The sequence below is a fragment of the Pan troglodytes genome, chromosome 1, assembly GCF_028858775.2.
Source record: "Pan troglodytes isolate AG18354 chromosome 1, NHGRI_mPanTro3-v2.0_pri, whole genome shotgun sequence".
NCBI lineage: Eukaryota > Metazoa > Chordata > Mammalia > Primates > Hominidae > Pan > Pan troglodytes.
The window spans coordinates 184,215,961-184,337,856 of NC_072398.2; the positions used below are offsets into that span (position 1 = coordinate 184,215,961).

The 121,896-nt window shown below is 41.4% G+C and overlaps 3 protein-coding genes across 13 annotated transcripts; 2 read left to right on the plus strand and 1 right to left on the minus strand.

Annotated features, from left to right (window-relative positions):
- The first annotated feature begins 26,952 nt into the window (after positions 1-26,952).
- Positions 26,953-70,894, plus strand: EFCAB14 (EF-hand calcium binding domain 14). 4 transcript variants are annotated; one of them, XM_016962424.4, is made up of 11 exons: positions 26,963-28,225; positions 29,691-29,839; positions 38,044-38,189; positions 49,435-49,533; positions 54,148-54,258; positions 56,394-56,498; positions 57,541-57,732; positions 59,205-59,291; positions 61,474-61,585; positions 62,651-62,776; positions 67,418-70,894. In XM_016962424.4, exons 1-11 carry the CDS (start codon positions 28,041-28,043, stop codon positions 67,591-67,593), a joined length of 1,488 nt encoding a protein of 495 aa, XP_016817913.3. In that variant the 5' UTR covers positions 26,963-28,040; the 3' UTR covers positions 67,594-70,894. The 4 variants fall into 4 exon arrangements, with proteins under 4 accessions (XP_016817929.2, XP_016817919.3, XP_016817913.3 ...); XM_016962430.4 differs by lacking the exon at positions 59,205-59,291 and having other exon boundaries at positions 26,955-28,225; XM_016962436.4 differs by lacking the exon at positions 57,541-57,732 and having other exon boundaries at positions 26,966-28,225.
- Positions 70,895-72,464: 1,570 nt separating this feature from the next.
- Positions 72,465-77,624, minus strand: TEX38 (testis expressed 38). Of its 4 annotated transcripts, none has more exons than XM_001140039.6 (2): positions 74,093-74,251; positions 72,465-73,186 (listed from the first exon to the last, which is right to left on the minus strand). In XM_001140039.6, exons 1-2 carry the CDS (start codon positions 74,127-74,129, stop codon positions 72,603-72,605), a joined length of 621 nt encoding a protein of 206 aa, XP_001140039.6. In that variant the 5' UTR covers positions 74,130-74,251; the 3' UTR covers positions 72,465-72,602. The 4 variants fall into 4 exon arrangements, with proteins under 4 accessions (XP_001140039.6, XP_009455233.1, XP_009455237.1 ...); XM_009456958.4 differs by having other exon boundaries at positions 72,465-73,107; positions 74,093-74,240; XM_009456962.4 differs by having other exon boundaries at positions 72,465-73,035; positions 74,093-74,210.
- Positions 77,509-113,282, plus strand: ATPAF1 (ATP synthase mitochondrial F1 complex assembly factor 1). 5 transcript variants are annotated; one of them, XM_016962465.4, is made up of 10 exons: positions 77,634-78,025; positions 80,719-80,827; positions 87,334-87,384; positions 87,884-87,946; positions 92,192-92,242; positions 93,431-93,478; positions 100,749-100,844; positions 102,709-102,816; positions 110,054-110,127; positions 112,191-113,282. In XM_016962465.4, exons 1-10 carry the CDS (start codon positions 77,691-77,693, stop codon positions 112,252-112,254), a joined length of 999 nt encoding a protein of 332 aa, XP_016817954.1. In that variant the 5' UTR covers positions 77,634-77,690; the 3' UTR covers positions 112,255-113,282. The 5 variants fall into 5 exon arrangements, with proteins under 5 accessions (XP_016817943.1, XP_016817964.1, XP_016817954.1 ...); XM_016962469.4 differs by having other exon boundaries at positions 77,635-78,025; positions 113,163-113,282; XM_016962454.4 differs by lacking the exon at positions 112,191-113,282 and having other exon boundaries at positions 77,509-78,025; positions 110,054-110,985.
- The last annotated feature ends 8,614 nt before the right edge of the window (positions 113,283-121,896 follow it).

The window sequence follows — 121,896 nt, forward strand, 5'->3', positions numbered from 1 at the left end:
AGGTCTGGTTATTCCCAGCCCCTTAAGGATGCAGCACAAGACTAGGAGCCAAAGACTGTCCCTTGAGGGACTGTCTTTTGGGAATTCTCAAGGTGAAGGCTTACAGACCATCTGCTGCCAAGTCTGGGGAAGTCGCTAGGGTAGATAGTGACCCCATAATCCCTGAGGAATCAGAACTGCCTGCTCATTCCTTGGACCCAAAGAAAAGTCTTAGTCCACCTCCAAAATTGCCTGAATTGATAAGGGCTGTCCCAGGACAGTAGCTACCATGATGACCCTGCTCTACTATGAACCCCTAGCATATTACTGCCCCTAAGGACAGCTGAGGAGCCCTGGAATATAAAATGGGCCTCTGCATGTTGCGGGAGAGACCTCTAGGACTTCCTGAGTTAACCAAAACCAGAAGTCTAATGCTCAAACCTCTCCAGGGAAAGAAAAAAAAACCCTGAGATCTTCCTAATCCCCCTGGAGACTGAGGAAGGCACCTCGATTCTTCCTCCAACCCATTCAATTGTCAGTTCACTGGGGAAGCATTACAGAATAGTGATTAAGACAAAAGTATTAGGAGTTAAATCTGAGTTCAAATCCAAGCTTTTCCTCTTTATAGCTACTATGGTGAGTTGCTTAACTTCTCTGAGTCTATTTGCTCATTTCAAAAAGGAGATAATAAACTTGGTGCGGTGGCTCACACCTGTAATTCCAGTATTTTGGGAGGCTGAAGTAGGAAGACTGTTTGAGCCAGGAGGCCAAGGCTGTAGTGAGCCATGATCATGCCACTGCACTCCAGCCTGAGCAACAGAGCAAGACTTTTCTTTTTCTCTTGAAGAAAAAGAAAAAGACAGATAATATTGTACCCATCTTATAGTGTTGTTAGGAGGATTAAATGAAATTATTTATATAAACTGTACCGTGGTATGATGAAATGTTTAATTTCAAAAATAAATAAAAGAAATAGACCACATCTGTGGTGTGGTGAAATAAAACAAGTAAATAAAAATTAAAAGTAAATTATTTACATAACATAGCACAGAGCTCAATAAGTGGCTATTGTTATTCCCAAGCATCCACTCTGAGCCCTGACTTCCTTCAACAGACATTTGTCCTGGCCCTGGTAAGAGAGTTGGAACCAGCAGACCTGGTTCAAATCCCAGGCAAACCAGTTAACAACTCAATGGCTTCAGGTAAATGACTAAATCTCTGAGCCAGTTTCCCCATCTGGAAAATAGACATGGCCATCCCTGCTATGGAGAGCTGTGATGACCTGCTCTACTATGAACCCCTAGCATATTACTGCTCCCAAGGACAGCCCCCAAGGACAGTGTCGAGTAACATAGATTCAGAGACCAATCAATTTGTTAAGAATTCTCAGGCTAGTAAAGGAGATAGGCAAATGATCAGGCAATAATTACACAGAACTATCAGTGCTGTGGCTGAGGGAAGCCCATGGGCTTAGAGAACACAACTTCAGCCCTAATAAGTGAAAAAGACATTCGGCCACAAATGATTGGAAAGGGAGAGGTAAGGCTGTCACTATGTACAAATAATATAATTGTCTGCATAAAATGAAACAAAAAATCCGTAGACAAATTATTAGAATTATTAGGAGAGTATAGCAAGGCAACTGGATGGAGGGTTAATATACAGAGGTCAGTGCAGTTCTATTCACCAGCAACAAAAAAATTACTGTAGAAAACAATATTTAAAAGATACCATCTCTAATAGCAACAAAATTATAAGGTATTGAGGCACAAATGTAACACAAAGTTGTGTAGGATCTATGTACAAATAAGTATAACACATTATTGAGAGATATCTCCTCAATAAAGTGATTAAAGCTAACATAACCAATATTTAGACAAGTAGCATTGTATGCCGTCAGATGTGATACACATGTCACTGATCTATAATATCATTCCTGCCAAAAAAAAAATGTTTACCCTAAATCTATCATGAGGAAACAATCATACAACAATTTTTAAAATAATTGTTTTTTTATAGACACGACTGATTGCTATTCTGTGCACTTAAACTGATTGTGATGACTTTTCATTTGTTTACATACATTGCTTCAGTCTTCTCAGGTGAAAGTAGTGAGAAAACCGTAAGTGAGGTGAAACACTTATCCACCATATGCTATTTCATTAGAAGTGTTACTGGCAGTCCACAAAATTAACTTATCCCCATAGACTTCTCATTCCTCTCCAGCCCAAAGTGCAAAACCACAGCAGGGAGAAGTGGAGCACAACATAGCCAATTAGCCAATTCACCCTCACTTCAATATGATTTTTTTTTTTTTTTGAGATGGAGTTTTGTTCTTGTTGCCCAGGCTGAAGTGCAATGGCGCGATCTTGGCTCACTGCAACCTCCGCCTCTCAGGTTCAAGTGATTCTCCTGCCTCAGCCTCCCAAATAGCTGGGAGTACAGGCATGCGCCACCATGTCCACTAATTTTGTATTTTTAGTAGAGACAGGGTTTCACCATGTTGACCAGGCTGGTCTCTAACTTCTGACCTCAGGTGATCCACCTGCCTCAGCCTCCCAAAGTGCTGGGATTACAGGCATGAGCCACTGCACCCGGCCTCAGCATGCTTTTAAATGCAACATGCCACTGTCTTACTACCAAAAATCTGCACACCTTAAAAACCCTAAAGGAAAAGGAACAGTATCAACATGCCATTTATTTTTGTCATCTTGAACTAAAAGTACAGCTGCAAGCAAGCTTGCTGTAGGACAAACTTTAGCTTGAGAGACATCAACTATCTGCACTCAGGGACTTGATCGATTTCCAGGGGAACATCTATGGAAGGTCAGGTTAATACCTAATTTCAGGTTGTTTGCTACTTTTAACTCAATGCAGAGTCTAGTTATAATAAAGAGTCAAACAATGCTTTAAATTTGGTATACTTTCATGGATTTTTTTTCCTCTTTTAAAGGAAAAGAAAGGATAGGGAAAAGGTAAATGTGACACATTTTCTGCTTAGAAAAAGTAATGCCTTATAAAATTTTAACTAATTCAACCATTCAGGGTGGTCAGCGCAGTAAATCTTTTATTTCTTCAAAATGCTGCTTCTGCCAACAGAATTTCATGTTCTCTTCTTTACAGATAGGAACTGCTTTACAGTTGAATTGTAATTCCATTTGCCCTTCTGGCCAGTTCCTACATCTCCATTTCATTATGATTTTTTTATTTGTTAAAGATTCTATATATTCATCAGTGATGTTCCCATCAAACATTTGGAATTTCCCTCCCTTTTCAGCTTCTAATACAGCAGAAGATTTAGAAAATTTTTGCACCAAATTCTTCATAGTGAAGATGCTGTACAGCTGTTCTACAGTTACGTCAAACTGTGCCCTGATGGGAAGAGCCATAGCGGGAATTCTTACACCCAGTGCCACTGGAGATGAGGCCCGAACCTGCAAGATATTCTCGCTCCATTTTCTTTTAACAGTCAATTCCTAGGTTGCCATAGTTTTCACTGGTAAAACCATTCCCATTGTAAATTCTGTCTTGAGTGTCTTCAGATAATCTCCAAGGACCTCCTCCCTGACCTTGGCAGTGCCTGCAGTTTTCATAAGATCATTCGGTATATCCCCATCTCCTTTCTTTTTACTCACATTCACCTCGGTGTCATCTACTTCATTTTCTTCAGAAAGATTGGGTATCTCAATCAATCCCTTGTGCTTCATGTCAGATTCTTTAATGATACCTTTCCAGCCCAGTTTGATGTTTCACTCATACAAGAAAATCACCTTTCCTTTGTGGATGCTGCAAGAAGCCTTACCTTCCACCTGCTTTAGCTCGCTGATCTCTCAGTGGCCAGCCTCATCCTCCACAACGATGACCACCAGGAGCTCCTGGAGCTTCTCTTTGGACCAGCTGGTGGCATCCCACTCAGTGCCAGCTGTTCACGTTGCTTCCATCCTCCTGCTCCTCCACAATCCAGCGTGGGTTCTCCAGCTTCAACTTAACCATGGCTGTGCAGGCTGGCCAATCATACAATTGCTGGTGGAATTGTAAATTGGCCTGACCCAATTATTGGGTCAATCATACAACAATTGCTGATGGGACTGTAAATTAGCCCAATCCTTTTGAATCCAAACTTTAGAACATTGTCCAAACAACTGGCCTATACTTCCAAGAACATCATAAAAGAAAAAATTCACATAGGTTAGTAACAGGCTAGAGAACTGTTCCAGATTAAAGGAGAAAAAAGAGACAAGACAGCAAAACATAATCTGAGATCTTTAATTGGATCCTGATCTGCTAAATAATTAGCTGTGAAGGTCATCGAAGGGATAGTTAGTGAGTTTTTAATATGGATCATATATTAGAGGATAACAGTGTATCAGTATTCAATTTCCTCAGTGTGATAATTATGTTATATTCATTCAGAAGAATGTCCTTGTACTTAGGAGTTACCTGTAGAAATATTTGGAAGGGGGAGGTTTCATAATTTAGGAGAAAATTAACCTCAAAGAGGTTAGAATAGAAAACATATTAATACTTATATAGGCAGCTGAGGCAAATGTGGTAAGGGTAAATAGGTATTGATTTACTGCTCTTATGAATATTCTGTAGCTCTGACAATTTTTGCAAAATAAACAGTTCAGGAAAAAAACTTACTGAAAGATATTAAAGAAGATCTAAACAAATGAAGGCAACATTTATATCATGTTCATAAATAGAAATACTCAATATAGTTAAAAGATTAATTTTAGATTGACTGCAACCCCGATTAAAATCTCCACAGGCTTTTTAAAATAAAACTTGACAAATGTATTGTAAATTAATATGGAAGAGGAAAGGTCCAAGAATATCCCAGGTATTTCTGAAGAAGAAAAATAGGGAGGAAGGACTCGTCTTACCAGCTATCAGAACATATTATGAAATCATGGTAATTAAGACAGTGTGGCGGTAAAAATTGGTCAACGTGGATTAGAATAGACAGCCCCAAAATAGATCTATCACACAATATTATAGAAATGGAAAAGGTGAAATTGGATTCCTATTTTTCCCTATACATACACAAAAAAAAAATCCACTCAAGATGGACTAAAAACCAAAAGGGAAAATAAAAAACTTCAAAACATTTAATATAAAATGTAGGTTAATATCTTTATCACTTTGATCTAGGGAACAATTCCTTGAAAAATCTACCCAAAAAGGCACTAATCATACAAGAGAAGATTAATAAACTGAACTATATTAAAATAATTACTTCTGTTGATGAAAGACATTTTAAAGAAAGAAAACAGATAATTTACAAACTGGGAGAAAATAATTGTAACAAATAACCAGCAAAGGATTTATATCAAAAACCAGCAAAGGATTTATATCAAAAACTATAGAGCCCAGGCGTGGTGGCTCATGCCTGTAATCCCAACACTTTGGGAGGCCAAGGCAGGAGGATCATGAGGTCAGGAGTTCAAGACCAGCGTGGTCAACATAGTGAAACCCCGTCTCTACTAAAAATACAAATATTAGCCAGGAGTGGTGGCACGCGCCTGTAATCCAGCTACTCAGGATGCTGAGGCAGGAGAATCACTTGAAGCTGGGAGGCAGAGGTTGCAGTGAGCCAAGACTGCACCATTGCACTCCAGCCTGGGCAACAAAGTGAGACTCCATCTAAAAATAAATAAATAAATAAAATCAAAAAACTATAAAATGCCTCAGACATTCAGAGTAGGAAAAATGAACAAAAATCATGATTAGACATTTTGCAGGAAAGGGAACCATATCTTCAATAAATGTTGGTTCAATCTCATTACTAATAAGGGAAGATAAAGACAAAGATGAAATTCAAGTTACCCCCATTCAATTTGAAAAAATTAAGAAGTCTGGCAACAGCAAGTATTGGAGAGAATGTGGGTCAACCATTCTACTATACATTGTTGGTGGGAGTGTAATTTGACACAACCGTTCTGGAAAAAAGAAAAATATTATCTTGTAAAGTTGAATTTTCACATACTCTATAACCCAGAAATTTCACTTCAAAATATGTGTGTATATGTGTATGTGTGTGTGTATGTACAAAAAGACATGCACCAGGAGACATGTACAACAATATTTTCAGTAGTACTATTTGTAGTAGCAAAATAATGACAACAACTCCAATGCTCATTGACAGAAAAATTGACAAATAAATTGTAATATATTTGCACAAAAGAATATTTTGTATATACCAGCAAAATTGAATGAACTGTAGCCTGTATAACAACTTGAACAAATCTTGGTAACATTTTGTTGAAAGAGAAAAAGCAAGCTTCAGAAGATGGTGTACAGCATGATACCCTTTTTCATAAATTTTAATAAAAACTAAAACTAAAAATATACGTTGGCAAAAAAATATATATATATATTATGAATATAAATTTCAGGATGATGTTTACCAGGGGATGGGAAAGGGTGATGAACGCCTAAATGTAAATTATTGCTGTTGATGTTACTTCTTGGATTGGGTTGGGTTGTGAGTTGGACTGTGGGCGTGAATGTGGAGAGAGAGACTAGAGAGAAGAAGAGAGGAAAAAGAAAGGCAGAAGGGAGGGAGGAAAAAGAAAGGAGGAAAAGGGGAAGGAGGGAAGGAGGGAAGAAGGGAAAGAGGTGTATGCAAGAGTCAAAGATGACAGCGTCAGGAGACAAGATTAAAAATCAGCTGATTTTTTGCATAGTGTCAAGCAAAAGAGGAGGAAGAAAAGGAAGAGACACTTAAGCAGCCTAAGAGAAATTAGGGAAGGCTTTCTGGAACCAAGTACAGGACTACCTTGTTTTATTATGCTTCACTTTATTGCACTCCACAGATACTGAGTATTTTTTTTTTTAGATTGAAGGTTTGTGGCAACCCCGCAACAAGCAAGTCTATCTGTGCCATTTTTTCAACAGCATGTGCTCATTTCGTGTCTCTGTAATTTTGCAATATTTCTAACTTTATTATTATTGTGTCTGTTATGGTGATCAGTGATCTCTGATGTTACCATTGTAATTGTTTTGGGGAGCCAGGAACCACACCCATATAAGATGGTAAACTTAATTGATAAATGTTGTGTGTGTTCTGACCACTCTACCGACTAGCCACCCTCCATCTCTCTCCCTCTCCTTGAGCCTCTCTATTCCCTGAACACAATAATATTGAAATTAGACCAATTAATAATTCTAGGCCAGGCGCAGTAACTCACACCTGTAACCCCAGCACTTTGGGAGGCCGAGGCAGGCGGATCACTTGAGGTTAGGAGTTCAAGACCAGCCTGGCCAACATGGTGAAACCCCATCTCTACTGATAATATAAAAATTATCTGGGCATGGTGGTGCAAGCCTATAATCCCAGCTACTGGGGAGGTTGAGGCACAAGAATCGCTTCAACTCAGGACGCGGAGGTTGCAGTCAGCCGAGATCACACCACTGCACTCCAGCCTGGGTGACAGAGTGAAACTGTGTCTCAAATAATAATAATAATGCTGCAATGGCCTCTAAGTGTTCAAGTGAAAGAAAGAGTCGGAGTCGCACATCTCTCACTTTAAATCAAAAGCTATAAATGATTAAGCTTAGTGACGAAGGCATTTCGAAAGCCAAGATAGGCAAAGAGCTAGGCCTCTTGCACCAAACACTTAGACAAGTTATAAGTGCAAAGGAAAAGTTCTTGAAGTGCTAATTCAGTGAAGACACAAATGTTAAGAAATCAAAATTGCCTTATTGCTGTCATGGAGAAAGTTTTAGTGGTCTGTCTAGATCAAACCAGCCACAACATTCCCTGAAGCAAAAACCTAATCCAGAGCAAGGCCCTAACTCTCCTCAATTTCATGAGGGCTGAGAGAGGTGAGGAAGCTGAAGAAGAAACGTTTGATGCTAGCAGAAGTTGGTTTATAAGGTTTAAGGAAAGAAGCCATCTCCATAACATAAAAATACAAGGCGAAGCAGCAAATGCTGATGTAGAAGCTGCAGCAAGTTAACCAGAAGATCTAGATAAGATCATTGATAAAGATGATGACACTAAACAGATTTTCAATGTAGATAAAACAGCCTTCTATTGGAAGAAGATGTCATCTAGGACTTTCCTAGCTAGAGAAGAGAAGTCAATGCCTGGATTCAAAGCTTCAAAAGACAAGCTGGCTCTCCTGTTAGGGGCTAATGGAGCTGGTAACTCTAAAGTTGAAGCAAATGCTCATTTGCCATTTCAAAAATCCTAGGGCTAAATTTATACTAAATCTACTCTGCTTGTGATCTATTAATGAAACAACGAGCCTGGATGACAGCACATTTGCTTACAGCATTGTTTAAGCCCACTGTTGAGACCTACTACTCAGGAAAAAAAAAGATTCCTTTCAAGATATTACATCTCATTGACAATGCACCTGGTCACCCAAGAGCTCTGATGAAGATATACAGGGAGATTAATGTTGTTTTCACGCCTGCTAACACAACATTCATTCTATAGCCATGGATCAAGAAGTAATTTTGACTTTCAAATCTTATTATTTAAGAAATACAGCCAGGTGTGGTCACTCACAACTGTAGTCCTAGCACTTTGGGAGGCCAAGGTAGGTGCACCACTTGAGCCCAGGAGTTTGAGGCCAGTCTAGGAAACACAGAGAAACCCTGTCCCTAAAAAAAATTCAAAAATTAGCTGGGCCTGGTCAAGCTTGCCTGTAGTCCCAGCTACTCAGGAGACTGAGGTGGGAGGATTGCCTGAGCCTAGGAGGCAGAGGTTGCAGTGAGTCAAGATCATGCCACTGCACTCCAGTCTGGGTAACAGAGAAAGACCCTGTCTAAAAAAAAAAAAAAAAAAGAAGAAAGAAATACATATTTTAAGGCTAAAGGTGCCAAAGATAGTGGTTCCTCAGTTACATCTAAGCAAAGTAAATTGAAAACTTTCTGAAAAGGATTCAGCATTAAGAACATTTATAATTCACGAGACGAGGTCAAAATATTAACATTACCAGGAGTTTGGAAGAAGTTGATTCCAACCCTCATGGACAACTTTGAGGGTTTCAAGACTTCAGTGCAAGAAGTAACTGCAGATATGGTGGAAGTAGCAAGAGAGCTAAAATTAATAGTGGAACTTAAAGACGTGATTGAATTTCTGCAATCTCATGATAAAATTTTAATGGGTGAGGCTTTGCTTCTTATGGATGCACAAAGAAAGTAATTTCTTAGGAATTTACCTCCGGTGAAGATGCTGTGAACACTGTTGAAATGACAACAAAGGATTTAGAATATTACATCAACTTAGTTGATAAAGCAGCAGCAGGGTTTGGGAGGATTTACTCCAATTTTGAAAAGAGTTTGACTGGAAGAAAAATGCTATCAAAAGCATTGTATACAACAGAGAAATATTTCATGAAAGGAAGAGTCTACTGATGTGGAAAACTTCACTGTTGTCTTATTTTAAGAAACTGTCACAGCCACCCTAGCCTTCAGCAACTACCCGATCAGTCAGCAGCCATCAGTCAGCAGCCAGCAACATGGAGGCAAGACCCTCCAGCAGAGAAAAGATTATGACTCACTGAAGGCTCAGATGGTCATTAGCATTTTTTAGCAGTAAGGTATTTTTAAATTAAAGTATATACACTTTTTAGACATAATGCTATTTCACATTTAATAGACTACAGTATAATGTAAACATAACTTTTATATATACTGGAAAACCAAAAATGTGTGTAACTCACTTTAATGCTATATTTGCTTTATTGTAGTTTTCTGGAACCAAACCTGCAATATCTCTGAGGTATGCCTGTATACCCAAGTTGAGCATTTAATAACACTGAGAATTTATCTAGATGAAGGAATCATAAAGGGGCCTTTCAGGAAGAGGTAACAGGCAAAGACAAAATGCCAGAAGGTTTGCACCTACAGGTTGCTCAGGATAACTGCTGAGCAGAGTGGGAATAAGGCCACTATGAAAAACAAGACTAAGGGTTAGGCAAGCTCTGGCCACCTCTAACAGCCTCAACTATAGGGTGGGAAATGGCAAGGTCAGAGCCCTCCTGTTTCCTAGATATGAAGCTTTTCTCAGTCTGGCCACCAAGACTCCATCAAAGCAAATATGACCTGGGGCATTTAAACAGAAGTAGAGCCAGACACACATCCCAAAACCATCCTTTCACCAGGCCCAAGGCCTCTGAGCCTCTGGCCATATGTGGGGTGATGCTGGGATTGTTGATTCTGTGCCAGTCCTGAGAGCTGAGACAGGAATGCAAGTGTGCCTTCTAGAGGTGGAAATGGGGGATTTACATCAGCACCATGGACAGAGGTCTCAGCAGTTCCTTTTTTCTCTGAGTTCAGGCCAAGTCAGCAAAGTCCAGTGGAATTTTTGGCCAACAATTCCCTGGAAACTTTGACATTCTGGGCTAGAGGAGCCCAAGGGAAAAAAAAATACCAGATCACGAAACTACTGGCCCTGATATAGACTGCTATAATGGCCGCATGCTTGCCTTGACTCTTTCCTGGTCTCCTTGCCTATGGGCTTACCCCACCCTAACTTTCATTGTATCTCTTCAGTGCTGCAAGATCAATCCTTCTAATCATGAATCTGACCATGACTTTGTATTTTTAGGAAACCTCCAGTGATGCCCTTAGCTTGGCATTCAAGGCCCTTCATGGCCTTCCCTGCCCTTATTTCTAACATTATTGGTAGCCTTCGTTCCTACACAACTTTGCTCATAGCAAAGATTTCCTCCTACTTCTCTAATTATTCCCTCCATGCCCTCAAGCTGGGGATTGGAGGATCACCAGGGCTCAGCTCTTGAAACCCTTGTCCTTCCATTTCCACTCACCACTCATCCCTTTAGTGATCTAATCCAGTCCCATGGCTTTCCCCAATGTTTTTGTTTTTTTTATTTGTTTGTTTTTTGTGTTTTTTTCTTGCAGTTGTTTTATAGGTTGAGGTCTTAGATTTAAGTGTTTAATTCATTTGATTTGATTTTTTGTATGGAGAAAGATAGGGGTCTAGTTTCATTCTTCTGCATATGGATATCCAGTTTTCCCAGCACCATTTATTGAAGAGATTGTTTTTCCCCAGTGTATGTTCTTGTTACTTTTGTCAAAAACGAGTTCACTGTAGGTGTATAGATTTGTTTCTGTGTTCTCCATTCTGTTCCATTAGTCTATGTGTCTGTTTTGATGTCAGTACCATGCTATTTAGTTACTATAGTTCTGTAGCATAATTTGAAGTCAGATAAAGTGATTTTTCCAGTTTTGTTCTTTTTTGCTTAAGATAGCTTTGGCTATTCTGGATCTTTTGTGTTTCCATATAAATTTTAGGATTTTTTTTCTATTTCTGTGAAGAATGTCATTGGTATTTTGATAGGGATTGCATTGAATCTATAGATTGCTTTGAGAAGTATGGACATTTTAACAATATAGGTTCTTCCAATCTATTAACATGGAATATTTTTCCATTTATTGGTGTCCTCTTCAATTCCCTTCATAAGTGTTTTATAGTTTTCATCATAAAGGGCTTTCACTTATTTGTTTAATTTCTAGGTATTTAATTTTTTATTATACTTTAAGTTCTGGGATACATGTGCAGAACGTGCAGGTTTGTTACATAGGTATACGCATGCCATGTTGGTTTGCTGCACTCATCGACCCGTCATCTACATTAGATATTTCTCCTAATGCTATCCTTCCCCTAGCCCCCCACCCCCTGACAGGCCCCAGTGTGTGATGTTCCCCTCCCTGTGTCCATGTGTTCTCATTGTTCAACTCCCACTTATGAGTGAGAACATGCAGTGTTTTGTTTTTTGTTCCTGTGTTAGTTTGCTGAAAATGATGGTTTCCAGCTTCATCCATGTCCCTGCAAAGGACATGAACTCATCCTTTTTTATGGCTGCATAGTATTCCATGGTGTATATGTGCCACATCTTCGTTATCCAGTCTATCATTGATGAGCATTTGGGTTGGTTCCAAGTCTTTGCTATTGTGAACAGTGCCACAATAGGCATACACGTGCATGTGTCTTTACAGTAGAATGATTTATAATCCTTTGGGTATATACCCAGTAATGGGATTGCTGGGTCAAATGGTATTTCTGGCGATTGAGGAATCACCACACTGTCTTCTACCATGGTTGAACTAATTTACAATCCCACCAACAGTATAAAAGCGTTCCTATTTCTCCACATCCTCTCCAGCATCTGTTGCTTCCTGACTTTTTAATGATCGCCATTCTAACTGGCATGAAAAGGTATCTCATTGTGGTTTTGATTTGCCTTTCTCTAATGGCCACTGATGATGAGCTTTCTTTCATATGTTTCTTGGCCACATAAATGTCTTCTTTTGAGAAGTGTCTGTTCATACCCTTCACCCACTTTTTGGTGAGGTTATTTGTTTTTTTCTTGTAAATTTGTTTAAGTTTCTTGTAGATTCTGGATATTAGCCCCTTGTCAGATGAATAGATTACAAAAATTTTCTCCCATTCTGTAGGTTGCCTGTTCACTCTGACGGTTGTTTCTTTTGGTGTACAGAAGCTCTTTAGTTTAATTAGATCCCATTTGTCAAGTTTGGATTTTGTTGCCATTGCTTTTGGTGTTTTAGTCATGAAATCTTTGCCCATGCCTATGTCCTGAATGGTATTGCCTAGGTTTTCTTCTAGGGTTTTTATTGTTTTAGGTCTTACATTTAAGTCTTTAATACATCTTGAGTTAATTTTTGTATAAGATGTAAGAAAGGGGTCCAGTTTCAGTTTTCTCCATATGGATAGCCAGTTTTCCCAAACCATTTCTTAAATAGGAAATAATTTTCCCATTGCTCATTTTTGTCAGGTTTGTCAAAGATCAGATGATTGTAGATGTGTGACATTATTTCTGAGGCCTCTGTTTTGTTCCATTGGTCTATATCTCTGTTTTGGTACCAGTACCATGCTGTTTTGGTTACTGTAGCCTTGTAGTATAGTTTGAAGTCAGGTAGCATGATGCCTTCAGCTTTGTTCTTTTGGCTTAGGATTGTCTTGGATATATGGGCTCTGTTTTTGTTCCATATGAAATTTAAAGTAGTTTTTTCTAATTCTGTGAAGAAAGTCAGTGGTAGCTTGATGAGGATAGTATTGAATCTATAAATTACTTTGGGCAGTATGGCCATTTTCACAATATTGATTCTTCCTATCCATGAGCATGGAACGTTCTTCCATTTGTTTGTGTCCTTTCTTATTTCCTTGAGCAGTGATTTGTAGTTTTCCTTGAAGAGGTCCTTCACATCCCTTGTAAGTTGGATTCCTAGGTATTTTATGCTCTTTGTAGTAATTCTGAATGGGATTTTACTCATGATTTGGCTCTCTATTATTGGTGTATAGGAAGGCTTATGATTTTTGCACATTGATTTTGTGTCCTGAGACTTTTCTGAAGTTTCTTATCAGCTTAAGGAGATTTGGGGCTGAGACTATGGGTTTTCTAAATATGTAATCATGTCATCTGCAAACAGAGACAGTTTGACTTCCTCTCTTCCTATTTGAATACCCTTTATTTCTTTCTCCTGCCTGATTGCCTGGCCAGAACTTCCAACACTATATTGAATAGGAGTGGTGAGAGAGGGCATCCTTGTCCTGTACCGGTTTAAAAAGGGAATTCTTCCAGCTTTTTCGCATTCAATATGAAATTGGCTGTGGGTTTGTCATAAATAGCTCTTATTATTTTGAAATACGTTCCATTGATACCTAGTTTATTGAGAGTTTTTAGCATGAAGGGCTGTTGAATTTTGTCAAAGACCTTTTCTGCATCTATTGAGATAATCATGTGGTTTTTGTCATTGGTTCTGTTTATGTGATGGATTATGTTTATTGATTTGCATATGTTGAAACAGCCTTGCATCCCAGGGATGAAGCCAACTTGATCTTGGTGGATAAGCTTTTTGATGTGCTGCTAGATTCGGTTTGTCAGTATTTTATTGAGGATTTTCGCTTCGATGTTCATCAGCGACATTGGCCTGAAATTTTTTTGTTGTTGTGTTTCTGCCAGGTTTGGGTATCAGGATGATGCTGGCCTCATAAAATGAGTTAGGGAGGATTCCCTCTTTTTCTATTGTTTGGAATAGTTTCAGAAGGAATGGTACCAGCTCCTCTTCGTGCCTCTGGTAGAATTCGGCTGTGAATCCATCTGGTCCTGGGCTTTTTTTAATTGGCAGGCTATTAATTACTGCCTCAATTTCAGAACTTGTTATTGGTCTATTCAGGGATTCGACTTCTTCCTGGTTTAGTCTTGGGAGGGTGTATGGGAGGGTGTATGTGTCCCAGGATTTATCCATTTCTTCTAGATTTCCTAGGTTATTTGTGTAGAGGTGTTTATAGTATTCTCTGATGGTAGTTTGTATTTCTGTGGGATCAGTGGTGATATCCCCTTTGTCATTTTTTATTGTGTCCATTTGGTTCTTCTCTCTTTTCTTCTTTACTAATCTGGTTAGTGGTCTATTTTGTTAATCTTTTCAAAAAAACCAGCTCCTGGATTTATTGATTTTTTGATGTTTTTTTCATGTCTCTATCTCCTTCAGCTCTGCTCTGATCTTAGTTATTTGTTGTCTTCTGCTAGCTTTTGAATTTGTTTGCTCTTGCTTCTCTAGTTCTTTTTTTTGCAATTTTTTTTATTATACTTTAAGTTCTAGGGTACATGTGCACAATGTGCAGTTTTGTTACATATGTATACATGTGCCATGTTGGTTTGCTGCACCCATTAACTCCTCATTTTCATTAGGTATTCCTCCTAATGCTATCCCTCCCTTCTCTAGTTCTTTTAATTGTGAGGTTAGGATGTCAATTTTAGATCTTTCTTGCATTCTCCTGTGGGCATTTAGTACTATAAATTTCCCTCTAAACACTGCTTTAGCTGTGTCCCAGAGATTCTGGTACATTGTGTCTTTGTTCTCATTGGTTTCAAAGAACTCATTTATTTCTGCCTTAATTTTGTTATGTACCTAGTAGTCATTCGGGAGCAGGGTGTTCAGTTTCCATGTAGTTGTGCGGGTTTGAGTGGGTTTCTTAATCCTGAGTTCTAATTTGATTGCACTCTGGTCTGAGAGACTGTTATGATTTCCATTCTTTTGCATTTGCTGAGGAGTGTTTCACTTCCAATTATGTAGTCAATTGTAGAATAAGTGCAATGTGGTGCTGAGAAGAATGTATATTCTGTTGATTTGGGATGGAGAGTTCTGCAGATGTCTATTAGGTCCACTTGGTCCAGAGCTGAGTTCAAGTCCTGAATATCCTTGTTAATTTTCTGTCTCACTGATCTGTCTAATATTGGCAGTGGGGTGTTAAAGTCTACCACTATTATTGTGTGGGAGTCTAAGTCTCTCTGTAGGTCTCTAAGAACTTGCTTTATGAATCTGGGTGCTCCTGTATTGGATGCACATATATTTAGGATAGTTAGCCCTTCTTGTTGCCTTGATCCCTTTACCATCATGTAACGCCCTTCTTTGCTTCTTTGTCTTTTTTGATCTTTGTTGGTTTAAAGTCTGTTTTATCAGACTAGGATTGCAACCTCTGCTTTTTTTTTTTTTTTTTTTTTTTTTTTTTTTTTTTTTTGCTTTCCATTTGCTTGGTAAATATTCCTCCATCCCTTTATTTTGAGCCTATGTGTGTCTTTGCACATGAGATGAGTCTTGACTCTTTATCCAATTTGCCAGTCTGTGTCTTTTAATTGGGGCATTTAGCCCATTTACATTTAAGGTTAATATTGTTATGTGTAAATTTGATCCTGTCATTATGATGCTAGCTGGTTATTTTGCCCATTAGTTGATGCAGTTTCTTCATACTGTCGATAGTCTTTACAATTTGGTATGTTTTTGCAGTGGCTGGTACTGGTTTTTTCATGTCCATATTTAGTGCTTCCTACAGGAGCGCTTGTCAGGCAGGCCTCGTGGTGACAAAATCTCTCAGCATTTGCTTGTCTGTAAAGGTTTTTATTTCTCCTTCGCTTGTGAAGTTTAGTTTGGCTGGATATGGAATTTCTGAGTTGAAAATTCTTTTAAGAATATTGAATATTGGCCCCCACTCTCTTCTGGCCTGTAGGGTTTCTGCAGAGAGATCTGCTGTTAGTCTGATGGGCTTCCCTTTGTGGGTAACCGGACCTTTCTCTCTGGCTGCGTTTAACATTTTTCCTTCATTTCAACCTTGGTGAATCTGACGATTAGTCTTGGGGTCGCTCTTCTTGAGGAGTATCTTTGTGGTGTTCTCTATATTTCCTGAATTTGAATGTTGGCCTGTCTTGCTAGGTTGGGGAAGTTCTCCTGGATAATATCCTGAAGAGTGTTTTCCAACTTGGTTCCATTCTCCCCATAACTTTCAGGTACACCAATCAAACATAGGTTTGGTCTCTTCACATAGTCACATATTTCTTGGATGTTTTGTTTGTTCCTTTTCATTCTTTTTTCTCTAATCTTGTCTTCATGTTTTATTTCAGTAAGTTGATCTTCAATCTCTGATATCCTTTCTTCCACTTGATCAATTCAGCTGTTGATACTTGTGTATGCTTCACGAAGTTCTCATGCTGAGTTTTTCAGCTCCATCAGGTCATTTATGTTCTTCTCTAAACTGGTTATTCTAGTTAGCAATTCCTCTAATTGTTTTCAAGGTTCTTAGCTTCCTTATGTTGGGTTAGAACATGCTCCTTTAGCTCGGAGGAGTTTGTTATTACCCACGACCTGAAGCCTACTTCTGTGAATTCGTCAAACTCATTCTCCGTCCAGTTTTGTTACCTTGCTGGCAAGGAGTTCTGATCCTTTGGAGGAGAAGAGGCATTCTGGTTTTGGGAATTTTCTGTCTTTTTGCGCTGGATTTTCCTCATCTTCATGGATTTATCTACCTTTGGTCTTTGATGTTGGTGACCTTCACATGGGGTCTCTGAGTGGATGTCCTTTTTGTTGATGTTGATGCTATTCCTTTCTGTTTATTAGTTTTCCTTCTAACAGGCCTCTCTGCTGCACATCTGCTGGAGTTTGCTGAAGGTCCACTCCAGACCCTTTTTGCCTGGGTATCACCAGCAGAGGCTGCATAACAGCAAAGATTGCTGTCTGTTCCTTCCTCTGGAAGCTTCATCCCAGAAGGGCACCCACCAGATGCCAGCTGGAGCTCTCCTGTATGAGGTATCTGTCGACCCCTGCTGGGAGGTGTCTCCCAGTCAGGTGGCACGGGGGTCAGGGACCCACTTGAGGAGGCAGTCTGTCCCTTAGGAGAACTCGAGCACTGTGCTGGGAGATCCGCTGCTCTCTGCAGAGCCAGCAGGCAGAAAGTTTAAGTCTGCTGAAGCTGCGCCCACAGCCACTCCTTCCCCCAGGTGCTCTGTCCCAGGGAGATGGGAGTTTGATCTATAAGCCCCTAACTGGGGCTGCTGCCTTTTTTTCAGAGATGCCCTGCCTGGAGAGGAAGAATCTAGAGATGCAGTCTGGCTACAGTGGCTTTGCCAAGCTGTGGTGGGCTGCATGCCGTTCGAACTTCCCTGAGGCTTTGTTTACACTGTGAGGGGAAAACCGCCTACTCAAGCCTCAGTAATGGCGGACGCCCCTCCCCCACCAAGCTTGAGTGTCCCAGGTGGACTTCAGACTGCTGCGCTGGCAGTGAGAATTTTAAGCCAGTGGATCTTAGCTCACTGGGCTCTGTGGGGGATCTGCTAAGCTAGACCACTTGGCTCCCTGGCTTCAGTCTCCCTTCCAGGGGAGTAAATGGTCCTGTCTCACTGGCATTCCAGGCACCACTGGGGTATGAAAAAAAAAAAAAAAAACTCCTGCAGCTAACTTGGTATCTGCCCAATTGGCCACCCAGTTTTGTGCTTGAAACCCAGGGCCCTGGTGGCATAGGCACCCTAGGGAATCTCCTGGTCTGCAGGTTGTGAAGACCATGGAAAAAGCCATGGGTTGGAATGCACCGTTCCTCATGGCACTGTCCCTCATGGATTCCCTTAGCTAAGGGAGGGAGTTCCTTGACCCCTTGCACTTCCCAGGTGAGGCGACACCCCACCCTGCTTCAGCTGGCCCTTTGTGGGCTGCACCCACTTTCTAACCAGTCCCAATGAGATGAGCTGGGTACCTCAGTTGGAAATGCAGAAATCACCCACCTTTTGCGTTGATCTCACTGGGAGATGCAGACCGGAGCTGTTTCTATTCAGCCATCTTGCCAGCCACCAGGTATTTAATTTTACATGTGGCTATTGTAAATGGGGTTAATTTTTTTATTTTTTTATTTTTTAACTTTTATTTTAAGTTCAGGGGTATATGTGCAGGTTTGTTATATAGGTAAACCCATGTCATGGGGGGTTGTTGTATAGATTATTAATAAAGTATAATATTAAGTCTAGTACCCATTAGTTATTTTTCCTGATCCTCTCCCTCCTCCCACTCTCCACTCTCCAGTAGTCCGGTGTCTGTTGTTCCCCTCTATGTGTCCATGTGTTCTCAACTTTAAGTTCCCACTTATAAGTGAGCAGCATGCAGTATTTGGTTTTCTGTTCCTGCATTCATTTGCTAAGGATAATGGCCTCCAGCTCCATCATGTTTCTGCAAAAGACATGATCTCGTTTTTTATGGCTGCATAGTATCCCATGGTGTATATGTACCACATTTTCTTTATCCAGTCTACCACTGATAGGCATTTAGGTTGATTCCATCTCCTTGCTATTATGAATAGTACTGCAATGAACATATGCATGCATGTGCCTTTATGATAGAACAATTTCTATTCCTTTGGGTATATACTCTGAAAATGTCTTTATTTTACCTTCATTTTGAAGAATATTGTCATTGGATGTAGAGTTCTAGTTTGACTTTTTTTTTCTTTCAGCTCCTTAAAGTTATTATCCCATTGTCTTTTGGTCAATGATAAATCAATGATCATTCTTATCTTTATTCCCTTGTATATATGTCTTCTTTTCTGTCTCCTTTTAATGTCTTATCTTTATCATTTGTCTTTTGGTAAATTGATTACAATGTACCTTGGTATGGTTTTCTGTGTGTATATCCTGTTTAGGATTTGTTGAGCTTCTTGAGACAACTGTTTTTGATCTTCAAGTCTGGAAACTTTGGACTATTATTTCTTTAAATATTTTTCTGCCCTTAACCTTTCTGAGTTTTCTATTGCTATCTCTTCGAGTTCATTGATCTTTTCTTCTTTAGTATATAACTGCTATATATACACCATATGCTATATATACTATATAATCTGCTGTTGAACTATATGGTACATTTTTAGTTCAGATATTATACTTTTAAATCTAAAAGTTCCATTTGATAACTTCCACTTCTTTCCTCATTAAGTTTATGTTTTCATTTAAATCTTTTAATGTATATTTAGAACAGTTGCTTCAAAATCTGTGTCTGCTAATTCCATCATTCCTGTCATTTCTGAGTCTATTTCTATAGAGTGATTTTTCTCCTGGTTATAGGTCATATTTTCCTGCTTTTTTATGTATCTAATTTTATTGGATGTTGGACATTGTGAATATTCTATTGTTGAGGGTCTGAATTTTTGTTTCCTTCCTTTCAATAATGTTGAATTTTGTTTTGTTTTGGTAGGAGTTAACTTACTTGATCATCAGCTTGTTCCTTGTAAGGCTTGTGTTTAAGACTTATTAGGATGGTGCTAAAGTAGACTTTAGGGCTAGTTTAGCCCTACTACCAAGACCCTTTTGAGGCCTCTACTGAATGTTGTGGGTGTCCGATAAGTTCTCTTCACTCTCCAACTGTAACATGAATGTCTCTCAGCCCTGTCTGAACTCTGAAAATTGTTCAGCTTATAGCTCCCCAGTAGTTTTCATTTGCCCACACTTATGGAGTTTTATTATATGCATGCACAACTCATGCATATAAATACTCATGAGTATTTAGACAAGGACTCAAGGGAGACCTCTATACAGATTTCTGAAGCTCTTTTTCTGAGTAGCTTCTTCCTCTCTGGTACTCTTCCCTGGAAATTATAGTGCCACAGACCCTCCTAATGTCAAGATCTCTAACTTCAACACAAAAAGACCCCTGTGATCTACTTGGATTTCCCCTCCCTGCTCTGCCCAAAAGTGCCTTCAAACAGAAAGCTAGGGTGATCTTCAGGCTCACTTTGCTTGTTTTCCTTCTCTCAGGGATCATAGTTCCATGCTAACTATTGTCCGTTGTCTAAATAGTTGTTTCATACACTTATCCAGTTGTCTAGTTATTTATGCAGGCCAGAAAGTCCAATGCCAGTTACTCAGTCACGTTCAGAAGATGAAGTTCCTCTCCTTTGGGTCTTTACTCAAATGTTACACAAGAGTTGGCAATCATCCCAACAATTCTCCCTGTCCTCCATTCCTGCTTCATTTTTCTCCATAGTACTCATCAACCAACACTATCAATTTACCTATCTGTCTTACTTACGAATTGTTTCTTTTCATTAGAAGGTAAGGTCCATGCAGGCAGGAATTTTGTGTATTTTGTTCCATGTTATAGCTCCAGCACAAAGGTTAGGTCTTGGAATACAATACATATTTGACAGATGAATGAATGAATGAATGAATAAAGGATCATTACCTTTTGAAAACTTTCCTTCACGCTATTCCTATCTTTTCTGCATCTTGTATCATATTGTTGATCACACTTTGTTCCTCTCTCTCTCTCTCTCTCTCACACACACACACACACACACACGCACACACACACACGCACACACACACACAGCAGAAATGGACCTCATCTGTGTGTCCCCACCATCCAACACAGGGATTAACGTAGGTGAGTTGGGTGCATGGAAATTGTCCCCATCTAAGAAGCACAGTGTCCAAGAAACCAGCAGAGGGCAGCACAAAGCTGTGCCTCTCTTTTCACCTCCGTAGTGCCAGTCTTAAGTAGAGAGGGGCTGGTAGCAGATGGAACTGGAGCTGCAGCTAGACTTAGAAACACAGAGCCAGTGTTATTCCCTCAGAAGAGAACTCAGGAGGGCCCAGGCAGCATTCTCTAGGGGGTCTCTCACACGGCCTTGCTGACTCAGCATGTCCTACTGTGTATTCCATCCACAAACACCCAGCCTTGATAGTAGGAGCACAGGTCCACGTGCACACACACACACATGCACACAGACCCCTCCTCAGTCAGAAGAGCCCTGCCTTCATGATGCAATCACCTTCTCTCCCAGCCTGTGCTGTTTAGGCTTTCTAGGTCAAATGGATTCCTCAGAGGTTCCATTCCCAGCCTCCCTGTCCACTCAGTGCACTTAGCAATTCCCCTGAAGGCTTTTAACGTTCACCATTTAAATTTCATTCTTACCACAGGAACTGCCAGGAGGTCAGCACTGTTAGGTCCAATTTGCAGGTGAGGAACAGACTCAGAGAGGAAAAGGAACTGGTCTAAGGTCACACAGCTAGTGAGTGGAGAGGCTCAGATTCAAACTCAGGGGTGCTGGCCTTGGGCTCCCTCCATAGCCAGCTGCAGCCTCCACTCCAGCTCAAGCCCCAGGGAAAGGGACAGGAGTGGAGGCATGGGCAGGAGGGTGGGAGGTCACAGTACAGATTCTTTACTCCCAGGATTTTTATTATCACCCTAAAATAAAGCTAGTTACTCCAGGCTTGCTTCTCCTCCCCCCACCCCACCCCCACTATAAACCTTTCTATGACATTTACAGGGTGGGGGGCATGGGGCATAGGGGGAGACAGCATCTCCTGGGATGCTTCCTGGGAACTCTTGCAGGGCAGAACCTGACTATTACTGATGTTCTCCAGGACCTCAAACACAGTAGGGGCTCACCCAGGGCGGGTTTGATGGATGGATGGATGGATGGATAAATAGGATCATCAAGATGAAGGGCAATGCCTGGGAACTCTTTAGAGTCTTTAGCGTCTCATCTTTTAATTCAGCAAACGGGCCCAGAAGATTCCCATCCCTCCCCCAGCACTAGGCCCTGTTTTGGATGCTAAAGACACATAAATGGGGAAACTGAGGCCACTACTTGGCAGAGACACAAAAGTTTGCAGCAATTCAGAAGAGGATGTGCCTGGAATAGAAGGAGAATCTCAGGAGGGGCAGTCCTCACCCCTGCCCACAATAATGCTGTGAACCAATTGCTGCTTCCGGCTGTTTGGGCCCCACCGGCAGAGAAGCCATTGTTTAGCTTGGTGCTTGGCGCCTTTCCTACCACCCAATCCTTCCCCTTCCCATTGTCCTCAGGCCCCTCATCAGGGTACAGGATGCAGCTGCCGGCACAGCAGCAAAAAGAATGGGAAGGGGCTGGGAGAAGTAGATCCCAGGAAAGTTGAGAGGCTTCAGCTGGTGGTCCCTTTCAGAAGAGCTGCTGACAAAGGCCCCAGGCAGCGGGCTCTGCCAGCATGGCACTGGGCACTAGGTGCAGAACTCAGGCTTCAGAGGCAGAGAGATCCAGATTCAAGCCCCGGTATCTGCCGCTGACATACAGTGTGTCCCTGGGCAAGTCTCTTTTGATCTCTGAGCAACAATTTCCTTCTTGGTTAGAGGAAGAATAAGATGCTTGCTTAGTGAAGAATGACTTATTGCATTGAGGAGTAACACAAAAATGCATGATACCTAAATATTTTTAAATGTTCATTTCTGTTCCTTCCCCCCACCTCAGCCATAGCAAAGTATCAAAAAAGATTATGTCAAAGAGGGCTCTTGTGACAAGTGGAAGCAGTGCTTTCTCTTCAGTAAATGAAGATGTTTTCCCACAACTGGGTTATCTGAAAAATCACATTGAACAAATCTATAATAAATCCCATTTAGTAATTTATAATCACATTAATGGAACAGCTGACATTTATTGAGTACTTACTATGTGTCAGACACATCACTTCTGCACAGATACTCTGTGAGTTAAGTACTCCAGGGTTAATTTCATGGGTGTATGACCAGAGTAGCTGCACAGGGCCCCCCACTCAGAAGGGTGCCATGCACTTGGGGTTTAATTTCCTGTGGTCACCACCTTGAAATTCTTAATCATTCTATCTTTTAATTTGTGTCTTATAAGAAAAGTTGGGTGGAGCAGTGGAGCACACACTGGTTATTTGGAGCCTTGGTTCATACACGGTCCTGCCTCCTGTCACCTCCCCACCTCCTCCTCCCTGAGATGGGTTCTCAGCTGTCTGTTCCCCTAAACACCCCACATCCCTATTGCCACCACAACTCCATCCCAGGCAGGGGCCTGGGTGTCGGCACAGGGAGAGGAAGAGAGAGTTTGCATGCCAAGTCATGAAACAGGCCTCTTGCCTGTCTCATGTGAGGGTCTACACTCACCTTGTATCACCAGGCCTAAGGGAATACAACATTAAATAGTGAATAATAAACAGGAAGACAGGTTGAGAGAGACAGCAGAGAGAGAAAAGGAACCCTGCATTTGCATTTGCACTGGTCCTTATAAATTATGTAGCCAGTCCTGGGTACTATGATTGCCTCTATTTCACTGAGGTGGCAATCATAGTGGACACTGAGGCTCAGAGAGGCTCAGTACTTTGTCCAGGATCACACAGCTGCCAAGTGGCAATGTTCAGACACAGACTTAGATCCCAGGTAAGAGAGGACTCCAAGATCTTAAAGAGCTTTCAGCCCAGGAATTAGGAGAGCTGGATCCAATTTTTGACCATGACCTTGGCAAGTTTGCCCCTACTCTGTGCCTCAGCTTACCCAAGTGAAAGCACTCTATGGAGTCTTCCAAAGTAGCACAGGGTCTCAAGATTTGGCTTTGCCAGTTATATGGGCTGTGATTTTGAGCACAGGGAAATCATCTTTGCCTACCTTCCCCATAGAGTTGCCAGAAGCATTCAGCAGACATGTACCCACTCTGCATGACACTTCACAGCATATAAAGCACGCCCATGCTACTCCCTGCCCCAAACAACATGAAGCAGAAGACTGGGCTAGGAATATTATCATCCCCATATCACAGACAGAAACATTGAAGCGCCAGAACTCTAAAGTGACTTCCCCAAACTCACTGCATTTCAGGCAAGTTTTGAATAGGTTAACAGACTCCCCAGGATCATAGTATGAACATCCCCAAAGGAGAAGATGGATCACAACCTTGGGAGTCCTGGTGTGGGAGGGCAGCAGGAGGCCCCACTCTGAGTGGGGTGGCTTAATCCCTGGCCTTGAGGGTCCCGGGTCTGAGGAAGGAGGCCAGAGAGGTATCCAAGAGCTCCTGAAGGAAAAGAAACAGCTGGCCAGTAACTTTCAAAGGGTGACAGCGTCCTGTGTGATGTCTACCCAACAAGGAGGGGTGTTATCTACAGATCATAAGCAAACAGGCAGACAGAAGGACTGAGAGGCAGATCCAGCAGAAGCATTTCCCTGTTTGTCAATTCTACTCCTGCAGCCTCCCCACCCGTGACCAGCCCACTGGCCAGTCATGGGAGAGATCTCCACCCACAGAGAGCACAGGCTCTGGCTGACCAGAAGTCCCTGCAGCTGGGGTGGTATGTCCTCAGCCCTGCCCCACTCCCCTGGGTTCCTCAGTCCCTGGTTCCCTGGGAACCTGTATCATCTACAACAAAGGAGGGCCACCCCACCCTCGGGCCAGCCACCTCTCCTGCCTGGGGCTTCTGGTGACCGCAGGATGTGTTTCAGAAATGGTTCTTGAAGTCAGGAGCCTCACCTGTCTATCCCCAGTCCTTCAGGGAAGCATTAGTGAAGAACTCTCCAATAAAACTTTCTGTGGTGGTGGAATTGTACTATTACTTGCTGCCTGGTAGCCACTTGCCACATATGGCTACTGGACACAGTGGCCAATGATACTGAAGAACCAATTTAAAATTTGTATTTTGTTTTAATTATGTTAAATGTAGATTTAAATTGTTATATGTGGCCAGTTTGGCTACTGTATTGGGCAATGCAGCTCTAGAAACAAAAGGGGACAATACACCATGACTTAGGGCTTCAAAAACACTTTCACAATCATCTCATTGTCCTGTGAAATAGGTGTTTATCCCCATTTTACAGAGGAGAAAACTGAAGCTCAGAGAAACTAAACGGCTTCCATGCTGATGGAGCCAGGAAGAAGTAGAGACATGATTGAGTCCCAGGTTTCTTGATTTTGATTCCAAAATTCCACTCATACCTCTTTGCAACACTGCCCACTTATGTAGTCATCACATATTTATTGGGTCATTGTTATTTAGGAGTACACTTCTGGGCTAGACACTTAAAAACAAATCAGATACAGGCCCAGGCTTTGCGAGAATCCTTAGACAAAAGCAGCGTAATTGCCACAGTAAGAATATGGGCATAAAAATTACTTTAAGTGACTTTCTTCCAAGTAGCTCAAAGCACTTTGCTTTAAATTCCATTTATATCTGATGACTTCCCAATTGATATTTCAGGCCCCAACCTGTGCCCAGAGAACTCTCAATGGGTATACCAAACAGCCTCCATTTGAATATTGAATTGGCTTGTCAAACTTGTCCCAAACTTGCTCTACCCCATCTCAATAAATAACAATTCCTTGCTTCCAGTGTTTCCACCCCCAAACCCTCTCTTCTCTTCACACCTTTCATCTAATCTATCAGCAAAAATTGTCAGCTCTGTCTTCAAGAAACATCCAGAATGCTCTCCATCTCTGCTACTGCCTCTCTAATCTATCAGCATCATCTCTAGCTGGACTGTAACAAACTGCTCTCCTGTGTTCCTCACTCTCCCCCCACTTTTTTCTACAAAGTAGCCAGAGTAATTTTTTCCTTTATTTTATTTTATTTTATTTATTTATTTATTTATTTTTGAGACGGAGTCTCGCTCTGTTGCCAGACTGAAGTGCAGTGGCGCAATCTCGGCTTGTTGCAACCTCCGCCTCCCGGTTTCAAGCCATTCTCTTGCCTCAGCCTCCCAAGTAGCTGGGATTACAAGCGCGCACCACCACGCCCAGGTAATTTTTGTATTTTTAATAGGGACAGGGTTTCACCATATTGGCCAGGATGGTCTCCATCTCCTGACCTTGTGATCCGCCCACCTCAGCCTCCCAAAATGCTGGGATTACAGGCGTGAGCCACCGCGCTGGCCCAGAGTGATTTTTTTTTTTTTTTTTTACGGAAAAGCCAGAGTATGCTACCTCTCAGCTTAAAGCCCCCAGTGCTTTCCCAAAGTCCTTTCAGTGATCCATAAGGCCCTAAAGCCCTTGCCTCATGCTTCTCTGACCTCATTTCCTATTACTCTGCTCCTTGCTCTTCTGGTCCAGCCACAACAGGTCTTCCTGGTCATTCCTTCCTGTAGCCACTGCACAGCTCATTCCCTCACCTCTCCTCCGATAAGCTGACTAAATGTTCCCTTTTCACAGAGGCACTCCCCATCACCTGACCGTGTTTCAATTTTCATCATAACACTTATCACTTCCTGACATTTAATATGTTTGCCTATTGTTGCTCTCCTCCCTCTAGAGTATAAATAAACTGCAGGAATAGATTGGCAGATAAGATACACGATGCTCAGTTAAACTTGCATTTCACATACACAATGAATAATTTTTTAGTGTGAGGATGTCCCAGATGTTGCATGGGATGTCTTAATGCTAAAAAATTGTTTGCTGTTTCTCTGAAATTCAAACTTTACTGGGTGTCCTACATTTTTATTTGCTAAATCTGGCAACACTATACAGGAAGACAAGGACCCTGGTTATTTTGTTCATGGCTGTATCCCCAGCGCTAGAACAGCTCCTGACACGTAGTAAGTAAGCTCTCAATAAATATTTATTGACTGAATGAATGTGTTAATTAATCTGAAACGCGCCTAAACTTTTAACAGCCTGTGTGAGAGTCAGAGAGGCGGAGCCTTCAGACTTGGTTAGTCCAGGGGGCCTGGGCGGCTGATGAACTTTCGAAGTAGGTCGAGCAGCCGGGCGCTTAGCCTGCCCCGCCCGCGCTCCGCAGGATGCAGGACTCCACCCGGCTCAGGTTCGCAGCAGGTCCCGGAAGCCCTCCTGGGGGCGGGGCCACCCTAATCGGCAGGTGGGACCCAGCCCCAGCCGGGGCAGGGCCCCTTTAACGCCCGACCTCTCCGCCACGACTTTCGCCCCGGCGTGACGTCACCCCAGCGGGCGACCAATGGGAGTGCGGCTTACTGGCAGGCGGCGCAGGCGGCCGCTGCCAAAGGGGAAGTGATCTGGGGCTGGAGCGATGGCCCGGGGCTGGAGCTCGCGGCCGCCGCCGCCGCCGCCGCCACCACCAACGCCAACAACAACGTGTCGGGAGCAGCCGCGGCCGAAGCCGGAGCAGGGGCCGGAGTCGCGGCTGGAGTGGGGCCTGCGCGTGTGAGTGGCCGAGAGTTGCCCGTGCCGGAGACCTCAAACTCCGGGCGGGAGCGCTTTCGGTCGGCGGAGCCGCCGTCGCCCGCGGCACCGTGTCCCCAAGGCCCAGACAGCGGGGCGGGGGTCTAGCAGGCGCGGGACTGGCTTCTCTCAGGCCGACCCTTCGAGCCGGGCTCCGGATCTTCCTCGGCCTCGGGCCCCCTTCACGTTCAGGACGGAGGCCGGAGAACGGTGATCATCACACACCCCAGCCGGCTTCCTGGCCCGGGCATTTTCTCTGCGGCCAAGCAGTGTTTGGATTGTAGCTGCTGGGAGCCCCCTCCTGCCGCCACCTCTCCTGCAAGGAAGGGACTGACGCGTTCCCACTTTCTTACTCTGCACCTCCCCACTCTCTTCCCATTCAAGAACGAGTTTCTCTTCCCTCTCCATTGGAAATCCTGCTCCGGAGGTCCAAAACACGTATTTTAAGCGTGCCCTTCCTCACCTCCTGGAGCACCCTTAGAAGTATTGCCTACTTATCCGGGCTGAGAATCCTTCATTTTTGACCTGGCTTTTTTTTCGCCCTTTGGGAGATAAAGGTCCCTCTCCACCCTCTACTAACACTCTGCACCCAAGGCCTTATCCTTTGGGGTCACCAGCTCCTTAGCCATTTCTATGTGATTTCCCCCACCCATCTGAGTTCCAGTTTCCTCTGGGCTCCAATCTCCAGTCCCTGGCGGATCTGGTCAGTCCCACCCCTAGGTGGGAGTGACCAGGGGGCTCTGGCCCAGGATTCCCAACCCTGGAAGGCAGCTCCAAGGCAGGAAGAGAATTGGGCGTCGGGTACGAACCTGGCAGCTCAGGAGTCGGGGCTCCACTCACCCCACACAAAAAGATGAAAAAGCGCAAAGAGCTCAATGCATTGATTGGTTTGGCTGGGGACAGCCGGAGAAAGAAGCCCAAGAAAGGCCCAAGCAGTCACCGCCTGCTTCGCACTGAGCCTCCCGACTCAGACTCTGAGTCCAGCTCCGAAGAGGAAGAGGAATTCGGTGTGGTTGGAAATCGCTCTCGCTTTGCCAAGTGAGTAGTGGTGAAAGGTGGAATGGGAAGAAGGCATCTCCTTGCACTACCAAGGGGCCACATTGACAGGAAGGAGAAAGGAAGTCCTTAGGAAGAAAAAAGGGTGTAGGCCTTGGAAGTCAAAGAGGGAAAAACGGTTTTAGGGAGAAGGTAAGTTCAGATCCTGAATGAAGAATAAGTTAGAGATCTGTCTTTAGGTGTAGAAAGAAAAGCTCCAAATCTGAGGTGGAAATGTGGACTTGGAGAATGTGCCAAGAGCCCAGGGAGTCCTAAAGAAGCAAAGAATGGAGACAGAGGAGCAGAGAAGCTTTGGGGACTAGACTTTTTAAAACAGTGTAGAACAAAGGAGAAGCAGAGACTTTAAGACTGCAAATTATTTCGTTTTTGCACTCTTGATGAGTCTGAATATTGGTGGTGGGGAAATATGGTGAGAGAGATACTGTAGGAAGTATGAGCCTTGAGAGTAGGTGGGGTGGGGGGGCAAAAGAAGAGGCATCATTTTCCCTAGCCATTCATAGGTGGAGAGACCACTAGGCAAATCAAGTAGTAAGATTTGAGGACATTGGGATTGGGGCTCAGGATGGGAAAGGACTAAAGGGAACTTTAAAAGAGTCCTTTGACTCTCTCAGAGCACACTAAAAGAAAAGAGGATTCTGCTGAGGATGTAGAAACAATGGCTAGGCGGAAGGTCGGGGTGCTGACATTGAGTGGTTGGTTGGTTTAAAATGTCTTGTTTTGTTAAAGGAAGAGTTTGATTTCTAATGAGCTTTGTCAGCTTAGGCTGTTAAGGGCAATCCTGGGTTTGGTTATGAAGATCAGTTGAAGTGTTACCTTCATCAGAAGGTACCTGGAGTAGTAACCCTACTAAGTTAGTTTAGACCTTGAAGGTTGGTTGATGTTTTGTGTGAAATCCAGCCCCTTCTATGTTTCCTTACTTCTGAGCCAATAAGCTAGGATACACCAGGTGTCCACTTAAAACTACAGATCCTGTTTCTTTCATTTCTTTTGCAGTAAAACTTGCTCAAAAGTTTATAAAGTTTCAGTAAACTGGAACAAGGTTCCCCGGAGTGAGTGAGTATGTATTTGAGAGAGAAATCAATAGGCAAATTACAGTGCAGAGATGGAATTGCAGAGAAACATTGGTCTTTACACTTTTGTGACCTGAGCTTGTATTCAAAGACCTCCCTCCTGATAATGACAGCTGCAGTGCCTTTAGGTTCTTCCTTTTACCTGCAGGAACTCCTTCTGTTTTATGTGATATTTGAAACCTTTGTATCCAGTAGATGAACCCTTAATAGGTCATATTATTTATTTATTTAAGTGCTTTACCCTACCTCCCCTGGTTAATTCACTGGTTATTCATTTAAAGGAGATAATTGCGTGGCAAAACGTGTACTATTTCTAATAAAGCTATACCCATAATCACTTTTGTACTCTTGAATTTTGAATTTGTCCTCTTGAGCAGGGGAGACTATTTACGATGCTGCAAGATCTGTTATCCGCTCTGTGGTTTTGTCATCCTTGCTGCCTGTGTTGTGGCCTGTGTTGGCTTGGTGTGGATGCAGGTTGCTCTCAAGGAGGATCTGGATGCCCTCAAGGAAAAATTTCGAACAAGTAAGTAAGTGGTTACTCTCTTTTTTTTTTTTTTTTTTTTTTTTTTTGAGACAGGGTCTTGCTCTGTCGCCTAGGCTGGAGTACAGTGGCGCAATCTCGGCTCACTGCAACATCCGCCACCCAGGTTCAAGTGATTCTCATGGTCAGCCTTCTGAGTAACTGGGATTACAGGTGTGTGCCACCACGCCCAGCTAATTTTTTTGTCTTTTTAGTAGAGACGGGGTTTCACCATGTTGGCCAGGCTGGTCTCAAACTCCTGACCTCAGGTGGTCCACCTACCTCAGCCTCCCAAAGTGCTAGGATTACAGGCGTGAGCCACCACACCCGGCAGTGGTCACTCTTTTCAGGGTGTAATCCTGGACTCCTTTCCAGGTTCTGGGACAAAGTCAACCCTGCTGAACGAAGAGTTTTGCCCATTCTAGTGGAGCAATTATACGTTCCTCTCAGTATTTTTATACTCTTTTTGAGCTCTCTGCTTGAATGTTGTAACACTTATTTGTTTTTAAACTCACAAATAAAAGGCAGTGCTTATGCACCAGCGGGACAAGTAGCATCTGAAATAATGGCATTGCAGTCAATGCTTAGCGTGCAAAAGGCAAGAGACTCCTACCCTAGGGGTAGGAGTCTAGAACTTGGTGTAACCTCTACTTATGGCTTGCATCTCCCCGAGCATAAAGTGGCAATGACAACACTGGGCTATTCCTTCCACCTCACAGGGCCATTTGAGAAAGAATGTGGGAGCATCTGTCAAACAATTGCCTCTTTAGAAGGACTGAATAGGAGCATAGGAATGGGCAATAATAAGAGTAGCTAACATTTGTGGAAGGCCTACTCTGTGCCAAGTCTCAAATCATTTTCTTTACAAAATAATCCGGTGAGATGGGTATTATTTTTATTATTTTGTGCTCTTAGAAGGATTAAGTAATTTGTTCAGTGATTAAATATGACAGAGCTGAGCGTCCTCTTGCCCCTTGCTGCCCAAATTCACATTTATAACACTACTGTCTGCACCACTGTTCCTGGTGGCCTTGTAAGCCTATGCACATTTCTTCAAGTGCCTACAGATCTCTTTGATATCAACTTGATCAGTAATCTAAAAGAAGTTTAGTAGAAGAAACAGGAAGAACTGGTTTTCTGCATACTTACCAGTTTTCAAGCTTAGAGCAAGGACTGATAGATTTCTCTCTTTAGCTGTGCTTATACTAGTAACATGATCTGTTTCAAGAAAAAAACATTTAAATACCATTAATGAGTGTTATCATTTTAAAGTTTTAGGAAACTTGAACTAAGTTACATACTCGTGAAGGGCTTACAACAACCATACCTACTTTGAACACTGTGTAACTGTCAGAAGTGTTTATCTCATGAGTGAGTTTTAAAGTTTAAGGAGGTTTTGAAGTCACAGAGTTTTGTATATTCTAAATTGTAAAGTTATATTTTACACATCCAAATTACTTTTTCATTTCTTTTTCTTTTTTTTTTTTTTTTTTTTTTGAGATAAGGTCTTGCTCTGTCACTCAAGCTGGAGTGCAGTGGCATCTGGCTCGTTGCAGCCTTGACTTCATGGGCTCAAGCAGTCCTCCCGTGTCAGCACCCCACACCCCCAATCCCAATAGCTGAAACTACAGGCACGCGCCACCCTCTGCTAATTTTTGTATGTTTGTAAAAGACAGAGTTTTGCTATGTTGCCCAGACTGGTCTCGAACTCCTGGGCTCAAGTGATCTGCCTGCCTCAGCCTCCCGAAGTGCTGGAATTACAACTTTGAGCCATTGTGCTCGGCCCAAATTACTTTTTCCAAAAGGTATGTTTGCATAATAGCTTTGACCGAATTTAACAGAATTTTTTTTTTTTTTTTTTTTTTAGCAACACTGAAACTTTTGGCTCTAGGTTTCAAGGGTTAATCTTCTAAGCAAAGGAACCAGTTTCAACTTAATCACAAATACCCTAACCTTAATAGCATGAGCACACCAGGAAACTGACCACAAGGCTTTCTCAAGGTCATAAAGAAATCTGGCTCCAGAACTGGAATTAAAGTTCTTACTTTCCATCTTAAGCCTAGATTACAGTATCCTCACTTTCCCATCCGAAGCCTAGAAGATTGCAATATCCCAACTTCTCTTGGCTGCCTACAGTTACTCAAGTTTTGAACCCAGCCTAAGAACAGCTAATTTTTAGTGTGTTAATGATGTTTCTAGTGATGTTGCTTAAAAAAAAAATACTGACTTTGGTTTTCTTCTGAGTTTCTGATTCTGGGGCTGGGGATTCAGTATGCCACAATTCTCTGCCAGAATCCTAACCTGGATTACCAATTTTTAGAGTATGGTATAAGAAACAATGAGATATATACCCCATATTTATTTTTCCTCCTTTATAGTTGTCCTTACAGTATTGTACAGTGTCTCTGAGGCCAATTTTTTCTTTGTAAGTAGTAAGCATAACTTGGAAATTAGGTTCTCAGAAACAGTGTTCAACCATAAGTAACCACTGAAGACACCTGTGTGTGCCGTCATCTCTCTGTAGTTAATTGGGTCTCCTAACTACAGCCCTGTAGTTAGTTAGGCTTGTAGTTAAGCTATAGGCTTGTGCTGTAGCTTGTTTTGATCACATATAGCAATTATTTATTTATATATTTCAAAACATTGCTCAATTCACCCATCCAGGGATTCCTTTTTCTGACTGCTCTGTACCTGTGTTTACAGGATACTTATGTAATTTATAGCTTAGCTGAGCTTTTCAGGTAATTTCTTTGGGAATGCAAATAAAGTACTACATTTTAAAAATGTAGTACTTGTACATATAATAGACCTGGCAATCAGTCAACAAATATTTATTGAACACTTGTTAATACCAATCCCTGGAAATACTATATTGTCTTCAGGAGATGTCAAGAATTATACCCTGGATTGCGGACCCTGCTTTCTACCATTGAGCCACATTCCCCTGGGACCCTAACTACATTTGTCAGCCAGCTGAATGAAGCAGATTTGGAATTGTCAGTCCAGCTGTTTTGTTGGCTTTGATTCGCTACCATAGAAATGCCAGCACCTGCAATGTCTTCCTGACATTGCAAAGCAGGACTTCCTGAGGGAGGGTAGGGAATGGGGTGTAGTCAGTCCATAGGCTAAACCATCGTAGACTACTTAGGAGTTATTTTGTGAGAACCAATATCTTGACTAAATGGAACCAATCTTGTTAGGTTTAAATAATCTTTCTTTGAATTATGCTTCTACTTTAAAAAAAAATTTTTTTTTTTTTTTTGGTTGGTTGGTTGGTTGTTTTTGAGATGGAGTTTTGCTCTTGTTACCAAGGCTGGAGTGCAATGGCACGATCTCGGCTCACTGCAACCTCTAACTCCCAGGTTCAAGTGATTCTCCTACCACAGCCTCCTGAGTAGCTGGGAATTACAGGCGCATGCCACCACATGCAGCTAATTTTTTGTATTTTTAGTAGAGACAGGGTTTCACCTTGTTGGCCAGGCTGGTCGCGAACTCCTGACCTCAGGTAATTCACTCTTCTCGGCCTCCCAAAGTGCTGGGATTACAGGCCTGAGCCACCACGCCCTGCCTAAATATATTTTTTAAGGTTAATTTTTTTTTCTTGTTTTTCAAGAAGACAGTGGGATTCACGAACTTGGATAAGACCGCCTGCTTGTCTGGCTTTAATACCTTTTTGAGAAATACAGAACTTCTTGATTTTATTTCTATAAATTTTCCAAGACACTTGCAAGGAAAGGAAGGATTGCTAAAATACCTGAAATAGAAAGCAAAGCAGATAGGCTTGGCCTTTTTTTTTCTTTTTTTTTTTTCTCGTCAAAGAGAAACTTGATCCTTAAGCTAAAAGTACTGACTGGCCCTGAAACTCTTAGCTCAGTATTCTTTTTTCCAAAACCAGATACTTCAAAAAACCTCCACAGTTATTCTAAGGAAGATTCTATTCTCAACCATCCTTTTCTGTCACTCCACTATGAAAGACTTGAGTAAATGAAAAGAAATTTGGAAAAGTATAAATAAATCAGGCACCTCCTTTTCTGGCCATACAGACAAAGTAGTGACTTGGTCATTTAGCACAGAACTTAAAGATGGTCTGTGACCTCTAAAGTATACTAGAAAAAGTACTGGTCCTAGGAGCAGAAGGTTTGACTTTTTGAATTCTGGCTTTGCAAAACTAGCTGTAAAACTTAGACAAGTCACTTATTCTTTCTGGGCCTTCACTTTCTCATCTATAAAACATAAAGATGTATTTGTGCTACCAAAGCACTTTGGGCATTCCTCTGTCATAACATCGGTCACACTGTATAGTAATTCTGTGACCGTGCCTGGCTCCCCACTAGACTGAGAGCTTCAGGGTCTTTTGTATATACTAGTGCCAGTGCAGGGATGGACACATGGTGGGGGCTTAATAACAAGTTGTTGAATAATTAATACATAAAATTTTATTGCAAACTGGAAAGACATTGTATAAATATAAAATATTGCTGTCAGCAATATGTTTACTATTTGAGTGGTATATGTTTACATTTTTCCATTTCCTCATCTTAAAGATTAGGAAATCAAAAGAACTAGGTAAATTCTTTTGAGCATTAACGTACAAAATTTTAAGTTGTTTGCTTCCTTTGTTGGAAAAACATGAATTAGTGATCAGAAGTTGTTTGTTTGCTACACTTCCTCCCATTTATGTAATAAAAGTACCTCTACTTGACTTGTCTCTCCTAAAAAGCTCCAAACCAGATAATCATTGTGATCCCCTCTTGGCTCATAGAGGCCTCAGGATCCAGAATATTTTCAGGGCTGGTCAGCTTTATGTGTTTCTTAGTTAATAATTGTAACCCAGGTTATTTATGTATTTGTCTATTTCCTCTTCCACTCCTACCTCCTAGTTCATGCGTATAGACTGCAGGAAAGAGAGACTTCGCCCCTTGCCCCTTCGGGGTACCTGAGTATGGCAGATGTTTGTTGGATGAGTTTTTCTTTATAACCTAACTGAAAATGTATAGGAAATTCAGTGAAATGAATTTAGACTGGCTGGTAAAATGTTTTTACTGTATGAGATAGATATATTCCTGTAAACCATGTGTAAATCAAGTGCTACATTAAAAGCACCTGCTGGGAACTACTGGGCAAAAGGAAATCAGTATGTGGAAGAAACATCCACACCCCCATGTTTATTATAGCATTATTCACAATAGCCAATATATAGAATCAACCTAGGTGTCCAACAGCAGATGGATGAAGAAAATGTAGTATATATACACAGTAGAATACTATTCAGCCATAAAAAAGAATGAAATCCTGTCATTCTCGGCAATATGGATGGAACTGAAGGACATTGTTAAGTGAAATGAGCTGGGAACGGAAAGTTAAACACTGCATGTTCTCACTCATATGTGGAAGATAAGAAAAGTTTATCTCACTGGGTATGGTAACTCACGCCTGTAATCCCAACAACTAAGGAGGCTGAGGCAGAAGGATCACTTGAGCCCAGGGGTTCGAGACCAGCCCAGGGAAGCATAGCAAGACACCATCTCTAAAAAAATTAAAAATAGCTGGGCGTGGTGGCACAAGCTTGTAGTCCCAGCTACTCAGGAGGCTGAGGCAGAAGGATCGCCTGAGCCCAGGAGTTTGAAGCTGCAGTGAGCTATGATCATGCCACTGCCTTCCAGCCTAGGTAACAGAGATCTCATGTCTAAACAAAATAAAAATATATTTCAAAAAAATTTGATTCTATAGAAGTAAAAAATACAACAGAGGATACTAGAGACTGAGAAGAATAGGGGAAGAAGGGATAGGGAGAGATTGGTTAAAGGATGAAAAATTACAGCTAGATAGGAGGAGAAAGTTCTAGTGTTATGTACCACTGTAGCATGACTAGAGTTAACACTAGATAGTTCCAAATAGCTATAAGGAGGATATCAAATATTCCCGACACAAAGAAATGATAAATGTTTGAGATGATGGATATGCTAATTACTCTGATCACTATACATTACATGTATGGAAACATTGCTGTGTACCCTGTAAATATGTACAATTACCATATATCAATTTTTTTTTAATGTTAAAGCATGTAGGAAGTCTGTCATTATAATGAAGCCCTTTGGCAAACATTTTTGGAAAATGAATAAATATATCTCATTTCTTTTAATTATTCTGAATTTTCAGTAGTAAGCTTGCTTAAAATAAGGATACCACCATCACTCCTCATTTTGTGGGGGATCTTGTTAAATGTGTTTGGGTTTTTTATTTGGTTTTGTTTGTTTGTTTGTTTTTGAGATGGAGTCTTGCTCCGGCCGCACAGGCTGGAGTGCGGTGGCAAGATCTGGGCTCAACACAACCTCCACCTCCCAGATTCAAGTGATTCTCCTTCCTCAGCCTCCCGAGTAACTGGGATTACAGGCATGCCCCACCACGCCTGGCTAATTTTTGTATTTTTAGTAGAGACAGGGTTTTGCCATGTTGACCAGGCTGGTCTCAAACTCCTCACCTCAGGTGATCCACCCACCTTGGCCTCCCAAAGTGCTAGGATTACAGGTGTGAGCCACCGCACCCAGCCTGGGTTATTTGTTGAGGGTTTTTTTTGTTTAACTTAATAGTATAACATTAACTCCATTTCATACCCTGCAATTATTTCACAGAACAAGCATTTGAACCCTTCTGAGTACCTGGCTCTGTGCTGGCTGCTGGAAATGCATACCCAAGTTAGATCTAGTCTTTGTCCTCAAGCATCTCACCATTTGGTAGAGGAGACCGATGAGTAAAGTTACAGTACCACGTGTTAAGTGCATGGTAGAATTTGGAGTGAAAAGAGGTGCAGTGGTCCGAGTGTCCTGGCTGTTGGTGCTGAATCTTAAAAGGAATGAACTAGGCCAAAGTGGTAGAAATAAAGAAGAGACAAGCCAAGGGCATCTAGGCAAAAACCATAGCATGTGCAAGGGTCATGAGGCTTCAAAGGTTAGTGTGTCAGGAAGATCAGCTTGGCCACAAGTAGGTTGAAGAGGTAGGTAAAGTGATGAGAAATGTAATTGGAAGTTAAGCAAAGGCGAAATATTTATTCAGATGATAAATATTGATTGAGTGCTTAAAATTTTAATTTTAATTAACATTTTAATGTGTCAGGAGTGTTCTAAGTATAGAAGTGAACAAAATAGCACATGAACAAATGAACAAAATGTAGCTGACCATGTAGAAATGAACAAAATAGTCTTGGAGCTTACATTTTAGGAAGTTATTTTATATGGGTCTTTTATGCCAGTTTTTAGTTTTAAGGAAGCATATAATAACTAAGGCGGTCTGTGGCTTTAAAAAAAAAAAAAGGATGTAGGTTTTATTCTGGAGGACCAGCCATTATTAATATTTTATTTTCTATGAAAAGGGAAAATGCTCTTTAAAGAAAGAAGAGAAAGCATTGTTTCAGGCCTCTGCCTTCAGGCTGGCAAATCCCTAAACCATTCAGGAGCTATTGTTTCCCAAAAGAAAGGCCAAATATCACACTATACTTCACCTAGCATATTCTTTTATCTTCTATTTCATTTTGAGTTTTGGGGTGATTTAAGACTTAAGAAAATACTGTTTACTACTTATGAAAAAGATTAAAAATCTTAGTCCTCGTAACAGCATTCGAAAGGTGGTAAAACCTCCCCCTTGCAGTTGACTAAGGTAGAAAAAGATTTAAGCATTTAGAAATATAACTTATAATCTCACCTTGGGCATTAATGGAGTAGATTTATAAATCTTAATTGACTAATCTAAAAGCTCCTTAATTGAGCTGGTCAGTACTTAGCATTTATCATCTATGACCAGCTATCTTAAGTGCTTTGTAGCCATTCTCTCACTTAATATTAACAGTCCTGTGAAAGTATATTTTATCGCTGTATTACAGATGAGGAAACTGAGCTCTAAGAATTTGAGTAATTTGCTCAAGATCATAGTAAGTCACAGAATTGAGATTCAAAGCCAACTCTTTCTGCTCACATTCTGTTATGATTTTTAGTTGGCTAACTTTTAAAAGTTGCATTGCCAGCAGTGAAATAGCCCCAGTTAAAATGGGAGCTTTAGTGTGAAAGATATATATTTACATAAATAAAAGAACAATGTGAGAATTAACTTTTATTAATCCATCATCTTTCCTACTGTTTGATGATTTTTTCATCTTAGGACCATGAGGGCACTTTATGCTAGTTATGATTGTTCTTATTTTGTCTTTTTAGTGGAATCTAATCAGAAAAGCTCATTCCAAGAAATCCCCAAACTTAATGAAGAACTACTCAGCAAGCAAAAACAACTTGAGAAGATTGAATCTGGAGAGATGGGTTTGAACAAAGTCTGGATAAACATCACAGAAATGAATAAGCAGGTAGTAAAAGTTTGATTTTTGCTGTGTAAGCTATGAATATTTGGTTGTTTAGTATGAATAGGATATAGAGAATTGTAGGTATAGGGAATTCATTTCAGTTTGTTTTACTTTTTGAAATGGGGTTTTGCATACTGTAATCCCAGCATGTTAAAGTCAGGTAAAATAGTTACGCATTTACCAAATATTTAAAATGTTAATCCTTTCTGCAAAAGAAAATAATTCTACTAAATACAGCAGTTGAGAGAAAGTTGGAAGTTTCTTGAATCACCCTTTCCTACATAGTAGAGTAGGTGTCAAATAAAAAAGGAGTGTCATCTAACCCCCAAGAAAAGTAGATAACCCATTTTTATTAGCTAATGAGAGCTTATTTCATTTGAGTTTACAAAATCTGGAAATCATCAATAGTAGTCATTCTAAGAATAGCTTAGGAGTGGGTGATGGAGTTGGTTAAATACCTTGGTCAGTCAAATAAGCCTAGATACAACATAAACTTTTCCAGTCCCTAAATTGACCAGAGTTGAGTAGACATTGATTCCAGAAGTGGGACTCTGCCAGAGAATAAAGGCTTATTCTAAGGATGTTGATCAAGCATCTTGTATGTATAAGGATACCATATTTGTCACAGGGTAACTATAGCCCCATCCCTACTTTTTCCATTTAGTTAGGAAATGTATATGTGTAGAAAAGAAAAGTCAAGTACCAGATGAATGACACACATGCAAAGTGCTTAAAAATAGATATTATTTTTCTTGGGGCTAAGAAGGTATTGTCTTCTTCAGAGTAGAATCACAAAGTTCAGAATGAGCCAGTAGTGACAAGGAGTGCTGTGCTAGAAGAAAGTGCTTGCAAATATATCTGAAGCCACACCTTTCGGCAATGGTCCAGGAGTGGGGCAGTTCAGCACTTAAGACCAATGATAAATAGTGTGGGGCAGTGGCTTCCAAACTTTTGCCTGGAACCTGCAGTAAAAAATGTTTTACATCATTACCCAGTAAACGCATGCATACCTATTTGTAACTGACATAAACGTTTCTGAAACAGTAGCTCACTCTTAATGTGTATGGTGCCTTATGACACTTTCCATTCAGTTCTATTTAATCTTTCAAAATTATTCATGAAATAATTCATGAGTTACAGCCTTCTAGTATTTACCCTCTGTCCTTTACCTTTGGACTGTAAGTAATTAGAGAAAAGCAGGTATTCACCCCTTTTTTGCAAAAAGGATGGGGAAATTGGCCTTGCCTAAATTCACACAGCAAATTACATCAGGTGAAAGTAGACTACATTGAAGCACTGAAAGATAATCAGCATCTCTCCTGGGGCAAACTGGGGATTCCATATAGGTAGCCAGCCATGTAGTTTACCATTCTGAGAGGAGGATGATACCGTTCGGCATGAAAAGGCAAAGTCAGCTATCTATTTTTCATCTCGTTCTTGTAAACTGACATTATAGGAAGAGTCAAAGGGGATATTGGTACATGGTGGGAGAAAACACATAGATTTTCAAATCTTTGGTACATATGTTGGTTTCTGAGTTCTCTTTAACCAGGAAGCTAGACACAAAATAATCATTTTATTCTTAGCCTGCCATTATTTTTAATGCAAGAAGCACCTGAGAAGGCAGATACAGTAAATCTCAATGTCATTGATAGGTTTTTGGAAACTGTAAACTTAAGTAAATGGCATATAATGAAACCAGTTTTATCATAGGCTAATTAATATAAACAAGACTTAAGGTCAGGTGTGGTGGCTCACACCTGTAATCCCAACACTTTGGGAGGCCAAGGTGGGAGAATCACTTGATCCAAGGAGTTCCAGATCAGCCTGGGCAACAAAGCAAGACCCTGTCTCTAGAAAAAAATAAAAATAATTAGCCGGGCATGGTGGCATACACCTTTAGTCCCAGTAACTGAGGAGTCTGCAGCAGGAGGATTGCTTGAGCCTTTGAGTTTGAAGCTGCAGTGAGCTGTAATCGTGTCACTGCACTCTAGCCTGGGCAACAGAGCAAGACCCTGTCTCAAAAAAAAGAAAAAAAAAGTTAAATTCCTAGGGCACATTTCTGGCCACAAAAAAAAATCACTACACTTCTAGATAAAGACCAAAACACATCTAGTATTCAACATTGAAATAAAAGTGAGCGATACATACATTTACAAAAGATGAATAAAAGCAAGTAAAATATTTATCCGTTTATTTCAGTGCAGGGTCGGGTCATGAGTGGCCAGAGCCTATCCTGCTTAGGGTACAAAACAGGAAACAGCCCTGGACAGGACGCCACCCCCATCGCAGGGCTTACTCGTACACACACTCACACTCAGACTGGGACTGTTTACACATGCCAACTAACCTAACATGCACGGTTTTGTGATGTGGGAGTACCTGGAGAAAACCCATGCCAACATGAGGAGAACATGCAAACAGACAGTGGCCCCAGCCAGGAGTCAGATTTTTTTCCCATCAACGTTATAACCAAATGACATTGGACAAAATATTATTCAAGAACCTGCTATAAATAGGAAAGTTTGCTTCTGTCCTAGGGCTTCATCTATGAAACTGGAAGAGATTGCAGTGAAACCCTTTCCATTTCAGCATCAATATGCCTTCAAAGATGCTGGGACTGACTTATGAAGCCAGCCTGATAACAGAGGACTTCACCATGAGCGCAGGCCCAGAGCATTGGTGATGGGAAAGCAGAGACTTGTGTTGTTTCCTAAGGGAGCTCAGCACTCTCTGTCTGAGTGGTTTTCTAAAATTAATGTTACACATCTCTGATGGTCTGTTGAAGTCAGAGGCATCTGTCCTAAACCAAAGTAGGTAGAAAAATTAAAGTAATATTTAACTATGTTTCCATATCTAAACATAACTGTCACTTAAGATGCAGTGGCAGTTGTTTTAGAAGCAATTCAAACTGGCTCAAACAAGAAGCGTTATTATATCACTTAACGAGAACTGTTCTTATCACAATGTAAGTTGAAGTTAATATAATCTGAAAAAAAAGCCATTAGTTTGAAAAAAAAAAAGTTAAAATCAAATCTTCCCTTGAAAAAGCTTTAAATTAGTAGTTGAAATCTAATTTACTTTTCTGTTTTATTCATGAAACCTCTGGTTTTATACTCATTCCCTCTTGACTGTTATAGGGAGTCTCCTTCCTTGAAGACATTATTCAACAATTACCTAGCTGCTTTTATGGAGCTAGGCTTTGGATTCTGTCTAAATCCATTCGGGCTGCTATAACAAAATATCGTAGACTACGTAACTTAAAAACAACAGGGGCTGGGAAGTCCAAGATAAGGCACCAGCAGATTTGGTGTCTGGTGGAGGCTCATTATTTCATACATGGCACTTTCTTGCTGTGTCCTCACATGGCAGAACAGAATGGGCAAACAAGCTCTCTGACCTTTTTTTTTTTTTTTTTTTTGAGACACAATCTCACTGTGTCACCCAGGCTGGGGTGCAGTGATGCAATCACAGCTCAGTGTGCAGCCTCGACCTCCCAGGCTCGAGTGATCCTCCCACCTCAGTCTCTGGAGTAGCTGGGACTACAGGCACGCACCACCATGTCTGGCTAATTTTTTTTCTTTCTCTTTCTCTCTCTTTTTTTTTTTTTTTTTTTTTATAGAGACAGGGTCTCACTATTTCCCGGCTAGTTGCAAACTCCTGCGATCAAGTGATCCTCCCACCTTAGCCTCCCAAAGTGCTGGGATTACACATGTGAGCCACTGCCCCCAGTTCCCTCAAGGATCTTATAATCAGATGGAAGAAATAGAAAAGTAAACAGTTGTAAAGCAGCCTGATAAGCAAAAAGAAATAGGTCCAAATGAGTATTGTGAGGGCATTTTTAAGTATGTATCTCACCTAGATTGGAGCCAGGTGAGATTTCCTAGAGATCTTGAACTGAGTCCTGAAGGGCAAATAGGAGTTGGCCAGCTGAATTCTACAGAAAGAGAGAAGAATATTTTAGGTAGAACATTAGTGCAGTTGATCCTCATAATTTATCAATTCTGTACTTGGTAAATTTATTTGTAATCTCAAAATCTATACTTGTGGCACTTTTGCAGTCATTCATCAACACATGCAGAGCAGCAAGGAATTTGAGTCACCCAGCATGCATATTTACAGCTGAGTTTGAACAAGGTGACATGCTGCCTTCTTGGTTCAGCTCTCATACTGTAAACAGTGTCTTTTTCACAATATATTTAATGCCATATTTTTTATATTTTTGTGCTGTTTTTGGTGATTTCCATGTTCAAAAATGTCCCTCAGCCATAGTGCTAACGTGTTGTCTATTGTTCCAAAGTACAGGGAGACTGTGATGTTCCCTATGGAAAAAATACATGTGTTAGATAGGCTTCTTTCAGGCATGGGTTATGGTTCTGCTGGCTGTGGGTTCAATGCTAATGAGTCAACAATATGCATTAAATAAGGTGTCTTTAAACAGAAATACATATACAACAAGGTTATGTATTGTATTGATCAGTTTAAAAAAATTGAGCAGGCCGGGCACAGTGGCTTATGCCTATAATCCCAGCACTTTGGGAGGCCGAGGTGGGTGGATCACGAGGTCAGGAGTTCGAGACCAGCCTGGCCAACATGGTGAAACCCTGTCTCTACTAAAAATACAAAAATTAGCCAGGCCTGGTGGCGAGCACCTGTAATCCCAGCTACCTGGGAGGCTAAAGCAGGAGAATCACTTGAACCCGAGAGGCAGAGGTTGCAGTGAGCTGAGATCGTGCCATTGCACTCCAGCCTGGGCGACAAGAGCAAGACTCTGTCTCAAAAAAAAAAAAAAGTATGAGCAGAGGACTCACAGGAACCTAACCTGTGTTTCCCCAAGGAACAGTTGTTCAATATTCACTAATTGAATGTTTGTTGCAAGTTTTCTAGAACATAACTACCACTAATAATGAGAATTGACTATATGTGCAAAAGTATAGATGAATGAAAACATGGTATGTTCAGGGAATTTTAGTCACTCATTATAGCTACAGTATGGTTTGGTAAAAAAGGCCAGAGATAAGTAAGTCAGCAAGAGCCGTATCAAGAAGGACCTTGAGTGCCCTTCTCCTATAGTACTCTGTGTAGCTCTCTTTTAGCACTCAGTCCAAATACCTTATGTGATGCTTATTTGCATATACTTCTAATTGCACTAGAAAGGTGTACACTGTGCTCTAAGCCTTAAGCATGATGGTAAAGAAAACGATGGCAATGATGATGATAACGATGATGGTATTGACGATAACTGCCATTCATTAAATGCTTTCTTTGTGCCAGCCATTATTAGGTGCACTGCACATGTGATCTCCTTTCTTGGCTTCTACAGTCCTATGAAGTAGGAGATGTTCTCTCCATTTTACAGTTAAGAACACTGAGGTTCAAAGAAGTTAAGTAGCTTGTCCACAGTCACTCAGCTGTGTAGCAATACTAAAAGTAAAATATTCAAGTCCTGGAAGCCTCTCTTCTTTCCAGCTTCCCATGCTGCGTTACATCTTGGTAGCCCCTGTAGGATTCAGTAGGTGCTCAGTAGATAAAGCTGGAAGGATATGATGCTGAGTCCCTGCTAGGACTAATAATCACTCATCATTGATGATTGTCTGTTTTAATAACTTTTTCTTTACTATTTAAAGGACACTTAACTTCAACCCCAAAGCAAAAAAGCAGCATTTCCAACTTTATAGTATAAAATGATGTATTAAGCAAATGGTCTACTGTAGCTATTTTTAATTTTTCTAATGAAAAGTCATGTAATATGCATAAAAGTCATGACTCATCTTTTGGCTGGAATATGGATTTTTCTTAATGGGTTCTATTTAATTCAACTTTTTAGACTCTGAATTCCAAAGTGTGACTTTTCTAATGCCTGAATCTGATCTGACATTCTAGAATGCATCTGTTAGAGGCCAGAGCAATTCCAGAGAAGGTAATGGGAGGGTGCCTCATCTCCATTTTAGTTACATATATAAGCTTTGCTATAGCTTTCCACAGATGTTGGCATTATTTTACTGAAGAGAGAAATGCTAGAAGACGGAATCCAGCTTTGTAATTTATGGGTTAAATAGCCAAGTCCTAGGGAACAGTGGGTGATCCAGGTTTTATGAGTAAGAAGACCTAAGTGATGTTTGGTACCTGGAAAGTTAATGGTCAGCTCTCCAGAGCATGCTTTTGCAGTGAGGCAGCTGATACACTAGGCATAGAGTGTTTGCAGCACAGAGAAAAGTGCAGCAGCACCTCACTCGATCCTGCTGGCATTGGCTTTCAGCTGCTTCTTAACTTTGGGTGAAACGGCAGCTGCCAACCAGTCACGCTGGCTTTTTGTGAGACCACTACCATTCCCGAGATACTTCTGATTAGCCATGCACTCTGCCATAGCCTCAGGAGGTTGGAACTTTCAGTACCTGGAAGAAGAGTTTTTACCCAAAGAACAGCTTCTTCCTTTAGGATCTGGCCAGTTGTCAGTGGAGGAAGGCGTTTGTCCCCTCAGGTGGCTGAAAGGTAACCACATAATTGATAGAGTATTAGGAATAACTATAGTCTTGCCCTTCAAACTGATCTTGAACCAACTGTGTACATACTTTGGGGCACTAAGGAAAACATACCTGGGGCAGGAACCCTTCCTAGCATTTTATGATTGGCCATGTTACAGTGGTCTCGGAAAGCCCCGTGAGGGCATGGAAGAAAGGGTCAGCCAAGAAAACCCATCAAACCCTTTGCAAAGTTATGTGGCGTCTTTTTCCTGTGTGTGTATTTCTTTCTATCTTTTGTCTTTTTAAAAATTTCTTAAGTAATTTGTGAGTGGATTCTTATATAAGGTTTAAACTATAAAACACATACAGAAATCCTATGAAAATTTTCCTTCAATTCCCATCTCTGTGCTCCCATCTCACATGCACACACACACACACACACACACACTCTCTCTCTCTCTCTCTCTCTCTCTCTCTCTCTCTCTCTCTCTCATGCTCCCATAGGTGTCCAGTCAGTAATGTGGGCTGCATCCTCCTAGTTCTCTATTTACAAAATCATAATAGTTTTTAGTATGAATTAGCCTATGGGTTAACATGCGTGTGTGTTTGTAAATAAATAAGGTCATTCAATATATGTTCTGCAGCTTGCTTTTCCACTGAATATATGCACATTCTTAGTGATACACATTTAAATTGTTTCTAGTATTTTGCTGTTACAAATAAGGAAAAATTATTTTAAAAAATATATCATGTACATGAGCTATTTTGTAAGATTTCTAGACATGAAATTGCTAAAATAAAGAATATAAACATTTCAAATTTTGATGGATATTCCTAGATAAACTTCTTACAAGTCTTCTCTAATTTATACTCCCATAAGCAGAGCATAAAAATGCCTGTTTCTATATGTCCTTTTCAAACCTGGATATCATTCATATCTTTTTAAAGGCATGAGTGAAAACCTCCTTAATGTAATTGCTTCTCTTAGGAAGTTTATGGTTTGCTGAGAGTATCTCTGTGGACTGAGGTTTCTCACCCATCTTGTTTTTAAATGAACAGAGTTACAATGTTGATGATCAGTCTGGTTATTCTGGAGTCCTTATGGAGAATTGCATGTTTTAGTGCTTATTAATTTCACTATTAAAGAACTGTCACTTATTTGATATTTCATCTGTACCAGGTACTATGCTAAGAGCTTTGATTATATGTCTCATTTAATTCTCATAGCCTGTATTGATCATCTGTTCCTTGGTTACAAATTACCCCAAAACTTAGTGGCCTAAAACAACAGTCAATCTTACGGTTTCTATATGTCAGGAATTTGGGAGCAGCTTAGCAGACTGGTTCTGGCCAAGATCTCTAAGGTTGCAATTAAGATGTCATCCAGGTCTTTATAACCTGGAGGTCTGACTGGGGCTGGAGGTTCCTCACTCACATGGCTTTTGGTAGGAGGCCTCAGTTCCTCCCAACATGGACTTGTCATTCTGGGGCTACTCGAGTGTCCTCACAGCATGGCAGCTCCCTTCCCCAGAGTGACTAATCCAAGGAGAGCAAAGAAGAAGGCATAGGACCTTTTGTGACCTAATTTCTAAAGTTGCCAGTTGTCACTTCCACTTTATTCTGTTCTGTAGAAGCAAGTTACTTATGTCAGGCCACACTCTAGGGAAGAGGAAGTAGGTTTCACCTCTTGAAGGGAAGAAGACTATCAAAGAATTTGTAGACATATTTTGAAACCATCACACATCCTTGTAAGATAGTTGTTAAATAGTTGTTGTTGTTATTATTATTATACCCAGTTACTGATGAAAAGAATAAATTCACTACTTATCTAGCCTTATCTCCTACCCCCCGGCCTCTGTCTTCTACTCTGCTTAGACTAGCCTTCTCAATGTCCATCCCAGACACAGAGTGTTAATTCTCAGCCATTCATTCAACAAATGCCAGTCTTTGTATCACGGGTATTGTGGAAAGTAAAACAGACATGGTCCTTGATCATGTGGAGCTTATAGTCTTGTGGAAGAGAGAAACCTCAATCAAATAACCACCTAAACAAATCATTGTCACTTTGAGAAGTGCTATGAAAAGAAAGTACTCCTGAGCCTATTCATACTGTGTTCCCTATCCCCCGATGCCACCCTCACCTTTCTAACCTAGAAAGAATGCCTGCTTGGTTTTTATGTATAAAATTCTAACTTCTCTGTCAGAGTCCAATTTGAGTCCTACTTCAGCGAAGCCTGTTTCTTTCAGCTTGCATTGATATCCTTTTCTCAGAACTTTATTCAGTATCACGTTTAATGCTTAATTATTTCTTTAATGTACTCTTGCCTTGTCTCTCAGTTATATTGAAAGCTCCTTGAGGTGAGAGACCTAAGAGTTTCCCTTAATTTTTCTATCTTCCCCACTGTTAACACCCAGTCCCAGCAAATCGTATCATCTCTACTTCTGCTACTACCTCTACTACCACTCAAGTCTAAATCACCATTATCTCTTGCCGAGACTACACAGATCGCCTTCTTACTGGTCTCTCCATTTCTACTGACAGCCATAGTAGTCTTCCTCCAAGGTGTCTCCATTCATGTAATTATCCTGCTTACACACCCCTGCCTATCACACCTCAAGTAAAACCCATGTGCTTGTTCTGGTTTACAGAGTCCTGTCTGTTCTGGCACTTTACTGCACAACTGGCCTCACCGCCTACTTTGTCTCTCTGTCTCTCTCACATACACACACACATTATGAGATCCTGCCACCTAAACTTCTGTTCTCTGAATATGCCAAGCTCTTTCCTGTACTGGGACTTTTGGTCTAGCAGTTCCCTCTTCCCTGAAATAGGCTTCATCCAATCTTCATATGATTAATTCTTTCTTACTATTTAGATCTCAGTTTAAATTTTATCTCCTTACAGAGGCCTCCTCAGACCGATCAGTCTAAAAGTTGCTACCCAGTCACTCCTGTCAAGTTACTTTATTTAAATTTTTTTCTAGTGCTTCCCACTATCTGATATTTTTCTATATAAAAGTGTCTGTCTGCTTGCACTAAAATGTAAACACCACAGGATCCCTGACATCTGTGTTGTTCACCAGTGGTGAATAATAGGGTCCAGTAGTATTTGTTTTATTAGTGAGTGGCTGAAAATTCATCTTAAGCCTCTGAACTTTTGCCTTCTAAAAGAAAAGAGGGAAAAGAGAACTTGAGTTCCCGAGTTCCCAGGCTCCTTACCAGACTCCCTGTCTCAGACCAAGCTACTACTACTTACTCAGGGAGCTTTGTTTAAATTAAATTCTTTGCATAGCCGGACATGGTGGCTCATGCCTGTAATCCCAGAACTTTGGGAGACCAAGGCAGGTGGATCACTTAAGGCCAGGAGTTCAAGACCAGCCTGGCCAACATGGCGAAACCCCTATCTCTACTAAAAATGCAAAAATTTGCCAGGCGTAGGGGCATGCATCTGTAATCCCGGCTACTCAGGAGGCTGAGGCACGAGAATCACTTGAACCCAGGAGGCAGAGGCTGCGGTGAGCCAAGATCACTGCACTGTACTCCAGCCTGGGCAACAGAGCAAGACTGTCTCAAAAAAAAAAAAGAGAGAGAGGAAAAAATTCTTAGCATAGTACTTATTACAATCTGATTTCTTTTCTTTGTTTTTCTGTCACCTTTTACTAGGATGTATGCTCCATGAGAGGAGAGCTTCGTGGTCTTGTTTGCCTCTCTGCTGTCTCCACAATGACTGCAGCAGTGTCTGGCACAGAGATGCCAAACATTTGCTAAAGGAATGAGTAGGGAATCAGGTTCTGTTTTGTCTTACACCCCCCAGTGCCTACCACTGTGCTTGGCCCATAACAAGTGCCCAGAAACTGGTGGGTACTCTATGAGGCCACTCTGAATATAATTGCTATTGGTAGATCTGTGTTCTCATCCTAGAATTTAGAATAGGAAAGCGGTTTAGAACTAAGAATCTTTCAAGTGTTTCGAGCCAAACTGCAAAGCTTTTAGAATATTGTCTCTGCGGCCTGAAACTGACTATTACACAGGTTCCCCCAGTTCCCATTCAAGAGCGAAGTCTAGATGTTTAGAATTCTATGCCTAAATAGCAGAACGGGAGCCCCATTTTATTTTGATTAAATTCCTATTTTAATACATACATTGCATCAGTCAGTGAGTCAGTGAGTATTTATTGAGCCCCTTCAGGATACAAAGTAGTGCTCTGGTTGAGCTATTGAGTTTGAAATATTAGTCACATTTTTAAACCAAAACCAAATCCCCAAGTAGTTGAAAGTGCTGTTCAAATTGTCAGAGTGCAGTTCCTGTAGACTGTATTTTGTGAGATGGGCTTTTACTTTATATGTTCCCACTTGGGCAGGAACAAAAGTTTGGTAAATTACTGAGGTGTTACATTTTACCAAAATGAAATTTTGAAGTGATCCTTCATCATTAGCTTTCTTCCTGTCCAATTGTTGAAGGAGTGTGTGATAATTACAGCATCTTTTGAGTAATTTAAGATTTTGGGATCTTGTGCTGCCAAGACAGGGTAAAGAATAACACTTGCCTTCACCCTTTGACACTAGTGTTCAAATTGGGCAGGGAAAGAAGGGGTATTATTGTTGCCTCCCAGATCCCAACTCTATCCAAAGTACTGTCTCCTTTACTTCTGTGAGCTGACAGGGTTGCAGAAACACATAAAATCCTAGACTATCTTGACATCACCAACCATAGAGTTTGTGAAGGTAACGTGTCCTCTACAAATTCTCATTTGTTTTCATTGTTTGTTACTCTTTTTTGTTCAGATTTCTCTGTTGACTTCTGCAGTGAACCACCTCAAAGCCAATGTTAAGTCAGCTGCAGACTTGATTAGCCTGCCTACCACTGTAGAGGGACTTCAGAAGGTAGGTGCCATGTGTGGGTACAGAGACTTCAGAAAGTAGGTGCCATGTGTGGGTACTATTTGCCATAATTCTAGCTTCTTATAAGTTTTCATTGAAAGCCTAGCATTTGAAATCAGCTGCTCCAAGAGGGCAGTAATGGAGTGTATCATTGTGTCCTAAAGAATTCAGAACAATTTTGTTTTGGTCTGGTTAGTTAGGCCTTTAATTTGCAACAGGTTACCTCAGCTGTGATTTATATGGGTTCATACCTTTTTATTTGGCTCTCTGAGTCCCAGAATTGCTCTGCTGGCACTCTTGTGTTAGCATATATGGGTTCGCTTTTCAGCTTGCTTTTTCAGTTCACCACTCACAATATCTTCAGCAAAGCAGACCAATTGTACATGATAGTTACCCTAAATCTCTGTTACTTTCCATAATTAAGAAAGTTTAAAAAAAAAAAAAAGATGACCTGGGGAAATGCAAAAATTAAAAATTCAGGAAACAAGTGTTGGCAAGGATATGTGGAACGAAGGAAATTTTCAAACACTCCTGCTCCTGCTAGGAGTATTAATTGGTAAAAATCACTTTGGAGGCTGGGCATGGTAGCTCATGACTGTAATCCCAACGTTTTGGGAGGCTGAGCCAGGAGGATCACTTGAACCCAGGAATTACAGACCAGCCTGGGCAACATAGGGAGACCTCGTCTTTACAAAAAATTTTAAAGTTAGCTGGGCATGGTGGCACACAACTGTAGTCCCAGCTACATGGGAGGCTGAAGTAGGAAGATCACTTGAGCCTGGGAGGTTGAGGCTACAGTGAGCTGTCACCAACCAGATGAATAGTACTCAGGGATCCTTAGAGATGGACGGGAAGAGTGGATAGGGGTAGGAAGGCAGAAGAGGTGCCTAATTCGAACATAAAGAACATCATCCCCTGACACAGGAAATGGAAGAAGGGATTCCCCAAACGGTGGATATCAAATCTAGGATCTTTGAATTATAAAAATATGTAATAAGTTTGGTCAGATTATGTGCCAGGGTCTATGAGCATATGAATTCTTTCCACAAAGGAGCAAGAAATTTCTAAGCCATAAGCGAAGACAAAATTTGCTATTTTATAGCCACACCATCTGTGTGTGCTCAGTCTCCATAATTTGCTACTTGTCCAATGTGGCCATCTACTTACAAATTCGGGGGGAAAAAAAGGGGGTAGGGACAACTCTGATGAGGCCAGATTCTTGCCATTGTTCCTAGGGCCAATTCAGGAAATGATAGGCTTCTGTAGCCATTAGTACAGAAGCAGCTCTCACAGTCTTGCATTAGAAAAGGAAACTGGTTTATTCTTTTTTTATTATACTTTAAGTTCTAGGGTACATGTGCACAACGTGCAGGTTTGTTACATATGTATATATGTGCCATGTTGGTGTGCTGCACCCATTAACTCATCATTTACATTAGGTATATCTCCTAATGCTATCCCTCCCCCCACCCCAAAACAGGCCCCGGTGTGTGATGTTCCCCTTCCTGTGTCCAAGTGTTCTTATTGTTCAATTCCCACCTATGAGTGAGAACATGCAGTGTTTGGTTTTTTGTCCTTGCAATAGTTTGCTGAGAATGATGGTTTCCAGCTTCATCCATGTCCCTACAAAGAACATGAACTCATCATTTTTTATGGCTGCATAGTATTCCATGGTGTATATCTGCCATGTTTTCTTAATCTAGTCTATCACTGATGGACATTTGGGTTGGTTCCAAGTCTTTGCTATTGTGAATAGTGCCGCAGTAAACATAAGTGTGCATGTGTCTTTATAGCAGCATGATTTATAATCCTTTGGGTATATACCCAGTAACGGGATGGCTGGGTCAAATGGTATTTCTAGTTCTAGATCCTTGAGGAATCTCCACACTGTCTTCCACAATGGTTGAAGTAGTTTACAGTCCCACCAACAGTGTAAAAGTGTTCCTATTTCTCCACGTCCTCTCCAGCACCTGTTGTTTCCTGATTTTTAATGATCACCATTCTAACTGGTGTGAGATGGTATCTCATTGTGGTTTTGATTTGCATTTATCTGATGGCCAGTGATGATGAGCATTTTTTCATGTGTCTGTTGGCTGCATAAATGTCTTCTTTTGAGAAGTGTCTGTTCGTATCCTTCACCCACTTTTTGATGGGGTTATTTGTTTTTTTCTTGTAAATTTGTTTAAGTTCTTTGTAGATTCTGGATATTAGCCCTTTGTCAGATGAGGAGATTGCAAAAATTTTCTTCCATTCTGTAGGTTGCCTGTTCACTCTGATGGTAGTTTCTTTTGCTGTGCAGAAGCTCTTTAGTTTAGTTAGATCCCATTTGTCAATTTCGGCTTTTGTTGCCATTGCTTTTGGTGTTTTAGACATGAAGTCCTTGCCCATGCCTATGTCCTGAATGGTATTGCCTAGGTTTTCTTCTAGGGTTTTTATGGTTTTAGGTCTAACATTTAAGTATTTAATCCATCTTGAATTAATTTTTGTATAAGGTGTAAGGAAGGGATCCAGTTTCAGCTTTCTACATATGGCTAGCCAGTTTTCCCAGCACCATTTATTAAATAGGGAATCCTTTCCCATTTTTTGTTTTTGTCAGGTTTGTCAAAGATCAGATGGTTGTAGATGTGTGGTATTATTTCTGAGGGCTCTGTTCTGTTCCATTGGTCTATATCTCTGTTTTGGTACCAGAAAAGGAAACTGGTTTATTCTTGAATTTATTCATTCAATAAACATTTGTGGAACTTCCTCCAGTATGTACCAGGCACTTTGCTGTTGATGGGAATACTAGTTTCAGAGTTTTGCTCCAGAGTTCACATGGCTCTGTCAGCTGCTTCCTTAGGGGAAAAAAGAAAAGAAAAAAAAAAATCCTTAAACAAGAGCTTACTATCTTCTGGCATCCCAGTGGGTTCATACATCCAGCCAGTGAGGATTGGATTCACAAACAGTAGGTGTCTTTGAATGCCTGTAGCTTTTGCAACAGGCATTCAGAGCTTACATAGATAGCAACAGAGCTTACATAGATAGCAAACCAGCTTAGATACTTTTACCCAGTGTGTTGTCTCTTTGCAAATCTGTGTGTTTATCATGCCAGGCACTGTGTTTCTTTCAAGTGGCTCAGTTTTGAAGTGGTAGGTCATGCCAAATACCTAACTTTATTGTATCTCATGTAATTTTTTTTAACGTCATCTCGTGTTCTCTTGGATTCTTGGATATCAGTGTAATAAAAATGACCTTGGTTAAAAATACTAATGTGGCACTGTAAAACTGTCAGCATGTCTTGAAAAGGCCAAAACTCACTGAATAGTAACACCCTTTTATTTGTTCCCTTAGGACAGGCCTTTTTTAAAACATGGCTTCTGAATTATATCTCCAAGTTCCCTGTCCACTTGGGCTTTTTAGGGCTAATGAAAGCAAAGTAAGCCACTACTCATATCCCTATTCAATGGTTGCTGACAGGATTCTACTTTTTTTTCATCTCTGCAGTATTGAGTTTCCCAAAGCCAGATATGGTTCCCTCCCACTTTTGCTCGAAATGTCCTTTGCTCCTAACAAGTGGCAGTCTACTGTGTTAGCTTGGCCATCTGCCTTCCCACAGCAGGGATTGACAGAGGCAGTTTGTGAGAGAACCTTATCCCTGGGTTCCAGATTTATAAACTAATATTTTTTCTTTAGGGAAGATTTGGTTTTCCTCTAGGAAAAATCATTTAAATTAAGAAAATTACTTGTTTGATTGATAGAGAGAAAAGAGTCCTGTTAATTATCTCAGTATACACTACATGTAATCATAGTTTGAAGATATTTGAAATAATCAGAAACACCGATTTTCATTAGGGCAGTGTTTCATTAGGGCAATGTAAATTAAAATCACAATATACACTTCCATTAGAATGGCTGAAGTTGAAAAGAATGACTGTACCAATATTGGTACAGGATTGGTGAGGATATGGAGTAACAGGAACTCTCATTCCCTGCTGGTGGGAATGTAAAATGACATAACCATTTTAGAACATTGTTGGGCAGTTTTTTAACAAGTGAAGCATAGACCTGCCATATGATCAGCCATTCACCTGCTAGGTATTATGGCGATTAGAAAGCATATGATAAAGGGGAATGACTATAAGTCCACATGAAGACCTGAACACGAATGTTTATAGCAGCTTCATTTGTAATAGTCAAATATTGAACACAGCCTAAATGTCCATGAGCGGGGGAGAGATAAACTGTGATAGAGCCACACAATGGAATGCTGCTCGGCAGCCTGCCAAGTAGCCTCAACATGGATGAATCCCAATTCTGCTGAGTAGAAGCAGCCACACTTTAAAAAGCACTACTTGCTCACTGGTTCTACTTATATAAAATCTAGAAAATGAAGACTGATTTATTGTGACAGAAAGTGGATCAGTGGTTGCCTGGGAACGATCGGCGAGGGAGTGATTACAGAGAGTCATGAGGAAACTTTTAGAGGTGATGAGTGTTTATTATCTTGATTGTAGTACTGGTTTCACAATTGTTTATGTGTCAAAACATTCAAATTATACATTTTTGAATATGTACAGTTTATTGCATGTCAGTTGTCTCTTAAAGCTTTTTTACACCTTCCTATATGTTTCCATTCAGAGTGTAGCTTCCATTGGCAATACTTTAAACAGCGTCCATCTTGCCGTGGAAGCACTACAGAAAACCGTGGATGAACACAAGAAAACGATGGAATTACTGCAGAGTGATATGGTAAGGAGACCCAGCAAGTCAGCATGCTCCTGCTCACCCTTTTTTGTGTAAGAGTCATGATGCCAACTTTCCACTAATCTGAAAAGGCCCTGCTATGCATCTGTTCAAAAAATCTAATAAGCAGTATAGATTGATTGTTCTACAATTTGTTAATAAAGCAATTATGGTAGATAGAATTAAAAGCCAAATCTTTTGCAAACATAGTACTGGAGGAGGTAAGGTAATAAGACACAGTTCCTGAGGATGGAATGGGTAGGACAGAAAATGGAAAAGAAGGAAAGGAAGTGGAAAAGTGTCTCATTGTTTATTACTACATAACAAAGCACCCCCAGAAGTTTGTGGCTTAAAACAAGTAATTATTTCTCACTATTCTGTGCATCAGGAATTTGAGCAAGGCTTTTAGACTCCCAAATGCTGAAACGTGTGCTCGCGGATGAAAGGCAGGCTGTCTAGCATGTTCCAGCTCCAGCCAGGCTGTCAGTTAAATGCAGCCTACAACACATGGAACAGCACCACCCCCATCCCTCAACTCCCAGCTGAGCCCAGTCAACCCACAGAATCATGAGAAATACTTAATTGTTGTTGTTTTAAGCCACAAAGCTTTGGGATAATTTGTTAGGCAGCAACAGATAACTGACAGAAGCAAACCCCTCCAGTGCCTAGGAATTGTTTTCAAATATCTCTGGATCACTTAGTGCTGCTGCAGATGTAAGCTGTCTGCAGTCATTTGGAGGCCTTAATCAATCACTTAATGGGTGACAGCCCCGTGAAGGATTTATGAAGAGTAAAAAAAGGATGGTGCAGCCCTTGCCATCTTGCTGGGGAGATGAGTTATGTGTAACTCATCTGAAATCAGGACTATTCAAGGCACACAAAAGTTCCCTAGTCTCTCTGCCAATTTCTGGATCTGCCCTCCCACCCCCACCTGCTCTTTGCAAGCTTCAGAATTTCAAGTTTAAATTGGGAAGTTTGTACCAAGGAGACCTGGGCTATATTAGAGAGCTCTAGAAGAGAGTTTTTTTCCATTTTCTTCAGGACTGGCACACCTCACTGTTACTTAGTGGGGCTAACCCAGAGGAAAAAACATTGATCTGGGTGTCAAGACCCTTGGTTCTGGTTCTAACTGCCGCTGAGTAACTGTGTGACCCATAGTAACAAAGACCCCTCTAATTCAGCAATTCTTTTATTATTTTAATATCTTGATTATGCTCTCAAGTAATTCACTATTTTCTAAAATAATTTTTCCTAACTAAAAAATTTCCTGCCTTCTAGAACCATGGATTCCCCCCTCCTTCTCTCCTCCTTTTCTCTTTATTGTTGCCTTTTGGTTTTCTTATAAAAACAGGGTTGATTTCAGATTTCAAGGAAAACAACTTATTTTCACCAGTTGCATTCTGTTATAATTAAATCTACTTCTTTTAAATTTCCATAGCTGCCAATGGTAATCCTCCTACTGTCATTCTTTGTGCCAGATAAGTCATAGTTATGGGCTCTGAAGGGTTAAGCCATGCAAAGTTTTCCTCACTAAAGGAAAAGTGTATATAAACATGTTATACTTCAGTCTCTGGAAAGAAACTTGAGCAGTGGGAAGGGAATGGGAAAGGAAAGATAACCCTCAAACATAAGTCTTACTTAGCATAATGCTATAAGGGAAAAACTAATAATGCACATGATTGGTGGTTATGCTAAATGCCCAAGCCAGTGGTTACATGACTGGCTGCCTTTTTAATGTCAAAGCTCTTGATTCCAGTGGAAACAATGACACTGTCCCAGGTTGAGACCGAGTTGGTCCCTGGAAAGTTACAGTGATGCTATAGTTTCTCTGGGAGCATAGGCAATGGGGCAAAGGAGAAATGGTTTCTAGAGAGTTCATTCCTTTAAGAGATTGAGAAATAGACTAGGAGGATCTCAGTTCCCTAATGTAATCTTGGTGCTGCTGGCCTAGTGCATGCTCAAGCTGGGTTCTCTCAGAACCTAGCACAGGACTGGTTAGCCTGTACATTCCCTGGCAATACTTACTGATTAATCTGTGGATGCATTCTGGGGGAGGCTAGAATGTTCTAGGACAATCTCAGATAGTTAAGTAGACCTAATAATTCCTTGTTGCCTACACTAAACTTCTTTCCTCTTAACAGAATCAGCACTTCTTGAAGGAGACTCCTGGAAGCAACCAGATCATTCCGTCACCTTCAGCCACATCAGAACTTGACAATAAAACCCACAGTGAGAATTTGAAACAGGTGCTTTTTATCTCTGGCTTAACTCCCTGTGACCACAGTGCACTGCAGAGGCAGCCAAATAGTTTGGGCTTAGTGTTTGGTGTCTCAGCAGGTGCATCCTGTATTTATTTGCCTGCCTGGGAGCTGAGCAGAGAGGAATGTGTGTTGGTATCTCGGGGATCCATATTGCTGTCCTTTCCCTTCTTTGGCACTTTGCAGTTTTTCCCTGCATGTCAGTCAGTGGAGTAAATTCCTTTTCTTATCTTGAAAGACATAGAATGAGCAGATTATCCTGAAACTCTTTATGAAAAAATAGCTATCTGGGCAGGTTAAAGATGAATGGATACATAAGTAATCCAGAGTGATGGCTATTTTGAGCCACAGTAAATTCTAAGAATGTTAGAAAGCATATCCTTGAAAATCAGGATTTTCTAAAGTCTAAAGACGAAAAGGCAAGAGGGGGAAAAAAGACTTTGAGTTCAGAATCACATTAAAGAGGATAGAGGAAATCTTCACTCAGAAGAATTCCTGTCCTGAGTTTAATGCCCTTTAAAACCTATAGTTATCATTCTTTTTAAAGTAGCAATCAGTACTGGAGGATGTCAGTAAAAATAATTGAATCTTATACTAAACAATGCACTACTTGTTATGGTATTGTTACATGAGCCAATTCAGTAATCGGTATTGTTCCTGAGGTAGGTTTGTTCTGACAAATTAGGTTAATGGACCTTTCATTTAATAACCCAGCAAGCCTTTCCTCCAGCAGGTGAGGTAAACATTGGGGAAATCAATTCCCAAGCTCTCAGCTTTCTGGGACCAAAGAGTGAATCATGTAGGTAGTCCTCTTCCCTCTTTCCCCCTCCTGTCTAGCTGAGGCCAAACAATTCCAAAAGGAGCAATTTAGAATGCGAGGGACACAGCAAAGACAGACGATTGATGGTCAAAACCAGGAAAAGGAGTTTACTTCAGTACTTGACATAGTAATGGTTGTTCGGTGCTGCTGGCCTGCTTGTCTAATTTACGTCTTTAGTGGATTCCATAACTTTATTTATTTCCACTCTAGGATATCCTGTACCTTCACAACTCTTTAGAGGAGGTAAACAGTGCCCTAGTGGGGTACCAGAGACAGAATGATCTTAAACTCGAGGGAATGAACAAGACAGTCAGTAATCTTACCCAGAGAGTCAACCTGATAGAAAGCGATGTGGTTGCTATGAGCAAGGTAGAAAAGAAAGCAAACCTGTCCTTCAGCACGGTAAGCCTTTTCTGATCTTTTGTGACATGCAGTGTGTTTTGTCTGTGCATGGATAACATTCTACCACCTTTTGAGAACAGCCTTCTGGCATATTTGAGAGGCTACACATTTGTGTTGTGCTTAATCCGTGTCTCATTTAATCCTCACACTAGCTGTGTGATGTGAATGGCCAGGCAGTGTTTGTCCTGATTTGGAGAGGGAGATGCGGAGAGGTCGAGTCGCTTACCAAGGCCTCACCACTAGTTGTTGGCAGAGATGACAAGGCTACTGTCATGTTACCAGTGCGCCATCTGGTAGGGAAGTGCTGGCACGTATTTCCGAGGGCCTTTTGGGTCTTTTCTTTTTTAAGTTATTAGGGGTGGGAGCCATGAAAATGATAGTAACTAAAAATCTTTTATCATTTCTTTAAGCCTGAACTTGGCTTTCATATTTATCCTGCTGTCTATATATTAAGGGGAACCTTTTGTGTATGTCAGGAAACAGATCAGGTCAGATCAGCTCCCCAACTTAAGAGGTCATTGAGTTCACCTCCTCATTTTACATGTAAGGAAACTGACCTACTAAGTCACTGATGCTGGCCGACTGTGCACGGTTTACTGATTTTCATATTGTTGTGAATAAAATGTGCAGTTTCACATAAACTTTGTGCAGGGATCCACATGGATTCTTTTTTTAATAACTGCAGCCCCCACCCTTAAAGATTTCATATAGCAAAGACACAGGCATATATTTAAAAATAGAAACCAAATACAGGAAATTGTGCCATAAATTCAAGTAACCACCAAAGCTGGAAGTAAGCCCACAAATAAAGTCAAACTCTGGTTCATGGAAAGCAGCATTTGAACTGGCTCTGCCACAGTGGAGCCTTGGCAAGTTGCCTGGACTTGGCTTTGAAGGGTGGAGTTGGAAGACCTGTTCCCCCTCCTGCTTTACAGGGTTGTATAATTTACTACAAAGCTGTGAAGATTAAAGGAGCTTTATTTTACGAAGCCCTTTTGAACTCAGCTAAACTAGGTTGGCTAAGAATTTTGGATGATGAGTATTATGCCTTGAAAGTTTTCAAGGCTTATTGTGAAAACTTACCACTCCTAAACTCTCTTTACTGTCTCTGCCCTCTCCCCCTACTTTATATTTCTCCAGCAGAGAAAATAGGTAATAGTATCCATCTGTCCTACTGTTTCTTAGAGCAGCATCGTGCTCAGCATGGTATTTTGAGTAAAAGTTCTACCACCTTTTATCCTTCAAAGCCTTAAAGTTTGTGACTGAAACAGCTAGAAGCACTAGTTTCAACTTCGTCTCTGGCCTTTCTCCCTCTCTCCTCCCATCTCCCACTCCTCTGCAATTTCTGTTGAGAGTGTTCTGAGATCCTTTAAATAAGTTTGACGAGTTTGTTTAAAAGTGCTAGGTGTTCAAGTTTTAATGTTTGCCTTTAATCTTCCCTTTGTTTGTTTGTTTTTGTTTTGCCCTTTAAGATGGGTGATAGATCTGCCACTCTGAAAAGAGAGTCTTTGGATCAAGTCACCAACAGAACAGATACAGTAAAAATCCAAAGCATAAAGGTAAATAATGGGAGGCTTACCCTGAAGTAAAAGTAAATGCAGCAGCATCTCTGTGCTTTTGATCTACTGCTACTTTTTCAAAGGGCGTACTTTTGTTCTCATGTGCTGAAACTTCAAAACAAAGCAATTAGTAAATTAGTATGTTAGTGAATAAATGAATACTTTTTTAGGCACCTACCCTGTGCCAAACACTTTAGTAGAAGCTGGGGGGACCATAGTGAGCAAGGCAGACATGTGACCCCTATTGTGGTGGAGCTCAAAGTCCTGTCAGTCAGAAAATCGTTAACACATAATTGAACAGGTCATGAATCATGAGTATGATAAGTATTATAAAGGACAAATACAGGATATGATAAGATCAAGAAGGCTTCCCTAAGGAAATGACTTTTACGCTAAGACAGTAAGTTATCTGTACTAATGATGGGGGACAGAGGCAGAGATAATCTAAAAATGGTGTCTAATCTAAAATTTATTTCCTATTTTTGTATTGCAGTCTCTATGTATTCATAGTCCATTTAAACCTCAGCCAGTTCCCTTCACCTTGTACCTTCCCCTTTTTTGTTCTTCCTAGACATACTGTCAAGACAGCAATCTATGATATGCTTTGATATTCCAGGAAAGAAAGTGTGGTTACCGTATTCTCTGATTAGAGTGTTAAACTCTGGGCTAAGATAAAAGAAAAGCCAGGAAGATTATGACCAAGTGACTAAATTACCATCTCAAATGCATATTATGTTTGAGAAGTTGGGAGGATCTGAGGTTCAGAGAAAATGAACTTGAACTGGAACCACACAGTAAAGGCAGCTTTTGATGTAATGCTTTATATCTTTATTTTTCCTTCCTTAATAGTTTTATATTATCTAGATAAAGTCACAATATATTAAGGTTTTAATGCATCATAAGCTAAGCTTTTGTTGAGTTTTCTAACTGCTTCTGCAGATTTTTTTTAAACCTCACCTAGAGAAGACAGAAAAACTTAAGAGCCAGATGTAAATTTTGAGCACAAAAAAACTAATAGGTGGTTTCTATTAGAAAGTAGTAGCAATTTCAGCCACAGTTCACATTTTAACAATAAATATCAGAACACACTAGTACACACGTATACATAAATTTCATCTTGGCTTTACTTTCAGGCCTTTTTTGTTTTTAACTGTCATCGCAGGGTATCAGTTCCTTTGTCCTACCTCATCCAACCATCCTAACCAGATACAATTTCTCCTTACCATTAGTTCTTCAAACATTTAGTACCTAGTTTTCACTACATGTGTTCATATTTTAGCTCCCTAAATAAACTGAGTGAACTACTATACAGTAACTATTAGAGTAGAAATAAGATGGGGCAAGAGAAGTTAACAATTACTTATACAAGAAAAGTAAATCATAATAATAAAATAATGTGTAATGAGTTGGTGTTCTAATTAAACATAGGATCAGGACCTTTCACACTCATCTAAGCAGTTAGAAATGAGCCTCATAGAAACCAGATGTCTCTCTTTTTATAATTAAATGTATTTGTATATGCCACTCTTGATACTCCTGGGAATGAGGCAGGGTATGGGCGAAAAAACTTTTTTAAAAGATACGAGCAAGCAAGACTTTGAATTAGAAATATTACAGCTCCTTCTTTATGTCTTAACAGTTTCTGCCACCAGTTGACTCGTCACCAGGGAGAAACAGAGGAAAGATCAGGGGAAAACTTGTGGTTTGTTTTTGTTCAGTTGCTTCTTTTTGTAAGGTGGTAAGAGCATGAAATTCTGCCTAAAGTGGTCTAGTCACAAGGTGAAGCAAGATATTTCAGAAAGTTATTTAGTTAGTGTGAAATAGCTCCTAGAAAACAAGATCCTGCTCATTTAGGAAATGGGTGTCGCATAGGCACCTGAGCAAGGGTACATTTCCTTTACTGCTGACACATGCATTCCTTCCCCCATCAACCAAATGTTCACAGTGAATCAGATCATCTGTAGCATAATGTTCCCTTAATGGTTTCAAATCCAGCAAGATACTTATCAGTGCTGAGGACCAAAGACATCACCAGTATATGTTGATTCATTCTTTTATTGTCTTTATAGGGAACCTACTGAGGGTCAAACACTACATGCTAAACAGGCTCTGGGAATACAGTGGACACTTAGATGAAGTCTTACTACCACCTTAAACCTTCTGTAATCTTTGTTTTGTGCAGAAAGAAGATAGTTCAAATTCTCAGGTATCCAAGCTAAGAGAGAAACTCCAGCTGATCAGTGCTCTTACAAACAAACCTGAGAGCAACAGGCCTCCAGAGACCGCCGATGAAGGTGAGAGCAGAGCCGGCTTCTTAATATTTCATGGAGGCTTGAGCAGCTTGCCTCTCACACGGGGAGCAGGGAAGGTGTTCCAGCAGTACTGATCGCACCAAGCAAGTGATGCCTGAACGCACCGAGATGAAGCTGATACACTTTGCTTTCATTTAGAAAAGGCCCATTTTGTACATGATTTGTACTCTAGTCTATTAAGGGAAGAATTGGTAATGTTTAGCTGGAAATAGAATTCTCCATGCTGTCTGCATCCAATTATAGGCAAAAATGTTACTGTCATAGAGTATATTAAGCCAGCCCTAAAAGTTGTTTATGAGAGTCTTTTCCTTTCTGTAAGTGCATAACATGTATTTAAAAATAAATATTCGTCCTTCTGAAAATCGTTAACAAAAATAATGATGGGATCTTTGGGTTGGAAGGGTCTTTGGCTTTAGGTATGGACCTGTCTAATCAATATTAGCAGATACATGAGCCTCCACTGATTTAGACCCTGTGAGGACATAACCAAGGCACTGGACTGTGTTAGCTTTGACCTTTTCCCCCACACAAGTATTTTTCTATTTTAGAAAAGCAGTACAAACTCTCTTGAATTCTCCTTTAGTAGGAGACAGAACTGTGGTGGAATGCCTTGTCCTAACATTGTGCTACATCATCTTACGGTTGCACTCTTAGCACCAGCTTAGCGGGTGGCACATACCCCTAGACTGGGTTTAAAGCACATCTCCCAGGATGTCAAGATCTTTGATATCCAGCCACTGTTCTTGTCACTTGACAGCTTAAGCTCTTACCATCTAAACATGTTTAATGCTAGCTTGTACTGTAAGATCTTCTAATGGGACTGCTGCTGCAAACCTTAACGTAATATAATACTGATTGGTGTTCCCTTGCCCACAAATATGTCTCAATCCAAGCCTTTAACTTCACATAGTCACTATGCTACTTTATCTTCAAATGTTTCTCTAAATTAATTGTATATCCAATTTTCCTAAAAGGTGACCTTCGATACTAGTTTAATTTGGTGTTAGATTCAATAATACTAAATAAAACCTTATGTATTTGTTACAGAGCAAGTAGAGAGTTTCACATCAAAGCCATCAGCATTGCCAAAATTTTCACAGTTTCTTGGAGACCCAGTTGAGAAAGCTGCCCAACTAAGACCTATCTCCCTACCAGGAGTTTCTAGCACTGAAGGTAAATTTTTATACCACGGGGTAGTAATGGGAATGTTCAAAGTAATAACTTTTTAATGTTTATTTTCACTTGTCAAAAATATATATGATCTAACATTTATTGAGCAGATATCAAGTGCCAGACACTTGATATGCATTATGTCATATAATCCTGATAACCATCCCATGAACATAAGTATTTATGTATTATACCCATTTTACTGATAGGGAAACTGCCTAAGTCCACACAGCAAATAATTGGTTGAAACAGAATGCAAACCAAGACAGTCTGATGCCAAAGCTTGTGCTTTTTTTTTAGACCCCCAGGCTGGAGTGCAGTGGCACAATCTGGGCTCACAGCAACCTCTGCCTCCCAGGGTTAAGCAATTCTCATGCCTCAGCCTCCCAAGTAGCTGGGACAGGTGTGTGCCACCATGCCTGGCTAACTTTTTGTATTTTTAGTAAAGATAGGGTTTCACCATGTTGGCCAGGCTGGTCTTGAACTCCTGACCTCAAGTGACCCGCCTGCCTCAGCCTACTGAAGTGCTGGGATTACAAGCACAAACCAACTCACCTGGCCGAAGCTTGCACTTTTAACCAGTGTACTATATTGTCTTTCTGTTAATGTTTTTTAGGGTCTTCATTCACTGAGTGCCTCATTAAACCTAGTGCTAAGCAATAAGAATACAGTATAAGATATGGTCTCATTTTCTTTCTTCAAGGATATTACAGTCTAATGGAGAAGGCATAAAAGCAAATACAATACCATGAGATTAGTAAAATAAAGTAAAAGTTGACCCTGTTTGTCAGGGCCCTCCAAAAATGAAGGACCCTTTTACTGAAAATCAGCAAAATATTAGTACAAAGGATATGATTCACAGAAAAATGTGTTTGCACTGCTTCCAGCAGTGCATGTTCTATCCCTCATGGTGATGTTTAGTGCCTCCCGATTTTGTATTAGCTGGCTGCCTGGCAAATCACTTGCTCCTGTCCACCACACCTTCCTCTGGCTCTTCTCTTTAGCCTAGATACCGTTCTACCAGGAACATTTCCTTACCTCCAGTGACTGGATTAGGCTCCTCCTGTGTGCTCTTAAATTTTGTTTGCCCCTGTTTAGCACATGTCACTCTGTTGGAATTTCCTGGGGAGATACAAAATATAACTTCCTATGGGTAAGGACTATGTCTTGTTTACTCCCAGCCCCTAGCACAGTACCTGGTACTCCTGAATATTTGTTAAATAAATGAATGAGTTACCTACACATTGCAATTAAATGCTTAAAGCATAGAAGACTTAAATTTTTATATCACCATTTAAATGTGATTACTTTTCCCTGTTCCTGACTTTTTTTTTTCTGTTTTCTGGGGAGGAGGGGAAGTGTTGTGTTTAATGGGAACACAAGCTTCCTGCCACTTTCCATTGTTAAATCAATATTTGATGAGAATGAATGGGGGAAAGCTATTAGGTCAGAGTAAGGAATAGCAGTCTTAACACTTGTGCTTCAGTCCTCAGCATAGGCCTTAAATACTTTTGGATGACTATACTGTTGGAATGACCTGAGGCAGCAATCATATTTTTATTTGAATACTGCTACCAAGTGCGTAGTGTAGCATGTTGTATAAACTCATGCCACAAAAAAAAAGAAAAAAAAAAAACAGGACTCTTCAGCTAGCCACTTGGTGTAAGGCATTGGGAACAAGTGTCCCACTGCTTTCCTGCCTTTCAGAGAGCTTTTGACATTTTATTAGCTGCATTGCTGCACCTATTGTAGGAGTGAGAGTAGGGCCCTATTCAGAAGCTTGTTTATAGGAGCTCCTTGATGGACTGGACCTTGCACTGCAACTGTTTTCTCTCCCTTCAAGCTATTTTTATTCTTCCTGAATACCAAACATCAAGAGGCCTATTTTACCTAGGTATGGTGTGGAATAAATGATGAAATTAAAGGAATTTGGGAAGATTTTTAAAGAAACATAAAGCTCATTGACCTTCTTTGGTATTAGATATTAAATCTTCTATTTGATTATGGGGACACAAGTATTTTTTAAATGTTATGTATATACGGCCAGGTGCAGTGGCTTATGCCTGTAATCCCAGCATTTTGGGAGGCCAAGGCAGGCAGATGGCTTGAGCTCAGGAGTTCGAGACCAGCCTGGGCAACACAGTGAAATCCCAACTCTACAAAAAATACAAAAATTAGCCAGGCGTGGTAGCGCACACCCTGTAATCCCAGCTACTCGGGAGAATAGCCTGAGCCTAAAAGTTTGAGGCTACAGTGAGCTGTGATCATGCCACTGCACTCTAACCTGGGTGACAGAGGGGAGACCCTGTCTCAAAAAAAAAAAAACGTTATGTATATAACTGACCTTCCTAAGTGTTTGTGATGAGGCCCTTGAGAAAATACCAGAAGAAACTATTGATAGACATTCTCTAATCATTTTGGCTCAATATTGCCATTGAAATAAAAAAGATACAGATCAACTGGTAATATTGCTCTTTTTCTTTTTACTGATTTTTAAAAAGTAGAGAGCATGCACTTTGGAGAGATAATTCCTCTGGTTCTTCTTTTTTATTGAAATACAATTCACATACCATAACATTCACCTTTTTAAAATGCAGTGTTTTTAATCCAGTGTTTTTTAGTATATTCACAAGGTCATGCAACCATCACCAATATCTAATTCCAGAACATTTTCATCACCCCTCACAGAATCTCTGTACCCATTAAACAGTCACTCCCAGTCCCCTCTCCTGCCAGTCTCCAGCAACCACTAGTCCCTTAATCACTATCTCTATGGATTTGCCTATTTGGGGTGTTTCACATAAATGGAATCATACAGTATGTGGCCTTGTGTGTGCTTTTTCTTTCAATATGATTCTTTCACTTAGCATAATGTTTTTATGGTCTATTCATGTTGGAGCATGTATCAGTACTTCATTCCTTTTTATGGCTGAATAATATTCCATTCTGTTGACCTAACACATTTTGGTCTGTTCATCCGTTGATGGACATTTCGATTGTTCTCACTTTTGGGCTATTAATAATGCTGCCATGAACATTCATGTGCAAGTTTTTATGTAAACATATGTTTTCATTTGCCTTGAGTATATATATACCTAGGAATGGAATTAATGGGTCATATGATAGCCCTAACTTTTTGAGGAACTCCTACACTTTTCCAGAGTGGCTGTACCATGTTACATTCCCATCAGCAATGTGTGAGGGTTCAATCCACTTTCTCCACATCCTCTCTAATGCTTGGTAAGGCCTGTCTTTTTTTATTATAGCCATCGTAGTGATTATGACATGGTATCTCATTACACTTTTGAGTCACTGGTTCTTGAGCTGCTTAATTTCTGGATCCAGAGAGACAAGTGTCACATAGTAGAAAGAGCACTGGACTAGGTAATAAGAAATTTGTATTCTAGGCCAGGTGTGGTGGCCTAGCACTTTGGGGAGGCTGAGGTGGGCAGATCATTTGAGGCTAGGAGTTAGAGACCTGGCCGACATGATGAAACCGCATCTCTACTAAAAATACAAAAACTAGCCAGGCCTGGTGATACACACCTGTTATCCCAGCTACTAAGGAGGCTGAGGCAGGAGAATAGCTTGAACCTAGGAGGCAGAGGTTGCAGTGAGCCAAGATCATACCACTGCACTCCAGCCTGGGTGACAGAGTAAGACTCCACCAAAAAAAAAAAAAACAGGCGTGGTGGTTCACGCTTATAATCCCAGCACTCTGGGAGGCCGAGGTGGGCGAATCACCTGAGGTCAGGAGTTCAAGACCAGCCTGGCCAACATGGTGAAACCCCATCTCTACTAAACATTAAAAAAAATTAGCTGGGTGTGGTGGCGGGCGTCTGTAATCCCAGCTACTCAGGAGGCTGAAGCACAAGAATCGCTTGAACCCAGGAGGCAGAGGTTGCAGTGAACCAAGATCGCGCCACTGCACTCCAGCGTGGGCGACAGAGTGAGACTTAGCTTCAAAAAAAAGAAAAGAAATTTGTATTGTATTCCACTTAAGAGTTACATGACCGTAGGCAAGTTACTTTCCTCTTTGAGCTTTGGATTTCCTGTCAAAACTGAGAAAGCTATGAGTGTTTGGGATTGTTTTATGGGCTTCCAAGTCATTCCTCCAGTCTCCACTCAGCCATCCAACAAGAAATCTCACAATATGCCACAGTCTGTTTTATGAGCTAGCTCCTATCACATAACTCATTAGGCCTCTGCATTCCTTTTCACCCCTTCAACATAAGAATAAATTCAGGAAAATCTAAAGGGAAGACGCTGGACAGACAGAAGATGAGACCATTCATTCTCCTGCGATTATCTGTCACTGCTTCTACTTTGGCAGTGTCTCACTGTGTTGCCCAGGCTGGTCTCAAATTCCTGGCCTCAAGCAATCCTCCTGCCTCAGCCTCCCAGAGTGTTGGGATTATAGGCGTAAGCCACTGCACCCAGCCTTTTTTTTTTTTTTTTTTAATATATTCTTAAGGGATCAAAAATTAGTCTTCCTGATTTAGTGAAATCCTAAACTTTACCATTTGGAAACAAAATTTGCGGAGTAGCTTTTCTTTTAGTGTTTTAAATTCAGTTGAGACTACTTTTAACTAAATTTAGCTGTATGTTTAGACGTATACATTTTTTGTAATTCATTTTTGGCAGATCTTCAGGATTTATTCCGCAAGACTGGCCAGGACGTGGATGGGAAGCTGACCTACCAGGAAATCTGGACCTCCCTAGGTTCTGCTATGCCAGAACCAGAGAGCTTGAGAGCATTTGATTCCGATGGAGATGGAAGATACTCATTCCTGGAGCTAAGGGTAGCTTTAGGTATCTAGCTTCATCAGGCATATTTTAGAAATGGACTGCCTAATATCTATTTACCTAACAACAAAACAACCCTTACTTACCCATCAGTCCTCTAGTCCTCCAAACTACTGTAGCAGATACTTTGCCACCTTTTAACTTGTTTGAAGAAGCTATATAAAAGTTATTTTTTTAAAGAAGAAGACCATTTTACTTATGATGTTCAGAAATCCATGGTTGCCTACAACCAGTAAGATCTTCTTACATTTTAAAATTGCCAGGAAAAAAATTAAAGCCCTCTTTTTTTCTCTTTCCTTTTTTTGAGGGGAGGAGACCTTATCTTTTAAAGCTGGGAAATGTATATATAGAGAGAATAAGCCACTTTTATATTTCACTTAAATTTGCCTTAAATTAGCTGCACTTTATAGAGACTCAGAAAATGTCTTTTCTTTAAAAGATAGGCCTTTTCTGTTTGTAAATATTTAAATGAAAGAAAGCATTGTGCATATTGTGTGGAAAGTAGGAAGAATGGTTTTGAACAGGATATGAACAAATGACTTATTAAAAATTGCTGATCTGGTGTGGGTGGCAGCTGAAACTACATCCATGTCTCCATAAGGCATCCCTCAAAGGCCCAGGCGCTGCCAGGGGGTTTGTCCTGGTAGCTGGAGGAACTGATTTCAGGGAGTAGACACTGGAGACAATACTGACTCCAGGCATGGCTCATGGAAGTAGGATTCTGGTTCTTTGTTCCTATTCCCTCAGCTAATCCCAACCTGGGAATCAGAGAAGTCTTGGGGATTTTTCTCATTTTTAGTACTATTTCAGGGTTTATGAGCATAAAAAGTTATCCATTGGGGAACTCCATTTTCCCCGCTGAGTGAGCTAGATTGCCTTCCCCACCCACCCACTTAAGTCTGTCTTAAAGCCGTAGCTGGCTCCCACCACCAGTACCATCTCCATTCGAATGGCAGGGCTAAATTCCCCCAGCCATTATCTCACACTGACCACCCAGAGCTTTAGAAGAGAGCTGTGCTTCTAATTTTGACCCAGAAAACCATACCCCTTGAGATTTTACCTAGAGGCTAACCAAGAGCCTAATATGTTTCTCTGGGGGATGACTAAAGCCAAAAAGGTTGTGAGATGAAACGTGAAATAATATTCAGTTTCCTTACCATTACCAGCTCAGAAGTAGCTAGAGGCTTTCTACCCAAAGGATGCCAAAGTATAGCAGGGCAGGCCTGGAGCTAGGGCCTTCACATGGTGGTAGCAAGTTTTTCAAATCTAATACAAGCAAGTACAATACTTCCTTTAAATGCTTCTGTGGACCTGGCATGAAAGATCCCTAGATTGAAAGGAATAATACCTCCATGTCTCCTGTATGTTGAGTCTAGAATTGCTGTGTTGTTCTTAGAAGCAGTCTTTGGGCAACAACTTGAAAGGGAAAAAAAAAACTACAAAAACTTAACTTTGGTATAGGCCAAGTCAGGGAGAAAGTAGAGAAAGCTGTCATGCCACAGGCTTCTATAGTGGAGATCATTTCCTTTTTAACTTTGTTCAGGTTGCCCTTCACCATGGATACAGTCCGGTACCCTTAAACATTTAAGGGCTGTTTTTTTTTCTTTACATGATGTTCAGCTTGGTATTGACCAAACTTAAATTTTTTTTCAAGAAGTATTAAAATTTAGTTAAAGCAAGATGAAGTCTTTTCCCATGAATGTGTCCCCTTATCTCATTATAGCTTATGCTCAGTTTCACTTTCTTGGAAAGGTTAAAACAAATTAGCCTGGCACTTTAGGTAACTTGAAAATAACTCTCACCCTTCTGACTGCCTTCCATCCACTCTCACTCCACACCTTTTTTTAATATATATACACCCTTACAGATTTTCTAACAACCAAATAAAATTCTAGCAATAAATTGAATTATACTGCTATATTTGTATATACTGTACCATAAATAGTATGTCTGTACCTGGAAGGTATTTTTTTGAGAACTGATTTATATGAAATATACTTGAGGGTAATGTAGCTTGTCCTTTTTAGTTTCAAATTCTTATTCATAGGCAGATACTTTGAAGACACCTTAACTCTTTGTTGTGTGTATTTTCCCTTGCATCAGATAACTATACATGGAGAAATCCATTTTGTTTTTTGGTTTATCTTCTGTTCTTCCTACCTTGTGCTTGTCTGACTAGTATCACCCCTGAGCCAGTATACAGTACCATCCTCTCCCCCTACCAAGTTTGGCAGAGGTGTTTATACTGCATTCTCAGATCTATGAATATTTTTGTCATCCTGCCTGAGAAAGTACATCTTCCAGGCAAAAGTAGGGTATCTTGAACTCCTTTCTTCTGAGTTGAGCAGACTCACTGGCTTAAGCATCCCATAAGCCTATTATTTAGTGTGAATTTGGGACTTTTATTTGTATGTTGTCTTAACTTACTGAGCCTGTGACTTGTATTTAGCTGTAGTCAAGCCTCACCAGCCATATCTCATCTCTGAGAGGAAGACTGGATAGTGAGTTTGGTTTTGGTTTTGGTTTTAAATCCTTTTACCTTTTCAGTCTGGCAGCTCCTACTGCTGCTTTCCTAAGTTACTCAAAGCACTGCTTCTTGGTCCTTGTTTTCTTTTGCCTTGTACTATCTTGTATAATGTTTACTAAAAGAGCCTCCCCATAAATCAGAGAGGCAAAAAGGTAGCATATAAAAAGAAGAACCAAAAGAAGAGAAAACCTGACTTCTAGATGACTGTGGTGTCATCTAAAAGGCAGAGGTGCCTGACCCTCAGGAATGTGTATGATGCAACAGAGCTGAAGAATGGGTTCCCTTCACCTACTGCTGGCCATTGTCCCTTCTGTTGGAGATTCCTTTCTTTATGGTTGCTGTTCATAACCCCTTCAACACCCCCCCTTGCTGGTCCTGCCGGTCACAGTTGAGGATTTTGGCTGTGATGGGCTCATACTCATAATGGCCTGTTGAGTTGTTTTTAGTGACAGGTTTTGTTTGCTGCACACCTCATTGGCTTGCTTACCAACACCAGCTAGAAGTGGTCCCTCTTTCATATCCAAACCAGAACACATTTGGGTATTCCTGAGACTTTATAGAGCGTGTATTGTTTGTTATACGAACCTAACCTACCTTGTTGTTTTCTCATATTAAGAAATTTAAATCTACTTTGTTTTAGTGAAGCTATTTTGGTAATGTATAAGCAATTTTGGTTCTGTTTAGGGAGAATTCAGGGTTTCCATGACTTGATTTGAGCTTTGCATATTTCAAATAAGTAACACAGCCATTTTAATTTAGCTAAATAAAAAAATTTCTTTTTCTCTCAATGTGTCTGACTAAAGCCTCTCTCACTCCCCTGCGATTTTTAAGGGAAAAAAAAATCTGCTTTGATTTCTATATTTATGGACGCCTTACACCTTTTGAAAGCAAGGAGTAACACATGGTGGGCCCAAAGTAATTAAGAGTCTGCCTTAAGGACTGCAATATTTGGCCTGAAGAAGCAAAGGCTGCAGGGTTCAGGCTTTTTGCATCCAGAGGATGGGAGGGGTGAGGTGAGGCAGGAGTGAGCCCTGCCCTTGTGTCTACCCGAGATGCTCCACTTAGGCCTGTTTTATTTTTTGAGAGTCAATATAAAAGCGTGTTTGCCATAAATGTCCCACCACCTTAAAAAAAAAAAAAAAAAAAAGCTTAAAATCCATTGCTAAAGAGGGGTCATACACAAGCTAAAACTTTTTCACACACAGAAAAAAAATAACTCTACATGTTTGCTAGATTCTGGATACCTCCTCCCCTCCCCCCAACACAGAATCTGGTGACCTTCCCCCTCAGTCATTATGTAAATGACTATACATAAAGCTTTTGTTATTTACAAATATAATGAGGGGATTTGTTCATTTCCAAAAGGAAAGGGAGAAACACATATCCTGTGATAGAGCTGGGCTTTCTTACCTCAAAACTGGAGCCAAATGGGCAGTATTATCTTTGTCTCACCTTTTAGAACCATTTCCAGAAGTACAAAAATTATTAATATTCCCATGTGGTGGATCTTAACTTTTGGGAGGGGGACATGGATTCCTGTAGGAAAGGTAAAAACTATGGATATATGTCTACGTATAATTTTAGGCAGTTCACTGACCAGCCCTTCCTCCAAGCCAGTTCATGGACCAACTTAATGACACCCTACATACAATCCGAAGCATTCACCAAGTGTTTTCTAACACGACATATCATTGGGGAAGGGGCACTATGGCGTATGGTGGGAAGATCAGTACCTTTGATGCCAAGCAACTGATGATCAATAACTTTCATACCAGTAACTTTGATGCAAGGCAGATGTAGATTTGAGAACTGGCTCTGCAACTAAGAAAGGTATGGCATATGCCCTTGGAACCTGTCTCTTCATCCATAAGAGGAGGATCATGATATCCATTTGGCAGTGTTCTTGTGAATTATTAGAAATAATGTAAAGAGGCAACCACGTAAGAGCTACATACATCATAGATAATAATAAAGAATGCATTTCAGCCCATAGTGCAGTGTGGCTCACAGGGCTCGTGATGACTCATTTTGCCTGTGACACAGCCACTGTAAATCAACATAGCTCACGTACCCTCAGCAGCTATCACTCTGGTGGCAGCTGTGCTTCACATCCCACAGAACACCAGTGCCTTGGGGTACCTAGGCCAGGGCCTGGCACACATTTTTGTTTTAAATACTGAACAGAGGGATATTGAGTCCATCCACAAGTACTGGTTCAGTGTGTCTCCCCACAGCCAACCACCAGTGCCAGTTCATATTGGTGAGACTCAGCAACCAACTTGGTTTGCAAAGTGACCCCATCAGACAGGAAGGACATTGCCTTCCTAACAGCAAATGAGAAACGAGGGAGCCTTGGACTTTTTTTTTTTTCTTTTAATATTTCATAGCATGACATCCAGGTGGGTCCTGACCTCTGTCAATACCACCTTCCTGAGGTTAGTTCCATTTCCTACTCTGCACCTGATTCCTGCAGCTCCCACCTTCAGTGAGAGGAGGCTACAATTCTGAAGCAAAAGGCTTGGCATTGAAGCTATGGTCTTCCTGGGCCAGATTCGGGAGGGAATGGAAGAGAACATTCCTTTCAGGACAGGTGGCCGAAGGATAGGAGACAGAGTGGTTCAGCAGGGGGGGTAGGTTGCACAAGGGTGGGGCAAAGGGCACCTCCTGAAAGATGGGAAGTGGGAATGGGGAGCTGGCCTGGGGCTGCCGTGGAGCCAGCTGCAGTGCAGGTTGCAGGGGAGCAGGGGCTTCCGCCTTGGGGTTGCTGTCTTGGTCAGCATGGCTGCTGCCTTCGGTGATGTCCAACTGCCACAGAACATCTGGATTCTGGACCTCAGTCTCAGTCTTGGTGACAGCAGGGGCAGGGCCCGTGTTGATGGCTGCATTCATGCCGTAGCGCCGTCGCTTGTTAATCCAGTACAACAATGGGCTGTAGGTGAATGTGGCAGCTCTCATCACCTCCACCCACTGCTGGGCACGCTCTTCCCGCCTCAAGTTCTTCCTCCAGTGCAGAAAGATAATGCACCCTCCAGTTATCACACAACACAGCCCCAGGATTCCAAAGTACAATGAGACCCACACTAAGGCAGCAAGAAAGAAAAAGAGGCATGCTGGCTGATAGCTGTAGCTTGGGGCCTGAGCTGTTTCTCATTCCTCTTTCACTTAACCCATGCATCAATCACTGCATCCACTTAACTACTCTCACCGTTCCTTCCCTCCCTTATTGACTTGCCTCATCATTCCCTTATTCAGTCAAAGCTAGATTTCCAGGGAGCTTAAGCACCACCTTTAACTCTTTACAGATCACAAAAGCTAGGTCTAGCGGGGGCATGTGCTGCCCAGGCTCAGTCAAGCCTCTGATTCCTAACCCAGGACCCATCCAATCCATCAGACTGAGAAGTTTCACTATGGGCAAGTCCATCAAGAAGCAAAAGTTCACCAGCACTTTGTGAGGCCCAGGTGGGCAGATCACTTGAGGTCAGGAGTTCAAGTCCAGCCTGGCCAACATGGTGAAACCCCGTCTCTACTAAAAATTTTAAAATTAGCCAGGTGTGGTGGTGCATGCCTGCAGTCCCAGCTACTTCAGAGGCTGAGGCAGGAGAATCACTTGAATCCAGGAGGTGGAGGTTGCAGTGAGCCTAGATTGAGCCACTGCACTCCAGCCTGGGCAACAGAGCAAAACTTCATCTCAAAAAAAAAAAAAAAAAAAAAGTGAAAGTTCATCAGTTGACAGAGACACCCATGTCCCATCCCATTCCATTCAGCTGTGATGGTCCTGGGCTATTGATAGTATTTTCTCTGGTTGATCAGAGCATGGTCTTTGCCTTAAAATAATTCTTAGTTTTCTAGAGTAGACTATCTCCTAACTGCTTAGGTCTCCTCCAGGCAGCCAGGCACTGTCCCATCCATGCAAAGGGCCTTCCCTGATTGTTTGTCCCCAAGCCCTAAGGCACAAGTCCAGTGACAGGGACTGGAGGAGCACTTACTCCCAGGGAAGCGCAGGTCCTCCTGTTGGGAATCCATACAGTTGAGCTTTGGTACCTGGCCGATGGCTCTGGGGAGAGGGAACTCACCCACCCATCTGCCCAGCCAGTCAGCCCATCTGCCCAGCCAATCAGAGTCTCCAGAATGCCCAGGCCCTTTGTTCTCTAAAGGAGAGGTCACTGGGTTCTGAGAATTGGGCCTTCTAGGGGCAGTGCTTGTGAAGTGGTCCTGGGTTAATGGAAGGAGGGGACTTCATCCAGTGGCATTTTTTGGGTGGAATGTCACTACTACTTCCATCAGAGACTGGTTCACCTATTGAATTGTCTGTACCTACCCCTTATGGTGAACCCACAGAGCAGACCCCAGAAAAGGGCCATCATCCCTCAGGTACTTATGGATGTTGCTGGTCTTTAGGGAACGGTTGATGGGGTACCTGTCCCCAGTGAGGAATGTAACAAGGAACACACAGCATTGGGCAGCCCTGTTCTCAAAAAGTATCTAACCAAGTTGGCAGGAAGAAACCTGCTCAAGGGAACCAAGTGGTCAATACCTCCTTCTTTGGCTCCAACAATCTGTCTTTTATTTAATTACCTTCCTTCAAGTGCTGACAAGTGTTTCCCAGGCCCCAGGCCCTGTGGGGCTTCCCACCATCTGGCCTGCATCTACTTCCAGCCTTACTTCCCTCCTCGTCCTCCACACACTTTTCCCTTTTGCCTAGTCCGTACTCCTGAACAGACCCTGCTCATTCACATCTCTGGAGGTGTGCCCATGCTGCTCCTTCACCCAGGAGTGCCCCTGCCCACTTTTCCACCACTGAACACCTGCTCATCCTTCAAGACTCAGCTCAGCCCCCCTACTCTGTGACAGACTGCCCAGAATCATATCATCGCCAATTTGAAGAAACTTTGAGAGTTGTCTAGTTCATCTCCACCATCTGATCCCACCATCAGGGCCATGCTTGACTCCTGGGGGTAGATTTTTCCCCACACAGCAACTAATCTCCCTGGACTCAGGACTCACTTGAGTCAGGAACTTGCTCACCACCTCCTGAGGCAGCTTGATGCATTTATGGGCAGCTCAGTTAGAAAGCCCTTCCCTAATTAAGCTTAAGTCAGCCTTCCCAGTATGTTGCACCACTGCTTGTAGCTCAGCTTCTTAGCACCATTTTAATGACTCCCCTCTTTATAGTCCTCCAATGTGTGACTTAGGGAACTATTTAGCACAGAATTCTCTCCAGGGTCCACTTACCCTTGTTCTCCTCCTATATCACTGGCCCCTACTTTCCAGTCTCCTTTGCTGGTTTCTCCCTTTTCCCCTGATCTCTAAATGTAGGCATGTCTAGGGCTCAGTTCTTAGTGCTCTATCTACATTCATTCCATCAGTTATCTCACCCAGACCCCTGGCTTTAAATATCACTATACGCTGACAGTACGCAACTGTATCTCTCCAGCCTGGAATGCTCCTCAGAACTTTAGACTCATACCCAAATACCTGGTTGACATCCCTCCTTGCCAGTCTGTAAAATTATCCCAAACCAACATGTCCAAAACCAAACTCTGATTATCCATCCTCCAAAGTCTACCCTACCTACAGCCTTTCTCCTCTTCATAAGTAGTATCTCTGTCCTTCGGGTTGTTCAGGCCAAAAACCTGCAAGTCATCCTTGACTCCTTTCATTCTATCACACCCACACTGACTCCATCAGCAAGATCTTTAGGCTTTTATTTCAAAATATAACCAAAATCTGGCCACTTTTTTTTATCACTATCACTTTAGTCCAAGTACCACCATCTCTCACTTGGATTACTGTTCCCTGTAGGGTGACCAACATCCTGGTTTGCCCAGGACTTGGGGTGGGTTCTCAGGACATGGGGCTTTCAATGCTAGAGCCAAGAAAGTCCTAGGCAAACTCGAACAAATTAGTCACCCTTGGGAGAGTTTCCATCCTTGCCTCCACATATCCTAAATCCCACCAGCAGCCAGCATGATCCTTTTAAAAAGTAGATCATGTTACTCCACTGCTTAAAACATATAGTAACTTCCGATCTCATTCGATTTAAAATCAAAGTCCTTAACCAAGGCCTAAGCAATCTAACTAGCCCTCCCTATACCTTCTTGGTCTCATTTCTGCTGCTGTGCCCTCACTCATTCAGACTCAATAACCTCCTCATCAGGGCCTTTGCACTTGCTGTTCCCCCTACCTGGAAGGCTCTTCCCCCAGCATTCCCACATTACCTTCAGGTCTCTGCTCAAGTGTCCCCTTATCTCTATCTCTCTTGGCCTGCTGTTTTTCTGCATACCATGTAGCATCACCTAACATTATATATTTATTGTCTGTTTCATTCCACTAGAATGTAAGCTCAATGAATTAATATAAACAAGGATCTAAGAACTTCAGATAATGATAACTGCTATAAAGAGAATGCAATAGAGCGATGGGATAAAGACTATAAAGAGATGGGGGGTTGTCATTTAGGTCCCTTGGAGGTGCTTACATGTGAACTGAGCCCTTAGATGATGAGGAGGCAGCCACATGCAGATCCACAGGGAAAACAGCAAGTGTTAGGAGTGTGAGCCAGGTATGGGCTAGCATACTTGAAGGACTTATTCATCTTCCATTACACTGTTCCTCGCACAGGGCAGGGCTCAGGGCTGATCTCCATGAGCATAGGTTGGATTGAGCAGAGTTGAAGGCTCTGCCTCTGTCCCAGGAGGGGCTTCAATCAGACAAAACCCAGACAAGAAGGACCTGATGATGAGTACTGTCCCAGAGAGCCCACTCCAGGACTGGCCCTGTTCTGTGAGCAGGTGGGACACAGAGATGTTAATGTCACTGTCCCTGACCCTAGGAGCTCACACCTGGTTCAGACGGTAAGGAAGATTGTGGCATTTGGGTTGAGAGAATGGAAGGAGAGAGGATTCCAGGGGTCAAAAAGGGCCTGAATAAGGACTCTTCAAGGAGTAATCCTGGTGTTTCTTTGGGAGAGAATAGGTCACTGTGGCTGGAGTTCAAGGAGGATGTCAGGAAGCAGAGGAAAAGGAGGCTTGGGAGGCAGCTGCCATCTTGAAAAGAGCTCAGCACTCGGGTAGAACTTGAACAAGTCACATAATTACTCTCGGCCTCAGTTTCCTTATTTGTTAGATGAGGATAATACTGCCACACAGAGTATGAAGCCGCTCAGTGTCCTGCACATAGCAACCTCAGTAAAGAGAAGCTTGCTGCTGTGATTATAGTTGATGAAAAGACCTTCGATGCTGAAGGACGGACTACTACAGCGAGTGCCTGGCACTACAGCGAGTGCCTGGCACTACACCGAGTGCCAGGGGCAAGCACCGCGAGGACCTGGAGATCCGCTGGCTTTAGAGAACGGACTTGGCGCGCAGAGGCTGCTGGTCCCAGAGGGAGGAAGGGCGTTGAATTTGGGCAGCCTCCCTGGAGGAGGCGGGCCGTGGCATACACAGGGCGGCGAGAGCGCGCAGTGCCGGGGCCAGAGCGGCGCGCCCCCTCCTCCCCGCCCCGCCTCGCCGCTATCCCGCGCCCGGAACCTTGGGCGCGCGGAACCTCGGTGCCGGAGCGCGGGCGCGGCGCACTCGGAGCGGGATGGAGCGGGCGCGCGGGCCGCGGGCCGAGGCCGACGCGCCTGAGGAGGAGGAGGAGGCGGGGGCGGCCATGGCTGCTGTGGTGGTGGCGGCTGCGGGTGGCGCGGGACCGGCGGTCCTGCAGGTGGCCGGTCTCTACCGGGGCCTGTGCGCGGTGCGCAGCCGCGCCCTGGGCCTGGGGCTCGTGTCACCCGCGCAGCTGCGCGTCTTCCCAGTGCGCCCCGGCTCGGGCCGGCCCGAGGGGGGCGCCGACGGCAGCGGGGTCGGGGCCGAGGCCGAGCTCCAGGCCAACCCTTTCTACGACCGCTACCGCGACAAGATCCAGCAGCTGCGCAGGTGCGGGCCTGGGTTGGCTGGAGGCGGGCAGGAGGCGGGAGGAGGGGCGGCCCGGGCTGCTGGGCCTTAGGACAGCCCTGTGAGGTGGGCACTAGTACTGTCCCAGCTCTTCAGATGATGCAGCCAGGCTCCGCGAGGCTAGGTCACTTGCCCAAGATCACACAGCTAATTGGTGTCAGAGCTGGGAGTCTCTGCAAAGCCCTGGCTCGTTCCACGTTTGTCTGCTTTGGTTCTCCAAACGCTAAGGTGGACTCTTATGACAGCCCTGAGGCAGGCAGCTCAGAGACACCTGTCCTCATTATAGAAATGGGAAAACGCCTTCTAGAGAAGGGACTTGACTTGCTCAAGGTCACATATTAAGATAGCTGAGGCCTGGCTCAGAGCTGGAGTTCCCAGGCTGGTGGTAGCTTAGAGCCTTGACTGCAAGGAAAGGCGATTGGGGATGGGAGGAGGGCATCAAAGACTAATAGTGTCACAGTCGGATCACCCATTGAACCCTCTTAAGGAGACTGAGGATCAGCGAGAGTAAGAGACTTGCCAAAGGTCACACAGCTGTTTGGGATTTGTCTGACTCTGAGTCCAGGGTCCCTAACACCACCTCTTAGCTTCCAGAGGGAAGGATCTGGAGCTTAGAGGGGCTTAAGGTGCATATGAGGGGCTATAGGAGCGTCTGAAGGGTTCAAGTGGGAGGAGCTAAAGGAGAGCAGAGGTGAAAATTAAAGGGGCTTGGGAGAGAATTTAGCAGGGTAAGAAGGTAGTTGTCTTATGAAAGGAAACCAAAGACTTAGTACTGTAAATTTGAGTTCTGTCTCATCTCTACTTCCACTGCCTTAATCTACTCCATCATCGTCACCTGGGCTGTTGCCATTATCCTCTAACTAGAGTTCCCTACTTCCATTCCTGGACTACTTTACCCCAGTTCCTCTCACTGCTACTGTAGTGATCTTTCTTGCCATTTGAAACAGTTATGCAGTAAATGAATGCGTATTTTTGCTCTCCTTCCAGCAGCATTGAGATAGTCTCAAGTATTTGTCATCTTAAAAGCCTTTCTTTGATGTACATTCCCCTCCAGGCTTCTCTCGTTGATCTGTATTTGATCAGTTTTACACACAAGCATCTCTGAAGAGTTGTCTACTTGTACTTTGAATACTTTATCAGCATCCATTTATTCTTACCCACTCATGAACAAATAAATAACTGGTTTTACCATCCTTCCCCACTGGATCATTCCCATCAACATTTACACATACTGTTATCCCCCCCACTGACCTCTAAATAACATCCAAACTCCTTAATGTTTCACACAAGTTCCTCATACCCTAGTCCCTGCCAGTCTCTCTCTAGTTTTATCTGTTAGCAAACTTCCTTTGAAAAAGAATGGAGAGGAGGGGATGTTCCAGGTAAGGGGAGCAGCAGCATAAACAAAGGTACAGAGGCATGAAACCACCTTAACCATTTGGGGATGTTTGAGCAAATTTTCATCATAATACCTGTTGTACTTTCATTTGTTTACTTTTATGCCTGTCTCTCCCACTGGATAGTGAGCTCCTTGAGGTAGGGAGTCTGACTTATTTATTTCTATATCCTCAGATCCCAGCAACAGCTTCACTGCCCAGGCTGTCCCTTGCCCTCTCTACCCCTTCACTATGGCAGGCCCAGTTGCAGCTGTAGCCACTAGCAGGGTTGACCCTGGTCCTGGTACAGCCCCCAGGGCTGCTTGCAGCTCTGGCCAGGCAGGTGCCGTGCCTGACTAAGCAGAAACCCCTGGTGAGGCTCTTTATTGAGGAGGAGCCGGCCCACTACGGAGAGAAGAAAAACATCCCATCTACATGACAGTGAAGGGAGTGGTGTCTTATGTCACCTCCAGAAAGGAATTTTATGGAAGAAGGGGCCCCCTATAATGCATTGACCAGGGAAGTCCACCAGAGGGATAGCCAAGATGTCCCTGGGTCCTCCAGACCTCACCCATGAAACTCTGGGTCTCATGGCCAAAGAGCTGGAATCCCTGGATGATATCTTCACCAAAGTGTACAAAACCAAATATCCCATGGTTAGCTACACAGTCTGAAGAATTCTTAATAGGGACAGCACCCCAGCCTGGACTTCAAACCTGAAGACCAACCCCATTTTGACATAAACAATGTGTTCTGTTGTTTCATCTCCAAGAGCAGCTTCTTTGGAGGGTAGGTCAGGGAGATACTCAGATGCTAAATCTTCTGCAAAATAGGCTACCTAAAGCCTCTGAATCACCAGGATCTGAATAAAGTAGATGTTTAACCTGGTTGGGGGGACATATTTTCAAGAACTGGATGTATTCAAGTAAAAGCTTGACACCTAGTAAGGAGGCTATAGGATTCTTGTCTGAAGAGGTGATCCAGCAAGATGACCTCAAAATTCTAAGTACCCTGAATGTAAGTACCTGAGAGACTAAGCCCTGTGTAAACCTAGGGAACAGCCTGCAAAAGAAAAATGTTACACAGGCCCCTTGAGGATTAACAACAGTTGAATAACAGGATTTCTTTTTCCAGTTTCTTTATTTCTAGGCCTGTGCCCAGTTCTTACTAACTGAAGGCAAATTTTTCAACCTCTCTGAATGGCAGTGTCCTTTCTCTGTAGAGGTGGAAAGTGATGCTTTGTTATTTTAGAATTCAAAAAGGCCCAGTTGGTTTACCCTTTGGTTTACCTCTGATCAGGTCAGACCCAGCTGCTTTTGAGTCCCGCCTGGAGAAACGCAGTGAATTTCGGAAGCAGCCAGTGGGGCATTCCAGGCAAGGTGATTTTATCAAATGTGTGGAACAGAAGGTAAGACCTCCCCCCATTTGTGGTGTTTGCTTACCAGCACTCCTTCACCCTCCTTACCCTCACCCTTATCCTTAAAGTTGGTTTATTGATGGGTCAGCTGGGTGAACTGAACATAGTCTCTCCCAACTCCATTTCCATCCATAAATGTTTATCCTGCTCTTTCTAGGCAAAGTACTGTGGTCATGGTGGAGATATAGAAGTATGAGAGGGGTACTTCCTGCTCCCAAGAGGAGCAGTCTGGTGGTCAAGGCAAGGCACACATGGTAGTAGGCTAGAGGTATCAGAGAAAATTTCCCATGGGAGATGGAACCTGACCTAGGCTAGGAACGTTGTGGGGGATTTAAATTAAGTAGAGAGGAGGGAATGGGACTTTGATGTAGAGCAGGGGTCATCAGATTTTTTCTGTAAAGAACTAGATGTTAAATATTTTAGGCATTGTGGGCCGTATGGTCTTCTTTGTGACTACTCAGCTCTGCCATTATAGTGCAAAAGCAGGCCTAGACCGTACGTAAATGAATAGGTATGGTTCTGTCCCAGTAAAACTTAATCTACAAAAATATTTGGCAGACTAGATTTAGTTTCCTGACAACCAGCCAACCCTGCCAACCCACCCCCATCCATTCCCATGTTGAGGAATTAGCTTAAACAGAGGAAGAGCTTTGAAAGTAAAAGGGGTTTCAGGAGACAGCAAGGTACTATGCCCAGTTAAAATGGAGAGGGAAGTGTTAAGGCTAAAGAAATAAGTTAGGCATTAAACTCTTTGGGCTTAAGGAGTACAGGCAGGATAATTTAGCTGCTAAGAGGATGGGCTCTGGGGCCAGATGCCAAGGACTGAATCCTAACCCTTCCACTTACTAGCTGGGTGACTCTGAGCAAATTGTTACTTCTCCATGCCTCAGTTTGTTTATCTGTAAAACAGGAATAATAACAGTACCTACTTCACAGAGTTGTGCTGAAGAGATAATACCATTTAAAACTCTTTAGCGCCGTCTCTGGCATAAGTACTTAATATATATTAGCCATTATTATCCTTAAATAGGAATCAAAGCTGAGGAAAAGCATGTTGAAAACTGTGTCTGGGAAGATTATTCTAATGCAGTGTTTTTCAAACTTTTTGACCGTGACCACAATAAGAAATATATTTTACACTGCAATTCAGTACACATGTATGTATATGATTGTAACTGAAAAAAAATGTATAAAATAATGCTAACTTTTACAACATGCAGTCCATTCTTATTACTTTTTATTCTCTTTCATCTTTTAAAAAACTCTGATCACAATCCACTAAATGTATTTCACAACCTATTATTTGAAAAATTCTAACCTAGGGTGGTGCACAGAACAAACTGGTGTAGGAGAGGCCAGCGCCAGGGAGAATATGGAGTAATCCAGGTGTGGGCTGCAGAAGCCTGAATTAAGGTAGTTACAGTAGAAAATTGGGATTCTACATTGTGTTTTAAAGTCAAATTAGAGGTGTTTATTTTACTTGGAAAATACTTTTTTTGCCTTGGGTATCCTGAATTTTAAGTGAATCTGCTGAGTCTTAATGACTACTACTCATCTGACAAAGGGCTAATATCCAGAATCTACAGTGAACTCAAACAAATTTACAAGAAAAAAAAACCCCATCAAAAAGTGGACAAAGGATACAAACAGACACTTCTCAAAAGAAGACATTTATGTAGCCAAAAGACACATGAAAAAATGCTCATCATCACTGGCCATTGGAGAAATGCAAATCAAAACCACAATGAGATACCATCTCACACCAGTTAGAATGGCAATCATTAAAAAGTCAGGAAACAACAGGTGCTGGAGAGGATGTGGAGAAATAGGAACACTTTTACACTGTTGGTGGGACTGTAAACTAGTTCAAACATTGTGGAAGTCAGTGTGGCGATTCCTTAGGGATCTAGAACTAGAAATACCATTTGACCCAGCCATCCCATTACTGGGTATATACCCAAAGGATTACAAATCATGCTGCTATAAAGACACATGCACATGTATGTTTATTGCGGCACTATTCACAATAGCAAAGACTTGGAACCAACCCAAATGTCCAACAATGATAGACTGAATCAAGAAAATGTGGCACATATACACCATGGAATACTATGCAGCCATAAAAAAATGATGAGTTCATGTCCTTTGTAGGGACATGGATGAAGCTGGAAACCATCATTCTCAGCAAACTATCACAAGGACAAAAAACCAAACACTGCATGTTCTCACTCATAGGTGGGAATCGAACAATGAGAACACTTGGACACAGGAAGGGGAACATCACACACTGGGGCCTGTTGTGGGGTCGGGGGAGTGGGGAGGGATAGCATTAGGAGATATACCTAATGTTAAATGACGAGTTAATGGGTGCAGCACACCAACATGGTACGTGTATAGATATGTAACAAACCTGCACGTTGTGTACGTGTACCCTAAAACTTAAAGTATAATAAAAATAGAAAAAAATAAAATAAAATGACTAATTGAGTTAATTAGAACAGGATTAATAGTAAATGGGTTGCCAGGCGCAGTGGCTCACGCCTATAATCCCAGCACTTTGGGAGGTTGAGGTGGGCAGATCACTTAAGGTCAGGAGTTTGAGACCAGCCTGGCCAACAGGGTGAAACCCTGTATCTACTAAAAATACAAAACTTAGCTGGGTGTGGTAGCAGGCGCCTGTAATCCCAGCTACTTGGGAGGCTGAGGCAGGAGAATCGCTTGAACCTGTGAGGCGGAGGTTACAGTGAGCTGAGGTCATGCCACTGCATTCCAGCCTGGGCAAAAAAAAAAATAACAGATGGGTTAATTATAATAAGGTTGGGGAGCAAATTCAACTCCTATGACAAATAGAGTTTACAACTTTATGTGAGCAAACAATTCTTTACTACAAATATTTTAACAATTGTCATTTCCTATAATAAACACTTATAGTAGTAAGGTTACAAGTCAATAGTTCTTGGAAATATTACTATATTATAAACTTTAAATATTAGATAGGAATGTTCTTTGCCCCTTTTTGGTAAACAGACTTAGAAATTTAGCTTTATGAGGCCGGGCGTGGTGGCTCACGCCTGTAATGCCAGCACTTTGGGAGGCCAAGGCGGGCAGATCACGAGGTCAGGAGATTGAGACCATCCTGGCTAACACGGTGAAACCCCTTCTCTACTAAAAATACAAAAAATTAGCCGGGCGTTGTGGCAGGTGCCTGTAGTCCCAGCTACTCGGGAGGCTGAGGCAGGAGAATGGCGTGGAGCCAGGAGGCAGAGCTTGCAGTGAGCCGAGATCACACCACTGCACTCCAGCCTGGGCGACAGAGTGAGACTCCATCTTAAAAAAAAAAAAAAAAGAAATTTAGCTTTATGATAAAATGTAGAATATGTAAAGATTTAATTTAAATTGTGGCAGCTCTTAGGTAAATATTCACTTGCTATCTTCTGTATCTAGCTAGATAGAGGAAGGCTAACGGCTAACACATATTTTCCATTCCCACAGTCTTGTCTTTACTACTTTGAGTTATTGGTTCCCCACCACATGGGACTCAACATCCCCCTTTTATAATACATTTTTTAAAAATTCTCCCTTTTCTACCCTGAAATAAAACAATAGGTATGTAAAAATATAACCTACCTGTATGTATAACCTCAGGTGGGAAAATCAATATAATGCCCTAACCATAATATAAAGAAAAGTATTTTTTAACAAAATACATATTTTAGCATGTAAATATTAGGGCACAACTACACTGTGAGACCTAATGTAGTCATGAGGTGCTTCCACCCATTTCTGAAATAACCTTGAACATGTAAGCAGCAAATACTGACTGGCAAATGGGTGTTATGTTGATAATTATAAAAACTCTAAAACCACCAGGTGCAGTGGCTCACGCATGTAATCCTAGTACTTTGGGAGGCCAAGGTGGCAGATCACTTGAGGTCAGGAGTTCGAGACCAGCCTGGGCAACATGGTGAAACCCCGTCTCTACTAAAATGCAAAAGAAAAATTAGCCAGGCATGGTGGCGCATGCCTGTAATCCCAGCTACTCAGGAGGCTGAGGCAGGAGAATTGCTTGAACCCAGGAGGCGGAGGTTGCAGTGAGCGGAGATTGTGCCACTGCACTCCAGCGTGGGCAACAGAGTGAGACTCTGTCTCCAAAAAAAAAAAACCTCCAAAACCATGAGCAGTGTTGTTATCAGTGACCTATGATTCCACAATGTGGAATCTTTCAAGTTATATAGTAGTTGCATTTCTGGAAATTTTAGTATTAAAGCAGTGTTTTAAAAAAAAAGGTTCTAGGCCCAAGTAATTATAAATATTGAAATATTATAGGTATTTTCAGCTGCAAGAATGTCTAGCTAGACATTGAAAAGTTGTACAGGATGAGGGAAATTTTTTTTATTATGTAGAACTCACCCATTTGACACCCCTCCCATAATGTAGATATCAATATCCAATAAACTATTATGATAACCATAAAATTATCTGCACAGATTTCCAAAGCATCCATAGTAGGGAAGTAAAGCACCCATTTAAAGTTCTTATTAAATGCTTCTGATTTTTGGCATGTAGTTTCAACTGCTTTAATTACCTTATTTCATCAAATCTAAAGCTCACTCTTATTTTTCTCATTTTAACATCACTAAAATTGTCTTATAATTGATATGACAGGAAAATATTGTGCTATTTAATTGGCATCATTTTCTGATGCATAAAATAATGGTGCATCTTAAGATATGATGTCTTAGATTTGATAAAATGCAATACACTTATACTTAGGGCTTAAATTTTTTATTTCTATAAGTGAAAATGGATACAAATAATAGATTGGAGAGACATTGTGTAAAAACCGATACATGAGGCTTCATGACTGAAAGGTGAAAGCAGCTGTGCAAGTGGAGGTTTTGTTTTGTTTTTGTTTTGTTTTCATGGTACACCTGAGAATGAGTGGTATGAAAATGAAATTCTCATCAGGCACAGTGGCTCATGCCTGTAATCCCAACACTTTGGGAGGCCGAAGCGGGCAGATCACTTGAGGCCAGAAGTCAAGACCAGCCTGGCCAACATGGTGAAACCCCATCTCTACTAAAAATACAAAAAATTAGCCAGGCATGGTGGCACAAGCCTGTAGACCCAGCTACTCGGGAGACTGAGGTGGGGGAATCACTTGAACCTGGGAGGCAGAGGTTGCAGTGAGCCGACATTGTGCCACTGCACTCCAGCCTAGGCAACAGAGCTAGACCCTGTCTCAAAAAAAAAAAAAAAGAAAGAAAATGAAATTAACTCCTTTTTAGATGGTTTACATATGAAGGAACGGCTACACTGGGATGTTGTCAGTGTATAGGTGCGTGACCAAAAAGACTAAAGTGTGTTCAACAGGCTTTTCTCTAATTTGTGGGTACAGGTTCTATGACCATCATTTATGAAAAGTGTGGATTAATTAAAGCACAAAGTGACTAAAGGCAAGGTTTTATGCAGAAAGTGTTTTTCAGCCTCAGAATCCCAGGTGTCGAATGTACTTCTGAGAAGCACAGCCTTGAGTGGAAGACTCAGAACAACCCATCCCTACTATCAGAAACTACTCAAAACAGGATTTACTGGCTATGACCTTTATGAGAGATAATGGCTAAGAGACAAAATAATCACTTTCAGTTGTTGGTGGCCTTTTATTAAGGGTGTCTAATTTGATAGAGGAAACATTAAGATTGAACACTCAAAATGACTCTAGTCTGCTGAGGATGCCTACCATCAAAGTGTTGTCAGAGATAAGCAGTATCCTTGGATAACACATCTTTCCATTTCTTACCTCTTCCATGGCTCAGTGTGGAATAGGTCAGGACAGAGCACAGTAATCCCAAGCAGGCCTAATTCTGGGAAGAAATCCCTCATATCCACAGTGGCAGGTGGAGAATGGACTCTCAGTACTAGTAGATGATAGTTTACTGAGAGAGAAATCTTATCTCTGAATCTCAGAATCTTAGAGGAAAGTTGTTTTCTTATAAACAATAATTTTTATTTTTATTTCTTTTTATTTATTTATTTTATTTTATGAGACAGAGTCTCACTCTGTTGCCCGGGCTAGAGTGCAGTGGCGTGATCTCGGCTCACTGCATCCTCCGCCTCCCGGGTTCAAGCGGTTCTCCTGCCTCAGCCTCCCAAGTATCTGGGATTACAGGCACCCGCCACTATGCCCAGCTAATTTTTTGTATTTTTAGTAGAGACGGGGTTTCACCATGTTGGCCAGGCTGGTCTCGAACTCCTGACCTTATGATTCTCTCACCTCGGCTTCCCAAAGTGCTGGGATTACAGGCGTGAGCCACTGCGCCCAGCCAACAATAATTTTTAAAATAGTGTTAAATTTTTAGAACAATTATTATAAAAAGTGGAGAGAAGTGAGTTCTCACATGCAAAATTATTTAATGAGATTGGGTACCTCACCTAGCTTAGTTACCTTTTTTCTTATGAGTAAAGTGTAGATTAATATCTTGTCTTATATATTTCAGACAAATGCCTTGGGGAAACAGTCTGTGAACAGAGGATTCACTAAGGACAAGGTAGGTTTCTAATTAAATATAGGAAAAAAAGCTTGAAGTCATATGGGACATCTAGAACAAGAGGCTGCAAATTTGAACATAAGTACTGTGGCTCAATGATTTTGTGTAAGGTGATTTTCCAGCTGTAGAAGTGAGAAATATTTCTATGAACTTTTGTGTCCTTGACCATGACCCCTAGCATAGCAGTTTAATTAAAAATAACAACCAAACTTTCTCCTCTTACCAGCTGCAAAGTGCCGCAGGACTCATTGGTAAGGGTGAAGCCTTTGGGAAGTACATGGCAACCTAAGAGAGACTCCTCAGGAACAGAACTATGAAAACCTGTCTAGGCTTGGGGGCTCACTTTCTCTGGGCATGTGGGTTTTCTTATACTTGTTTTCTACTTTTGGAAATCTGTTTCATTGTCCTGACATGTTTGCCACAGGCTTAGAGATAGAGTTAAGCTGGTTTGTTTTTTTTTTTAATTATGTGTTAATTGCTTTTTATTGTCTCTTTCAAGACTCTCAGTTCAATCTTTAACATTGAGATGGTAAAAGAAAAAACTGCAGAAGAAATAAAACAGGTAATGAATGGAAATGGGCTGGCCTACTCTATGAAAATGTGAATTCTGTGAACCAAATCTGAAAGTACATTTTCTGACACCTCTTTCTAGCCACAATGAAAGGTAATAATAAAAGGCAAAAGTGATGAATTACTTGAAGAACAATGTCATAAGAAAACTTGTCTTCTTTGTCACTCTTATATGTCTAATCAACTTGTATTTCTAGTTTCTTTTTCATTCCCATAATCCACATCTCCTGTAACCCTCATCAGTACTCTGTACCTGGATTACTGCACTACCTTTCCAAATAGGTTTCCCTTCTCCTTTTTTTTCCACTCCACCCATAATATTCTCATCAACTGAGTCCTCTGAAACTTCTCCTTTCATTATGGAGAAGTATAGTGTATTGGTTTAAAAACACAGACTCTAGAACCAAGCTGCCGGTTTTAAGTCCTAGCTCTGCCACTATCTATAGGACTTGGACAAGTTAATCAACTTGTCTGGGCTTTAGTTTCCCTATTTAAAGTGGAGCAAATAATAGTACTTACCTCATAGAGTTATTTGGATAATTAAATGAGTTAACATTTATTATCACTTAGAACAGTCCCTGGCATAGAGTAAGTGCTATATTTATGTTTTTTTAAAAATGGGAAAAAAATGTATTAGGAACCTGGTCACAAATGTTCAGTGACTTCCTGTATTCCTTTTCTGGGCATTCATAGCTCTCCATTATCACAGGACCTTCTTCAGGAAGCTTCCTGAACACTTTCCTTCAAAGCACTCATGAGCTGTCCTGCCTGTTTGGTCATTTATATTTTTATACCTGTGATTCTTTTCTCTCTAATAAGCTATTTTTTTGGCATTCTTTATAGTTCCATGAATTATATATTAGGTAGATTGAGAGGATCAAAATAATAATAAAAGCAGCATACTCTGTATCAGGTACAATGCCTAATGCTTCATATGCATTATTTCATTAAATTCTCTTAACCACCCCGTGAAGTGGGTGCCATTATTCCCAGTCTACAATTGAGGAAACTGTGACTTAAAGAGATTATGTAACTTAGTCAGTGGTAGAGCTGGGACTCAAACCCATGTCTATTTGACTCTGCATCATATTCCCACAACTGGAAGTTGTGCCAGTTGCCATGGGTTTCCTTTGTATGCTGTATCATTTATTTTAGCACACATTTAATGCATACCAATTAAATGTCAGACTCTGTGCCAGATACAGAGATAAATGAGAGAATCCTCATCCCCAAGGAGTTTTAGCCTCCGCAAAACGGATCAGATCAGCACAGGGTTCTTTCTATTAATAGAGGCATATGCAAAGTGTCAGGGAGAACTCTGGCTGTGCCTTTGGGAAGAAGTACCAATGGAACATGGACACAAAACATGTCATTTAGGGGAAAAAGAAGCCAGGCCTAGGAGGCCTGATCATATGACAAGTATCATTGAGACCTATAGTTTTAGGTATAAATTTGTGTTTGTTGAAATGAGTAGCTAAATTCAACTATATAAGGAAACATATATCAGTCTCATGAATTTCAGTTTTGATTCATAAACTGTCTGCTAATATCATAAATTAAATAAAAATAATCAGAATATGCTGTCCTTAAAATGAGAAGACAATGTTTTGACATGCAAAAAAAGAAAAGGTAAAGCAACCTTATGCCACATTGAGAGTAGTTTCCATAGGTCCTAGGAGTTAATAGTCCTTTTGTGCTCTGTGTTGATTAGATGGATCACACTTTGATTAGTATCTTCAATTGGGGCCCCATATTTTAACAGAAATGTTGACAAAACAGACCAACTCTAAAGGAAGTTGACCCATTCTTCAACACTAGCTGACTCTGGTGTCACCTTGGTTATGATACCCTCCTCTACTTCTATGCCTTTGTTAGTGTTGTCATTCTCTGCTTCAAATGTGTCTCTTATCTCCTTCTCCTGCCCTACCTGTTATCTTCCCAGCCTCCTTATTTCCCTACTCTAACTCCTAATCATTCTTCAGGATACAGTTCCAAGTGTCCCTTCCTCTGGCACTCTTCCCTACCCTGGGTTAAGTGCCTCTTTTAGATTACATGTTTCTTATTATTTCACAATCATCTATCATTCAACCAGCATTTCTGAGTACTTTTTGGGTTACAAGGCATTGGTGACAACACAGCAGATACCTGCCTACAGGGGGCTTGCAAACTAGTGAGGGAAATAGATCCATATGCAAATGATCTTATTATGAAGTAGCATATCCTAGGCATCTTAAGAGAGATGTAAAATATGAAAGCAAGGGGGAGGAAATAAATAAAATAGAAAAGCAGCTCATAGGAAAACTTCTGACTGTAATATCAAGGGAAACTGCATGGAAGAAGAAGCATATAGGCTCAGCTTCAGAGGACAGGAAGAATTTGGGAGGTCAGAGGTAGGAGAGAGAGGCTTTCTAGTCAGAGCCAATAACATGTAAAAAGTCATGGGAAGGCAAAAAAAAGGTAGTAAAAAATAAGAACACAGAACATATGATATTAATGGTAAATAATAAAAAGACACAATATTGCATATATGCTACATCTATGTATACTATAAAAGACATACTAGAAAGAAATAAAGTAACAGTGGTCTTTGTTAGGGTGGTAGGACTATGGGCATTTTTTCCTTTTCCCTGTTTTCTAATTTTCAAATTTTATTATATAATTTTTTTATTCCCCACCTTTTGGTGTTTGCATCATGGAGGTCAACTGTAGCTTCCTTGTTCGTTAGTGTCAAGCAGAGGTAGGACTTCCGATTGGTATATACCATAGTCAGATCCAACAGACCTTATCTCTTCCACATGTAGAAGACTTTCTGGAAGCAGGATTTTAAGAGCTGCCTATAACATGCCAATAATATCTAATATGGTTTTGCTGTGTCCCCACCCAAATCTCATCTTGAATTGTAGTTCCCATAATCCCCACACATCATGGGAGGGACACAATGGGAGGTAATTGAATCATAGGGGCAGTTACCTCCATGCTGTTCCCATGATAATGAGTTCTCACGAGATCTGATGGTTTTATAGGGGGCTTTTCCCCCTTTTGCTCACTCTTCTTCCTGTCACCATGTGAAGAAGGATGCGTTTGCTTCCCCTTCCACCATGATTGTAAGATTCTTAACGCCTTCCCAGCCCTGTGGAACTGTGAGTCACTTAAACCTCTTTCCATTATAAATTACCCAGTCTCTGGATTAAGAAAATATGGCACATTTACACCATGGAATACTATGCAGCCATAAAAAAGCATGAGTTCATGTCCTTTGCAGGGACATGGATGAAGCTGGAAACCATCATTCTCAGCAAACTATCACAAGGACAGAAAACCAAACACCGTATGTTCTCATTCATAAGTGAGAGTTGAACAATGAGAACACATGGACACAGAGTGGGGAACACCACACACTGGGGCCTGTCAGGGGGTGGAGGGCTGGGGGAGGGATATCATTAGGAGAAATACTTAATGTAAATGACAAGTTGATGGGTGCAGCAAACCAACATGGCACACGTATACCTATGTAACCTGCATGTTGTACACATGTACCCTAGAACTTAAAGTATAATAATAATAATAATAAAATAAATAAATAAATAAATTGCCCAGTCTCAGGTATATCTTTATTAGCAGTGTGAGAATGGACTAATACAATATCTAACAAAAGCTAACATTATTTGTAGTGTTTATTCTGTGACAAGTGCTGAGCTAAGCACAGACCTACATTATTTCAGCTAGTCATGACAATTCTGTGAGGTTATTATTGCTATTTTATTGATGTTTTTTAGGGAGTTTTCAGTAATTTGCCCAAGGTAGTATAGCTAGTAAATGACTGGAGCTGAGATTCGCATCCAGGTCTGCCTGACTCTGAACCCTGAGCTCTAGTCCTGACTCTCTGGGAAGGCTCAGTTGGCTGGGGAGGTGTGGGTTTGGGGAGGAAATAAAAATGTGAAAAAAAAGAAGTTGTCTATCACACACAAGGCACATATTAAGAGGAATGACTTTTAAAGTCAGAGAATCAGTTTCTCTGTCAGGAATTTGTTATTAAGAGTTACAGTTTAATCATCTAGAAGAGTGGATTGTATTAAATCTTTTTTGTGATGTGCTAGTAATGAAAGCGTTATACTGGGTTTTTCCTCTCTGTTATCAAATAGCATATTCCTCTGAGCAATGAAAACTGTCACCATTTCTTGGCACATGTTGAAAAGATTACCCACATGTCACAGACACCCCTCTCTTTTTTGTACAGATTTGGCAGCAATATTTTGCAGCAAAAGATACAGTCTACGCAGTTATTCCTGTAAGTAGTTTGGAGGGCAAAATGAAAGTGTTACAACATGAAAGTCAGTTCTCTAACCTTAGCAGGCAGTTGCCTTTACTTTTCCTATGTTTATTGCCTCTTGAGAAGCTGCATTTTACAGCCCTGAGAGTTTTTATTATGCCCTGAGCACCAGAGATTGGAAGCTCCATATGGTATATTTATGGCTCTTGTTTTCCTCCTTTCTACTTTAGAAATGTCTCTGAGTCAAGTCTCTGACAAGGGAGCGTGGTATAAGTTCATGTTGCTGAGTAATTTCCAGATGTCTTTTTTTTCTTACTGATGTTTTCCAACCAAGCTGTTGGAATTTAAGACAGGGCCTCTAGCACAGCTTTTTTCCCTTCTTGCCTATAAGTGACCTATACCTGAGCTGACTTGGAGCCTCTTCCTAGTCTATCTCTGGTGAATATTCCCCTTAGCAAGTGGCATTTTCTTGGTCTTTCCCTTCTTGAAATTATTCTTAGAGATGGTCACCATCTACTGCTTGACCATTAAGGTCTGTGACAGAGAAGGGATGCTGCTGGCTTCTCTGGTTTAATGTTTTGCTGGCCTCCACTATAATAAAGCATCTGAAGTACTGGATTATCAGCTAGTTCTTTGTTTTTCCCTGAAGGAGGGGTGGGAGCTTAGGTTAAGTTTCTATCAAGCACCCAAATATATATTGAGATTACATGAGTAAGTGTAAGATTAAGGAGGAAAACATATAGATGGAAGGATAAAGCCAGGCCTTTTGGTGGTTATGATGGTATCACTATCTTTTTTTTTAATCTCTCATATATATATACCCTTATCCTACATGAATTCAACAGCCAGAAGAAGAGTCTGCACTTTTTGTGATGTTTTAGATCTCTGATACTGACTCATTGTTTGAACAGGCCTTCTTAGCTCTCCCTCAAACTGACTTGGTGACTTGATGTCTCTGACAATTGTTAAAGTTCCCTGGAGCATTGGTGCACCTAGTCTTTACACATAATTCTGACAATAAACAGCAAAACAGACATCTGGTTTTTCCTGTCTTTCTGTCATAAGAGTGATTTGAAAATGATGAAACTTAAAAGACTGTTTTAGTTGTATTATAATTCTAGAATTCAGTCTTGGTGAATTACATGTGATAGTGGCCTTTTGTGTTTTACTATGTGTAGGTTAACTTTATTCTTTTCCAACCTACAGGCAGAAAAGTTTGATTTGATCTGGAACCGGGCTCAGTCCTGTCCAACAGTAAGTTTCTGGTGATCATGTAAGGGTTGCTTATCAATGTTGCCAAACAAGTATTTTCCAGCCAATCACGTCATATTCCATACTGTCTCACATGTTATAGTGCTCTGTTTACTTAATAAAGATGTTCACATGTTGATTGTACTAATAAGTGACATTTTCAGCCTTATGAAATCATGTGGGTTTGACCCAGTAAGCCTCTGGCTTTTTAGCTCCCTACCACATCAGCCCTTTCTGATGTAGATCTTAATCTATCGGTATAAGTGCGTTTTGGAAGACATCTGAGACCTTAATCTTTTCAACTTCTTTTTTTTTTTTTTTTTTTTTTTTGCTTTTATTATTATTTTTAATTGACACATAATTATACATATTTATGGGGTACAGTGTGATAGTTCAATACATGTGTGCAGTGTGTAATGATCAAATCAGAATAATTAGCACATCTATCACCTCAAACATTTATCATTTCATTGTATTGGTAACATTCAGAATCCATTCTTCTAGCTACTTGAAAATATACAATAATTGCCATTCTAACTGGTGTGAGATGGTATCTCATTGTGGTTTTGATTTGCATTTCTCTGATGGCCAGTGATGGTAAGCATTTTTTCATGTGTTTTTTGGCTGCATAAATGTCTTCTTTTGAGAAGTGTCTGTTCATTTCCTTTGCCCACTTTTTGATGGGGTTGTTTGTTTTTTTCTTGTAAATTTGTTTGAGTTCATTGTAGATTCTGGATATTAGCCCTTTGTCAGATGAGTAGGTTGCAAAAATTTTCTCCCATTTTGTAGGTTGCCTGTTTACTCTGATGGTAGTTTCTTTTGCTGTGCAGAAGCTCTTTAGTTTAATGGCAATCATTAAAAAGTCAGGAAACAACAGGTGCTGGAGAGGATGTGGAGAAATAGGAACACTTTTACACTGTTGGTGGGACTGTAAACTAGTTCAACCATTGTGGAATTCAGTGTGGCGATTCCTCAGGGATCTAGAACTAGAAATACCATTTGACCCAGCCATCCCATTACTGGGTGTATACCCAAAGGACTATAAATCATGCTGCTATAAAGACACATGCACACGTATGCTTATTGCGGCTTTATTCACAATAGCAAAGACTTGGAACCAACCCAAATGTCCAACAATGATAGACTGGATTAAGAAAATGTGGCACATATACACCATGGAATACTATGCAGCCATAAAAAATGATGAGTTCATGTCCTTTGTAGGGACGTGGATGAAATTGGAAATCATCATTCTCAGTAAACTATCGCAAGAACAAAAAACCAAACACCGCATGTTCTCACTCATAGGTGGGAATCGAACAATGAGAACACATGGACACAGGAAGGAGAACATCACACTCTGGGGACTGTTGTGGGGTCGGGGGAGTGGGGAGGGATAGCACTGGGAGATATACCTAATGCTAGATGACGAGTTAGTGGGTGCAGCGCACTAGCATGGCACATGTATACATATGTAACTAACCTGCACATTGTGCACATGTACCCTAAAACTTAAAGTATAATAATAATAAATAAATAAATAAAAAGAAAATATACAATAAATTATTGTTAATTATAGTACTCCATAGTGCCATAGAACACTAGAACATATTTCTCCCATCTAGCTGTGCTTTTGTATCCCTTAACCAACCTTTGGCTATTCGTTCCTCTAGTAACCACTCTTCTACTCTTTCCTTCTATGAGATCAGGTTGTTTTTTTTTTTTTAGCTTCCAACATGTGAGAACATGTGGTATTTGTCTCTCTGTGCGTGGCTTATTTCACTTAACATAATGTTCTCCAAGCTCATCCATGTTGTCACAAATGACAGAACTTGTTCTTTTTTGTGGCTAAATAGTATTCCATTGTGTATAGATACCACATTTTCTTTATCCATTCATTTGTTGATGGACACTTAGGTTGATTCCATATCTTTGCTATTGTGAATAGTGCTGTAGCAAACATGGGAGTGCAGATATCTCTTCAACATACTAATTTCCTTTCCTTTGGATATATATCCAGTAGTGGGACTGCTGGATCATGTGGTAGTTCTCTTTTTAGTTTTTTGAGGAACCTTCATAATGTTTTCCATAATGGCTATACTAATTTACGTTCCACCAATATTATATAAAAGTTCCTCTTTCTCCACATCTTCACCAGCATTTTTTTTTTTTTTTTTTTTTTTTTCATTTAGAGATGAGGTCTTACTGTGTTGCCCAGGATGGGCTTCAAATCCTGGCCTCAAATGACCCTCCCACCTCAGACTCCCGAAGTGCTGGGATTACAGGTTGTCTTTTTTTTTTCGTAATAGCTGTTCAAACTGGGCTGAGATGCCTGTTTTATTGACAGTTTTCTTCACAGTTTTGGCTATGCTATCCTGGTAATATGTGCCTAAAGGAATTAAGAGGTCATAGCTGAAATACTGAGCTGCCAGAAGGCCTAAGGGAAAAGGAATAGGTGGGGTGGACCAGCTAACTTGGTATCAGTAATGATTTCTTGGGTTTTCAAAACATTTTTGGAAACATTGCTGAAAACAGAGAATACCTAAGTAAATGGAAATGATATATACCATGTTCATGGATTGGATGGCTCAGTTTGTTACATTTTGGTTTGTTTTGTTTTTTGAGACAGGATCTTACAGTGTTGCCCAGGCTGGAGTGCAGTGGTGTGATCATAGCTTACTGCAGCCTCAATCTCTTCAGCTGAAGCAATACCCCCACCTCAGCCTTCTAAGTAGCTGGGATTACAAACATGCACCCCCATGCTCAGCTAATTTTTTGTATGTTTAGTAGAGACAAGATCTCACTTACGTTGCCCAGGCTGGTCTCAAATTCCTCGGCTCAAGCAATCCTCCTGCCTCAGCCTCCCAAAGTGCTGGGATTACAGGTGTGAGCCACTGTGCCTAGGCTTTGTTATTGTTAAGGTGTCAGTTCTCTCCTAATTGGTCTCTAGATGAAATACAATACTAATCAAAACCCCACTAGGCATTTAAGAAATTGATGAGCTGGTTTTAAAATTTTACTTGGATATTTAAAGGACTGAGATAGCTAAAACAATTTTGAAAAAGAACAAAGCTTGAGGACTTACATTTCCTGATTTCAAGACTTATTACAAAGATACAGTAATTAAAACAGTATGGTATTGGCACAAAGATAGACATGTAGATTAATGGAACAGAGTAGAGTCCTGAAATAGACAAACATATATGTGGTTAGTTGTTTTTCAACAAAGGTGTCAATAAATTAGAGAAAGGATAATCTTTTCAACAAATGCTGCTAAAACAATTGAATATCATGCACAAAAAAAAGGAACCTCTACTTTTACCTCACAGTGTATACAAAAATTAAAGTAGATCATAGAAGTAAATGTAACTTTTTTTTTTTTTTTTTTTGAGACGGAGCTTGCTTTGTCACCCAGGGTGCAATGTAGTATGATCTCAGCTCACTGCAACGTCCACCTCCCAGGTTTAAGCTATTCTCCTGCCTCAGCCTCCCAAGTAGCTGGGATTACAGGTGCCTGCCACCACACTGGGCTAATTTTTGTATTTTTAGCAGAGACCATTTTTTTTTTTGAGTCAGAGTCTTGTACTGTTGCCCAGGCTATAGTGCAGTGGCGTGATCTCTGCTCACTGCAATCTCTGCCTCCCAGGTTCAAGCGATTCTTGAGCCTCAGCCTCGTGAGTAGCTGAAGTTACATGAGCCCACCACCACACCCAGCTAATTTTTATGTTTTTAGTAGAGACAGGGTTTCACCATGTTAGCCAGTCTAGTCTCAAAACTCCTGACCTCAAGTGATCCACTTGCCTCAGCCTCCCAAAGTGCTAAGATTACAGGCATGAGCCACCGCACCTGGCCCATAAATGTAACTTGTAAAGGAAAATAAAAGAAGAAATCTAAATTACCTTGGGTTTGGCAAAGATGTCATAAGTACATTACAAAAAGCACAAACTATAAAAGAAAAAAATCACCTTGGGCAATATAGTGAGACCTTGTCTCTATAAAAAAAACTTTTCAAGCACCTGTCGTCCCAGCTACTCAAGAGGCTGAGGTGGGAGGATCACTTGAGCCCTGGAGGTGGAGGTTATAGTGAGCCCAGACTGGACAACAGAGCGAGACCCTGTCTCAAAACAATAAAAATAGGGTGGGTGTGGTGGCTCACGCATGTAACCCCAGCACTTTGGGAGGCCAAGGTGAGTGGATCACTTGAGGTCAGAAGTTCAAGACCAGCCTGGCCAATATGGCGAAAACCCATCTCTACTAAAAATACAAAAATTAGCTAGGCGTGGTGGTGTGTGCCTGTAATCTCAGCTACTCCGGAAGCTGAGGCATGAGAATCGCTTGAACCTGGGAGGCAGGGACTGCAGTGAGCCGAGGTCACACCACAGCACTCCAGACTGGCTGACAGAGTGAGATTCTGTCTCAAAAAAATAATAATAAATAAATTAGATTTCATCAAAATTAAAACATTCTATTTGCATACCCAAATAGCTTCTACATTCATAGCAACATTAGTCACAATAGCCAAAAGGTGTATAGCTCAAGTTATATCAGAAATTCTTATAACTCAATAATAAAGAGGATAGACAAATGGACAAAGGATTTGAACATTTTATCAAAGAATAGCAGATAAGCACCTGAAAATATGCTTGACAGCATTAGTCATAATGGGAATCCAAATTACTACAGTGAGATACCATTAGAATGACTAAAATGTCAAAAACTGATCATACCAAGTATTGGTAAGAATGTGGAGCACCTGGAACTCTCCTATACTGCCGGTCATATTGCAAAATGGTACAACCACTTTAGAAAATAGTTCGGCAGTTTCTTTAAAAATTAAGCATATACCTGCCATACTAACTAGCCATTCCATTTCTAGATATTTTCCCAAGAGAACTCAAAGAATATGTCCATAGAATGACTTGTGCGCAAATATTCAAGCAGCTTTATTTGTAACAACCAATGCTGGAAACAATGCAAATGTCTGTCACTAGTGCACAGGAATTGTGGAAAGAGAGAATGTGCATGTTTGTGTGTGTGTGTGTATACATACACAATGGAATAATATTCAGCAGTAAAAGGAATGAACTATTGATACATGCAACAACATGGTGTTCTGTGAAAGGGCCATATGTGCAAAATGACCCCCAAATGCTGAAGGAGCTGAAAAACCAAAGAAGGAGGCAGACAAATCCAATTTGTGGGTATGGGATGATTTATTGGGGGAACTTACAGACGGGAGTGTCGTATTGGGTGGCTGCAATACAGGTAGATCTCCACACCACAACCAGACAGACCCAATATGTCTTATATCTTGGGGAAAGTATACATGCTCTGGAAGGAATGTGTAGGTGGATACAGTCATCACTGCCTATGATTTCTGCAACAACATCAAGGATTGTTTTGGAAGAATAGATGTTTCTACATAAAGAGTAATACATCAACTAGACATTTGGGAGGCATTCCTGGACTTGGGGTTAGTCAGAAGTCACACGGTGGACTAGCATTTAAAATAAAGTCACTCTTGTTCCTACACATGGATAGATCCTGAAACAGTTATGCTGACTGAAAGTAACCAAACCAAAAAAGTACTCATTTTGTGGTTCCGTTTTTACAAAATTCTACAAAGGCACACTAACCTATAGTGGCAGAAAGCAAATCAGTGGTTGCTTAGGGACAGTAAGGGACAGGGAAGTATGAACTTCAAAGGGCAAAGAAAACTTGGAAGTGATAACCATGTTCATTTTGTTGATTTTGGTTATGGTTTCACAGTACACATATGTCACACTCATCAAATTGTATACTTTAAATATGTGCAATTTGTTGTATTTCAAGTATACCTCAATAAAGCTGTAAAATATTTTCCCTAGCAAGGGATCATCTGTCAAGTAGGCACTAAGTTTATCTCATCTAATAATAATAAATTGGAGCCTGAGTGGTTGACAATAAGAAGATAATTTGTGACTAATGTGTATTGGGCTGCTTTATACTTTTGTTTTGTTCTGGCACCATTCTTTTCTCTACTACTCATCCCCATTCTAAACATCTTGAGCGTAAAACTTATTTTTTGGTGTTTAGTCTGGAGCCATGCTCCAATATCAGCCTTATCTGATAGAATGTGAAGTAATTACAGCAATTGGAACGAGCTAATTCAGCAGCATTAGAAAGTTTAGAAATTGAAACATCCATCAAGAGAAGGATAAATAGTGATAAACTTCTACAGTAGAATTCCATACAACAGTGAGATATTTATGAATTCAGAGTTATAGATATCAACATGGATAAATCTCAGAAGCATACTATGAAGTAAAAAAGTTACAAAAGGATACACACACTTTGATAAGATTTAAGTTTTTAAACATATAAACTACTACTTTAAAAAAAATTTTTCTAAAGACAGGGTCTCACTATGTTGCCCAGGCTGGTCTCAAACTCCTGGGCTCAATCGGTCCTCCTGCCTCAGCCCCTGAGTAGCTAGGACAACAGGCGCATGCCACCACACCCGGCTATTTTTTTTATTTTTTTGTAGTGATGGGGTCTCACTATATTGCCCAGGTTGGCCTCAAACTCCTGAGCTCAAGTGATCCTCCGACCTTGGCCTTCCAAAGTGCTGGAATTACAGGTGTGAGCCACCATGCCCAGCCTGTAAACTACTACTTCTTAACTTACAGTTATACACATATACATTAAAGTATTAAAATATGAAAAAGGAGGATAGACACCAAATGCTGGATAGATGTTAACTCTGGGATGGGATTAGAAGGGAATGCAGAGGGAACCTCAATTGTATTTCTGATGCTTTCTTAGGTGGATTGATAAGTACATGAGTATTTATTGCCACATGAATTTCTTAATTTAAAAAAAATGTTTTAGGCTGGGAGCAGTGGCTCATGCCTATAATCCCATCACTTTGGGAGGCTGAGGGAGGCGGATTGCTTGAGCCCGGGAGTTCAAGACCAGCCTGGGCAACATGGCAAAACCCCATCTCTACCAAAAAAAAAAAAAAAATAGCCAGGCTTAGTGGTGCACACCTGCAGTTCCAGCTACTTGGGAGGCTGAGTGGGAAGATCACCTGAGCCCAGCAGATCAAGACTGCGGTGAGCTGTGATCATGCCTGCACTGCAGCCTGGACAACAGAGCGAGAACCTGTCTCAAAAAAATAAAAAAAATTTTAAAAGCAAATATGGAGGAAATGGAATGAATGTTATAGGTGGTTGGATATAGAGCAAATAATTTCATTTATTCATCTGTCTCCTTGTATATCTGTTTTTCACAGTTTCTATGTGCTCTGCCAAGAAGGGAAGGTTATGAGTTTTTTGTAGGACAATGGACAGGTACTGAACTCCACTTCACTGCACTTATAAATATTCAGGTAGGTGGCTTGTGCCCTTCCTCTAGAGGAAAGAGGACTACCCCTTGGTAGGACTAGAAACCCTTGCTGAGGCTCAAGGACACAGAATAGCTGCTTACTCCCAGCATTTATTATTGTGGCGCAGATGAATTGTCATACTTTTTGTGTTGGACTAGTTTTCTAGGCCCTCCTCAATACCTAGAAATTGGAAAAGACTCCAAAACACCTTCTCTGACTACTTCTGGTTCTCTTTTGTCTCTTCCCCAGACCTCTAGTTGTATATACTGCATGTGCCTCACTTAACAAACATGGCTGAGTTATGATGGCTATCTTTTTAACCCAAGCTAGAAGCCCCTTGAGGAAAGCTCCAAGTCTTAAATGTGTTTTATTAACTAAGTCAACACCTTCCAACATGCTAAGTGAATAGTTTCTGTTTAATAAATGTTATTTTGTTTGCTTTCTTCCTTTATTTCTTTATTTCCAATAAAACAATATTAACTTTTAAATATTATATTTGAAAGTTAGATTCAAAACATTTAAAACTTTTAAAATAAAAGTCAATATTTTAAATCATAACTAGGATTGGCATTCTATATTTGGAGATCAAATGTGGCAAAAAACAAGCATGAATTATATTGGCTTTGAAGTTGGGGTAAAGAATGCAAAATAGAATGAAGGAACAGCTTTTTACTTTGCTATTTTGTAATATGTCTAACAACCCTTTATTGAGTACATACTTTAATAACCAACAATTTGATGTACTTACTATGTGCCACATGTTTTATATATATTATGTCATTTAATCCTCATAATACGCCATATTTACTGTTATTATTTCTAATTACATAGAAGAAAGTGGCCTCAGATGTTAGTTCACATTGTCTAATAAGTGATAGAGCCAGGATTGAGCCCAGGTTATCTGACTTCAAAGTCTGTGAACTTAATCATTATGGGATTGTGTTAGGAACTGTGCTAAGACTTGGAGATCTGTGAGACAAGGTCCTTGCCTTCATGGAGCTAATATTCAGGTATAGGAGAAAGATCCAGAAACATAATTACAATAAAAGTGATTAGTATAATATTAGAATGATGACCAAAATGATCAGTGTAACATTAGAAGTATGTTCAAGAAAAATGAGATGCTGAACTATTACAAGTACCCTAGTGATAGTTGGATATTTATAATTAAAAAGACTCGCTGAAATTTTAGAGATAAAGTCCAGGAATCTTCTTTTGAATGTAGTTGTTTCCACCTGTGCTATATAGGGGCTTTAGCTTTGAACCCATCCTCTCTACCTAGTCTAGACTTGAGATTTAGTAACCACTGCCCTGATCATTCTTCATAAAATCATGGTGTTTCCATCCTTCTTCTCCCCTTCACCACCCCCCAACCCAGATTATATTTTAGAGCTGCACGTTACAAATCTGGCTCATGTGCAAACTCTGCAGCTCCTGCTACAGCTTAAAAGAGCTCAGTCTTCAGAGCCAGCCAAGGGGAGTAGATTTCAACTGTGAAATGCACTAGTCCATAAAAGTGGCAATTACACAGGCACATTGCTTTCTTTAGAACTTGATTTGGTAGCTGCTTGTGCCATTTTGTTTTTAAATGTATGGTCACAATGATGGATTCACTGCCTACTGTAAACATTTTCTGGGAAAAAAGCCAAACCTTTTCCAGTTGAAGACACAAATAACACTGTGCAAACTGTCAGTTTCACTGTGCCTTTGCAGGCCTGACCTTACCACCACATACCAGTCCTCCAACTCACTAGCCACCCAAGGGGCTATTAAGAGCCAGAATTTCCTCTAGACTGTCTATTGCTTTGAAATTGCAGTTTGTTGTGATGGTACCTTATTGAGCCTTGATAAGTGTTCCACCTTGCAGACCCGAGGGGAAGCTGCAGCCAGCCAGCTGATTTTATATCACTATCCTGAACTTAAGGAAGAAAAGGGCATAGTGCTGATGACTGCAGAAATGGATTCCACATTTCTGGTAAGAATTAACTTGCAAAACTCTTTGGATTTACCTCGTGGCACTGAAGGTATTGCTCTTCTGACAAAGCTCATGATAGAGAAAATTTCAAAGAGCTACATATACCTTGTTTCTTACTTATTTTAAAGTTGACAGTGAAGTTGTCTTGCTCAAGATCTTCCAATTTGAAGTTAGTACAGATCCTCAATCATTTATTCACAATTCTGAAACCCATGGGCTCTGAGAACAAAATGTTTTTGTTCTCATTTGGTCACAAAACCTTATGTAAACTTGAACTCATTTGGTAACTAAATCTTTAAACTGATATGAAACTATTTATATAACTAATCCCACTTGGTGTGGAGTATTATGCATTTTACTAGGGAAATATTAATGTGTTTGAGTATGGGGAGTCACATAATATAGTTATATAGTATCTATACCTATTATCTTTCTAAAATTCAATAATTCTGAAACTAAGACACATCAGGCCCTAAGGGTTTCAGATAAGAGATTGTAGACAAGTAAATGGCTTCTTAATTATAGGGAAGAGTTGTATTGAAGCCTAAGATAGCTCTCAATATTTTATCTTCCTTCATACTGTTCATTTATACAACATTCATCATTTATAGTGTTTTTCTTTCCTCCTTTTCCCACTCCTAGATGAGAATCACTGAGATAGAGCATTGACCATATGCTCATAGTTAATGATGCCCACTGTGTTCTCTCTGCACATCCAGGTGCCAGGAGCAGTGTTGTGATTACTGTACATTGTCTGTCTAGTCCTTGCTCATTTCAGTCACATATCCTTTTATCTGGCAGAGGTTAAGTTCAGAATGTCCCCAAACAGTGGACACTTCCCCCTAACAGTCTTCATTACAGCACCCACTTATTTTTTCTCTTTCTCTTACCAGCTGCATAGGGAGAAAGAAGTGATATCACTCAGCTGATATCTCACAGTAGCAGTAACCCACAAACCTAGGACACAGTGAGGATTCTACTTCCCTATTCTTGAAGCTATTCAGTACCATCTCTCCCATTCTTCCTTCCACATTAACCCTTCCATTCATCACATTCAACTGAAAGCCAAAATTCTATCCAAGAATATGGAATTGCCATTAACTGAGATAGGCAAGATTGCAGGAGGAATAGGCCTAACAGGAAAATCAGGAGCTCACTTTTCGATGTGTTAAATCTGAGATGCCTGTTAGATATCCAAGTAGTAGGCAATTAGATATATGAGCCTGGACTTCATGGGAGAAGTCCAGGCTGGAGATATAAATATGGGAGTTGTCAGCATACAGATTGTACTTAAAACCATAGGACTGAATGAAGTCACCAAGGAAGTAAGTAAAAATAGAGAAGAGACGAGATCTAAGAACTGAGCGAGGGGTCTCCATCCCTGGAGAGATGAAGAAGCATCAGCAAAGATTAAGAAGAAATGGCCATGAGGTAAAAGGAAAATTAAGATGGTAGAATGCCCTGGAAGCTAAAATTGAATGTTTCAAGGAATAGGGACTGCTCAACTCACCAAATCTCCCTTGTTTATTAGGGCAAATGAGATTAGGACTGAGAATTTACTGATTTCACAAACATGGAAGTCACTGGGGGCCTTATAAGAGCAGTTTCATAAAAGTGTGATTGGAGTAGACTTAAGAGAGGATGGAAAGAGAAACTCCGAAGAATCAGCATAGAAACTCTTTCAAGGGGCATTTCTATAAAGGGAAGGAGAGAATGGGGTATTAGCTGGAGGTGGAGAAGTGCGCCCAAGGGTATCTTTTGTTTCAAATATGAGAAAGAAAACATATTTGTATGCTGATGGGAAAGGTCCAGTTGAGGCTGGGCACAGTGGCTCATGCTTGTAATCCCAGCATTTTGGGAGGACAAGGTGGGTGGATTGCTTGAGCTCAGGAGTTTGAGACCAGCCTCGCCAACGTGGTGAAACCCTGTGTCTACAAAAAATACAAAAATTAGCCAGGCGTGGTGGCATGCACCTTGTAATCTCAGCTGCTCGGAAGGCTGAGGTAGGAGGATCACTTAAGCCCCAGCAGCAAAGGTTGCAGTGAGCTGAGATTGCACCATTGCACTCCAGCCTGAGCGACAGACCCAGACTCTGTCTAAAAAAATAATAATAATAAAATAAAATAAATAAAGATCCAGTGGAGAGGGAAATGTTGATGATACAGGAGAAAGCGGGAAGTGATATTTTTGGGTGGGCAAGTCTGGTAATGAGGGGTTGATCTTTACCAGGAATATGACAGCAGGAGAGAAGCCAGAGTATAAGGACACTGATAAAATTAGATGGATGGAGGTAGTGGTATAAGTTTCCTACAGATTGCTCAGTGAAAAGAAACAAAAGTTCTCATCAGCTGAAAGCAAGGTTGGAAAAATGTTGGACATTTGAGTCAAAAAGAGGAAGTACAAAATTGTTGTCTAGGACAAGCGTCAGCAAACTACAGCCTATGGGCCAAGTCCAGCCCACTGCTTGTTGTTATAACGCCCACGAGTTAAGAATGTTTTCTACCTCTTTAAATGATTAGGGGGAAAAACTCTTTTTTTGTTTGTTTGTTTGTTTGTTTGTTTGTTTTTGAGACAGAGTCTCGCTGTGTTGGCCAGGCTGGAGTGCAGTGGCACAATCTCAGCTCACTGCAACCTCCACCTCCCAGGCTCAAGCAGTTCTCCTGCCTCAGCCTCAAGCAGTTCTCCTGCCTCAGCCTCCTGAGTAGCTGAGATTACAGGCATGTGCCACCACACCCGGCTAATTTTTGTATTTTTAGTAGAGACGAGGTTTCACCATGTTGGCCAGGCTGGTCTCGAACTCCTGACCTCAGGTAATCGACCCACCTCGGCCTTCCAGAGTGCTGGGATTACAGGCATGAGCCACCACGCTGGGCCAAAAACTCTTTATTCTTAAAGAAATACAGAAATTATTTAATAACAAAAACGATGATTAAAGAAAAATAGTATTTCAAATTTTATTAGAACGCAGCCATATTCGTTTATTTACATATTATCTATGGCCTGAAGGAAGTTAAAGGTGAATGCAAAGGAATGATTATTGACCATGGAATGGAAGCTGGGTAATGAGGAAAGTGAAAATATAAGGGAGGTTAGAGACAGTAAGAATTATGAGTCCTAATGGGTTGTGGGAGTTGGAAGTGAGCTGAAAAGATAGGAAATAATTTGATCATGCAAGTGAGTGACAATATAGAGATTGTACTATATTTTCTGGTCTTCGGCAAAGCACAGCATCTAATCATATTCAAAGTGGATCCTAGAGGTCAGAGGAGGCCCATTCTGCTGTTTGCCATTTTTACCACCTCACTCTGGTGGTCTCAAACTGCTGTGCAGTTCTCATCGTTGTTAAAATTTGCTTCCTGGCCTTTTAACATTTGACAGCATACAAGACAATACATATTTGCCTTGTATAAATCAACTTGACTGTGAGGTTCCGATGTAGTATAGAACTAGACATGTTAGAACTTGTTGTACATGACTTAGAGAAGAGAAACTTAGAAGTATAACATGAATATATGATCCCCTGTATACTCATGCATGAATTGTGCACTTTAGGCATAGTATTTCCAACTATGGTAAAGCATTAATGTCAAATGAATAGAAATACATGGAAACTAGAGATTTCTTCTGAACTAACTAACTTTAATGCTAAAAACTAATGGAATATTTAAAAACCTAGCTTTATTTGGCTCCACATCTATGTCAATAGATGATTTCATTGAAATGCAGTAAGTGCTAGGATAGACATGCAGAAGGTTCTAGGGATAGAGAGTGGGGTGATATCCCTGGCCCAAAGGGAGTAATATTTCCTGGAGATGACACCCAGACTGAACCTTCAAACAGCAGGAGTTAGCCTAATAAAGAAGGGGAGAAATGTTTCCGACAGAGGGAATAGCATAAGTAAATGCTGAGAGACATAAAATGACTTGGAGTATTGTAAAGAGTTTGGTATCACTTGTGTGTGTGTGTGTGTGTGTGTATGTGTGTATATGTAAGGTTTGGTGGTTTTTGTTTAGAGATTTGGCTTTACCCTGAGGGCATGAAAAGAGTCATTAAAGGGTTTGAACAGAGAAGAACCCATAAAGAGATGGATTTTAAGACCAGCCTATTAATTATTAACTTTAATTATTTGCTTCCTAAACATTGTGTAGTTCAAGTCTAGTCAGTATGATAATTTAGAAGTCAGTTGCAATAGTCTGCACAAGAAGTGGTGAAAACTTGAACTACAGCAGTGGTATAGAGATGGAGGAAAGAGAATGACCCCAGGAATATGTAGGGAATAAAATAGGCAGGACTTGGTGCGTTGATTGTAGATTTGAAAATTGAAAGAGAGGGAGGAATCAAACTTGTTAAAATACCTCTTTATTGAGCAGCACAGGGAATTAGTATGTTTATCTTATTGAGTCTTGGAAAAGGAGGAGACTGTTGCTTCATGTTGAAAGCCAAGAGAATAAAAGGCAGGGGGAGAATAAGGGCTGGTGGGGGTTGCCTTTCTATAACCCTCCATGAGAGGCAGACATCTCTCTCTGTGTCTTACCTTCCTATCCTACTCACCGTACTAGTGGTCTTCAAAAACTTTTTTTTTTTTTTTGGAGACAGTCTTGCTCTTTTCACCAAGGCTGGAGTGCAGTGGCTGGATCTCGGCTCACTGCAAGCTCTGCCTCCCGGGTTCACGCCATTCTCCTGCCTCAGCCTCCCAAGTAGCTGGGACTACAAGCGCCCACCACCACGCCCAGCTAATTTTGTTTTTGTATTTGTAGTAGAGACGGGGTTTCACCGTGTTAGCCAGGATGGTCTCGATCTCCTGACCTCGTGATCTGCCCGCCTCGGCCTCCCAAAGTGCTGGGATTATAGGCGTGAGCCACCGCGCCCGGCCCAAACTTCTTTTTAAAGTAGTAGGAGGACCCCTTTATCCAAACAAAATCTTACTATGTAAAACCCCAGGATATGACAGCTAAAACAGGTGAAGGGACCTGAGGCACCTCCACAGAGCCCCTAGGATTCTACAGAATAGTTTGAAGAGCAGTGTTGTAGTGTGAACACAGCTGAACTTACTCCTACCTTCCCACCCCAAGCTTCAGATAAAAGTTGATGTCAAAGGCCCTGTAGCCAGGGGCTGAGAGAGTGGTGGTATCCTCAGATTATAGAAGTGCACTTGCTTCAGAAATGATTTGCTCTTGAGGCATGTGTGAATTTAAGAAAGGTAAAATGGATGAAGTAGTTATTGGTCTTCATCAATCTTAATTATCTTGCCCTACCAGAAACAGCAGGATGAATTGGGGGGAATACCAGCCAGGGAGTCTAGAGGTCTAGTCCTGGCTGTGACCTTGGCTGGCCACTTGACCTTGAGCCCATCCCTGAACCTCATCTGCCTTGGTTTCCTAGCCTATTAAATGAGAACTGGGTGATCTCTGAGGTCCCTTCTAGCTCTCAAATTCTATTAATTTGAAGTAGCCAGCTTTTTGGGAAAAGGTTTTTGATTGAAGATGCAGTCTCAGAGATTAGTGCCTGCTCATGAGAAATGTCCTGAAAGTCCCACAGAGGGAATAGAGGTGGAGCACAGCCCATGTTATTTATAAACCCGTCTTCATCATTCTCTAGCTAGACATAGCACACTTTTGGCAGTAAGTTTTTAGTGGGAATTTTCCATGACCTTTTGGGGTTTAATTTTGGCTAATGAACATGGTGATAATGGACAAGTACCTCTGACCGACTAGAACTGCAGAATGTATAGCAAAAGTAAGAGTTGTCTGAGGTGACTCTTTTGCAAAGTTTGAGAGTGTAGCCCGTGTTCTAACCCCCATCTCTGTCATTTTTTAATTTTTATTTTTAGAGATAGAGTCTTCCTCTGTTACCCAGGCTGGAGTGTGCTGGCATGACCATAGCTCAGTGCAGCCTCAAACTCCTGGTCTCAAGCGATCCTCCTGCCTCAGCCTCCCGAGTAGCTAGGACTACAGGCTCATGCCACCACATCTGGCTAATTTCTCTGCCTCTGTCATGTAGGGTGGCCTGCTCACCATTTCTCTGCTACTGCTCACCATTTCTCTGCTACTGCCCTTCTCTTCCCTGGGCCTTTGCTGATGTATTAGTTATAAATGGCTGCGTAACAAATTATACAAAACCTAGTGGCTTAAAACAACAAACATTTATTACCTCGCAGTTTCTGTAGTAGCAGCTTAGCTGAGTGGTTCTGGTTCAGGGTCTCACAAGGTTGCTGTCAAGATGTTATCTAGGGGTATAGTCATCCGAAGGTTGATTGGGCTTGAGCGTCTGCATCCAGCCCCACTCACATGGCTCTTGGCAGAGGCCTCATGTCTTTGTCGTGTTTCTCCATAGGGCTGCATGAATGTCCTCACTACATGGCAACTGACTTTTCCCAGAGCAAGAAAATTAGCAAGAGAAAAGTTACAACCTTTATGGCTTGATAGCAGAACTCATTCTCTATCATTTTTCATTTTTTCATAGTCTTTTTTTTTTTTAAGGGGCTCACTACATTACCCAGACAGGCTCAAGCAATCCTCCTACCTCAGCCTCCTGAGTAGCTGGGACTACAGGCTCACACCAATGCCCCCAACCATTTTGTCATAGTCTACTTGTTAGAAGGAAGTCACTGAGTATAGCCCTTACCCAAGGAAAGGGAAATTAGGCTCCATCAAAGGGAGGAGTATCTTAAAATTTGTGGGCAAATTTTAAAACCATCACAGCTGGCTCTGGGAGTACTTTTCTGACCAAGGTAGTATCATAACAGGTTTTATTCAAGTGTATATCTGGTTAGTCAAGAACTTAGTTCTCACTCACAAACTGGTTCTTAGAGCTGGGTAACTATTGCTGTCTTATTTCCCCCTTGAAATATATTTAACAGTTATTAGGGAACTGGATGAAGAGGAATAATGTGAACATGTACATTAATTTATTCAGTAAACATTCACCAGATGTCACTCTGCAGAGATATAAAACAAACCACGGTCTATGTCTTTGAGGAATTTGTACTAGGGAAAATAGACAAAAAAAGAAAAGGAAAAATACAATACAGTGTGATAAATACTATGACAGTGGTAAGCACAGGATGATTTGGTACACAGAGAAGGGGCACCTAACCAAGACTAGGGACTTCAAGAAGTTAAGGAAACTTTCTGGAAGTGGTGACTCCTGGGCGAGGGCCCCCACCCACCACACAATTCAGACAAGAGCTTTGTGGCCCTGTGCAAGAAAGGACCTCATTATTCTTTTTACCTTACAGAATGTTGCTGAGGCACAGTGCATCGCCAACCAAGTTCAGCTCTTCTACGCTACTGATCGGAAAGAGACCTACGGGTTAGTGGAGACCTTTAACCTCAGACCAAATGAGTTCAAATATATGTCTGTCATCGCTGAATTGGAGCAAAGCGGACTTGGAGCAGAACTGAAATGTGCCCAGAACCAAAATAAGACTTAGAACTGTACAGGTTGGCCCTTCACCTAGTTGACTCAGCCCTCGATAGTCTAGAGCCCACCCCCTCCTCAGGAACTCAAGAGCTCAGCATTTATAATGAGCAGTTGGTAATGAGTTGCCCTATGTGCTTGTCGCAAGCAGTCACAGAGATGAGCCCTATTACTTGATATTCAGGAACAAAGGTACCTGAACATTCTGATAATTATCTCAGCATACTTGAGGTTTCCTTTTTTAAGTGTTCGAGGTTATAACAAGAGACAGCCAAGGACCTACAAGACAGTTGACTTGATTTTGCACAGTGTAACAGCACAGTTGCATTCTGGCCACTTTGACCTTATAGCTCCCAAATGATGAGTTTGTCATCTTTATGAACTCATGACAGGATAATAAGCTTGAAGACCTGCTGTAGTTAGATATGGGCTTTAATGCTTCCCATGCACCAGTCAGCTGAACAAAAGCATAAGCCAAACATCCTGTTTAAACTGTAGAATAACCAGATATTCCCATCAGGTTAAAGACTTCATCTAGATGATGCCCCCCAGAGATGCCTTTAGTGTAAGTAGCTGGCTTGGGGTATCAGCAAATTTCAGGTATAGTTAGATAAACAGGTACAGGGCCTGCATACTATTAAACCATAGTTTGTGGCACCCGCTTTTCTAACTCCACCTGTTAGAAGCTATGTGTTTGAAGGAATGAATCAGTGCAGTATAAATAAAATTCTTTTGTAAGGAGAAGATTAATCCTGGTTTGCATGATTTTTTTAAAAACAACTCTAAACATGATACGAAAAAGTGGATGAAAGCAAATGTTCCCAGATTGGATGTGGGGAAAATATAGCAATAATTTTTTTTTAAGTCTGGCTTACAATGTTTGTTATACAAAATAATGAAATCTGAGTTATGTACTGTCCATTGTGTCAGGGCTATGGGCTGATTTTATCAAAACTCATCTTGGGACTGAAAAATTGTTTGGAATGCCAGAAATAAGAAAGTTGTTCTCCAGAGCTGGAAACCCATCTTTCGTTTGTAGTGTCACTGTTGTGGCTCCAAGCTCAGTGATAGGAAAGGACGGTGGTTACACACCAGCCTTCTGAACCCAAGGCCCCCAGTATTGTTGTCAGCTGCCTTTACCATGGCATTTCTTTCTCTTTCTTTTTTTCCTGAGATGAAGTCTTGCTCTGTCTTGCCCAGGCTGGAGTACAGTAGCATGATCTCAGCTCGCTGCAACCTCTACCTCCCTGGTTCAAGTGATTCTGCTGCATCAGCCTCCTGAGGAGCTAGGATTACAGGCGCATGCCACCATACCTGGCTTATTTTTGTATTGTTGTAGAGACAGGGTTTCACTTTGTTGGCCAGGCTGGTCTCGAACTCCTGGCCTCAAGTGATCCACCACCTTGGCCTCCCAAAGTGCTGGGATTACAGGTGTGAGCCACCGTGCCTGGCCTGACATTTCTTTATTGATCTAACATGCTCCACTCTGCTGCTCCTGCCTAAGATCTGGTTATATGACACTGAATGTGGTGAGTGGGAATTTAAGCAGTATTTGCAGTTTGTGTGTGTGTGTTTTCTTCCTTCCAGAAGAATTTTTATAGGTTGGGCCTGTCCCTAAGCTCTTTAAATAGGGTGGACATCCCACTATTCTCTGAGCCGTGTCTATTTTGTTGCACCTTTGAGTCTATGTATTGAGAGAGACAGATAGTATTTTTTTAAACTGGGGAAGCTGCTATCCTTTCACTATTTCTCTAAAGGTTGAGCTGTTAACTAATGTAAATTCTGGACCTGCTTCTGGTCCTGGCAGTTTATCTTTTGAGAAACTTGAGTCTTATCTGCCCTGCCATTTTCATTAAATGCCTTCTGACCTTCTGAATGTTTTGGGTCCCAAGAATTTTTGACATCAGATGGGGTTGTTTTTATTGGTATCCAGTTATGTTTGCTTGTCTTTCCAGATGGGCCCAGTTATTAGCCATACATAGTACATTGTTACATCTCCACCAGCGGGTGAGGAAATGATGGAAAAAGGAGTAAGAAGTGGCCGTTCGTTTTAATCATTCCTCCTGGATTTGTCCTCAGTCCCCAACTGCCAAGTAGGATGTGTCCATGGATAAATATGTGGGGCATGACTAAAGTACCACGTAGCTGTTCTTTATATTTATTTACCTAGAAAGATCTGGCAAAGAACTCAAAGAAAATTGTACCATTTAATCAGTAAATTTGTCCCCTGGTGCTAGCATGGTGTTATAGAAAGTGGACAGGCTTTAGAGTTAAGTGAATCTGGGTTCATATGTTAGTGTTGCTATTCATTAGCTCTGTACTGTTGAACAAATTGCTTAAACTATCTAATTTTGGGGTTTTTTTTCCATCTAAAATAGGGATAATAATATCTACCTCATAGGATTATTGTGAGAATTAAATTAACTTCACTATAGTAGAAAATATCAACTACCATCCTTTTCTCTACTTCCCTTGCCCCTCATTAAAGACTAATACAAGTTAGCATTTCAGATGTGTAGATCATTCTTTATTCCAGTTAAAAGAACAAACTTTATCTCATCAGTTCTGAAACTTTAAGATGCAGTAGCATCACCTAAAGTGCTTTTAAAATGCAGATTCTCAGGCCTCAACCGTACACCACCCCCCCACACACATACTAAATCAAGAATATGTGCAGAAGGTACTGGGAATCTACTTGTTAATATGTGCTCCAAATGATTCTGATGTAGGTAATTAGCCAGCCACACTTTGAGAACCACTGCCTTATCTATTCTTTACAAAAATGTACAATGCCAGGTCTTTCTTTCCTGTGGATGCTAACTATAGGATATTTAGGTTCTTCTGTTCTTTGTCTCCCATAGTGGCCCCCTTTGCAAACTCCAAATACATTATATTTATTTATTCTTGTGTCTTTTTTCCCCCACTAGACTGTGAGCTCCTTGAGGGCCAGGACTTATCTCTGTTCGCAGTGCCAAGGACATGGCCTGGACCATAGAAGATACTCAGTTTTTTGTTGAATAAATAGGTAATATGGATTTCAACCAAAACATTGTCTTGTGTATGTACCTGCATGTAAATACTCTAGATTTAAAAGAATCTCTTAATACACATAGATCGAGAATTTGTTGAGTAGAAATATTTGCAAACCAAGATACCAAGTTATACACAGTCTCTGTACCTCACCTAATCCAGTGGCATTACCTTGGTGGACCATTACACAGTACAACTTAACAGCTGCTCACAGAGCATCTATTCTGCAGCCACTATATTAAGTGCTGGACACAGAAAGATGAGTAGAGTATGATTCCTGCTCGCAAGCTCTGTTTTAGCCACTGCCTGTTTCTCTCTTGCCTCTGATTCAGTGCCTTACACCTACACCTGATTATAGTTTGCTTTGTCTAGTTCTCGGATGTTCATACTGGTACTTCTTTCTTCTCCAACCAGTTTGGAAGCTGGAGCCACATGTTTTGCTTTGCACTCTCCATACTGACCTTTTGTTCAGTCTTGGAGAAGAGGTACTAATGCCCACTTCCTAGTCATTTGATTTGGCATTGAGTCAGCATTCATTCACACTTATTGAGCACCTTTTTGCCAAGCACTGTTATAAAAAACTGGATAATATAGCAATGAACATGGCAAATAAGGCTCCTGTTCTCATGTAGTTTATATTCTTGTAAAGAAGACAAGTAAATCAATAAAATTATTTTACATACTGGTAGTGCTATGAAAATTTAAAAATAATATTTTAGACTATGGAGTGGAGGCAATAACTTAATGGTCAGGAGAGGCATCTCTGCAGCAGTGGCAGCTGATACATGAGCTGGGGAAAGAGAACCAGGTAAAGAGAACAGCAAGTGTTAACGCCCTGGAGCAGAGCCAAGCTAGGAATGCTTGTTTCTGGACAAATATAAAGATTCAGTATCTACCCTTTAGGAGCCTACAGTTCAGCAGCATGACCTGACATGAATGATTACAATACAAGACAAACTGATCAATGCCGTCTCAGAAGGGGCAAAGAGAGTTAAGGAACTCCCCCCGCATGCTATGGAGGATGCAAAGCTTGCCAGACTCTGGTACCCACCCATGAAGCACTTATGGCTTAATGGGGAATAACAGGTAGACAGTGTTAAAGTCTCAAAGGCTATATGTTTCTTGCAATAGACAAGAGGTACTGTGGGTTCAGTGCTGGCCTCCCAAGCTACAGTCACGTACTACATAACAATGTTTTGGTCACGTTAGATTGCATATGCAACTGTGGTCCCATAAGATTATAATGGAGCTGAAAAATTCCTATTGCCTAGTGACATCATAGCTGTGGTAATGTTACAGCACAATGCATTATGTGTTTGTGGTGATGCTGGTGTAAATCTACTACACCAGCATAGTGTATAGGGGTATAGGGTATAAAAGTATAGTGTATAGGGGCCGGGTACGGTGGCTCACGCCTGTAATCCCAGCACTTTGGAAGGCCGAGGCAGGTGGATCCCTTGAGTTTAGAAGTTCAAAACCAGCCTGGACAGCATAGCGAGACCTTGTCTCTACAAAAAAAATTTAAAAATTAACTGAGCGTGCTGGTGCACGCCTGTAGTCCCAGCTACTCAGGAGGCTAAGGTGGGAGGATCACTTGAGCCCGGGAGGTTGAGGCTATAGTGAGCTGGGATCACACTACTGCACTCCGGCCTGGGCCACAGAGCAAGACCCTATCTCAAAAAATAAAAAGGTATAGTGCATAAAACTATGTACAGTACATAATGCTTGATAGTAAATGACTATTACTGGTTTATGTATTTACTGTATTATTTAGAGTGTGCTCCTTCTACGTATAAAAAACACTAAGTCAATTGTAAAACAGCCTCAGGCAGGTCTCTCAGGAGTTGTTCCAGAAGAGGGCATTGTTCTTATAGGAGAGGACAGCTCCATGTGTGTTATTGCCCCTGAAGACCTTCCAGTGGGACAAGATGTGCAGGTGGAAGTCAGTAATGTTGATGATCCTGACCCTGTGTAGGCCTAGGCTAATGTACATGTTTGTGTCTTTTAACCAAAACGTTTAAAAAGTAAAAAATAAAATTTTTTAAAGAAAAAAGCTTACAGAATGAAGATAGAAAATATTTTATACAGCTATACAGTGTGTTTTAAGCTAAGTGTAATTATAAAATAGTCAAAAAGTTTTAAAAATTAAAAAGTTTATAAAGTTAAAAAGTTATAGTAAGCTAAGGTTATTGAAAAAAGAAAAATATTTTTATAAATTTAGTGTACAGTGTTTATAAAGCCTACTGTAGTGTACAGTAATGTCCTCCTCAGTCTTCATATTCACTCAGAACTCACTCACTGACTCATCCAGAACAACTTCCAGTCCTGCAGGCTCCATTCATTGTAAGTGTCCTATACAGCAATATCATTTTTTATCTTATACTGTATTTTTACTGTACCTTTTCTATGTTTAGATATGATAGATAAGTATTTACCCTTATATTACAGTGTCCACAGTATTCAGCACGGTAACATGCTGTACAGGTTTGCAGCCTAGGAGCAATAGGCTATATGCCATCTAGGTTTGTATAAATACATCCTATGATGTTTGCACAACAACCAAATCACCTAATGATACATTTCTCAATGTAGTCTCCATTGTTAAGCAACACTTGACTATATACACATTAACAATAACCACTAACATTTACTAAGGGCTAACCATATACCAGGCACTGTGCTAAGCCCTTACATGGATTATCTCAATCCTACCAACCCTATGAGGTTGGCAGGAACCTGCTGGTCAGTGACATGTGCTGCTCTCTCCTTGTACCCTCATGCCCCAACTCCAGCTCAGAAAAGAGAGCAACCAGCCAGGCACAGTGGCTCATGCCTGTAATCCCAACACTTTGGGAGGCCAAGGTGGGCCGATCGCTTGAGACCAGGAGTTAGAGACCAGCCTGCTCAACATAACGAAACCCCCTCTCTACTAAAAATACAAAAATTAGCTGGATGTGGTGGCACACACCTGTAATCCCAGCTACTCAGGCTGAGGTATGAGAATCACTTGAACCTGGGAGGTGGAGGTTGCCGTGAGCCCAGATTGTGCCACTGCACTCCAGCCTGGGTGACAGAATGAGACCCTGTCTCAAAAAAAAAAAAAAAAGTAAGTCATGGTTGGCTCTGGAACCAGCCCTGAGAAACATGTCTCCCAATTTTCTTGCTGGTAACTAAAGAACAAAATGCATGCATTATATACCTCTGATTCCTCCAGACAATTTTGCAAGACATCATGTTCTAACTAGGGAGGACTTCCTTTGGAGAACTTTGGTCTTGTCAATTCTTCTGATGTGACAGGTTGATAACAACATCTTTATCCTTGTTCTGCTAAAAGGGAGAGTAGGAGCACAGAAAGGGAAGAGATGACTTCAAGGTTGCTGTCTGCATCAGGAGCCAACCCAGGAATAATAATAAGTGTGTCCATGCTCCACACTTAATAGGATCATTTGTAATGTCCACTGAGCAGGCTCATTCTTCACATTCACTTGAACAGGGCTACTTCTACGCTCTTCAGGCTTTAGGAACTGGAATATCTACAAGAAAAATTGGTTCAAACCACTTACGAATTCATTACAGGTTCCCTAGGGCTTTCTGGACAAAGTCCTTTTAGATCAGCTCACAGGAGCTTCAGGATCCAGTGCATGGTGTCTTTTCCAGGCTCATTTTGTGCCTCTCCTACCTACTCCTTTGGTTCCAGCCATTCTGGATAACTTGCAGTTCCCTAAACACATTGTGCTCTTCCTACCTCTGTTCTGCTCTTTTCTAATACATTTGCCTGCTTCAAATGCCCATTCCTCCTTAAGTTAATTCAAAGCTTCACTGTAGTATCCCTATGAGAAGCCTTCCCTGAGACCTATTCCCCTCCACATGGCCCCCCTGCAAGGCTGGCTTCCCCACCAGAATGAATAGCCCTTGGAGACTGGGATCATATCTTACTGGACATTATATTCCAAGTGTCCAGCACGAAACCCAGCAGAGAGGGATAAGATACTCTGTGGATGCTGAACAAACTCCGTTTGAGTGACCACTAAACTCAGACCACCTGAGCCTACAAACATTGCTTGCACAGTGAGATCCAGCTCTGGCAAACACATTGTGGTTATGTCCCAGCCCAAGACAGTGGTCATTTTGCTTGCTCTTATTGCAGAGGCTACATATGGAAAACCAAGCCAAGGGACCAACAGAGAAGGCAGTCAGGTCCAGGGTTTGTAAGCAGAAAGAACTGAGAGATGATGATGTGAACAAACTTTTGGAGCAAAACAATTATTTTAAGTACGAGGCTGGCACTTTCAAGTTCTTGTCTTGCCTTGCCAAACTTTAACGTTAAAAAAGACCTGGTTGGGTTGGTGGCTCACGCCTGTAATCCCAGCACTTTGGGAGGCCGAGGCAGGCAGATCACGAGGTCAGGAGATCAAGACCATCCTGGCTAACATGGTGAAACCCCGTCTCTACTAAAAATACAAAAAATTAGCCAGGTGTGGTGGCAGGCACCTGTAGTCCCAGCTACTCAGGAGGCTGAGGCAGGAGAATGGCATGAACCCAGGAGGTGGAGCTTGCAGTGAGCGGAGATTGCACCACTGCACTCCAACCTGGGGGATAAAGCGAGACTCGTCTCCAAAAAAAAAAAAAAGACCTTACAGGCTGGGCACGGTGGCTCATGCCTGTAATTCTAGCACAAGGCGGGCAGATCACCTGAAGTCAGGAGTTCGAGACCAGCGTGGCCAACATGGTGAAACCCCATCTCTACTAAAAATACAAAAATTAGCCAGGCATGGTGACAGGGGCCTGTAATCCCAGCTACGCAGGAGGCTGAGGCAGGAGAACTGCTTGAACCCGGGAGGCAGAGGTTGCAGTGAGCCAAGATCGCGCCACTGCACTCCAGCCTGGGCAACAGAGTGAGACTCGGTCTCAAAAAAAAAAAAGGGTGGGGGGTGGGCGGCCGAGAGCAGTGGCTCACAGCTGTAATCCCAGCACTTTGGGAGGCCAAGGTGGGCAGATCTCAAGGTCAGGCGATCAAGACCATCCTGGCCAACATGGTGAAACCCTGTCTCTACTAAAAATACAAAAATTAGCTGGGCATGGTGGCACATGCCTATAATCCCAGCTACTCGAGAGGCTGAGGCAGGAGACTAGCTTGAGCCAGGGAGTCGGAGGTTGCAGTGAGCCAAAGCCTGGCGACAGAGCAAGACTCCATCTCAAAAAAAAAAAAAAAAAGACCTTACAGACTATCCAGTCACCAGTTTTCAAACTGTGCTTCAAGAAATCCCCAAAGTCCAGAGATGGGGACCTTGGGATTCTGACCCCCAACTCAACCAGAGAATCTGTGTTTTATTTACTGGGCTTCTCATAAGCTGTCATCTGAAAAAACAGTTTTCAAGAAAGACTGAAAAAAAAAAACCTGGTCTAGTCTAATTCTCCCGCCCACCATTGTAGGCCTCCCTACAGCACCACTAAGCCATTGGACAACTGTTTAAAATCTTCCTGGGGACTGGGAACTCTCTACCTGCTAACTGACCTGCACCATGCTGAGGCAGCTCTGGGTGAGCCAGTTCTTCCCCACCCCTAGCCAAAATCTGGCCTCTTCTCACTACCCTCACCTCCTTCTGCCTGCTGTAGATGGAAACTCCCAGGACAGTCTTCACTTTTCTACCTAACCACCTCTCCTGCTGATAAGCAAAGATAACCTTCAAGTTGCTTTGGCATCTCTTCAGCAGAACCGTCTGTCTTTAGTTATATTACCCAAAACCCCAGCCCCTCACCCTCTGGCTCACCTGCATCTGGACAGACTAGCCAGTGTCACCAGTGTCTGCCTCACAGTTGGGGCCTGGAGTTGAGCCCAAGATGCCCTTGTGGGGTAATCAGAGTGGATTCTGGGTGGCCATCCCTTGGGAGTTGGCATGGCCCACCTGGAAGTCATTTCCCCCCATAGCCACTTACTAAAGTCATCTCACTGACTCCACCTTTCCTGGCCCTCGTCCTTACTCCCACCTTGCTATCTTCCCATAATCTGTTGTCAAACATTGCTTTTCCTGCCTAGAACTTTAGTCCTTTGGACCGCCACACATAGCCCCATTTCATCTGGCTGGTTTCAGTCCAGTGCTCCCATCACATCTGGACTTGAATCTTCACTGTATTGCCCAGAACCCATGTCCCTCCTAACAGATGTGATATTCACGTTACCTTGGTCCCCTTCTACATCTGCCATGGCAGTAACCATAGCTTAGTGGTATCCTCTCAAGATCTTCATTTACCCAAAAAATATTTGCCATGGTTTGAAACAATCACTACTGGGTCCTGCTTGATATGTGGTCCACTGTGACCCCACATCATGTTTGTTACTGCTATTGTTCCCACACTCACAATATGGTATGGATCCCCGTCTTGCACTCTCATTTCTTCAACCCACATTCAATCTCCCATTTTGACCTTGCCTCTGGTCAGGTAAGAAGTAGCAGACATATCTTACATTTTGGCACTAATTTTGCAGGGGAAGAGAGGGAGCAGAGAGGTATTTTGCTGAATCTCACTTGTTGTGTGACCCCCAAAAGACTCCCTGAGATGCCTAAGTTTCTTTCATTTGATCTTTGAGCAATACCTTAAAAAGTAATATTATTCCTTTTTTTCTTTTCTTTCTCTTTTTTTTTTTTTTTGGACAGAGTCTCACTCTTGTTGCCCAAGCTGGAGTGCAGTGGCGCGATCTCAGCTCACTGCAACCTCCGCCTCCTGGTTCAAGGGATTCTCCTGCCTCGGCCTCCAGAGTAGCTGGGACTACAGGTGTGTGCCACCACGCCCAGCTAACTTTTTGTATTTTTAGTAGAGATGGGGTTTCGCCATGTTGGCCAGGCTGGTCTCAAACTCCTGACCTCTGGTGATCAGCCCGCCCCGGCCTCCCAAAGTGCTGGGATTACAGGCATGAGCCACCACACCCGGCCAATATTATTCCTGTTTTATAGATGAGGACACTGGGGAAACACCATCATAGATGTGAAGAGTCAGGACTAAATTAGAATCCCAGTTCTGCCTTTCGTTCACTGTCTGGCCTTAGACAAGTTATTCAATCTCTCTGAGCCTTTGTGTTCTCATCTGTAAATAAAATAATAATGGCCCTATCTCAAAATATAAGAAAGGATTAAATGATGTAGCAAACACAGAGTGCTTAGCACTATAATGAAAGTGCAAAACAGTAGCTGGTTAAGTACCTTTTCAAGATGCACATCTATACAGAGGAGGAGGAATTTCTGTTTCTGGAACATAAATCTTCTCCTAGAACGTAGACCTTTCATTTCTAGAACATGTTTCTTTTGTACTATTTTTCTACACCATGTTTTGTTTTCAGAAAATCTCTTCCGGGAATTTAGAGAGGCTTGAGCAGTGTAATCATACCAGACCAGGGGACAGGCATCAGGAATCTGGGAGGTGGGCAGGTGAGCAGGCAGACCCAAAGCCTGGCAGCTAACATCTAGGTCGGAAACCAGGTAACGTCTGGAGTTTTGGGCCAAGGTGCAGGCCTGCCTGATTATTCGTAGATGGCTTATCTGAGACAAAGTTATTCCTGGTTACAGATGTATATGTATTTAGTTCCTTGGCAACTCATTAAACATAACTGTTTAAAGAGACCAAATCCATCTAACCTTGTCATTTTCCTACCCGACTGGGCATCAGAAACACCTGATGCACTTGTCAGAGCTGTCCATTCTTGAGCTTCACCATTGAGATATAGATTCTGTTGGCCTGGGGTGGGGCCTGAGAAACTATTAGGCTGGTGCAAAAGTAATTACAGTTTTTGCCATTTATGTCAAAAATGCAATTACTTTTCCACCAACTTAATATTTTTCTTTTCTTTAACTCTCCAGGTAATTCTGAAACTCAGCCTGATTTGGGAGCCCCTGCAATAAGTTTTTACTTTTACTTTGCACCTGAGGAAAAAGGCTCCAACCCAGGTGAAGTGACTTCCCCAAGGTCACACAGGGTATCAGTAGCAGCATTCCTTCTATCTCTTTGTTCCAAATTTTCTTTGCACTTCAGTCCAAGGCAACCCAACTGGAAAATATCTGAAAAAGACAAGGATTTTTATTATTGTCTGCCTCTAGTAAAGATTCCTTGGATGAGACTAGCTGTTCCCAGCATGCCATTAGGTAAGACCTCTATGGGGCAAGAAAGGAAAGCCTTCCCAGATGCCTGGACTTCAGATGTTTTCCTTGTTTGATGTTGAAAGCTGAGAATTTCCCTGGCTCATGACCCCTGGAAACAAATGCTGGATTATCTGTTGCGCTGGATTATCTGTGCCTGGCCCCTGCAGCTGCATAGAGAATTGTGTGTTGCCTGCACAGACTGAAGCTCTCCATCCATCCTGCGTGCATTTTGTACTCGCCTGTGGTGAGTGAGCAGAGGGGGATGATATATGGAAAGCCAGGCAGGCAGCAGTGGCAGGGGAGGGAGGTTGAGGGGAATGAGGGATTGATGGGAACTCAGCTACAGAGCTCAGTTGGGAAACTCACACCCCATTGGAGCTGGGATTGATTGCTGGAACTTTCTCACCCTTCTCAGTTTGTCTCAGAGCCAGCATCCTGCACTGTGTCCGCTGGGCACCCCTGTGGAGAGGGAATTGTTCTCAAGGTCAGGGAAGCTTGG

What these genes read in the sequence shown, in the direction of transcription:
- ATPAF1 (XM_016962454.4), top strand. Translation starts at nt 77,691, where the DNA reads ATGGAGCGGGCGCGCGGGCCGCGGGCCGAGGCCGACGCGCCTGAGGAG. An exon ending in AAGATCCAGCAGCTGCGCAG is followed by an intron (nt 78,026 to 80,718) that starts GTGCGGGCCTGG and finishes ACCTCTGATCAG; the next exon opens with GTCAGACCCAGCTGCTTTTG. An exon ending in AAATGGATTCCACATTTCTG is followed by an intron (nt 102,817 to 110,053) that starts GTAAGAATTAAC and finishes TTTACCTTACAG; the next exon opens with AATGTTGCTGAGGCACAGTG.
- TEX38 (XM_016962518.3), bottom strand. Translation starts at nt 76,624, where the DNA reads ATGTGGCTGCCTCCTCATCATCTAAGGGCTCAGTTCACAT. An exon ending in TCTAAGGGCTCAGTTCACAT is followed by an intron (nt 73,187 to 76,584) that starts GTAAGCACCTCC and finishes TTGCTGCCTTAG; the next exon opens with TGTGGGTCTCATTGTACTTT.
- EFCAB14 (XM_016962424.4), top strand. Translation starts at nt 28,041, where the DNA reads ATGAAAAAGCGCAAAGAGCTCAATGCATTGATTGGTTTGGCTGGGGAC. An exon ending in AATCGCTCTCGCTTTGCCAA is followed by an intron (nt 28,226 to 29,690) that starts GTGAGTAGTGGT and finishes CCTCTTGAGCAG; the next exon opens with GGGAGACTATTTACGATGCT. An exon ending in CAAGGAAAAATTTCGAACAA is followed by an intron (nt 29,840 to 38,043) that starts GTAAGTAAGTGG and finishes TTGTCTTTTTAG; the next exon opens with TGGAATCTAATCAGAAAAGC.